At 43.3% G+C, this 144,179-nt stretch overlaps 3 protein-coding genes across 5 annotated transcripts; 2 read left to right on the top strand and 1 right to left on the bottom strand.

Moving 5' to 3' along the window:
- Positions 1-19,781: 19,781 nt before the first annotated feature.
- On the top strand, positions 19,782-48,839 carry ZNF366 (zinc finger protein 366). 3 transcript variants are annotated; one of them, XM_088652693.1, is made up of 7 exons: positions 19,782-19,997; positions 25,250-25,488; positions 33,702-33,770; positions 34,578-35,899; positions 36,900-37,091; positions 44,683-44,857; positions 46,640-48,839. In XM_088652693.1, the coding sequence occupies exons 4-7, from the start codon at positions 34,589-34,591 to the stop codon at positions 47,155-47,157; spliced, it is 2,196 nt and encodes a 731-aa protein (XP_088508819.1). In that variant the 5' UTR covers positions 19,782-19,997; positions 25,250-25,488; positions 33,702-33,770; positions 34,578-34,588; the 3' UTR covers positions 47,158-48,839. The 3 variants fall into 3 exon arrangements, with proteins under 3 accessions (XP_088508819.1, XP_088508818.1, XP_034955982.1); XM_088652692.1 differs by having other exon boundaries at positions 25,247-25,488; XM_035100091.3 differs by lacking the exon at positions 25,250-25,488.
- An 18,210-nt stretch (positions 48,840-67,049) lies between these two features.
- Positions 67,050-83,459, bottom strand: PTCD2 (pentatricopeptide repeat domain 2). Its single transcript, XM_035100163.3, has 10 exons — positions 83,345-83,459; positions 81,596-81,688; positions 80,057-80,186; positions 78,869-78,986; positions 77,813-77,891; positions 73,724-73,815; positions 70,456-70,569; positions 69,778-69,852; positions 68,060-68,173; positions 67,050-67,332 (listed from the first exon to the last, which is right to left on the bottom strand). The coding sequence occupies exons 1-10, from the start codon at positions 83,448-83,450 to the stop codon at positions 67,108-67,110; spliced, it is 1,146 nt and encodes a 381-aa protein (XP_034956054.3). The 5' UTR covers positions 83,451-83,459; the 3' UTR covers positions 67,050-67,107.
- A 134-nt stretch (positions 83,460-83,593) lies between these two features.
- Positions 83,594-137,640, top strand: MRPS27 (mitochondrial ribosomal protein S27). The gene is made up of 11 exons (XM_035099793.3): positions 83,594-83,667; positions 86,009-86,086; positions 93,281-93,351; positions 97,091-97,149; positions 118,635-118,749; positions 121,398-121,476; positions 122,526-122,641; positions 122,813-122,915; positions 127,216-127,358; positions 129,732-129,878; positions 137,203-137,640. Exons 1-11 carry the CDS (start codon positions 83,607-83,609, stop codon positions 137,440-137,442), a joined length of 1,212 nt encoding a protein of 403 aa, XP_034955684.3. The 5' UTR covers positions 83,594-83,606; the 3' UTR covers positions 137,443-137,640.
- The last annotated feature ends 6,539 nt before the right edge of the window (positions 137,641-144,179 follow it).

Here is a 144,179-nt window from a genome sequence, read left to right as displayed (position 1 = left end):
TTGAAACCTGATGCAGCTCCATTAGTATATAATTCCCAACATTGGAACCATTCCAAATAACTACCATGGCTAAGCTGCTGTAAGGGCCATTGATTACTGGAGCCAAAAGTGCAGAGAAGTGGAATTAAATTTTTATTTGTTTCCAGAAATACTATTCCAGAGTAATTTCAATCTTTTATTTCTTGTTTGAAGTCAAATCTAATGCTAATTGGGTTTTTTTTAACCAAAGTTAATCTGTATGGCATTCAAAGGTTCTTAGGGATCACTAAAAGTGTAAACTTTGTTTATGAAAGTTCAGACTTTTTTTCCTTTTGCTGTTTCATTTGAGGGATTCATGGGGCACTAATTACTGATATCCCTTTTACTGATTGTATTCTTTATCCATGATCAAACAGCTGACATGCACGTGGCTTCTAAAATTAGCCACTGTGTCAATTAAGTAAACATCATAGGGTTCGCTTCCCAAAATCAGTAAAAGGGGATCTTCAGGTTTGGCTTTGGTTTTTGGAAAATTATAACGGGGTTTCGCTTTGGCAGGACATGTTAAAGCTTTCCACAGATTTTCAGGTTCAATCGGACGCTGCAGGATCCTTGGGCTTTGGGTTGTTCTTCAGGGGGCGCTGGTGTTCCCAGTGATGGCCCGCCAGCTGGCGTGGTAGGTCCATTACCCATGATTTAACCTTCTTGGAATTTTCCCCAATATTAGTAGCTGTTCACCTCTGGACTGATGAATTCAAGGATCACCGTGTCTGCTTTTGGACTGACAACCAGTCTGTGGTCAATGTCCTTGCCAGGCAGTCATCACATTCTTCAATCATTTGTTTTGAGGTGCCTGCAGTTTAACATCATATTCTTAGCAAAATTCATTCCTGGAGTTAATAACAACATTGTGGATGCGCTATCTTGATTTCAGATGCACTGCTTCCGGTTGTTAGCCCCAGAGGCGCAGCAGTTTACAGAGCCATTCCCGGAGCATCTGTGGAGCCTTGGGAACGAGACGTGATGCAGGGAGTATTGGCTTCAGTTGCACCCTCTACACTTAGGCTAAGAAATCGGTCAAGGCTTTAGTGTAGGACTTATCGTGCACAATCATTGGGTATTAGGCATTGCGTGTCCCCCCACCACTGACCATGTGCTGCAATACTTAGTTCATCTGCGCAACCTTGGTCGTGCAGCAAAGACCTTAAGAATCCAGTCGGCTGCCATCTCCTTCTTCACAAAATCCATTTACTTTATGGACCCCTGTGCCGAGTTTGTGGTATGCAGGGCCCTCGAAGGTTGGCATAGAATGCAACCTCCAAGCAGGGAGGGGCATAGGCCCATTACATTTGACCTCCTTAGTAAAATACGCAATCAATTAAAATCAATTTGCTGGTCCAAATACGAGTCCCGATTATTTTCAGCTGCACATTCCATTGCCTTTTGGGGGGGCCCTAAGAGTGGGAGAAGTGGTACATGAAGGCGAGCCAGGTCCTTTATCCCAAGGCCTGCAGCTTGATGACATTCAGCTTTCGGGCTCTGAGTTGGTAGTTTGCATTCGTCGCTCAAAAACAGACCAAAAAGGAAAGGGTGCTCTGGCCAGGCTGTCTGCGACCATGCAAAGTGGCCCTTGCCCAGTGAAGGATACTAGGAGGTTTCTTTATCTTAGGCCCTCTGGTCCGGGTCAGTTCCTGGTTCACGAGGATGGGACCTGTCTAGCGAGGCGACAGTTTACCCATGTAATGCGGAGGGCTATAGAAGCGTGTGGCTAGGGAATACGCCGCCCACTCATTTAGGATTGGGGCTGCTACAATGGCAGCCCACTGGGTTTGCCAGCAGACAGGATAAAGGACATGGGGCGGTGGCGATCCAATGCATACAGGGGTTATATCCATGCCTTAATTTAAGCAGTCCAATGTTTACACTGCTCTGTCATTTCTTACTTTTCAGAAGCAAAGGTATGGTATTTCCCAACCATTGAGGAAACATGAACCACTGATCCTACAATCCTAAATTTCATTTGTTACACTGTGATTCAGCCCTGGTGATAATGCCACACACCATAATCACACAGCAATCCCATAACAGAATTTTGACAAACTCCCATTGCAATCCGACACTCACTATTGTATAATCACAAAAGTTTTATATGCGCACCAAATGGAACAAGATAGGGCTAAAAGTCACCCCTATTCCTACAAGGTTTTCCTCGTTGGTTTTTTCGCCACAAATTTGGTGTGGAAAGATGCTCCAATGTGGTGAAATTCCAACACATCATTTATAAATGCATCAAGTTGCAACCTCGACGTATGCTGTACTATTCAATGAATTGAGTATTCAGTGGAAATGGCACTCTGCAATGAGTTCACTATCCCCCAGATCGTTATGTAACATCCCTCTTGCTGGATCTTAAACTTTGTCTGGAATGCTACAATTCATGAACAGAGAAGAAGGTTTGCGCCTAGTGGCAGATATAAATTGCTGCACATGGAATTGTTAGAAAGCACCGTATAGATTGTAGAACAAATGCAAAACTCTTGCAAGTGGAATGCGGCAAAGGTAGTTCAAACTTTGGACCTAGCCATAAGGGTGTAAAAAAAAAATAAGTAAGATGACCTGTAAATATGTTGGATTCAAAAACCAAACAGCAGCTTCTACTCTGCACACTAAATAAAAGTTGCTCAAGCAAATGATCTCACTGGACCAATGAAGGCCAAGAGAGCTTCAATACCAGAGCACCAAAACATGACCTTGCATAAAAGGTTCACTTCCTTTGAATTTTAGAAAAGTCCAAACTTAATGGGATGACAGCCTGCCTAACGGATGTAGAATGGAGACCTCAGTAAATATTTATATTATGGTAGCTCCCAAAGTCCACATTTTGATCATGGAACTGAACAGTGCTGATTGTTGTATAAACATGGGAAAGAGGCATTTCCAAGGCATTTCTGCAAAATGTTTACCTCTAGGGTCACTGGTTGCTGCTAAAAAGGCAACCAGAAAATATTTTAAGTGCATGAGGTTTTTTGTATCCTAAATTAAAATGACTGACAATAAGGCCACTTATATAGGATAGATAGATAGATAGATAGATAGATAGATAGATAGATAGATAGATAGATAGATAGGACTATCATAGAATTCTAGAAATGTAGACTTGAATAAATAAATAGGACTATCATAGAATTGTAGAGTTGGAGTCATCTAGTCCAGCTCCCTGCAATGCTGAAATCACTGCTATAAATCACACCCTAACCCTATCCTTCCTTAGGGCTCCTTTGTCAGTCTGCAAGAGGACTGAGAACATGTAGAATTCTACCTGGGTTGCTGAACTGCATAACTAATGAATGGATTTGGGGAATAAATGCAGAATGCTTTCTTTTTGACTCACAATGGAACGAAGATTCATCAGCAAATCTGATTCTTTTCCATTTGGACTAAATCAGGACTCTGGGTTTCTTTCTCACTACAGGTGTTACATTAGCATAGCTAGACAGCACCATCAGCCAGGGCTGCTGTTGTGGATGAGTCACTCCTTTTGTATCTTATATGCATTGGTTTTTCCCCCTAAAGAAATGTTTAGGGTTACTCTCATTTTGACTCAAGAAATTTGCCATTTTATAGTTCAGATCAGGAAAAATAAATACAGTAAATGGACAAAAGTACAAAGATACACAAAATGTTTAGGGGTATGCGTCCCCCTGCGTTCCTCCAGAAAAAAAAACACTGCTTACCAGTACAGTATATGCATTTGGGCTTTGCAAAGAAATGCCACAGGATTACAGTACTGTACTTCTTACATGGCCTCTTCTCCTCTATAACACTAGTATTGGTAGAAGCTACGCAAAACAGGGAAGGCAACTTAAAGAGCAGTGGAGTAGGTAGATGATGTTAGACTCTAAACTTAACAAGCTTACAGGGGCCCCAATCTTTAGATGGTAATGTGTTACAAACCGGCCCTTCTACAGGGATCTTTTTTGGGTGTATGTGTGTGTGTCTTCCTGATAATTCTGCTAGAAGGACTCTGGACATCTGCCCCAAACTCCTGCTCTGACAGCACAATCTGTTAAAACTGTTTTCAATTTTCAATTGTTTTAAGCTGTCCTAGGCTGATGGTGAATGGTAAGTACATTTTTTAATGATGATGATGTTAGTAGGCAGTAAAGTAACCCCCATTGTTCAACCCAGATGTTGCGGTCTAGCTGCAAGGGTCTTCTCGAGGTTCCCTCAGGAAGTGACGTTACAGGGAACCAGGCAGAGGGCCTTCTCGGTAGTGGCACCTTCCCTGTGGAACGTCCTCCTGCCAGATGTCAAGCAACTATGTGACTTTTAGAAGACATCTGAAGGTAGCCCTATATCAGGAAGTTTTAAACGTTTGATGTTTCACTGTGTTTTTATATTATGTTGGAAGCCTTTTAAAATAATAATAATAATAATTAATAATAATAATAATAATAATAATAATAATAATAATAATAATACCGTAATAATAATAATAGAGCCAAGGAAAAAAGGGTGTAGAATTAGAGTTCATTCAGAAGATCAGGACTATTGTGTTTTATGCAAGTCAGTTGAAGTGCTGCTGGGTCATACAATCTCTGAACTTATCCTTTCAGCATCATTACTTAAGGATGACATTAAAGCCCAGTTTGCTTGGTGCTAGATCTCCCATAGTCCTTATGCTACCAGTTAATTTGCAAGGAGAAGATGAATTATGAAAGGCAACATTCTTTCTTTTGCAGAGCTTGGCTTTCCCCCTTTTTACTAAACCTGATTGCGCTCGGAGCCCAACAGACACAGGGGTTGCTTGAGGGAACAGCTTTTCTCACTGTTGTGAAGGAGTACAGGCTTTATTCTCCAAGGCTTTCACCAAGGCTTTATTCTCACTTCAGGGAACTTAGCCGACAAAATGTACTTCGTTTTGTGTAGGTGTTCTTTCCTTTCAAATTTGCCTGTATGTAATTTTCCATTTTTCAGAAGTAAATGCATGAGTAGGAGGGGAAAATCTCCTCATCACTATAGAAATTCCACTACATGTTGCATGCCGTCAGGATGCCATCTTTTAAGGCTTTCAAGACAATTTTGATGATTTCCGCTGTTTTTCCTTTTCGTTTGGTTTGGCTTGATTGTTGAAAGGGTATAATGCGCCAGGAGGCTTCTTTTTATCCAAACCAAGGAGGGGAAGCGTCAGAACCAGGGGCTACATATGGCCCTCAGGACCTTTTCAACTGGCTCTTGAGACTCTCCCCAGCCACACCCACCTTCCCCAGACCACATTTCTCTCTGGCCCTAGTTTTCGTCCTCTTGGAGGGTTTTTATGTCTCTGTGTTGGGGTGTATGGGGTGTTAGGGGAGGAGTAGTTCCTCTGGTGTGGGGGGGATGGACACACGTCATGGGGTAGTTTGTCCATTTTGGCCCCACATCGCACTCAGCTCTTACTTGTGGCTCCTAGAAGCTGTCAGCATGCGACAGCGACCACATTCCTGGAAATGGCTTGGACTGGCTGGCTATACCAATGGGTCTCAAACTCTCTATGAGTTAGGGACTTCCCCTGTACAGTATGTGAAGACAGGCTCTGGCAGATTGAGTGGGTGAGACCAATAGTGGGTATAATGGTCAAGAAGGTAGTTTCTACATATGCTATAGAGGGAAGTGAGAGGCAGATGGGGCTCGTCAACCTGGAAAGGTAGCTCATCTAAGAGAAGGAAAATGATCCTAAACCTCTGCTGCCTTGAGGGATACTGTATCTTTGGGAGAAGAAAAGGCTAAGGAGTACACCCTACGCAAGTCAAATCTGGAGTTTGGATGGTGCCTTTTACACCTCCTTCCAGCAACTCCTGTAGCCAAGCTGGTGCCAAATGTATTGCTCTGCGAAATGTTACTTTTTTAATGTATGCCACGACAGCAGCAAGAATTCTACTAGCCAAGAACTGGAAATCCCATGTACTACCAACAGTGGATGATTGGCAGATGAAGATGATGGAATTTATGGAATTGGCTGAGATGACCGGAAGAATCCACAACCGGGGAGAAGAAGCGATCAAAGAAGAATGGAAAGATTTTAAGCTATATTTTTTTAAAAAAATGTTAAAGTTACATATTAAAATTAGATTTAGGAATGAATGAAACTGTGGAATGTATGAATATGTTAAAGAGAAAGGAGAAAATAAGTATAGAAAATGTGATTAAAATGTATTCGAAATTGCTAAAATTTAATTGGGTAAAGAACCGCAGGAGATGGGAGCCTGAGGGGGTCCCCACTTATAATGTGATATGAAAAAGGAATAAGTTTTTGGATTTTTTGTGTTTATTTGTTCTTTTGTTTTTATTGTTATTGTTGTATTGTTTTTTCTATATTTTCTGTTGTTTTGTTTATGTTTGTTATTATCTTAAAATGAATAAAAATTATTATAAAAAAACAAATGTATTGCTCTGCTTTCCTTTGGACCACATCAATGAGGCTGAGTGGGGTTGTCTTGTCACCTGAGCAGCCCAGGACCTCCATACACACACTGCCCAGGCTTGCACCCCAGAGAGGTCACTTCAGTGCTGCTAATGCAGCAGATTGACTTCACTCCGGGAGGCACTCTCCAATGTCTCTTGGGACAGATGGATTCCAACAACAAAAGTTTGTGTGTGTGGTCTGGCTACAACGTGTCCTTGAATTCTCATACTTCTCAAATGCCTGGATGGAGGACAGAGAGCTGTGTGGATGTAGAAACTAGCTTACTGAATTCATACGAATGGCTCCACCCAGTGTTTTCACCGGTCTTGCCCAGTACGAGCGCATGATCCTCAGAAGGTTGCTGGGAAGGGAAAGCAGGCCTTGTGCTGAAGAGATTTCTCCATCTAAAACAGTCCCTTGGAATGGGTCTAAAGTCGCATCCACCTGAGAGAGCCTGTAAATGGCTTGCCTGGTTTGACCTGCAGCGGCTGGGAGTTGGCAGTGAACAAGAGGCTTCCAGGTAAAGCAAACAACCACCTGGAACGATGTTGGTGTGAATCAAGCACCACCTTCCTTAGTGGATGCTTCTGTATCGCTATAATATCTGCTCATGAATAAGCAGATGGTTGCTAAGTTACCATAAGGCTCTGGTCCTCTGCGTCTTGGGAACTAAATTGTGAAATGCTTTAGCCTTCTTAGGCACATTGGCCCTTGAAGGAGGAAAGCCCTGGAGCACAAAACCAAGTTTGGACTTCTATCAAGTTCCTCTGTGTGTTTTCCCCCAGTCATACCGGCCTCACTTTATTGCGCTGTTTCCATATAATTTTATGTCTCAGCCTTAAAAATGTGGAGGCAGGGGAGATGATTTTAAGGAACCAAATGTTCTACTCAACTAGATGACTCATGCAAACAGTAATGAAAAGCATTTCACCAAGGCACATAACGATAAATGAAACGAACTATTCCCATTGTTATTCAGAAGGCGGTACAGCTGCCTACCAGTTTCATTAATTTATTAAGGTTGCTTCTTGATGGAATCCACTTGCATTATACAAGGTACCTCCAAATGATTAAGGTTTGTTTTCCCTAGTGGTAATGAAAATAATGCATGTTTTGCATAGAGCTGTGATGAACAACTGTTACTATGCAGAGGTTGGAATGCATCAGCCGCAGTGATGGCTTCACAGCTCAAAGTTTGATTGCACCATTTGCCACGCAGTCATTTTGTGACATGTTTAAAATAGAAGAAGCCATCCTTGCATCCTAAAGCACTGATGAAGAAACTCTTCCTTTAAAGAGAGAGAGATAAGAATGACACTTTAATGGACCATGAATATTCTGCCATACATAATTTAAAGATGAGTGAATACATGCAGAGCAGAATAAGATACCCAAGAAAGTTGCCCAGAATATATAAGCAGCAGCCCCCCAAATGCAAACTGAGTTTCTACCAATTCTTTTTCCATGGCTTTTTCTTCTTATGAGATGTCAGTGATGACTTACAGATTGTTAAACTTTCCTTTCTTTATTTCTAGGTCTCTGGTGAGGCTATTAATATTCACTGGCGGAGGAAGGGGGCGGTAGACGCGGTCCATCCCAGGTGTCATCCATGGGGGGGGGTTGACACCAGGGCACTGCCCCCCGGGACGCTCGCCCCACCCCTGGGCAGCTACTCCTGCCCCCGGGTGCACAGCATGTGTGCTGCTCCGGGTGCCAAAGCAGCTAGCTCTGCCTCTGTTAATATTCAACATGTGGGATGACTCACTAAGTTTCTTCTGGGCCCCATTGAATGGGTCTGGTGCAGATCTAAAATTATATATTAACTAGTGTCATTCAGCCCGTTAAGTAAACGAGCGCTAGCCGGGCGGGAACGAAGGGGAAGCCCTGGGGGGAGGCAAATGGCGAAAAGCCCCCGCCGCCAAGCCAGTCCCTGAGCCGAAGTGCGGCCTGGCGGGTGCTTTTCGCCGTTTGCCTCCCCCTTGGCTCTGGGAAGGCAAACGGCGATAAGCCCCTGCCGCACCACACTTCGCCTCGGGGACTGGCTTGGTGGCGGTGGGAAGAAGGGGAGGAATTCCTCCCCTTCTTCCTGCCGCCGCCAAGCCAAAGCCGGCTTCCCTCGGCGCCCGCTGCCGCTTCGGCTTCCTCGGCGAAGACAAGCAGGTGGGCTATCTGCCTGCTTGCCTTCGCCGAGGAGGCGCTGCTGCTGCCCAGCTGAAGCGGCAGCGGGCACTTCCTCGGTGAAGGCAAGCGGGCAGACAGCCTAGCTGCTTGCCTTCGCCAAGAAAGCGCCCGCTGCCGCTTCGGCTTCCTCGGCTTCCTGCTGCTTAAAAGCGAGTGCGCCTGCGTGGAGACAGAGCGTGCTCGCTCGCACGGGGAGCAGTGGTTGGCAGCCGCAGGTAGGTAAACGGTAGGCAGAGGGGTTGGGGGGAGCGCGCGTGTGCGTCCAGTCTCTGCGTTCAATCCCTGTGTCCATGGGGCACATGCGCAGTAGTGCGGACACAGGGACTGGACGCAGAGACACAGGGACTTTATTATATAGGATATGATATATACCGTAATAGTTAATGACTGAATTTATACCCCACTCTTCCTACAAGGAGATCAAGGCAGTATGCCTGGTTTCTCCCTCCCTCCCTCTCTCTCTCTCTCTCTCTCTCTCTCTCACACACACACACACACACACACAATTTTGCCCCAAGACCTTGCATCGCAATCTCATGCGGCTCCCCAAGACGTGCATTTTTGTGTGCTGTGAGAGCACATCTCTAAAAAAAAGTACATCTTTTGGGCTCTGTGATCTTGCGTGGGATTTGCGTGGGAGCATGGCCTGTAATACATGCACCCCGGTTTTGAGACTGTTGGAGGGTATGTGATACACTGCTATTCTATAGTTTTTCAAGAAATACTGTTGTTTGGTGCATTTCCCAGCTTCCATCTGATGAGGCGTGTTCTTTTGGGAAAGCTGTTGTGCATGCTCAGTCGACTGTTTCCTTGAACAGGAATTTGGTGTGGTGAAAACAAACCAGTTGGGCAAAGGCATTCCTCCCACACTCTGGTGTGTACAGTGATGTTACAAAGCAACTTGGAATGCAGTTGGGGGAAACTACCTCGCTGCGTTTTAAGTGGCTAATATGCACATACCAACCCAGGGCCAATGGTGACACCCCACGAGATCACAGTCTCTCCTTTGCATACAGTGTAATGCAGATGCAGGAGCACTCGAACGAACCCAGATTACTGTGTGGCACATTTGAAGCTGCGTACTTAATAGCCCTGATGAAAGAGGCTTCTCTGATGAAGAGTCAGTTGTCCTTGCTATGCAGCTGGCTTTCTGATTTAAAATCTTTGTTTCCCTAAAGCAATTGCATATGTAAGCCGGGAGTCCCCAGTGTTAATCCTTAATTCTGTATGCTTCAGATTATTTGGATACATGGCCAGGATTCCTTCCTGGAGAGAGGAGTCAAAGAAGATCCTCTTCCCATTCCAGGGCATTAGCACAGCCCCTGCTCCTTCTTGAGCCTCTGCCACTGCTCAGCAGGCGGTAAGAACACCAATAGGGCCACCAACTCACGGATGTGTAAATATAGAAAGCTCTATTATTTATGTAGATTTTTAAAAATCTCATTCCTCCAGCAAAGGCACAGGAGGCGTTTGGGAAGCAGCGCCAGGCTACCAAAAGTGCAACTGTTAATATTTAAATTATCTTAGCAAACACAGAGCTTAATGAATCCTCTGCTCACGCAGAGCTGCTAGACAGCTGTCCAAAGACATGCTTAAGCACCAGATATGGAGGAAGAAGCTGCCACACCAGCCACTTATGCACCAGTAGCTTGACTGGCATTTAGAGTGAAGGGGGATGCAGCTGGGTGAAGGAAGGGCTGGTGAGATCCTGCAGCCTTGCAGTCTCCTCCTAATGGCTTAGAAGCCTCAGAGGGAATTTTGGAAGAGGTGAGAAAGCCTGGAATGGGTAGATGCCTCATACCTCCCTGACACCTGAGAAGATCCCCTGCCCCCTCTCAATTCTTAATTTATTATTATTATTATTATTATTATTATTATTATTATTATTATTTTATTTTATTGAGGATTTCTTTGGTGCAAACTTTAAAAATCTGCAATGGTCTTCTGCCTTGTCACATTTGTTTCCTTCATTTTGTTTCCTACTTTAAGAAAGAAATCATTTTATGACATTCCATCCGTGGGAGAACAGAAAATTTAACTTACATTGTAGTCAAGATAACTTTATCACGATACCACGCTTTGGAAATGATTTGAAGTGCAGTGCATTGAACTTTCCCAAGGATTTCTTTTTAATTACTGCCACCACAGCTGAACACTAGGTGTCACATTTAGATAACCACTGACATCACGAACCCACTGAGGAGCAGGAAGAAAGAATGCTTGACAAGTGTGATCAACAGGGCTATCTATCGCTCTTGTTTCAATTAGTGTCTGGAACTCTGTTGAAAGAAAAGGCAAACTATGCCCAAACTCAACAGTTTAAAGGCTGTTTCACAGCTGAGCAATTCCTAGCCCTGAAGCTACAACATTCGCGGATGCCTGCAACTAACTTCATGATCAAAACTTTATTTCTTTAAACATTTGTACCCCCACCTTTTCCCATAAAAAGCTCAAAGTGGCTAACTTAGCTGGGAGATCTGTGTATTATTATTATTATTTATTATTATTATTATTTATACCCCGTCCATCTGGCTGGGTTTCCCCGGCCACTCTGGGCGGCTTCCAACAAATATAAAAATACATTAAAATATCACAGATTAAAAACTTCCCTAAACAGGGCTGCCTTTAGGTATTTTATAAATGTCAGGTAGTTGTTCATCTCCCTGACCTCCGATGGAAGGGCGTTCCACAGGGCGGGTGCCACTACCGAGAAGGCCCTCTGCCTGGTTCCCTGTAGCTTTGCTTCTCGCAGTGAGGGAACCACCAGAAGGCCCTCGGAGCTGGATCTCAGTGTCCGGGCTGAGCAATGGGGGTGGAGACGCTCCTTCAGGTATATAGGACCGAGGCCGTTTAGGGCTTTAAAGGTCAGCACCAACACTTTGAATTGTGCTCGGAAACGTACTGGGAGCCAATATAGGTCTCTTAGGACCGGTGTTATGTGGTTTCGGCGGCCGCACCCAGTCACCAGTCTAGCTGCTGCATTCTGGATTAATTGCAGTTTCCGGGTCACCTTCAAAGGTAGCCCTTTGTCGTCTGTGTTAGACCCCTGAAACAGGTTATGGTGCCTTGGCTAGAAAATGGTGCATTTCCCAGGAAGCCAGATCCCTTTAGGTGCACACATGCAACCACCAGCAGCCCCGAGACTGCCTTACTCCTACCTTTCCCCATGATCCAATGGATGGTGATGATGACGACGACGACGACGATAATTTATTATTTGTAGCTTGTCCATCTGTCCGGGTTGCTCCAGCCACTCTGGGCGGCTCCCAGCACATATAAAAACATAGTAAAACATTAAACGTGAAAAGCTTCTCCATACAGGGCTGCCTTCAGATGTTTCCTAAATGTCATACAATTACTCTTCTCCTTAGCATCTGATGGGAGGCTATTCCACAGGGTGGGTGCCACTACCGAGAAGGCCCTCTGCCTGGTTCATGGGCATCTCCAGCCTTCACCTTTGGGGGTTTGCATAGGAATCATGCAGCTCCTTTAGCCCAGACAGCTGTTGGACATTGGTCAGAATGAAGGCAGTTCCAACTGAGACATTCTCAACACAGCCCATTGTCCTTCTGGCCTAACGTCAGCTAATACTAGAGGGCCATCAGATGCCATCCTTTATTTGGGTGGTATCAGGGGTGCCGACTTGGGCTCCAGATTAAGGGTGCCCAATGGCACTCATGACATAACATGACATCATGACATCATGTTACATCGGTGCACTGCACTAGAAGGATTACACTAGATGGATTGTATGATTCACAGAGGCAATGTGCTTCATTATTTGGGATGAATATGTCAGATCATGTTGGAATGCAGCCAGCCGAGCCCTGGCTGGGCCAAAGTCAGGGCAAATCGTGAAAAGGGGATGTTCTGGGGGAGGGGAGGGGCTCAAGTGAGACAGGAGAGACTTACCACTGTTCCAAATTCTATTCAGCTCCATCCATCACATGACCTAGTAAACCAGCAGAATTGGTGGTGTAAATCGAGCCCTATTTTCAAGACTTGTTTTCCCTCTGCTAGGCTTGAGCTTGGGTTCATTCCCGAAAGGGGTTTAGAATGGAGTAAATTACACCAGCATAATTAACACCAGCATAAAATGCACTTGCTCCTTACAGTTTGGATTGCTCCATGAGCAACAATCATGATCAACCTTTAGGACTCCTTTATTATCACAAACTGAGGTTTTAATAGAATGATGCTCTTTGTAGGATTCTTCCAGGTGTTGGCTAAGCTTAAAGTCAATAGATGGCACTCTGTCCTTGAATTAACACATGGCGACCCCGTATGATCAACCTTGGGAAGCGCTGTCTTTTTTATATGAGATGCTACCGTCATTTCTGCAAAGAATGCTAAGGGCACTTCTTATTCTTGGACGACTCACTTCTCCCTGTTACTAATATGGAATACAAAGCAGAAGAGATCTACTTTTAAATCAAACACACCCAGCCAGTGTAGGCTATAAATCTGAATGAAAATCACAAATGTGGGGAATACCAAAACCTACATGGGAAAAGATGCACGAGTCAGGGATCCAGTGGTGCTTTTGGGAAAGAATATGTGGCTAAGTCTCAATTAGATTCTAGCCTGGCTATTTACGCTCTGCTGGGCTGACCTATATTTTCTCCTGCACTTTCAGAATGAATGTTAACTTTTCACTTCTGCCTCCCCAGTACAGCATTGTGAAGTGTTGCTAATGCATAATTCTATTCCTTAGGCCCATGAGATGAGAATCCGTATGTGCAGACGGCAATGAACTGTCTGCCTCCTCCCGGTAAAAATAAAATAAAAATCATAGTCTGAACATTCCGCATGAAAGGAACCATAAATATACGTCTTCATCGGCTGTCTGCTTCCTCTCCTTGAAAGTGTGAAGGGTTTTCGTAAGATGCATCCATAACAAGCTTAGCCCCAACACTCCACATACCTCCAGAGCCTAGGTATAAGTAAATGGATGTCTGGCATAAGTCCATTAGGTTGCAAGACACCATGCTGAGCCTCTCGGAAAGTGCAAATGGCTCAAGTGCCATTTGCATAGAGTTCCCAGAGCATGTGCCAGTGTGGTTCTCAATGGTAGCGACTGATAGGTCAGCCTAACAGCAAAATTAAGGTCCCGTTATAGCCCTACTTACACCACAGCCTTAAACTGGTTTGAAAGTCGTTTTCTCTGAAGAAGAAGATGCGGGAGAATATTCTTGAGTATGGGTTTTGATTCGGTTCATATTTAAAGGTACACTTACTTAATTCACACTTTCTGAAACAATATGCAAACTGAAACACAGCCATCCTTCGAATTTTGCAGTTTTCCAAATTTTGCAATGCTGTTCTCCAGCAGTCTGTACACACATGCATGCATTAGGGCAAACTGTATATATTAGTGTAAATATGCACCATGTTAGGCAAAATTGCAGGGAAAAAAATGTGTCTAGTAGGAGTACTTCTCACTAAAAGGCTGGTGGATTTTCATTAGGACTTTTAAAAAAGGTGTTTATTATGCACTGTTTTGGTTTTATTGAAATGTCTCTTGTGGTAGACACAGCGGTATCTCATTGTGGAATATCCAAGGAGACCTTTCAAAGCTTTGATCCCTCTGGTGACTTATCTATCCTGTTGGGATAAGTATCTCTGATTCATAATGGGCCTAATGGGCATATGGAGGCATGCTTTGGGGTGAGCATCCCTACCTGGATGAGGAACTGCACAGGTAAATGACAGCTACATGTATGTTATGACCCCCTATCCCAGTTCTCTGTTCTAAAGAGCATTGCTCGTCATCAACTAGGACATTACTAGAAGCCAATTTCACCTTCCTAATATATTTGTGATTTTTGACTTATTTTGCATCACAACTATAATGTAATCACTCAGCCCAGACACTGAGAACCAGCTCCAAGGGCCTTTTGGCAGTTCCATCACTGCGAGAAGAAAAATTATGGGTAACTAGGCAGAGGGCCTTCTTGGCAGTGGCACCCACCCTGTGGAATGCCCTCCCGTCAGATGTCAAGGAAATAAACATCTATCCGACTTTTAGAAGACACCTGAAGTCAGCCTTGTATTGCGAAGTTTTTAATGTTTGATGTTTTACATATTATGCTTTTATATGTGTTGGAAGCCGTCCAGAATGAATGAGGCAACCCAGATGGGCAGGGTATGAATTATTATTATTATTATTATTATTATTATTATTATTATTATTATTATTGCAACATGTTACATTTCAAAGTACATTTGTATCACTACTTTTTAAAAAAAGTGCTTATAATAAAATGCACTATAATTGATTGATCTACTATCCTGTAATTAGCCTGGTTTTTGTTTTGTTTTGTTGGGGGTGTTTTCTCACTCTGCAGCAGGGCCAATTAAATTTAGACTCAGGCTCAAGAGCCCTGATTAGGTCTTGCTTCCTATTTGCCCTCCCACATGCTCAAAATTGCAAGCTGACCTAGCGGAACTGCTGCGAGCCTGATCTATCTGACAGATTTGCCCACTGCTCTTCAGGTTACATGATATATGACCCTCTCCTTCCTTTCCTATTCCTCAGCATATTTTCTGCCTCACCTTCCTCTGCGCTTCCATTCTTCCGAAGGGTAATTAAATATTGAGCACTTCCCAGTGCACTGGTTTTTGGAGCCAGAGCTTTGCGCACAGTTCTTGCACACAGCCCACAATGCCTCATTGTTGGTGTTTGCATCCCAGTAGAATTAAAATAATTTATTGCACATTCTGATTTATGACTCACTGTAGGAGTCAGAATGCTGGCTTTTTTCTGCAACAGAATTTTGAAAAAGAGCTTCATTCAGTGCCCAGTGTTCATGGAAATGAAGGAAGATCACTTGTTTTAGCTAAGAAGCAATGTGGGGGGAAAGGGATACGGAAGCAGCCTCCTGACAATCTGTTCCCTACCTGGATGAGGTAAATGACGGTTGAAATGTGTGTTTTGTTTCCCAATCTACTCGCTTAGGCTTTCAGAACATTGACAATTTGCTCTCTTCTGCTTCCTCTCCTTGCCAAACAGCTGATCTGCATGATCGATCATTTTCTGCAAGGGCTACGCTAATCTTGCCTTGTCTGATGATCTCATCATCCATGATACTATGTAGCATACCTGCCAAGTCTCCTGCTGAAAAATGTGGGATCAGTAGTGGCGTGGCACCGGAAGTTGCGTAGAAGCAACGTCCGGGGCCGCTCTTCCCATGTGTGGGCACCGGAAATTGGGCAGAGCGGCACCAGAAGTCGCTTCTACGCATGCCCGGCAGCCATCTTGGTGGTGGCTGCATGGCGGCGACCATCTTGGTGACGGCCGCTGCCATGTGGCCACCACCAAGATGGCTGCCGGGCATGCGTAGAAGCGACTTCTGGTGCCGCTCTGCCCAATTTCCGGTGCCCACACATGGGAAGAGCGGCACCCAAAATGGAGGCTCCCTGGCAGGTAGGAAATCCGGAGGATTTCCGGGATTTTTCTCCATTCGGGAGAACAGTGGGAAATGGATTAAAATCCGGGGCTTCCCGCGAAAAATGGGATACTTGGCAGCTAAGCTATGTAGCTAATCAGTCACAACTATATAATGAGGTCACTGAAGTCTATTATTATTATTATTATTATTATTATTATTATTATTATTATTATTATTATTATTATTGCTATACCACTGTTCATCCGAAGATCACAGTGTGGTTTACAACATAATAAATAAAAAATAAATACCATAATAACAAACAAAAACAATACCCCCCCCAGTTTTAAAGGCCAGATATTGTTTAATTTGCCAAAGGCCTGGGAGAAGAGGAATGTTTTTGCCTGGTGCCTAAAGATAAGTAAAGAAGGCATGCGATGAGTCTCCCTGGGGAGAGCATTCTACAAGTGAGGAATCGCCACAGAAAAGCCCTGTTATTGTGTTACCACCCTCCAGATCTTTCGTGGAGGAGGCACACGAAGGAGGGCCTCAGGTGACGATTGCAGGGTCCCAGTCAGTTCGTATGGGGAGAGATGCCCCTTGAGGTACTGTGGTCCTGAGCAGGCTTTACTCAAGAAGGGGAGACTGGCAACTGGCTGAGGGCTGTTTCCTAGACTGCCCACATGGAGGATTCTAGCCAGTCAGCTCACAGACCACAGATGGTCATGATTCCAAATAAACTTCAAGGGCAGATTGCCCCCTTCAGTATGATCCTAGGTAAAGGTAAAGGAACCCCTGACCATTAGGTCCACTCGTGACCAACTTTGGGGTTGTGGCGCTCATTTTGCGTTATTGGCCGAGGGAGCAGGCATACAGCTTCCAGGTCTTGTGGCCAGCATGACAAAGCCGCTTCTGGTGAACCAGAGCAGCACACGAAAACACCGTTTACCTTCCCACTGTAGCGATACCTATTTACTGTATCTACTTGCACTTTGACGTGCTTTTGAACTGCTAGGTTGGCAGAAGCAGGGACTGAGCAATGGGAGCTCACCCCGTTGCGGGGATTCAAACCGCCAACCTTCTGATCAGCAAGCCCCGGGCTCTGTGGTTTAACCCACAGCGCCACCTGCACCCCCTTCAGTATGATCTTACAAATCACAAAAAGTACACTTTCTGCTTCTGTTTTAAATTTCCATGAGAAGCTCCCCCCTTTCGGCTGATCTGAGAAGATGCCTGTCTGTCTATAGAAAACTAGCATGGAGAGGGGAGGAATACCAATATCCTCCCTGATATGCTAGTTTTCCGATAGCCCTGTGCTTTTGCAAGCTCTCACAGACATAGATGTTTCTTAGGCATGGTAATACTATTAAACTTGTTATCCCAACCCAAGACATATTTCCATTTACCCTATTTTTACAAGGGACATGGAGGTGCACTGTAAGTTGAACAGGTGATGGAGGGATAAATCAGTGTGCATTAATTTTCCTTACTATGTATTAATATTAGACTTATCTGAAATGCTTTTTATATTTGTCCACTGTATTCCTAGTAACAAATGGCAAGAAATACAGCTAATATTTCCCAAACCTATCTGATCTGTTTATGGGAACGAGTTCTACACGCACTCACCCTTACGGTGAGTTTCAACAAAATGCTCTTCTATTAAACAATGCTAGCCTATAGCAAACTATGCTTCAAAATCCTCTTTTGACTACTTTTCTTTTGTGTGTTTTGAGGAAATGCTACAGACTGAAGGACTCTGTTCTTGTTTTCACCTACGTATATATTCTGGCCGATACCCTTTTCCAACTCCTGATGCTGATAACTACTTTGAAGCTTGGCATGTGTTCATTTGCTACGCCACACGCATATAAAAGAGCCTTTCTTTAGAGCAGTGGGAGTGCAACACATTTTCATCCATGAAAATGATTGGAGAAGGGGGAAGGTTCTAGTGATTTCATTTTCTTGTAGATACCAGTGGTCCTACTGACCATCTTCAGATGTGTTTTCTAATGGAGAAACATAAGCCTTATCACATAGTAAAACTGATCCTGGGCTGTATCACTCCATGCTGAAGGCTGGCGATTATGGGATTCCTCCATTAGAAAACAAAACCAGAAGAAGCAAAATTCATGCTATTTCTCATGCTTAAGCTTGAGTGTCATTGCTTATGTCATTCACCCACAGAAGAGAGATATCAACAGGCTTAGGGGAACTCCATAAGTACCGGTATGTATGTGAATCCCCCTTAGTGGGTGAATCCCCCAAACAGCCCAATGGGATTGAGTGTGTTCAGTAGCCACAAAATGCTGACTAATGGTTGGGATGGGGAGAGACAGAGAGCTGGGGAGGAGGGGAATAGTGGGGTAGGAGAGCTGGAAAAAAATGTCACATCTGGCAACCAATACACCCATTTGGTTTCAGAGAGTACATGGGTAGACGAGTCTAAAAAGCCCAGGTCACGAATTTCCATGGCCTTCTAGTGGCTACGATGGCTCATTTACCAGAAGCAGCGCTCCCCCCCCTTAAAAAGTCAAGAAAAATACCATTTTATAGTTCAAATCGGGAAAAATAAATACAGTAAATGGACAAAAGTACAAAGATTCACAAAATGTTTAGGGGTATGCATACCCCCACCCCCAAAAGCACTGACCAGAAGTAATGTATTTAGCATTAACTGTGGAAGTGTATACTCCGATTCTGACCAAACTAAGCATCCTAGAGCAGGGGTCAGCAACCTTTTCCAGCCGTGGGCTGGTCCACCATCCATCAGACCATGTGGTGGTTCAGACTATATTTTTAAGGGGGGGGGGAGAGAACAAATTCCTATGCCCCACCAATAACCCAGAGATGCATTTTAAATAAAAGGACACATTCTACTCATGTAAAAACACGCTGATTCCCAGACCGTCTTTGGGCTGGATTGAGAAGGCGATTGTGCCGCATCCGGCCCCTGGGCCTTAGGTTGCCTACCCTTGTCCTAGAGCAAACTATACACCAGGAGGCTTAGTTTTGCTACTCCCGTGGCAGCAACTGATTCAGGCTCAAAACAGAACGGAATGATCAGCCACACATGCTATGAGAGGTGCCACAAATAATTCCTATCTTTGCTCAAGCCATGTTCACGTGCCAGAAGAACTCCTGTTGTAACCATCCCTCCACACAAGACCTGCCCCTCCTGGAAAGAGCACAACGAGCACGATTGCAATAAATGATCTTTTGGGATATATATATATATATACTCATCTGGGACTTACTTCTGAATAAACATGCTTATGATTGCACTTTAGATTTATATGTTCACCTCATCAAAACCACACAAAAAGCCCGAACCCATTTTCTTTCTTTATGTACATTTATTCTTTAATAAATGTACTATTGAGGCTATTAGTTTTATTTGTGTACACCGAGATCTTTCCCCGCCTTTGAATTGCCTTGTATATTTTCTCTGTCTGTATTCTTCTGGCTAGGGCTGTTAAAATGCTTTCTAGATATGGGCATCTTACTCCCCAAAGGCAAGGCTCTACGTTTTGGAACATTGTGTTTGTTTTGATCACATTCCACCCATCGAGTTATAAATTACACCCTACGAAATCCATCATAAAGATATAATACTTGAGGAATTTCTTTTGGTTTCGTGATATTTATTTTTCCAACCATTTTGTTTGAGAGAAAATGAGATGGCTATCTGCCGTTTCCTTATTTTTTTTGCAGGAAAGCTAAAGGGCTGTTGACTTCCTCTCCCCTCCCTTCCTTCCTTCTTTCTGAAGGTACAGAACTCATCTGAGAGAAGAAAACGAAAAGAAAAAAACACACAAAAAAACCAACAACCCCAGAACGAAGTGATTGTTCCTGTTCTCTTTCTTAAGTCATTTGAAACACTGTCCCTCCTTATTTTCTAAATCAACCACAGTTCCCTACTCAAGAAGCGACAGAGGCTGCCAGTTAGGAAGCAGGTACAGAACTTGGGCCAACAGCCACCAGAGCAGTGTCAGCAGCTGGTAAGTTAAACTTTCCAATGTACTGAAGGTAACCATGTGAAACTTTAATAAATTCAGGAGATATCACAGGAAAATGCTGCTTTGGGCTGGACTACATTCCAGTTTTCCATTTACTGAAGCAAGCGACCAGAGATCCAAGAGAGAGGAAGATGGATCATCTTAGCAAAAAGGGAACTGCTAAAAGTTTCTCGGTGTATTTTAACATTGGCAGATTTTCTTATTTTAAAGGATTCTTCCCATTCCCCAGGCACATAAATCAGAACGAGCATTTTGATTACAGGATATTATGGCCAGAGATGGAAGGATCTGTCAATTTTAGTTCTTCTCTCAGTTTCTTAGTTTCCCTGTCTTAAATTCAGTTATCTACATTTGCAGCAATTTGTGTTTTTTTAAAAATTTTTTAAAAAGAATCCTCATGAAAATTCACCTGCATTTTAGTGTGAATTTCTCCTAATAGACATATTTTTATATGCAATTTTTACTATTGTATACATTTTTACAATATTTTTTCTAATATAATGCATTTTACATGCTATTTTCACCAAAAGCTTCTTTTTTGTGTACACTTTCCCCTAATACGTGCATTTTTGTAGACGCCAGCTGGTTTGGGAACTGCATCACAACGTTAGGATAAGTGCGAATTTTGCAGGATAGCTGTCTTTTGGTTCACATAATTATTTTTTTAAGTGTGAATTTGATACGTTTAGCTTTAAATGGAAACTTAATTGAATTTCTCCTCTATCACTAGTTACATCTCGATTCTTTATAAGGGATTGCTTGCCCCTATAGCTTATGGGAATCCCACAAGCAGGACCTGAACACAATAGCGTTCTCCTGCCTGTGAACCCGAGTAACTGATATTTAGAAGCATATCACATAATGGCATAATAGTTTTCTGGCTAAGAATTTCCATGTCAGTGCCTTTCTTCGTGAAGAATTGGATCAGTGTTGCACTGAAGTAGAGCAAGTACGGTAATTACCTCTGCCTTGTAGTTAAGGGAGCCAGTGTGGTGTAGTGGTTACGAGCGGTAGATTCGTAATCTGGGGAACCGGGTTCGCATCTCCGCTCCTCCACTTGCAGCTGCTGGGTGACCTTGGGCTAGTCACACTTCTTTGAAATCTATCAGCCCCACTTACCTCACAGAATGTTTGCTGTGGGGGAGGAAGGGAAAGGGCCGCTTTGAGACGCCAGGAATAAACCAGGAATGGGAAACAAATAGTAGAATCATAGAATTGTAGAGTTGGAAAGGACCTCAAGTATTATCTAGATTCTAGAACAATCCCCTTGAGATGTTGGTGGACTCCAATTGCCATCAGCCCCAGCCTGAATGGCCTGTGGTAAGGGAGATTGGGAGCTGTAGCAAGGGATGGGACCAACATCTGAAGGGCCACAGGCTCTCCATTTCTGGTATAAATGATTCCATGCTGGATCAGATCAAAGGTCCATATCAAACTTCGCCCCTCCAGATGTTTTGGACTACAATTTCCATCTTCCCCGACCACCGGTCCTGTTAGCTAGGGATCATGGGAGTTGTAGGCCAAAACATCTGGAGGGCCGCAGTTTGGGGATGCCTGGTCCATATAGTCTGTTTCTCACTGCAGCCAAGCAGTCAGGATTGGTGTGTGTGTGTGTTTGCAGATTAGGTATTTTTTATGGAGGGGGGAGGGATCAGTGATCCACATAAGCACAAGTGTTTTTGTAGTGTCACATGACATTGTCAGGGGGAAAATGCCAGTCCCCATTTATTTATTTATTTATTTAACAGAGGATGTGCACCACTTAATCATAAATAATGCAAGTGATTTGCATGAAATATAAAATAAACATTAAAACTATGGATAAAAAGCCAAACGTTAAGAACAGGTTGACCTAATGAAAAATTTCATAATTCAGACATACCCTTTCTGGGGAAATCCTGATTTATTTATTTTTTTAAAAAAAAAAACCAAAATGAAATGCTCTGAATTGCTAGTGACCTGTTTACAGTATGAAAGCCCCATCTGGAAACACCCTGAGAGTCACAAAACTACGTAGTGTCAAAGAAATTCAGGCTTCATGCTAGATCTTTGGTTTGCCTTCTGAGTAATCTGCTGGCATTTAACAGGGTTTTGTTTTGTTTTTTGGTGAATTCATTTTAAAGGTGCATGACAACTTGGTTGGTTGGTTAATGGGCTTATTTGTTCCTTCTACTAAAAAAGAAGGAAAAGTGAGAGGGAGAAAAACAACAACAACATATTGCATATCATTGCTTAGATATGGATACTGGAAGATTATATATATATATATATATATGTATGTATATTAAGAGTTTTCCAAAATGTGTAGCCCCAGTTACTTTAGAGATTATACCGATGTTGTGTTTTATGAGACAACGTGTTCTTGCTGTTATTGTTATATTGCGTTTAATATTCAAAATGTTTAATATTTAAAAAATAATTTTTATATTGAATGATTTATTAAATATTTCACATTAGCTTGTAGATTCTTGCAGAGAATGTGACTATTTCATTAAAAAAAAAATCTTCTGAAACTGGAGTGGAAGATTTAGTGCCAAATGAAATCAGAGTAGCTGTTCTTTGAAGGGAAACAGCTGTATAGCTGTCCATGCAGAATATGGACAACCTCTAGGCAGATCGTTCATTTCCTGATTTAAAACATTTACACCCCACCACTATACCTGTAAGGATCCAACAATATAAAACAAGGAATTAAAGTAAAAGAAATCCACAATAAAATGATAAGCGGTAAAGAACAAATAGCAAGCAATAAAAGAAGAAAACCTAAAACCACGCTGAATAGCAAAAAGGGACAGAAACGTTGCACAATGAGCCTGAAAGGCTTTCTAAAGATCTGTTGTCTCAACTTGTTGCTTGATTCATGACAGTTTTCAAATGGATTTAGTGTTTGAAAGGTTCAGGGACCGCCTCATGCTTTATATCCTTGCTTGATCTCTCAGGTCTTACGGGAAAGTCCCTGTTAGTGGTTCCCTAGGCTCAGATGCTCAAAAGTTTAGAGATTTTCCTGTGTCACAAAACAAGCAAACAGGGAAATGTACATATAGCATCTTCATTATTTTTTTTACTTATAGAGTCTCTTTTTCACAGTTGGTTTACATTTTATATGAGACACTATCATTCTAGATTGCATGCAGTTGTGGGGGGAGAGAGGGGAGAGAGAGAGAGGGAGGGAGGGACAGAGATGAGAGGGCAATGCTTTTTTCTTCTATAGCATAGCATTTGTGTGGAATATTGTGTCAGCATCCTTTATGTTCCACCTTGGGCCCTTCGAGATGAACCACAAACACCTTTGTGTGAGTAAATTGTTGCTGGAAGCAGCCCAAAAGCCCTGGCCCATGCACACTTGGTCTGGAATGGTGAACGCTTCCTAAATTGTACTGCTCTGTGTGGCTGTTTTGGATGGACGTGTTTGCTGCCTTACTGAAGTCATCCTGAGTCTTTCTTATTTGTGTACTTCATCAACCCTTAAAAGGGTTGTCACGTCTTCAGTTCCACTTTAGTAATGTGGATGGGAACTGAATGAAGACGGGAAGTGGTTCTCTTGTTGGGAAAATGCTTTATTCTGTAGTCCAAATCAGTACCTGAAGGTAATTTCCGATAGAGAAGTGAGATGTCAGTCAGCCTTTCCTTGTGCACATCTGCGTGTGTGTACTTTACTGCTGTCTATTTCCAACTCATTCAAGGCCATGGTCTTGAGCAGCTTTCTACTGGCTTCCAGTTCCAAGACCATTAATCAAAACAGTTAAAGAAATGCAAACTTTAAAGCAATGGTCCTTTGGTGCCACCCTGAGCTCATTTGGGAAGAACAGAGGGGTTAGAAATGTAACAAACAAACAAACAAACAACTGCTATGTGAGCAGCTCACCACAGCACTGCTTCTTTTGCTGCTGTTCCACTTTCCGGGCTGGGATGAGTCACCAGCTGGGAACCAAAAGCCCAAAGAGCAAGTTGAGAACAAAAGATAAGTCAGGAGGCAGGACTGAGGGACAAGCCCAAAGCCCAAGTAAGGATATAGGAACATTACAATTCAGGTTTGCTGACCTCTCCCCACAACTGACTTAATTTGTATGCATACCTATTACCAATGCATTATCAATTCAAGAATACTTTTGTATGTATGAAAATCATTTTTTTCTTTGGGGAATACTCCCTTTCTTTATCACATTTTCTTTCCCCCCTTAAAAAAGTACCCAACAGACTACACCAGTGTTCTTCAGCCTTGCGTTCCAAGATCATTGTTGGACTAGAACTCCACCCACCCCCAGATTGTGTAGCCAATGGGCAGGGATGGTGGGAATTGTAGTACAACATCTGGACTCAAAGTTGAAGAACACTGAACTAGACGATGGCATAACTTGTGTGGTGTCCTGTTGTTGAATTCCAACTCCCATTAACCCTTGGCTGTGTTGGCTGAGCATAATGAGAGTTGTCATTCAACACCTGGAGGCCACCACATTGAAGTCTCACTGTCTGAATATCCTAAACTCATTTACCTGAGAGTAAGCCTTGCTAAATACAGAAGGGCTTACTTCTGAGCAACATAAAAAAAAATGGTACTGATTGTGTTCAGTATGAATCAATATTTTTGTTCAATATTATGTACTCCCATATAGATTTTTGGGAGGGGGTATTGAGTGACTGAGAAAGTTGTGGACACTGTAGATTTGTGCCTCCTTTGCATCCACTCCAACACATTCCTAATCCACCCTCAACACTACAGTACATCATGTGCTGGTCTCCCAAAGGAGCCCACAGGGCAAGGCAAGTTAGTTGTTTCAGCACTAAGGAGAGCTCCTAGTGAGAAACTTGTTCCAACAAGTGAACTTAAGTCTTTTGAGAGTCTGCCTCCAGTCCACCTCTGTCCCCTTTAAGAGGTCTAGAGTTTTTTTTAAAGAACCAGCCCTCTGACCAGAAGGTAGGCAGTTCTCCTAAGCTCCATGGTCTGCAGCCCGGTGTGCTCTTTGTGCTGTTGGGCTGGTGAGGTACTGTGAGAGGCACAGGCGAAGGCACCCCTGAAGGTCCTTGCTCTAATTCTGAAGGCCCTGGTGCTTTAGGGTGAGTCTCATTGGGCTCCTTCCTGCCAGTCTCTGGTTCAGTGGTCCCATACGTTTTAGGCTTGGGGCCAGAAACATGGTCTGCCTCCTTAGCGGGTGACCCTGTAGACTCTGTCTCAGTATCCTGGTCACTGCTTGATTCTGGGGTCATGACACATTCTGCCCCTTTGTCTTTAGCAGTGTTGGAACTCTGACATCAGTAAGGTCATGGCTGCAGAGGTTTCCATGGTGGCAGGAAGTAGTCTTATAAAGTTGGATATCACTTTCTGATGTCAGACCATCTTCAGAGTGGGAGACCTGAAACACCCAATGGATGGAAGGAGGGAGAGGTGCTGACCAGAGAAGAATGGCAGATTAAACTGATGGAGTATGCAGAGATGGCGAGACTGACGGGAAAGATCAGAAACCAGGAAGATCAAGTATTTCTAAAAGACTGGAATAAATTTTTAACATATTTAAAAGACCATTGTAACCAGTTAAAATCATTGGCAGGGATACAATGACACTTGTAATGTGAAATGAACTATGGTAACTATGGATATATAACAGATAGATAATGGTAAAAGATGCAGTCAGTGTGTGTGTGTGTGTGTGTGTGTGTGTGTGTGTGCGCGCGCGCGTATGAACCCATGGAGGGAGGGAGGTCCGAAGGTTTGAAATAACCTTTTATTTTAATGTTTTGAAATGGTTAAAGTTAAAATGTATAAAATTATGTAAAACCAATAAAAAATTATAAAAAAGAAAAGGAAAGAAACACCCAATGGCCCCTGGGATACCCTTTCAAGGGTCAGAGGATTTGCAGCCTTAGTAAATTTTTATATTGATATCATTGATTTCACCAGTACAAAAGGCAACATTTGAATGTCAAATGCTGGTTTCAAACTTAAAATGGTTACATTTTTACACCAACATTTGGACACTTGGCAACTTATGAAATACAAAACCTTTCAGTCCAGCTCTGCTTTAGACCTGAATAGACCAGTTCTTATTATATTTGACCTGTTTTGCAGGCATAATGCGAACATCTAACTGTGAGACCATTGATAACTAAATTGCTAACTAATATTATAGTCTTCTTTTAAGGTTGAAATTATTGATTTGATATTAACTGGGAGCTTTGTTTTAAACTGAAAAGCGGGCTGCAGATAAGAAACTAAAAAATTTAAATTGAAAACTGTCTAATCTGCAAACTTTTAAACTGGGAATACTCGAGATTTTAAAAGGTGAAATACCCCAATTGACTATAATTGCAGGCTTAAAGCCAAGTCCACCCACTTAAGTGCTTTGTGAATTAGTCTGCTAAGAATTCTTTGGGACAGAATATGCATCCCTAAATACACAGTCAGCATCTTTTATGAAGGATGTCCCAGATGTGATGTGCGGATATCTTTGACACCTATATTTAAAAATTGATTTCTGTAATGTTCCTGTATGCAGACTTTATTTCTGGAAGAACTTGATGTGCTTGATCTTGTGTCACTCAGATAGCCTCCCCTAATGTGATAACAACTCCTAAGGCATTTTGTGAAAATATCTGAGATGAGCTATAAAATGATTCTGATTAGGCTGTGCTTCCCTTTGCTTCATGGGAAAGATATGCTAAAGTTGCTGTCGCCTCTGCACTTGGTTCAGGGGGGCTTAAAATCTCCATGGAAATGACAGCAATAGAAGGAGGAGAGAGAGAACAGAGGCAAGAGGAGGTTGAGTCATGGCTTCAGAATTAATTCCCTGTAGGCTGAATATGTGAATGGCAGATGTGTTATACTCCAAGCGGCATTTTACATATGACCAGAATGGCAACAAACACAGAAGAGATTCTCAACCTGTGTGGCAAAGACTAAGAAACAAATGAGATCAACAGGAACTCCTGTACTTTAAATGGCAATGGGGCAGAAGAGGGGTAGAGGAGAAATTCAGTTCAGGTTGCATTAAACTCGAACTTTCCTAATTTTCATTTCCCAAAACAATCTGCAAACTGAAACACAGTGTTTGGGACTTTATACTTTAGAGGGAAGGCGAGTAAGATTATAAAATTGTGAATGGGCCATAGGGTACATGGACACAGAAAATGCATCTCTCACAACACTAGACCTCATGAACTTCTGATGAAGCTGAATGTTAGGACAGATTCTGGACAGATAAAAGAAAGTAGTTCTTTATGCAGTGTATAGTTAAACTATTGCTCCCATGGGAGGCAATGATGGCCACCAACTTGGATGGCTTTAAAAGAGGGTTGCTGGAAACCACAAGAGAAGAGCGTGCTTCGTGCTCGGGTTCCACTTGTAGATTTCTCCCAGACACCTGGCTGGCCACTGTGAGAAAAGGATGGCGGACTAGATGGGCCACTGGCCTCATCCAGCATAGCTCTTCTGATGTTCTTACAGTTCAAAGGTCACACTTCTCTGAATTTTGCAATGCCTTTTTCCAGCCAAGCAACATGCACAAAGAGAAATGATTGTGCACAGAAATGCATAGTGAAAAATGGCATGATTAAGGAAACACACACACAGTAAGGGAAATTGCTTTCCCATGTATACATAGACAAAATTGCATACCAAAATGTGTACATTAGGCAAAATTGCACACAAAAAATTATATTAGAAATTCACACTAAAATGCTGATTAATTTTCATGAGGACTAAACAACAACAACAACAACCACCCACTGATGTGAAAATGTGGAGAGTCAAAATAGGAAAGGGGAACAGCAGCTAAGGTGACCCTATATGTTGCTAATTCAAATATACCAAACTGCTAACCGCAACGCAAAAGTCTCAAGGAAAGCTGGCCAGATGTTCTCACATTTCTCTTCTTTGTGGTCACGCTGATACTTTGCCAGCTCAAGGAAGGACAGGGAGTGCAAATCATTAATCTGTTGTTGTATGGGAGGCAATGACTTCTGCTTCCAGTGTTGAAGCAGTATGCATTTTGGCTGACCCTAAAGCACTCATTACCTAGTGCACGACCCAGCAGTACATTTCAATTTATTTGCAGAACTTGATAAGTAGTCATGCAAACTTGCTTTAAATAATAATACTAGTAACAATGCAACACAGATTTACACATAGCTGCCAAGTTCTCCCTTTTTTTAAGGGAAATTCCCTTATGCTGAATAGGCTTCCTCGCGAGAAAAGGGAAAACTTGGCAGCTATGGATTTACAACACCCCCTGCATTTATTTCACTGCCCTCCCCCTGCCATGTTGTGATTTTGAATTAAACGCAGTATGCAAATAGCAATAAATAAACAGTTAACGCCAATCAGTTCCAATCTGATGACTTCAGGAATGGGGAACCCACAGCCCTCCATAAGGGTTACTTATTTCATTTTTAAAAAAATGTTTATTGTGTGCTTTTAGTTGTATGTGTGTTATTATTTATGCTTTGAGCCATCTTGGGTCCTGCACTGGGGGAAAAGGCAAGATAAAAATAAAATAAACAAATACGTTGTTGGACTCCAACTCCCATCAGCCACAGCCAGAAATGCCAATGATCTGGGGTGATGGGGGTTGTAGTCCAGCAATGTCTGGCAGGCTGCAGATTAATCACCCCTGGATTAATTGGACTGTTGATCTGTGGCTATACAAAAGACAAATTAAGGGCCAAATTAAGTATTACAAAAGACTACTTTGTCTTTTCGGAGGGCTTCCGCCGCCCCCCCCCCAATCTCCATATGCCCCTGATTTGGACTGAGGTTGAACACAAGTAAGGGTTCATTATAGCTTTCCTACCATGCTGATTTTCTGCTACAGATTGCACCCCCCCCCCAAATGGCTCTTACGATGTAAGAGAAAACTTACAGGTATTAATATGGGAGTCTGTGTCTTTTAACCTCTGAAATTAATGGCTGTTTCATGGGGGCCATTTACACCAAGGAACTGATGTGGGGCTAAAGGCAAAACCCCTCTCTTTTCCCACTGTACCACTGACCCACATCAGGAAGGAGCGCTGAGAAATACTCAGGGGAGTTGCTGTCACCAGAGATAGGATTGGGCAAAATGATGACCCCATTCTGTACAAGGCAGCCTCACCTGTTGATGCCATCAAAAGCAATAGTCTTTTCTTGTAATTTTATATCTCTGTAGGAAAGGATTGTTTCCCCTCCTGCAAGCCTGGCAGGAGGGGATCCTGGGTTCTCTGCACACCTCCCACACGCAGCGAATTCAGCTACTTTTTCATCTAATCATCTGTACCATGAAAGTAGAGCCAACTCTCTAACTTTGTTCAATTATATAATAGATGTTGGTGCTGGTTTAAAGTTGCTCACGTACAGCAAAGTGAAAGCAAACTCCCAACCATGCGCAACACAATTCCAAATGGCAATGGCCATTTGATAAGAACCTAAGACAAACCTTAGCCCAATGGCCCATCTCGTTCAGCATCCTGTTCTCACAGTGGCCAACCAGCTGCTGCTGGGAAGCCCGCAAGCAGGACATTATCACAAGAACACTGCCCTCTCCTGTGCTTAACAGCAACTGGTACTCAGAGCCATAATGCCACTGGCAGTGGACAAGGAACAGAGAAGTCCTGGCTAGAAGCCACCAATAGCCTTGTCCTCTATGAATTGGTCCAATTCTCTTTTAAAGCCACCCAAGCTGGTTTCAATTGCTGCAGGTACCGTTCTTGATCTACTACCAAGGGGTTATGTGCACAACCTAGATGCACTGGGGCTAAAGACGGGGAGAATTTCACTTCACATTGCAATGCAGGGTCTGCAGGGTCTTGACCGGGGCTGAGACTGGGGTGGACGAGGTGGAGATCCTTGCCAACAGAGGTCTGAGGTCTTCTTAAAACTGTATTGTTCAGATAAGTCCTCCCCACCCCCTGCCTCCCCTCAAACCTGTGATTCTTTGACAAGCAGTTCCTACAGATGAATTTTATGTTTTTATTATCTTTGTTGCAACGCTGTGCTTTTCGTCTGCATACCACCTTGGGATATTTGGTATGAAAGCACACTTCATCAATATTTTAATAAGTAAATGACGCAAACTTACCTTCTCCACTCTCCCCGGAACAACACCCAAGCCAAAGTACTGCTGCTATATCCTTCAAAGCTTGTACAGTGGTACCTCTACTTACGAATAACTCTACTTACGAATGTTTCTACTTACGAATGAAGCTCAGTCCGCCATCTTGGATGCGGTTTAGATAGGATTTTTTCTACTTACGAATTTTTAGATAGGGTTGCTTCTACTTACGAATTTTTTCTCCCAATGCATTCCTATGGGATTCGACTTACAATTTTTTTTGACTTACAAATGTGCGTTCGGAACGCATTAAATTTGTAAGTAGAGGTACCACTGTACTCCTCTGAATTTTGTGGTGCAAGCCCTCCAACAGAGGGTCATAAAAAGAGGAGTAGCTGGTAGAGACAAGAGGTGTACAAGATGTAATTGAGGCTATGCCATGAAGGAGTGGGAGAGGGGAGAAGCAATGGGGAAGTTTGCATGGTGTGAATGAAGCTGGGGAACCAACCTGGTGCTCCCGCCAGTGCACCTGCTGTGTGGTGACCTCCTTACCTTGCCCTTTCCCCTCTGAGCAAGACACAGCAATGCCTGTACTGGGAGGTCAGGAAAGTGCAGCTGCCCTCGTTGCTGGCTGCTTCTGTGCAAAAATGCATATTTGGGGAGGGGGCAGCAGGGGAAGACTTCAAATAAATGACCTGCCCAAATGTCTGATTTGGGTAAAATTGCATACAAAGATGTGAGGCTTGGGAGCAAAGTGCACTAAAGTGCTGCAAATTTATGTGGAAATGTGGAGAACTGAACTTAAATGTGGAAAATCAACCAGAGAGAAACCAAAGCTGACCTATTAATCTGTCCCTAATTGGGACCTAGAGGTTTTCATGTAGGATCAGAAGGTCCTTCGTTCATTAGCCTTACAGACATGCTGATTTAATCAGGTGGAAGTCTAAAATTTCCGCAGGTGAAATTTGTACATTTTACGTTTTGCTTGGTCTCCACTTCCAAGTTTATTTTAATCTGAAAGAGTACCGTACATTTCTGTGTGGTTCCCAGGATTCTGCTCAGTGACCTTATGATATTGGCATGTTGCCAAATATAACCTCACAATGACGTTCCGGTCTCTCTAGGGCAGCCGGGTTCTAACCATTCTGCAGCTCTGGGGAAGTTAGAACCTCAACATAGCGTGGTGGCTTTGAAAGACTAAAGCAATAGGAATTAATAAAAATAAGACTTCAGATGCTTTTTATCGAAACAATGCCGCTGATGTCCTATAGGTGCTCATTTTGAGCTGACCGGTTTGTCGTGTGTAAAATACAGAAGGGCATTGTTGGCAAATGGTGGCATTGGCAGTTAAGCAGGTGAAAGAACCCCTGACGCGAATGGCATTTTTCGGTCCTGCAATATTGCTCCTCAAGCAGACGTGGAGACAGTTGGCATCCGTGTGTGTCATGAAGACTAAGACAGCTACCTCCCCTGGTAATTGTTAGCATGGCTATAGTGAGCATCTCAGAAACAGGTTGTGAGAATCAATGGGATACAGTTGTTCCTAGATATAAACTTACAGAAAGGATAGAAAGGAGGTTGCGCTGGCAATGCTGCTGCTCAGTACAGTATGCCAAAAAATAACAGTGTAGTTCTAAGCATGTTTGTTCCGACATAACTTCCACTGAACTATTGGTATTAGATAGGCACCTTTGTTGCCCTCTTTTCAATACTGCTAAAAACTATTTTGTTTAGTTGTCAGATGGAGACGAAGATACAAAGGGAAAAACTCTAGTACTATGTAGTAGTAAACTGCATTGAATATAAGGGATCTACTTCTGAATAACCACTTTAGGCCTGACTGTCAATGACACTTGGGAGGATGTTACACTTGTTTTAATATTTAGCCGTGTCCAGAATCTGGTTAAAGGTGTAAGTGTTAGCAAACCACTTTGGCAAAGTGACCGCAACACTTTCAATTTCAATATATATGAATGACCAGGAAATTTTCTAGAAAATTCAACACTATCTTTCCCCTATTTTAAACCTAGGGTTGCCATATTTCAAAAAGTTAAAAACCAGGAGCTTTTTAAAGGAAACCACCAAAATGGTTGAACTGTTTTTAGGAAAACCCGAAAGTTGTTGAGCTTCTTTTAGACAAACCCCAAATTTACTGAGCCTTTGGATGTCAAATCCACCTTTGAAATCCCAGTAACGTCCAGGAAAATCTGGTCATATGGCAGCCCTATTTTACCAAGAAGAGGAAATTTCATAACAGTGAGGGGATTTCTCAAAAAGAAGTTGGAAAGAGTTAGAGGAGTGTCAAATTCTTTCAGGAATCTTGGAGGCTATTTAAAACCATGACAATCATGACTCAGACAAAATATATGTCATAGATCAGAAAAGGTGTTCAAGAGGGTGCTGGTGTGGTTAAGTAACACTCTCAAAAGAGTCATGAAAGGGAATAATTTTTGCTTTTAAAAGTGAATTTCTTGTCCAAATGAGAAAAATACAGTGAACATAAGTGGTTGATAAGCCAATCAAAAAGGGAATCAGCCTCATTCCCAGAGAATTAGAGGGTAGCCAATATAGCCAGGATTAACACTGCAAAGAAAAAAAAAGTGGGCCAGTAAAACTACAAGCCAAATAACCAAGCAGCTAGAGCAGCTTCCTTAAGACTAAAGCACCAAAGACTTTAGTTTGGAAAAAAGAGGATGAAGGCCAAGAAGGGGGTGGAGGGCATAATAATAATAATAATAATAATAATAATAATAATAATAATAATAATACCTAATAATAATAATATATCTGGCTGGGTTTCCCTGGGCGGCTTCCAAGAAAGATTTAAAATACATTAACATATCACAGATTAAAAACTTCTCTGAACAGGGCATGATAAAAGCTCATGTTATAAATGAAGTCGAGCGACAACATTCCCACTCTATACTGCTAGAAACAGTCATCTGGGAATATGGGAACTGTAGTCCAAAACACATACAGTATATAATAATCATGAAACCACAGAATAATCAAAATAATTTTGTGCCCGTGACTAAGAAAGCCTTGCTCTCCAGGGTCTGTGAAGCAAGGTCTCTATCAAAGATCTCCGAGCCAAACTAGATATGGCATTAATTGTGTGAATGCAGACAACATGTGCTTTGAAAAATGTAAGTAGAAGGCGTAGGGAAAGCTGAGAAGCTTTGTGGTGACAGCGTTTGGGGAGGGAGAGTTTCACCTTTCTGCCCTTACCAGAGTGTTGTTGTGAATGTGCATGCGTGGGCTGTGGAGAGTGCAGTGGATATATGACAATTTTGGCTGCTGGGATGTGGCCCTTGGAGGGTTGGCCACAAGCTTGCATGTGGACCTGAGGAAGAAAAAGACTAGCACCCCCCACCCCCACCCTGATATATAGGGTGGAACTTCTGAGAAGGGAACGTGTAGCACTCATTTGCATTTCACAGCCCAACAAAAAACATACAGCCACTGTAGCATTGTGCCTTATATCTCCTTCAAAACCTTTCTACAAGTATGGGGGGGGGGACGGACAAGAAAGCACACTGTGTCCTGAGACAATTTTATTATTGCTTCCGCCTTTGCACCATAAAACAGTAACAGAACGTCGAGCATAAAACGACTGCCACAACTATAACACAGTTTAAAGAATGATTGTTCTCTATCTATTCCTTAGACACAAATGCCTCCTGGAGCCTGTGCAGATGCATTTAAAGCAGATTTGGCACAAAGGAGATGAATTAATGTAAGTACAAATCCCGCAGTATTGATTCTTATGCTAAATGCACATTTCTTCAATGGACATTGTACATTAGGGCAAAGAGCTAATGCACACTCCAGGCTTGATTTAAATTGCTGGACAGAGAACAGCAGAACACAGACATTGAAGGACATATCAGATGGCTTCAAATCAGGGCACTGCGGGTGTTGATTCAGCACCAGCAAGACTGCCTTCTGGGACCAGGCAGGATCAGGTCACAGAAACATAGAAAGCTGCCTTATACCGAGTCCATCAGGCGAAGTATTGTATATAATGATTGTTAACAGCTCTCCAGAATCCTAGAGAGGGATATTTCCTAGCCCTACCTGACAATGCAAGGGATTGAACCCGGGACCTTCTGCATAGAAAGTGTGAGCTCTACCACAGAGTTGCAAACTAACAATGAGTGTAGAAGTCTTCCAGGGTGCTTTATTCCTCCTTCTGCTAGCATGGCCAACCAAATTGCCTATGTTCCTGGGAGTCCAGCCAGTTAGAATTTTAAGGCCTGGCTGGACTGTCATCTTCTTGGCTCATGGGCAGAACAGGAAGAAAAAGGTCAGAAACACACACCCCCCAGTACAGATGTGTACTGGACTGGATATGGGTGCTGCTCAATGCTTGAAAGAAATACATTTGTGCATGTTCAGGGCACTCTAGAGCGAGCTCCCACTGTTCAAATTGGAACTCTGGGGCATCCACTTGAACAGCAAAAGGCACCAAACATTAAGGTTAAATATGGTGTAACAAACAGGAACAAGAGTGAATTTTAAAACGTTTACTTTTTATTTAAAGGAAGCTAGAGTATGCAAGAGGAATTAAATGCGATGAAGAAAGAGGAAGCTCCCTGCAATATGGATGGCATACAAACCCTTCCCTTTCCCCACTGCTTGGACCCTGTTGTGAAGTCAGACATAGCTTCACCGCTCAATGAAGAATTCAGAGCACAGCTTGCCCAGTTGGGATATGGCCCTTCCCCTGCAGAACTGCAGAACTTCCAGGGCTCCTTAGAAGGAGGATCTCGCAAGCGTAAAAGCATGCCCACGAAAATGCCCTCTGCTGTCTCACCAGGAGAGCCCACCTCCCCGCCACACAGGTCTGAAGACATCCCCACTGCAAGTTCTCCTGACCTCCCTTTAATATTCCAGCACCACCACACACAGCCAAACTACAATGCCCACATGATTGACCTGTGCAACATTGGCTTTCAGTTCTACAGAACTCTGGAACACTTTGGAGCACAGTCTATCAAGGAAGAACCCATCAAGCCTAATGTGCTCTGGCCTGGACCTGCCCCATTTCTGCAGGTGCCCTATCCATACTATCCTAAAGTTCACCCTTCTATGATGTTTCCATTTCTTATGCCCCCAGATTTTCATTTCAGAAGCCCTTTCCCACTGAAAAGGCCTCTGGAGCCTCCCTTCTCCAGGAGGACGGAGTTAGAGGAACAAGCTGAAAGTAAACAGAAGGTGGAGAGGGTGGATGTCAACATTCAGATCGATGACAGCTATTACGTTGACGTGGGAGGGGAACAAAAGCGCTGGCAGTGTCCCATGTGCGACAAGTCCTATACGTCTAAATACAACCTGGTCACCCACATTTTGGGGCATAGCGGCATCAAGCCGCACGCTTGCTCTCGCTGCGGCAAGCTTTTCAAGCAGCTGAGCCACTTGCATACCCACATGCTCACCCACCAGGGCACCCGGCCTCACAAATGCCAAGTGTGCCACAAGGCCTTCACCCAAACCAGCCACCTGAAGAGACACATGATGCAGCACAGCGACGTCAAGCCTTACAGCTGCAGGATCTGCGGGAGAGGTTTTGCCTACCCCAGCGAGTTGAAAGCCCACGAGTCCAAGCATGAGAGCGGCCGGGAGAATATTTGCATTGAGTGCGGCCTTGACTTCCCGAGCTTGGCTCAGCTGAAGAGGCACCTGACCACCCACCGAGGCCCTATACAGTACCAGTGCACAGAGTGCGACAAGACCTTCCAGTACCCAAGCCAGCTGCAGAATCACATGATGAAGCACAAGGACATCCGCCCGTACATCTGCACTGAATGCGGCATGGAGTTTGTTCAGCCCCATCACCTCAAGCAGCACTCCTTGACTCATAAGGTAAGTCAGGGCCAGTGATTCCTGTTGCAGATATTAATATTGCGCAGCTTGAAGCAGCTGGATGCATAAAAAAATGGCTCAGGACAAGTTACTTGTTGTTTACTGTTGTAACAATTGTTTCATCAACATTTATCTTCTGTACCATGAAAATAAATAAAAATAGGGGGGGGGGGAAACCCACCACCCTACAACTGGTTCTTTTTGGAGCGAAACATCCTCCAGACCCATTCAATATTATTCAAAGCTTTACTTGCAGAATTTTCTTCAAAACAGAAAGAAACAGAATAAAAACATCAAAGATACATCCAAACAGTTCCATAAAATATATGCTTATTCAAGCATAGGCTCTGTCGCTTCTTAAAAATAGCTTTAAACATGATTGAGATCAAAACTTTCTCTCTCCTCCATTCTGGCCTCCATTATAGCCTGAGGCTGTGTGCTCCTGGAGAGCCATTTACACATCCTTACTCCACGGAGCCTAGGAACAAAGATTCTAGCCACCACCCTTCCAAGATGGCGAATTTGCAATTCAATAGCCTCCCATGTGATCTAAACCTAAACACCTCATCATAGCTACCCGAGAGCAATTGTCAACTCATGAAGCAGCTCACAGCTTTTTTTTGCTTTTCTTTAGCTTCAATGGAATTTTCCAGTTAAACCCTTTCCGCAACACACATAGGTACTCTCTATTTCAGTGTCAGTTAAACAATTATACTTAACAATTCCCAACTGGTGGGCTATAGGTACATTATTGGTGAGTTCCTAAATGTACAGCACCTGCATTTGAACCAGGGATGGCAAACTACAACTCCTACCATCCTGACCATTGGCTATGCTAGCTGGGGCCGATGGGAGTTGAAGTGCAACAATACATTTAATGCAAAGACAAGGAAAGGATGTGGCAGGTGGACATTCCCACTAGAGTGAGAAATCAGGAATTGCTGTCCAGGTCTTAAAATAAGTTATATGTTTCAGTTTCCTTGCTGTTCTGTTTTTCAAGGGTGTGAAGGAGCACAAGTGTGGGATCTGTGGCCGAGAGTTCACGCTACTTGCTAATATGAAGAGGCACGTATTAATTCACACCAACATCAGGGCCTACCAGTGCCATTTGTGTTTCAAGAGCTTCGTCCAAAAACAGACGCTCAAAGCCCATATGATTGTCCACTCAGATGTCAAGCCCTTCAAATGTAAGGTGAGTGTGCTTCAAAGACAGACAATCCAGTCTAATGGAATGGCATCCAAGTAGAAGGCATTCCAGTAGAAGGCATGGTCAATAAAAATAGGAACGCACTGCATAGTAAATAGCAAAGTATATAATAGCAAATAATATAATGTCTGTAGTTAGAACTCTTGACTGAATTCCCGTAGCTTCCATGGTGGTTTAACCAGGTGAAAACTGGCAAGCGATAGTTTTTATTTATTAAATTTGTACACCACCCTTCATCCGTAGATCTCAGGCGGTTCACAACATAAAAGCACAAGCTATTAAACACAAAATACGTAACAAAAACAATAGTAGTAATATAACCTGAGGCTCCATTTTGGCTCCTCAGCAGAAAAGATGGGTTTAATTAATGAATTAGTTATGTATCATACCACACTTTTCAGGAAAATATACTCACAAAGTGGAACACATGAAGCCAAACAACTTATCAAATAACCATATAAAATCTACATTGTTTTTTGTTTTAATTTCATTACATCTATGTCCTTCCTTTCTTCTATAACTGAGCCCAATATGCTTCTCTGTGTGTAAAGAAATAATAATAAATTCAATAGCTTTGCCACCCTTTAGTGACGCCCAAGTCTGCTTTATTAAACCTAACTGAATGTTGTTTAGTCCCTTAAAAAGAGGGACATTTGCATATTTGAGAAGAGACAAATTCTTGACAGCTCTTAAGAGTTGAGACAACCTGTGGTATTATTCATCACTATAAATGGGCCGTTCCTAAATCTTAATGGAGTTTTCACAGACAATGAATACTAAAAGAACCTTAGAATTTGTTCCACATCATTGGTGTGAATGCTGTTTAAGAGAGACAGAAAGCAAAAAGACAGCCAGTTTTCAGCTGAATGTATGATGTACATATTGTCTTTTTGATGGCAGGTGAAAACTTTTCACTTTCCCCAGACAATGAGATAGGTTATAATGTCCCAAATACTGCTGATGTTTGCATGGAAACCCCCTCTACTTTTTTGTTTGGTTTTGCAGAAGAGTCTGCTAACATTTGGCCATCTAGAGCTAGAGCCAGGAAGTGTGTTTGATGCCAGGGGCGGGACTAGGAGTGTTCACCCAATGGTCAGATTATGCCGCATTTAGGCAAAGAGCATGTGAATGGGGTGTAACAAACAATAGAATACCTCCATGCTGCTTTTTAATGTTTTACCAGTTTTGGAACGGTGGTTTAGTTGTGTTCTTGTTTGCTTCTCATGCCCTTCGTTCAAATGAGGAAGCTTTGAAGCTCAAATGTTAGGCTTGATCTTTTTTTTTTTCCTTTCAGTTTTATTCCTCATCTCGAGATTGCACTTTCACAGCACTTAGTATAATTGCTCGTCTGCTGATGATAAATATATCTGACATTTGCATAGCACATTTCATCCCAAAGGGAGGTCAAGGATGCTTAACAATTTGATATACTGGCTAAACACATGAATCAATCCATGTGTGCGGAAGATTTTTGTTTTGTTTTATCAGAACCCAATACAAATGATGCTTATACCTTAAGGCTGGGTGTATATTAACAAGATTGGATAGGTTGTTATCATATTTCAAACAGGATAAAGGAAATTAGTTAAACTCCCACTTAATCTGCACTGCAGGGTCATAAAAATCAAACTCCCAGAATTGGGTATCTGCTACTTCATGAGACTAGCCAAAGCTTTGCTATGAGCTGCAGGAGAAGAACACACTGGTGCAATCCTGCACTTTATCTCCATTGCTCAGCCGCCCCCTTAGTTGGCAATTCCCTCTAAGTACACTGCCGCTTCAACCCATATTATTTGCTATGGCAGCCTTTGCCAACCAGGAGCCTTCTAGATATCTTGGATTACAACCCCCATCAGCCCAAACAGACCAGTTTATATGCATAGATTATATTGCTCCAGGGATCAGCTGGAATGTGTCCTTTCTGTTGTATGATGGAAGAGGCACTCACAACGTCCGCATGATCCACAATTTGGAGCCATTTGAGAAGTGGTGCAGTGTCTATGCAGGGAAAGTATATATTAAGAGAAAGCCAAGTGTAAAAATGCATATATTTGTGAAAAAACAACATGCAGAAATGCATTATATGATGTAAACTTGCTGGGGGAAATTGCATGGGAAAATGCATCTATTAGGGGAAATGCACTCTTAAATGGGGGCAATTTTTTTTGAGGACTTAAAATAAATAAATGCAACCCTATGCAGAAAACTGCCAAGCTGAATTTTAGACCGGGAAACTGAAAGAAGCTGGAATTTGAATAGATCTGTACATTCCTAGACCCAGCCAGCATGGCCAGTGATGAATAAGGGTTAGAGTTGTGATCCAACAACATCTGAAGTGCCCCACATCCCCCTTCCCTGCACCATAAGACTGTAAGAAGAGGCTGTCAGATCAGGCCCATCCAGTCCAGCATCTTGTTCTCACAATGGACAAGCAGATTCCTGCAGGAAACCTGTAACCAGAATCTGAGGATAAGAACACTCTCCCCTCCTGTAGTTTCCAGGAACTGGGTATTCAGAAGCATTAATGCCTTGATCTATGGAGGCAAAGCTTGGTCATTGTGGCTAGTAATAATCAATAGCCTTCTCCCCCATGAATCTGTCTAATCCTTCTCTAAAGTCATCCAAATTGGAGGTCGTCTCTGCTTCCTGCGGGCGTGAGTTCCACGGTTTAACCATGCGCCCTGGGAAGAAATACTTTCTTTTATCTGTCCTGAAACTTCAAGCATTCAACTTCATTGGATGTTCACAAGTTCTAGCATTTTGAGAGGAGGAAACCTTTTGCGCATATTTTTTTTATGAACTTCTATCATGTCACCTTTTCTCTAAAACATGCCCATTTCTCAGGGCATAAATTAATACGCCACTTGTATTCCCAGCACTGGGTTCATGTTAAATCCTGAGTGTCCTGTTCCAGTGATAAAATAAACAAATAAATCAGAAGGAAAACAAGGGAGCGGAGAATGTACATAACAACGCTGATCAGCTTTTCGAGGCTCTTCCTCTCCTGGACTTTAAGAACCTCCTAAGGAGTTTGGGCTCCATTAAGCCTCTTTGGCTGGCATTCAGTGAGTTAAGGCAATGACCAGATAGCCGCTGTTTTGGCAACAAGCTCCTCCTCAGCAGAAGGAAGGATATAGCTGTACGAACTGCTTGCTTAACAATGGCCTGCATGTCCCCAGGGAATGGCCTGCAAATAGATTTCATCTTGCTTTCTCTTGTACTTTGCAGAGCTTCCTGTTTTCTCACGGCCCTTTTGGACAGTTTACAGTCTTTCTCCTGCTCTCTCTCTCTCTCTTACTTTCAGGAAAGGAACACCCTTCTTATTAAACCTTCTTTTTTAAAAACAAAAAAGAAGGAAAGAAAGAAAAAAGGACACAAAGGAAAGACAACACAGCAGTGGCCTTTCTGCCCCATGGCAGGCTGCAGTTTTCTTGGCCTTGTTTCTCAGGGGAAAAGAACACACCCGTCTTTCCTACAGAGCTAATCATGGCCACACAGAACCCATACGTGGCTTGAGGAGAGAAGAAAGTCTTTGCCAGTCATGTTTCCTCAGCCGCAGAGCTGTTTCTCTCTCAGAAGCACTGCTGCCCACTGTCTCTGGGGGAAAGTCAATCTAGATGTCTCATTTCTTTATTTAAAGAAAAACCTCCCTACAGCTTTTGCTTCCAAGTAAAGGTGGTGCTGTGGTCTAAACCACTGAGCCTTGGGCTTGCCGATCAAATGGCAGTTCGAATCCTCGCGATGGAGTGAACTCCTGTTGCTCGGTCCCTGCTCCTGCCAACCTAGCAGTTCGAAAGCACGCCAAAAAGTGCAAGCATATCTGTGGCGTATCTGTGCGCTGCTCTGGTTTCATTGGAAATGGCTCAGTCATGCTGGCCGCATGGCCCAGAAAAACTGTCTGTGGACAAACGCTAGCTCCCTCGGCCTGTAAAGCGAGTTGAGCGCTGCAACCCCAGAGTTGTTTGCAACTGGACTTAACTCTCAGGGGTCCTTTAGTTTACCTTTACTAAAGGATGGGGAAGAAATTTGATCCAGTTCATACTTAAAAAGGCAAACTTTCCCAATTCACACCTTACAAAACAAGGTGTGAACTGAAACCCAGCCACTTTTTGAAATTTGCACTTCCCCAGATTTTGCTGTGCAGTTTTCCAGCCAAGCAATGTGTGCTCATTTGCACATGTTGAAGTGCCAAAAAATAACATAAATTGCATTTTATTAGGGAAAATTGCTTTTGAAAATGCGTACATTTGGCAAAATTACATAGAAAATGTTAACCTTAGGAGAAATTTGTGCCAATATGCTTATGAATTTTCAGGAGGAGTTTTTAAAATATATATATATAAAAGTTGCACAAACTGATGTGGAAATTAAGATTAGAAAAAGGAGAAACTGAAAGAAATTGAAATTGACCAATTTGCTCATCCCTACTTGTGGTTTTGCTAATACGAGGCTGCCACTGAAGCAGCTCTGAATCACATGAATAATATTATAAAATCCTTTGCCATTGACTCACTTCTTTTGTCAATGCTGCCAAAGACTTGAGCTTTGGACCTTGAAAATGAGTTACATTCAATCACTGTAACCTGGTGCTAAGTTAGGTGCTTGTATATTTTGCAAAGCTGCAGTCCTTTGTTACAGTTTCCTAAAAGTTCCAAAAATTCATTGAGCAAGTCTGTAGCTATCTTACATTAAGGTTGTAATATTGTATGCACTTACTTGGGAGATAGTCCCACGGAATTCAGGGGCATCCATGCCCGAGTAGCTATACAGTACATGGAGTTATGCTGCAAGTGTTTTATGGGTTTTAGTCAATATTATTATTTCCATTTAGAGATGCTTACTATCTGATTATTTCAGCGTGGTTTACAATAGATAAACACACACACACAAATATATGCATAACAAGTGCAACAAAACCCATGTCAAATTATTTACCTGGGGGGAAAATGAAACAAACTTTCTCTATATAAGTCAGAAAGCATTCCAAGGCAGTATAATGTAAACTTTCAATCAACAAAATACACATTGTTCTTACAACCACTCCATCCATCTTACTTGCTGTCCATTCCATGCAACCACTTCAGTCATTCGCTATCTCATGCATTATGTCTGCCAACCAACCAGCCACAGATGAGCCACTTGTACGCCAAGAATATTACAATCCACATACAAATGATTGCAGCCAAGCAAACACATGCAAGATACTCTCCCCACTAATGGAGTCATGCTCTTACACCCATTGGACCATCTGATACTTCACCCCCATCTGTGAACTGAGAAGAGCCCAGTTCTATACCAGAGGAGGCTCTCACCCTGGGGGTATAAGCTACTTTTACCCACTCATTCCTAACTACATAATCATATTTGACATGCTACTGCACAAGCTCAGTTCCTGGTAAATGACCAATCAGCACTTATGGCAGACACAAATAACTTAGCCGCGAATGTGTCTTGAGTTACGCAGTGTGGACATACATCATATTTGACTGTCTAATCCTAAACAAAAAGAACTAGTTACAGGTAGGTAGCCGTGTTGGTCTGACGTAGTCAAAACAAAATAAAAAATTCCTTCCAGTAGCACTTTAGAGACCAACTAAGTTTGTCATGGGTATGAGCTTTCGTGTGCTTGTGCATGCACACGAAAGCTCATACCAATGACAAACTTAGTTGGTCTCTAAGGTGGTACTGGAAGGAATTTTTTATTTTGTTAAAAAGAACTAGAACGTGGCAACTATGATAATTACTCGTTTGTGATAGACCTGTCCTCCACAAATTTAAAGCCATCCAATCCAGTGTCTGGCAATGAATTACACACACTGTAGTGCATCCACATCTTGTGGTAGTAAAGAAAAAAAGACAGCATTGAAATGACAATGTTGTCTTAACAAGAGATGTTGTCTCACTTTGTTCTATTTTTTTTCATTTTTGCAAATGATGAGTGCCCATCAGGCTTCATAGCTCTTTCTCTTTCCTAGTTTTTATTCCCTTTCATCTCTGTGTGCTTCACCTGCATAAGATTCCATAATCGTTTTTAAATTTTCAATGTTTGTTTTGTAACATGAATTCTGGCCATGTAACCGATGCTACAAAACTCTTCACAACCAGGGCAAATAACTGCACACCCAAGAGAGCAAAGACACTGTTAAGGACTCCTAGAAAAATGCTTGATAGATGGCAAAAGAATGGCTTTGGGTGGGGCTGCTCTGGGTCACCACCACATACAGAAGCATGACCAAATCTAGGATTAATGAAGAAATGGAGGCGTCGTGATGCCTGAAGAGGAAATACATAACCTTCCACTTCATCTGTTTTATTTCCCTGCAGCATTCCAGACATTCTTTCCCTTGACAATAGGGGTCCTGATTCTGGCCACATTCACTTCAGTTTCATATGCCATCTCCTGCAAAGAGGCAGCTCTGCTCTTAGGATTAAGCCCTGCCTGTAGATTGAATCTACGGAATTCCCCACAGTCCCAGAGGCCATTTAAAACACTGCACTGCAGCAAACCTAGGTCTTCCCTCAAGTAGCCACAGCGAGATTAGCAGAGCAGTATTTGCTTTAAAACACTTGCTTGTTATATTCATATTTTGCATTTTTTGTGATGCGGTTTTAAAATCCTAGGTACTTAGGTACACTTCCAGTAGCTCCTATGCAACTTTCAGCCTAATCCTCAGCATGGAAAGCCATTAGCTCCTTCAGGGATGTCCCAAGGCATTTTGTTGCCTGACGCAGAGGGCAAGATGGCGCCCCATTCCATATTCCAAAGATGACTGGGTCAGCAGTCGAATCTTAATTTCACAGTGGTAGCATGAATAGGGGGTGTGGGGCAGGCCACCAAGACATAGCAAGCTCGATCCTCTAACATCTTGCCACCACTCCCCACCCCACGACATCTGGCACCTGAGGCATCTGCCTCAGTCTGCCTCATGTTAGGGTCAGCCCTGCTATCCAGAAGCCATGGGTGGAGCTATCCAGCAGCTATAGCTGAATTTTGGCCTGTTATAGAATTACTTCCACAAACTGGGTGCCTGGTTAAATCAAGTTTCATTCAATCATTCAATCATTCAATCATTCAATCATTCAATCATTCAATCATTCAATCATTCAATCATCCATCCATCCATCCATTCATTCATCAAATCTATATGCTACCCCATCCCACCTCAGTTCCTTGTGTTAGACTTGGGCTGTGTACACACTATACATTTAAAGCACAATTGAAACACATTCCTTCACTCAGAGAACTGTGGGCACTGTAGCCTACCCCTCACACCTACAATTGCCAGCAACTCTTAACTACAGCACCCAGAGTTCTTTGAAGGGAGAAAATGTGCTTTGAAAGTGTTTTAAATGTACATAGCCTTACATTGATGTGGGGCCTATTCATTCATAAACCCAGCTTTAAGGGAGGGATGGGATTGTTCTCCTGGTGTTTTTTTAGGAAGAAGAAACTATTATAAGCTGTGGAACTCCCGAGAAGCAGTCTCAGCTGCAAGGGGTTCTATCTCAAGAAAATGAAATGATCCCTGTGTATCTGCAGAATAAATCACTTTGATTGTCATTGGTCTTTTGACAGCTGTGCGGAAAGGAATTTAATCGAATGCATAATTTAATGGGGCACATGCACTTGCATTCAGACAGCAAGCCGTTCAAATGTCTCTACTGTCCCAGCAAATTCACCTTGAAGGGGAACCTCACCAGACACATGAAAGTCAAACACGGAGTGATGGAAAGAGGATTTCGGTCTCAAGGTAAAAGACCAGCAAGCTGGGCTGATTTTTGCATTAGATTTAATAATTCCAAACTACTTACACAGTAGCATCTAAAAGGCAGTTTGCTTGTCTGTGTAAACCTAATTGAAGCAGACCTTGCTAAATAAGAGAATGACTAGCCAAGTCTAAGGAAGAAAGACAGACCTAATTGTGTCCTGTTGTTGCACAGATAAAAGAAGTCTGCATGACCCGGAAGCAATTAAGGGTCAGAGTTCATCACATAACCTGCTCTGGTTTTTCAGGTGTTGAGATGACACTCAAAGGGTTGTCTGGTATTGTAGTAAATTATTGCAAGTCAGGCTCTGCATTGTCATATCTTTGGTTCAGGACCACAGCAGGCTTGATGCCAATATTGCATTGTAAACTTTATAAAATGTACCTTGCATTTTATGTGAAGGAAAGCAAAATGGATTTTCACCCACTCACCATGCAAAGAATGCTACAGTATTTATGCTGTGCTCCGTGAATTGTTGTAGCTATAAAATCAAGCTGCTAGTATTATCAACATCACACCACAATGCTTGGCTGAGGTAGCTGGATTTGACCGATAAAACGGAAAGGTCTAAGTTGGCTCCCAAATGTTAGAGCTCAGTAGATTTGCCTACCCATCTAATCAAGGTGGATGTCTAAGTGGATGTTCTGATTAAGGCTGTCCAAAAACTTTAGGAGTCAGACTCAGGAGTGGCCAGCATGGTGCTATGGAGCCACGCTCCCAATATACTGCTGCTTATCTGGATGGGGTAGAGCAGCAACAGGGCAGAGACTTTATAGTCACAGCAGTTGAGTCAATCCAGCACTCCTTCCAGTATGCTCATGCAGAACTAGGGCAGAACAGGTTACAAATATCACCTTACTGATTCCCTCCTCCCATAGCTGCCAAGTTCTGGATTGAAAAATCTGGGGCCAGCAGCGGCGTGGCACCGGAAGTCGCTTCTACGCGACTTCCGGACATGCGTAGAAGCAACTTCTGGTGCCGCTCTGCCCATTTCCAAAATGTCCGCAGTGCCAGAAGTCGCTTCTACACACTTCCGGACATGCGTAGAAGCAACTTCTGATGCCAGCGCCGCCCGATTTCCGGTGCCCATACATGGGTAGAGTGGCACCAGAAACATGGCTGCTGGCAGGAGCTGCTTTCCGGGGGATTTACGGGATATAAATCCATTTGGGAGACCAGCAGGAAATGGTAAGAAAATACGGGGGTTTCCCGGGAAAAACAGGGTACTTGGCAGCTATGCCCCCTCCCCCCATACAATTAGACTGCTTCCGCCCAACCCATGCGATTTCAGACTTAATAATCCAAAATATTAAGACACTTTTTTTTTTAATGGGGAGGAACCCTAAATACCACTTTTCCTCTTCACACTGGTATGATGTTCATATTGCAAATTTAAGGAACACATTTGGGAATTGCTTGTTGAACAGAAAATTAAAGGTGTTCCACAACCAATGCAACCATGACACCATTGCTGTGCTTTTATATGTCATGAAACTGGGCCTTTTCCATGGCAGTCTAAGCTGGTACCAAGTACTGATGGGACAGATGCTTTTTCCTCTGTGCTAGGGATGCCAAGCAGATCAGCAGGAAGCCCCCTTACCTCCCCCCTTCCAATATTTGCAAGATAGAAACAAAGGGACACAAGCTGAAATATGCATCCTAGAATCACAGCTATGAGTTATTTTGATTATAAAATGGGTGTAGGGCTGCAAATATATTTGCTAACACAATCATCTTTTTTATTTAAAAAAACTCCCCTCTTATAGGACATGGAAGGGAACGAATAAGAACATCACAAACAGATGCCTCAAGGAGCCCGGAACAGGAAGAACCCTTTGACCTTTCCCAAAAAAACCAAGGGAAAGGACTTTCATTTCACTCTGATGGGGAAAGTGCCAAAGGAAGCTCGTGTCATGAGGAAGATGAAGACAACTGCTATGGGGTGGAGCCGCAGAGCCCTGCCATGTACCACAGCAACAGCAAGCATGATCTTTCCAGCCAATCAGAACTCGAGATGAAAGACTTCAGAGAGTCGTACTGTGATGAGAAAGAGAAAATTCTGGATTCAAAATGTGAGGAGAGGAAAGATATCAACGGGAACCAGAGCCGAGGAGAAAGAGACTTTGCAAATAATGACGGGAGGCATATGGGCTTTAGCCACTTTGAGAATAATAGACTCACTCAGTCTCTCTCTGACTACTTGTATTTTCAACATAGAAACAAGAGTTTGAAGGAGCTGCTGGAAAGGAAAATGGAAAAGCAAACTGTTTTTCTGGGTATCTAAAAGGACACATGTAAACCTAGCGTTGGGAAAGAGAAGTTCCTTCATAGTTTTCAATACCATGAGCTGTAATCTAACAAGACTGGCAAATGATGAAAAAGCATAAATAATTTAAGGCAATTTTCACCCGTCATTCACTTGTCCCTATTTTTATACACTAATGTCATAGATACAATGATGTCATATATAGCAATCTAGTCTATAAGCTTCTTTCCAATAATTTCCCCCAACATTCTGACCTGGTCCATGCATGCAGCAGAGTGAAATGAACGAGTCCTGGATGTGCTGTAACCTTTTGTTGTTGTTGTTTTATTTACTTAAAGATATTGGCTATTCCATATTTTTGCTCTATCTTTAGAGCAAACTTTAGTTTGAACTGTCAGGTGTACCTTACAGGGTTTGAGTCCTGCTTGAGGACCACCTGGGCATCTGGTTGGCCACTGTGAAAACAGGATGCTAGACTAGATTCTTCTTAAGTTTTTATGGTCAATGGACATTTCAGCTTGCAGGCCTGTGAGTGGCTTTGCATTCCCTCACAGCAACACTGCTACAGAACTACCGTACTATTCAGCATTCTTCATGGGAAGCCATGGTGGTGTAAAAACCAACAGAAGTCAGTAATGCAGATATGGCCTTAGTCTAAGCCTTAGAGAAACATCTGAAGTGCTCAGCAAATCCAGAATGCTTTACCTAAGAGCAGGCGGTACATAACACGGAGATTCTGGGAAGCTAAGTAGGATTCTGCAAGGTACAGCAGAACAGAGCAGACAAGTGGAAAACTCAAAGGAAATATTGATCATATCTCATGATGAAAGGATGTGGCTAGGACAACAAAGGGTATCAGTAACATGATGATCAATTAACAAATGGGTTTGGCCTTAGAACACCTGACTCAGGAGAGTTCTGATGCACTTGGAGACCGGTAAAAAGTAAAGATCACCTGGGTCCACTGTAAACCGCTATGCAATACAAAGGCAGACTTCTGATTATTTGAAGTATATCAACATTTTTAGGATCTCCCATTATGTGATAAAAGATCAGGCAGGTCCCAATGAATTTCATTATGAATTTACTCTGGTTATAATTTTGTCCCTTGCTCCCGTGCTCTCCTCAACATGTTATTTCTAAGTTATTTGTCTCAGTCTGTTGCAGCCTCTTCTCTTCTCTTCTCTTTGAGACCTTTGTGTTGGTTCCAGTTTCTTTGCACCTTCCTGTTTCCATAGTGTTGCTGCATTTGGCTGCTGATCACGGGTGGGGAACCTGTATCCAGGTCCTCTCAGCCCCAGCCTTCATGTCCGATGCTCAGATGAGTTCAGATAAGGTGAGAGCTCCAAACATCTGGAGGGCCACCGGTCCCTCATCCCTGCTGTAGACTGTGCAAATCTGAAAAGTGCAATTTTAAATATAGTATTTATTATGCCAAGGAGAGTATTTAATAAAGTCTTGCCAGGTGTACAATAACACACTGCGTCTGCTTAGCTGAATAGGAAATAACAACATTAACAGTATGTATTCTTGTATCTGTGCATTGATTTGTGTGTGTGTGTATTTTAAACAACACCTGACAAGTGGGATCCAACCCAAATTCCAGTATATTTCTTGATAGCCAGTAGCTCATCTGAAATGTCACATGTCAAATATATTTTGTTAATTTAAAACAAACAAATAAATATATATCAAAGGTGCTGTTGTAGTTTGCATCAAGCCAGCCCAGAAATGTCAATTGTCTCTGTCCTGATAAAACAACAGGTCCATGTTTCTCATGGTTATACTGTCACATGCTGCTCCCTACTTTCCCAACTGGGAGATGTTCCAGGAGCAGCACTTACCTGGTTATGTGTTCTTTTGGCAGGTATTTTCTTTTAATATATGAATTTATTTACAAATATATAGGATGGACATAGGTGGATTTATACAATCAGTAAATCAACTGCCCTACACCATAACTGTTATACCGGTAGTTACTTGGTTGCAATGAGGGCCCTGTTTTTGTCAGACAAAAAGTCAGAACCTCGTCCTATGAACATAGGAATCTGCCTTAAATTCAGTCAGACCATTGTTCCATCTACCTCAGTACTATCTACACTGACTGGCAGCAGCTCTCCAAGGTTCTAAGCAGGAGTCTCTCCCATCCCCAATTGGGGGGGGCAGGGTTTGAACCTGGCATCTTCTGCATATAAGGCAGAAGTTCTAATACTGAGCTACACTCCTTCTCCATGGTTCACAAGTAAATGCAGTTGCAAATAGGCACCCTGCTTTGAGGGGAAGACTATTACAGGTACCTGGAATTAAGCCTGTGGGTATATACTCTCGAGCCAAGGAGCAGGTTGACACACCTAGCACCCAAAATCAGTAAATAAATTTGCAAAGAGCTTCCATGACAGTATGCAATTGAAAAGAACAGAATGCCATAGGCCCAGCCACACAACAAGTGTAAGGGTGCTTACACCTCACAATGGGGGAAGCAGTGTGAGGCTTGAGGAAGAGAAGGAATCTCTCAAAACGATGGTGCACTTCAACTTCATAAGTTCCTAAGGTGATGGATTGCACAATTCTATTCCCATTTAGGAAATGTCAAATGCCAACGATATAGCTTTGGAAGGGAAAGGGTGAGTGAGAATAACACGAGCTTTGTGAATATCTCCCTGTGTACTTTTTCCTGAGTGAAAGAAGGGGAAACTCAAGTTTTGCTCTCCTTGCTCTGCTAAATGTTTGTGTTGCTCCTTACAAGAGCAGGGATTATTTATGCATTAATTGCCTTTAGGGGTGTCGGATAAATTCCATTCAGCACACATTAAAAGCGGAATCTATCCAATTCATACTTCCCCAACCAACAGGTGAATCAAAACACAGCCAACCTTCAAAATTCACACTTATCTGAATAATGTGATGCAGTTCTTCAACCAAACGGTGGTTACAAAAATGCTTATATGAGAGGAGAGTGTTCACAAAATGATGATGTTAAAGAAAGTAACATACATAATGCTAATAATATTAGCGAACACAGGAACACACAGGAGCAGAGGCTGGCCAAATAAGTTGGCAGCCCTTTTGTGAAATGCCAAGCTGGAGCCACTGGCTGCAAGCTACTTCCCATAGCATACTCAGCTCTTTTTCCCTGTGAGTAGATTTACTTGTAGTTAATACTCTGGCCAAACATCCCAAGGAACACTTGGTGTTCATTAAAGAGGTACTCACTTTCCTCAGAAGAAACAGGAAGTGGAGGCCTGATTAGGGGACATAAGCTCCATCATCTGTTTCCAGGTCTTAACCAATGGCAGGGGCAGCTAACATTGTGCTTGTCTGCTTGTCTACTGAAACCTGCAAAGGCAGAAGGCGCACCAAACAGAGTGTTGGAATGTAATATATAAAGTAAAAATAATATTGGGAATGACTGGGTACTAAACACAAATCACCCAGTTACCAGTGGCCCCTTAAAGTATGCTTCACGCAGAGTATGCGCAGTTAGAAGTTGACCTGGCTAAGCAAAACACCACCAAGAGTGTAGGGTATAATCTGCCTTGTGTGAAACCCCTTACTAGCTGTATGCTTGTCAAAGCATACAGATGAAAAACTAACTGTTGGGCTTCTTCAACGGAAAAACAAACTGACTCTAAAGGCTTTAAACTAAAGATAAATACTTTCTCCCACATCCAAAACCTCCCACAAAACTCTCATTAAACTACCCGAGAACTATCAGCAAACAAAGTAATTATACTAAGGTTTAACTAAAGGGATCTCTTAAACTAAGAACAAACAGAGAGTGATCCATAACGAGATGTATCAAACTGCAAGATCTAGCAAAGAGATGAGGAAGGCTTTCTGGCAGAGCCTTATATACAAAAAACAGAGCCCACGCCTGTGAGCAATTAAGAGAAACGCTTGCACCTGTTTCTCTTAAACAGACAGTGTTTACATTAGACCGGCACTAAAGTGATGACTATTCAAAACAAAATCCAACACAGAGATGCCAGAGGGCTGTATCTGTCCATTGAATTGCATGGGGCCAAATAGCTTCATGGGCATGAGAAGTGCATGTTCACCAGGCCTCACCTGCAAAAGAGGAATACCTATCAACTGCCCCAGAAAAAATCCTGCCCCCCCCCCGTGAGCACATGGCAGCCATTTTGGATGCCTTGTCTCGTGTGATTTCGGGCTGAGATCTTGCCCCGAGTCCACAATCTTGCACTGCGCCCCAAAATGCACATTTTTGGGTGCTATGCCCCGCCCACAGCACTTTTCCCAGGTCCACTATCTCAGCAGGTCACATGACCCATTCAGGATTTCAGATCTGGAAGATGGTGTCCCGAATTTGGGCCACATCGTGTTGGAGGGTATGAAGAGGCAGTGATGGCTACCGACATGGTTGGCCTTAAAAGAGGATTAGACAAGCTCTTGGAGGATACAGCTATCAGTAGCTACTAACACTGATGTTGATGTTAATCCTCTAAAGTTGGGGGCAGTATGTTTCAGAGTAGCAGTGGCTAGAAACCTCAGGATGGGACCTTGCTGTTGTGCTCATGTTGTGCAGACTTCTCATAGGTATCTTGCTGGCCACTGTGGGAACAGGAATTTGGACTAGATGGTCACTGGCCCAGTGATGGTACCAGAAAAATAGTTGTTTGACTGGCCACATGCCCCCCACTCTGGTGCCACCCATGAACTGGCCTGATCCAGCAGGCTCTCCTTATGTTATTATGTATGTTCCCAGCATAGCTGCCAAGTTTTCCCTTTTCTCACGAGGAAGCCTATTCAGCATAAGGGAATTTCCCTTAAAAAAAGGGATAACTTGGCAGCTATGGTTCCCAGGATGCAGCCCTGGCTTTTCACTGGAACCCACCCTCCAAGTTCTGTCCAGAGATAATTTACAGTGTCAAAGTTAAAGTACTTGCTTATATCTCTACAGAGCAACAAAGCCTGGCTGGGGCTCTGAAAAATCCTCTGTGAAAAGAAAACGGTTCTGATCTAAACAATGATCTGAACACACGTGACGAAACACACTCAGCCTCTCCACATTTGTGAGGCAAAGGTTAGCCATTGTAGCTCTGTGCATAGTTCATTTCAGGGAACAACATGAATGGGGGAAGGCTTTGATTGTATGTTTTGTGAACACTGTAAACTCATTCAGCATGTGGAGGAAGCTCTGTGTCTTTGATAGCTGGGAGTGACCAGCTCAGTCCCATGTGGCTCAGTATCAGTGGCTCTCGGTGTTTCCTCTTTGTTAAAGGCAACAACAAATTTTGAGGGGAAAAGGCACTTGATCCCCTTTTCTCGTGATTTACTAGTGTCATTTTTGTTGACACTTGAACTGGGTCCACCTTGAATCATAGGGATGTGTCCAGCTAAGTTCTACACAGAGTAGACATGCTGAAATTAACAGACCTAAGTTAGTCCCATAAAGGCCTGATAGAAATGGCCTGAAATCTAGCCCACTGCTATAGAAAGATCCTCATGAACACACCACATGTACAGAACTGGGCTGTGTAAGATCTCTAGAATAATGAGCATAGAGAAGCATAGTCCCTCTTTCTCAACTACTTTTCACAGAGACAATTTTTTAACACTGGGAGATTTATTTTACAGAATGATAGAGTGGGACATCAGTTCACGTGGCCATAGTCTTTTTCCATGATGCATTGTTTAAATTATAGCAGATGATCATTTAGATCAACAAATGAAAAAATGATGTAAATCAGTGTCTTCTTTTTTCACCCACACTTTTTGGGAAATGTGTTTCCTCTGGGTAGTTCAGTTGGATACAGCATGGTGCTGATGATGGCAAGGCTGCAGGTTCGATCCCCCGTAGGGGACAGGTGGGTTACTTCTCGTGTGATATGCAACCAACACTATCTGCCTTTGCCCCATGGATGAAAAAATATTAATTACAAATTAATCGATGATCACCGTAAGCGGCATATTAATCCCTCTGGTTAATTAATTAAATAACACCATTTTTAAATGCCACTTTTTCTCATGGAATTCAAGGTGGCATACACAGGTGATCACAGCCTGTCCCTCATCCATGCTTTGACAAGAGCCAGGTCTCCTTAGCTTCCACACCACTGCGCTGTGCACATGCATGCATGGTCTCAGTGTGGGTTTGAAGAGCAGCAATTGTTCTCCACTGAAACACGTATCTCAAGGGTGACCAGCTTGTGCACTCCCAGTTACTGTTGGACTCTTATCAGACCCAGCTAGCCAGCATAGTGAGAGCTAGTGAGAGCTAGTGAGATCCATCTGGGGTAGGGTGGGAAGCACTGACGCAGATGCTTCTTCAGTACTGCTACATAAGGCAGTGGAGGGGGATACTACCCTCTGCTGTAGCTAGCTTATTACTTATGTGCAGAGCCTCAGGAGCTTGTTGGATCTTTGTCTTAAAAAAATGGGTGCAAACGTTTTCCACGCCTTAGACTTCTAGCTTGTAACAATGATGGGATGAAAACGTTCAATCCCAAGGAAGAGTTCCCTCCCCCCAGTTTATAATTTATCTGTATGGTTATTCTTTGAGACCACGATCAAACACCTTCTCATAGCTGGAAATGGACCAGCAGAGATCTCCAGCTGCGCGTTGCAAACATACAACTATTCAGCTGCCAACATCAACAGTCTTAGTGCTCACGTACATCTCGCGTTCAGTTTTGAAAAATAACTCCACCCAGGCTCCATCCACATTCCTAGGCAGATGTATTGCTATGTAAAGCAAATGCAGGCACTAATTGGGAGGGAATCAACCCTATGCTCACTTAACTGGAAGTAAGCCCCACTGAGCACAGTGAGACTTACTTCTGAGTAGACACATATAGGGTTGTGCATGATCATACCCAAGCCAGGGTCTAACCGTTGATGCCTGAAGCTTAAGCAACTTGAATGCAGCCTGCTCTGATTCTTGTTCCTTAATATTTATTGAAAGGCAATAGATTTCTCTGTAAGAATTATTTTTAAGGTGCCTCTTCAGATTTGTCAAGAAATATCTTCCCTCCAGCCCTGCCAAAGAGAGCCCTTGGTTCTCAATCCAAGTAGTCTGGGGGACTGGAGAGAAGAAGGGAAGCAGGTTCTGGCCTCATTTGTTGGTCAGCAGACTAAGGGCTTAAAGGTTATTACTGTGGTATGAGAGCTGAAAATAATGCCAATATATGTCACCTCTGGCAATCAATGCACCCCTTGGGTTTCAGATAGTACATGGGTAGATGAGTCTAAAAATCCCATGACACAAATTTTCATGGCCCTCTAGGGGCTATGGTGGCTCATTTGCCAGAATGAATTTATTTAGCGTTAACCACAGAGCCTAGGGCTTGCCGATCAGAAGGTCGGCGGTTCGAATCCCTGCAACGGGGTGAGCTCCCGTTGCTTGGTCCCTGCTCCTGCCAACCTAGCAGTTCAAAACCACGTCAAGGTGCAAGTAGATAAATAGGTACCACTCCTGCGAGAAGGTAAACAGCATTTCTGTGTGCTGCACTGGTTCACCAGAAGCGGCTTAATCATGCTGGCCACATGACCTGGAAGCTGTACACCGGCTCCCTTGGCCAATAATGCGAGATGAGTGCCGCAACCCCAGAGTCGGTCACGACTAGACCTAATGGTCAAGAGTGCCTTTACCCTTTACCTTTATGGAAGTGTGTACTCAATTTTGACCAAACTAGGCCTCCTAGAGCACAACATACATTTATTTTATTCATTTTTATTTATTATATTTCTATGCCCCTTTTCATTCACATGAGTTACAAAGCGGCTTACATAGTAGAACATCACAACCACAACATAAAACATATAAACTAATTAACAAATCATCAGTAAAGGCTTAGTTTGGGAAGCAGCAGAAATATGCTCAGCTGGAGGTCAGGTGAGCACTCCTCCCCTAATGCTATCTGCTACTGACTGTTTTTGGATCAGGACAACCCCCAGTGTCTTTTATGCTTTTTTGTTTCCTCAGCCTGGAGACAGAGGATTAGGGCACACATTCCATGCAAGGAAGGTGGCAAGTCAGTGGCAGAGCTTTGCACGCAGAAGATTCCAGGTTCTAATCCTGGCAATAGAAGTTGGTAGCAGATGCAGTGAAACAACCGTGTCTGAGATCCAGAAATCAGGGCTGGGCCAGGTGAATTTGGCCCCTGAGGCAAACCACAAAATGGCGCCTCCACCAACTGGGGTAGAAGGTGTGAGTGAAGATCTTACATTGGGAATAAGGGTGTGAGGAGACGAGCAGCACCTCCTAGTTATCAAGTGGCCGCTGTAGAGGGGGCATGCTGGGAGTGGGGCTGCCAAAGAGGTGGCAGATCTGACCTTCAAGGAATGTGCGGTTGCAGCAGTGGGCAACACATTTCTTGGAGGCTTGATCTGTTGCCCCTGTGGATCCTGGCATCCGAGGCAGTCTCCTCACCATGCCTCATGGGTGGGCTGGCCCTGCCAGCCAAACAGCCTGACTTCATAGGAGCCAGCTTCCTGATTCCTCTTATCCACACCTTGACTGCTTCCAAGTGCAGCTCCTTCCTCACTGAAACATATACCCTTTAGCATGAGAAAGTTTCACCATCCCTCATATTCAAGGTAGGTGAAAAAGTGATTGTCAATCCACAGTTGCCTTGTTGGCTATGGAGCTGGATGCATGTAGCAAAGGTGTCTCGGGACCCTTGAACCCCAAATGACTTGCTGGCTGCCAGATAAGGGAAGATAAAAGCCGTCCGACAAACGCCTGCCTTGTTCTGTCCTTTTTGATCCAGAGCTGAACAGATGGCAGCCTATAAACAGTTGTGCTGGAGTTATGGCTAGATAGCATCAGCTCTCGAACAGAGAACAAGTGGGACGCGGTTCAGCAGCAGTTGAATTTTGAGTGGCAAACAGCCAATTTGCTACCAGTTGGGTTATTCACGCTGCAATAGGAAGCAATTTTTCTGATGTACAAACTTCCTCCTTCTGTTTGGAACTAGGCAAAAATTACGTGCATATTATTGTATACAGTATTATATCTCTATCTCTATCTCTATCTCTATCTCTATCTCTATCTCTATCTCTATCTCTATCTCTATCTCTATCTCTATCTCTATCTCTATCTCTATCTCTATCTCTCTATCTATCTATCTATCTATCTATCTATCTACCTACCTACCTACCTACCTACCTACCTACCTATGAAAGAAATGCCAGTTTAGCAACAGAAGTTCCATGATGAGAAGCAGGTATACACTCTAGTCCTTTATTGCATTACAGCAGCCTCGTAGAACTCTAATGGTAAAATACATCTTTTAATACTAGGAAGATCCAGAAGACACGAAGTCCCAGACAGTTGCCATGATTTCTTTATCTTGTTCTTGATTGGCTATCGGCACCTGTCAATCTGAGACCTTGAATAGACAAAGTATTTTCAGGAACATGATGCACTCATGTATTTCTACTGCAATAGGACTCAACGCTCTGCTATTAGTTTTCTGTAGCACATCTCTCATCGGCTTTTGTAACATTGCAGGATCTACTTATTAGAATCTTAACCAGGGGGTCCCCAAACTATCACCTTCTAAATCCGGCCCGCGGACGGTCCGTGAATCAGCATGTTTTTACATGAGTAGAATGTGTCCTTTTATTTAACATGCATCTCTGGGTTATTTGTAGGGCCTGCCTGGTGTTTTTACATGAGTAGAATGTGTCCTTTTATTTAAAATGCATCTCTGGGTTATTTGTGGGGCATAGGAATTCTTTCATCCCCCCCCCAAAAAATATAGTCTGGCCCCCCACAAGGTCTGAGGGACAGGGGACTGGCCCCCTGCTGAAAAGGTTTGCGGACCCCCTGATCTTAACCACTCATTGCTAATCAGCTTGTGAATGGTTGTCTGCCTTACTACTACATGTGCAATGCGGAGTAAACGATTGCCAATCTGCTGCCGCAAAGGTTGTGCCTATTTAATATACACTGCAGTTCTAAGTATCACTAACTGTAATTTCTGCATCTGATTGCTATTCTGCTACCACATTTCCCCCTTTATATATCTGCCAGCTAAGATTTCACTTCATCAGGTTGTACAGGTTTGTGAGGTGGAACTAATCTAATTTCTGTCTACTCATAAAGAGTAAAAGCACAGGCCACATTGTTTCTTCTTTATATTTTAAATTTATCTTATATCAGCCCTGTGTGGATAGCTCTGTCAGTGGAGCACGAGACTCTTAATCACAGGGTCGTCTGTTTGAGCCCCACATTGGGACTCTATTTACATTATAGTAATTCTAAGCCTCCCCCCCCCCAGAGTCCTTCATTTTGTGCAATCATGATTGACTGTGGATGGCATTGGGGTGGTTATACATGGTCCTCTCTTTCAATACTGTTTGTGCCTGAAAATGTTTCAGGGCAGACATCCAGTTTTGTTTCCAATCAGGGCATGTCCTATAGCTTCCTGCTGAAATCTTGTAAGTATTCATACCACAAAAGTTTCCGGAGTGTTTCCGGGACTGCGAGGTGTTGTCCCACTTTTATTGCGCTATAACAGCAATAATGTAGTAGCAATGGGGAACATCCCAGGACAACTAATAAAGGGGAATGATGCATGGACGATACAGCCTAATGTGCCAATGACATGTTGAAAAATACAGCCGCGAAACACCATCAGTCTAGAGTTGCCCCTAAATGAGCATCTATACGTATAAATTAGCACATGCAGATTTTGTGTGTCTTCTTTGTTTGTTCGCTTGCCCCTTGATGATGCATTTGGCAATGCCTAACTGGCCACCCTATCCAGAATTAAAAATAAGCCTCCTGTTTTAGATTTGAGACGGCAGGAATAAAATGCAATCGCATACACACACCCCAGCTGAATTAAAATTTCATATTTTAGCTTAGTGCTCACTCACATCTTTAATGGCTCATTTTTCTCACCAAGGACTGTAGGACGGCTTCTCCCGTAGCTTGCAAGAAAGGGGAAACATCTGATTATGATGTCAAAATAAGACAACATTTTTCAGAACTTTCATGTTGCTGGCTTCCCTGAAAGACACTCAAAATGAATAGGAAAGAATTTCCTGGGGAAAATGCTGGAATGCTTAGATAAAATAGAGGAAATGACTGAAACAAATCATGGCCTCTGTAGTGGTGGCGAGGCTGGTGATTATTGTCTGTTTGGTAGAAAGCTCTGAAAATGCTGGAAATGAAGCACCATCAGAGTGAATTGCAAGGCAGCGAGGCCCAAATAGATTTAAGCTGATCAATTAACATAAATGCAGTCGGAACCAAAACGTAATCCTATCAGCTGCAAGTCTCCTGCGCCAGTGAAGTTGGGCTGACATCACAAGACAGTCCAGGACATGCGAAACACATGCAAGAGTGCCAGCAGCAGCCATCCCTTTCTCAGACATTTTATCTAATGTCCGCATTTCTATCTCTCTACTGACACAATCAAGGGGTTGCCAACTGTTTTGGGCCAATGCACACATTTGGAATATGGTTGCTGAGGGGCATGACATAGGACAAAAAGGCTGCAACACCTAAAAGAGAATAAAAAGAAACAGGACCACAGGAAGGTGGAGGATTGCACCCCATCAGGTCCCCCGCCAATGGAAAAAGGCACCTACATCAGCTATCAGTACACTCACTGATAAAGAGAAGGGGTTGTACTCAATGAAGTTGCTCCACTATCACAAGGACATAAGCTTGCGCTCAGTGCTTTTTTCCCCTAAAAAAATGTTTAGGGGCACTCTCATTTTCCTACTCATAATTAAATACTCCCTCTCAATGAGGCAAAACCTAAATTCACAAAATGTTTATGGCTATGCGTCCCCCCCCCAAAAAAGAGAGCACTGCTTGAAGTTGCGTTAATCCTTGTACTAATGTAGGGCTGGGAAACGGCTGCATGGTCATTTTTCAGAAACCATCCCCACTTGCAATCAGCTTATGTCACCCCCATGAGGAGTGACATCAGCTAATGGCTGATTGGGGGCGGGCGGGTTTGATTCTGCATCGGCTAAAACATTTTGTGTTGATTCTGTGTTGGATTCTGATTGGTGGAATGAGGAGTTTGATACTGCCTTGGCTGCACATGCTTGCTCCCCTGTCGGAAACTGGCACACACAGTCAAAGCAGCAGAGGTTCAAAGAGCAGCACAGGCTACTTGAAAGCCCTTTTGCAAGCAGCCCCAGACTGCCCTTTAAGGTTTAATTAGCTGTGTGGAACTGTTTGCAAAAGGGCTTTCAAACAGCCCCACGGTATGCTTTGAAATGTCCTGACAGTCGGGGCTTAAAAATGCAGCATCACTTGACATCACTATGATGTCGAATTTGGCCCTTCAGGTGTGGAGAGGCAAGGATCTGACCCACTTCCCAGGAGGTTATTCACCCCTGTGCTAAAGAGATGACTTCATGGATACAACACAAGCTCTTTGTGCCTCTCATTTATTCTCTCTGAGCATTTGAGCTGACTGGTTTGGGTTTACTTTCCACCATGTGTTATGTCCTTATTAATGTAAGAAGAAATTCAAATCCATCTTGGCAAGGCAAGAAAGCAGCTGATGTCAACTACATTTGCTGTGCAGGTAGGTAGCTGTGTTGGTTACCTACCTGCACCTGGGATGAATAGAGATATCGGATTCTTATCTCATTATGCATGATCAAGCTTTCTTTAGCACCTCAGCCCAGGACTAATTGCAGCCATCAGCAGCCATTAACACCCATCTACAGGTTTACCACTCCCATCAGCCCATCTCCCATTCCCACCCACCCCCACCACCCTCTGTATATATATAGGGTCTGACACTTCTGTTTCTAGTGTATCTGAAGAAGTGTGCATGCACACGAAAGCTCATACCAAAATATAAACTTAGTTGGTCTTTAAGGTGCTACTGAAGGAATTTTTTAAATTTGCTGGGCAGTTTGTTTGAAATGTCAATAGGCTCCCTTCTTTTTGTTATCTTTGCTAGTCCCTTTAAAAATAATTCATCTTTGATAGAAGACAACTTTAAACACTAAGCTTGGGATGCAGAACAGTATCATGAATGGTGCCTTTTGCTTAGCTCTCGAGATAGATTTGATGCAATGCTTTTCTTCGAAGTACACATTAAATGTTTAACCTATTTCATTCAATGAAGTCCATGAAAATGTCCAAGTAAATGTCATGTCATCTGCATATTATAATTGGTCAAGATGCTTGACCTTTATGTTGAAAAACCCATACATCATGTTTTGAATGACCCATGTGACATATGGATGGCTGTTCCCTTGTTATATTTAGCTTTGAGCATGGAGCATGTGCAGCACATTCTTGTGCATTTTTACTCAGAATAAGTCTTAGGTGTGTCTCAGCCTTATTCGCACAAACCTGGATGTTTCTCAGCTGTAGTTGCATGTGAAAATGTGCTGCCAAAACACAAATTTCAGAGAAACGCATAGGCCTTTCTTCCTAGCGTGCTGAGGACAGGTGTCTAATACTACCCCAGATACAGAGGCAGTCATAGACTGAGGAAGGTGGAGTCAGGTGTTTGTAAAAGATGTGGAACCTTTAGCGCGCACACCTATTCAGATTTCATATTGTGGCATTAAAGTAAGCTTGAGTTCATTTAGGTCGTGTTTTTTCTTTGATGCCGCTGTGAGAGAGTGGCTGTCCCATCAAGGAATCTTCCAAGCATCTAAAGAAGATTTCACAGCTGATACTGGCTACTTGTAGTCACATGGTTATAGATGTTTGTTTGCTGTGTACACGGTCAATGCTGTGCACTAGAACAGGGGTCAGCAAACATTTTCAGCAGGGGGCCGGTCCACTGTCCCTCAGACCTTGTGGGGGGCCAGACTATATATTTTGGGGGGAAATGAACGGATTCCTATGCCCCACAAATAACCCAGAGATGCATTTTAAATAAAAGGACACATTCTACTCAAGTAAAAACAGGCTGATTCCCGGACCATCCGCGGGCCAGATTTAGAAGGCAATTGGGCTGGATCCGGCCCCCAGGCAGGCCTTAGTTTGCCTACCCCTGCACTAGAATATTCATAAGCAGCTCCAAACAGATGATTAACAAAGCTGTGCCAGCCCCAGTCTTCTGACCGAGGGAATGAAAAGAAGAACCTGAGCTCAGCCAAATTCACTGTGTGAAACTGTTAGGAAAATAGGAAGTTGTCTTATCCTGAGTCAGACCACGGGCCCATCAAATTTACAATCATCTACACTGATTTCAGGCAGGTGTTTTCCTCACCCCTACCTGGAGATGCTCAGGCACTTAGTGGTGTTGTTGTTGTTTAGTCGTTTAGTCGTGTCCGACTCTTCGTGACCCCATGGACCATAGCACGCCAGGCACTCCTGTCTTGCACTGCCTCCCGTAGTTTGGTCAAACTCATGTTCGTAGCTTCGAGAACACTGTCCAACCATCTTGTCCTCTGTCGTCCCCTTCTCCTAGTGCCCTCAATCTTTCCCATCATCAGGGTCTTTTCCAATGATTCTTCTCGCCCTTCCCTAAATACTGATCTGTGTGGTCAAATCTTGGAAGAGATTAACATCTCTTTGGGGGGTCCAGGAAGGGCAACCAAGCCACAGTGCTGGATACAGAGGGAACTTCCTGTGTGGCATCTGCTTACATGCAGGACAGTTGATCTAGAATGTGCTTTCAGCCACATGCCTTGGACAAGTTCATCCTTTGACATTTGATCAGCAGCTAAGCCGGGTGAGCAAATTAACTTTGTGATGTGTGCAGCGATGACAGAAATTGCTGTGGGTGTCCCCAGGTAAAATAGCCAGCTCACACTAGGGTTTCTCCAGACAGCCATGTGCCCAAGTAATACCATTGCATAGAGAAAATAAAATACTCTGTGTCTGAACAATGTAAACACTGGGCACTGACTCTATCACTGAATGCAGCCTTGTATTAACTGTGGTGGCCTGTTGCAAGCCTGATCCAGAGCTGAGTCAGGTATTATAAGCTCGCACTTGCATTTCAGATGATGATGATGGTGATATACTCCACCGACCTGGCTGGGTTTCCCCAGCCACTCTGGGCAGCTTACAGCATATCTAAAGACATAATAAAAACAGCAAGCCTTAAAAACCTCCCTATACAAGGCTGCCTTCAGATGTCTTCTAAAGTTGTGTAACTTTATCTTCTTGATATCTGAAGGGAGGGCTTTCCACAGGGAGGGTGCCACTACCGAAAAGCTTGAAGACCTTTTCTTCCAACTCTGTGTGTAGGACCTGGGAGACCACTTAGCCAGGAAGTTGCTGAGTGAACTTGGGCCAATCGCTGCCTCTCAGCCCAACCTCTCTGGGTTGTTTTGGGGTTCATTGAGGAGTGGGGAGACAAAGTACACAACCCTGAGCTCCTTGGAGAGAAAGGTAGGCTTTGAATACAACAAACAAACAAACAAAGACAAGATGAAAATCAGACACGTCTTTATTCTTATTAAATGAGAGAATGCTTATTTTGGTCTTAATGGAGATGCGTGAGACCTTGAAGCCTCAACGGATCGCCACTTCTAAAATGAGCACCTCTCCAAAAGGTAGTAAAAGTGCAGAAGAACAGATTCTGTGGTCTAAATTTCCCCTGAAACTGCTTAACCACAGAAATGGTTTTGTACATATATCAGTCTTTCCCTATCACAGTTCTCTTTTTCTGGGCAGTTTGATGTGGGAACTGACAAAAGTTGACACATAAAGGAGAAGTCCTTCCCAAAACCATTCTCTTTTTTTATTTCTCCTTCTCGTTCCCCTGCCCAAATACTCACATCTTTGAGAACAGCAAAATGACGCTTCTGGGAAACTGATTTGTTCTTATGTTCCATATGTGTGCTGCATGATGTACAATGGCACTGGGACATAGGAAACTGCCTTGTATCAGGTTAGACCAATGGGCCATCTAGCTCAGTATCAGCTAAGCTGAATGGCTGTGGCCCTTCAGGGCTTTAGGCAGGGAAAGTGGAATTCCAAGTTGCAGTTGGTCAAATGTTTCACCTGTGCTCCCTCCTCCCCCTGCACACTGTTCTGAAGTTTCTCCCAGTTCCCCTCCACCCAAGCCAATTGAAGATGTTGGGGGGGGGGCTGGGAGAAGAGACAGGAGAAGGCTATACATCCCCAAGTGGAAGTATTTGCAAGAGGCTTTCACTGACTAAGCAAATCCTGTCCAGGATGGAGCCAGGGACCTCCTGCAGGCAGGGCATGTGCCCTGTTGTGCCAGGGCTATGAGCAGGCCTGGGATGTTGCTGGCTCAGCAAGTCTATCAAGACTTATGTGCCAACAACGGGCACCAATGTGAGATGCAGTGGAATGATATTGCAAAAGTCATTCCATGGCTGAGACATGGGTGGACAAAGGGCAACTCAATCATGCACCATCCTGATGGGTCTTTTGACCACAACAAGGTCAACTGCAGAGGCACAAACCTATGGTCGTCATCTGATAACAAGCTTTGTGTGTTAAGAAATAGGCTAAGAAAGTGAACTGAGAATCCAAATCTTCCCTCCAATATTATAAGTTTTAGGCTACTATTTTATCAACCTCAGCTCCCTATCCATAAAATTGTGGCTGGCCAAACTTACAGGTCCGCTTGTAATTATTACAAATACAGATTACTTCGAGTACCATTTACAGGCTAGATATAAGCATCATTTTATGGCATAATACTGGCGAGAGCCTACAGCAGGCATCCCCAAACTTCGGCCCTCCAGATGTTTTGGACTACAATTCCCATCATCCCTGGTCCTGTTAGCTAGGGCTCATGGGAGTTGTAGGCGAAAACATTTGGAGGGCTGAAGTTTGGGGATGCCTGGCCTACAGCAACAGGTAAATTTGCTGAAGTGACTTCAGCTGAAGCCACTGTAGCTAATGTTGGAGGAACCAATCTTCTTCGTCAACACAGCTTCAAATATTGGTAGGTAAGGATTAAGGGATGTATGGTCTTATAGAAGACTGAATAATCAAAAGGCCCCATTTTCCAGCTTACTTTTTTTTTAAAAGAAAAAAAAATATCATTATTGGTAATGGGTAAAAATTCAGAGCTGACACAAAAATCTATTCACAAAATCCCCATAGGCCCATTTCCCACACAGGAGCTGCTTTACATTTGGTTTCCCTGCCACTGAAAACGGTCTTAAAGCAAGCATATAAATTATTAAATGTAGCTAATTTTTTCTACTTTTAGGCTATTGCATACAACTGGGAATGTGCAAAAATGGGCTTTTATTCAAACTCAGTATCTAGCATTTTTAAAAAATAAAATAAAAATTTGTTGCTTTTAAACTGTTGTATTAATTTTATTTTTATGCTGAGGAGAAATACCTTTCTCCCTCGTACCGCAACACATTATTAATTCAAGGTATTTACAGTGGTACCTCTACTTACAAATAACTCTACTTACGAATTTTTCTACGGTACTTACAAATGGAGCTCCGCCCACCATCTTGGATGCGGTTTAGATAGGATTTTTTCTACTTACGAATTTTTAGATAGGGTTGCTTCGACTTACGAATTTTTTCTCCCAATGCATTCCTATGGGATTCGACTTACAATTTTTTTCAACTTACAAATGTGTGTTCGGAACACATTAAATTCGTAAGTAGAGGTACCACTGTATCTGCTTGTTTTTCTTGACCTTCCTTTTGGCTCTCCAGTAAATCAGACACTTTCAAAACCTCATGTCAATGCCTCTTTTCCTGAGATGAAAGGAATTCTAACAGCTATAGTGTATAGATAAAAAGATAAAGGGCATTCCCTGATGCAGACATAAGCTCAAGATGAAGAAATAGTTCAATAGCACCAGCTTCTATTGGCTATTATATCACCTCTCTTCTATAGGCTAAACAAGCCTAGCTTCTGTAACCTTTCCTCGTAGGCCTTAGTGACGTGATACTTGGATCTAAGGGAGTGGGTGATGCTGTGGTCTAAACCACACAGCCTCTTGGGCTTGCCTATCAGAAGGTCGGCAGTTTGAATCCCCGCAATGGGGTGAACTCCCATTGTTCTGTCCCAGCTTTTGCCAACCTAGCAGTTCGAAAGCATACCAGCATGAGTAGATAAATATGTACCGCTGTGGCATGAAGGTAAACCAGGGGTCAGCAACCTTTTCCAGCCGTGGGCCGGTCCACCGTCCCTCAGACCATGTGGTGGGCCGGGCTATATTTTGAAAAAAATATATGAACAAATTCCTATACTCCACAAATAACCCAGAGATGCATTTTACATAAAAGCACACATTCTACTCATGCAAAAACACCAGGCAGGCCCCACAAATAACCCAGAGGTGCATTTTAAATAAAAGGACACATTCTACTCATGTAAAAACATGCTGATTCCTGGACCGTCCACGGGCCGGATTGAGAAGGCGTTGGACCGCATCCAGCCCACGGGCCTTAGGTTGCCTACCCGTGAGGTAAACAGTGTTTCCATGTGCTCTGGCTTCCGTCACGGTGTCCCATTGCATCAGAAGCAGTTTAGTCATGCTGGCCACATGACCCAGAAAGCTGTCTGTGGACAAACCCTGGCTTGAAGCGAGATGAGCGCTGCAGCCCAGTCACCTTTGACTGAACTTAACCATTCAGCTGTGGACTGCAATGATTCTTTGGTATAAATATAACTGTTGACCAAGAGACCCTGCAAGACCAGATTCTTCTCAAGACCAACCATCAAGGCATAGTGGAAGATATCTCAGTAGCACAAACTCTTTACTATGAAAAGAATATTTAAATATTTAAATTCATGCACATTGAGATTGCCTTAAAACTAATTTTGTTTCCATTCGGAGCTCCTCCTTTGTAGCATTTTATTTTTGGATGCAATATTACATTCCAGCATAGCTTCAAGTGCTACTAATGAGGTCCCAGGAGGTATCTTCTCATTAAGCCTATGCATCTTCTTTGAGCATGAAGAGGTGGCCTCTCATGCATGCAATTCAAGATGCAAATCACACATACAAATGTATGGATTATGTCAGTAATGAAATATACAAATTCAAAATTTTACATATACTGTGGCTAATTCGGGGAGCTTCTTGCTGATAACAGGACTGTTGATGTTGGTTGCAGATTTATTACATTCCTTATATTCAAGCTAGATGAACTGTTCTACATTGCATGATCCATTGTGCCCCCTACTGTCTGCTGTGTAGTATTTTAGCAAGTTCTTGAAATTCAAAAAATTAGCATTTCAGTTCATTTTCTAAAATAAAGTTGATGTTTTTAAATGACTTTGAGAAACAGTATCTAATGGGTGCACAAAGCAAATCTGTGTTTATTTCTTCTACTCTTATACATTTTTCTGCCTTCCCATTTGGGCATGTTTAAGGAGTGTATTCAGTATAGGGGAGCCCAAGCCACTGCAAACACAGACAGAGCAGGAAGACCAAACTGTTGGCCGTGGATTGTGGAGTTCTGAGGAGGTATCTATTGAGATCCTTGTGTTTGTGGGATGGGAGGTTATTGTTTATTTTTTGTTCTGTTTGTGATTTACCTTGTATTTTTATGTTGTGAACCGCCCTGAGATCTTCAGATGAAGGGCAGTATATAACTTTAATAAACAAGGTGCTGAGTTAGCGACCCCAACCTATTATTTTATTATTCTCCATAACCTTCAATATTTTTCCCAATATGGTCTAATTCTATCACATCTCCATACACCTTTCTTTTCCATTTCTAATACTTATCAACAAGATTGGGATAGATTTCAGTTAAACACTTGGTGTTTGATACAAGCAATAAAGCATCTTGAATACTGTCAGAGATAATATAAAGATTAGAGAGGGGGGTCTTTGTCATTCTGTGATAACTTTCTACACATGTTGCATCAAGCAGTAACTATCTTCCCCAGGAAGCTGAACAACCTTGCCTGCAAGTTGTCTTCTTTGAGCAGATCTAGGTCTTTCCCTTATTTGTTTGGTTCCACAGTGTCCACTCATACATTTTGTTTGGAGCATCACAATTCATCCCAGAAAACACACCGAGTAAAAACCACGTTTCTAAGCCAGGGTGACGTTTTATTGGGTAGAAATTCCAACAGGGGAAAGGATGGATCTACTCAGCCATGAGAGCAGACTGTATAGGTCTCAAAGTCCGACGGCTCATTTGGTTTAGCTTGAGCAGCTGCAGAGGGTGCCTCTTTGGGCGTGGCGGCTGGCACAGCAAGTCATCCAGAGTCTGAGAAATAGTCTGTCCTGAGGCTTGCAGCTTGGCGACGATTTCTTCAAACTGGACACGGAGAGTTGGGTTGTCTTCCAGCTTCTCTTTGGCTGCAGCCAGCTATGAGAAAACAATGGCAGACAGATCAGCAACTAGAAGCAGAAACATTACCTTATACACACCCACACTACACCTCTTGACCTACTTGGCTGATCAAAGCTCGCCGAGAGGGTATGATCCAGGGTGTGGCCAATCATCTTTGTGGGAGGGAGTAGACCCAGCTGTCTTGAACATATAAAATAATGGAAGCAGTGGGTTCCTGGAACCAGTGGCCTGCGGGGAATTTTTTTTTGTTGGGAGGCAGTTAGGGCCAGAGGTGTCAGTTTGCGAAGGTGTTTTTTTTTGGGGGGGGGGCTGACATCAAGTGTGTGACATTGTAACATCACACAAGTTAGCACCACAGCTCCTTCCCTAAGCTGGGCAGAAGCTTCCCGGGCTTTGGGAAGGTGGTGCCAGGGGAACATTTAGGGGACTACCCTAGTCCCTCTAGGCCACTGACCACACACCACTGCCTGGACCCATGCCATAAGGTCAGGGAAATGTGTTTTTTTTTGGGTAGAAGTTCAGAATAGGGCATACAAGGGAACAAACATACAGCAAAGATGGAGATCCTGTGACCCTCCCCTCCATATGTTGCTGGTCTACATGTCCGATCTTTACTGGCCATGATGGTAGGAGATGATGGGAGTTTGAGTCCAACAACATCTGGTAGGTCACAGATTGCCTACCTCTGCTATGAAGACTGTTGACCGTCACCCACTGGCTTCCACAGCAACCATCCACTTACCACTTCCATACAGTATTCTGGTTTTTTCACAAAACTTGAAACACCGGCCTCTGAAGCCTTTTTCAGTCTCTGGACAAGGTCTTCTAGGTCACCAGTTGCAACCTGAAGAAGAATCTTGAACAAAACATTAATGAGTAAAGATATAATAAGCTCTGGATTAGGTAAAAACAAAACACGCCCCTGAAACCTGAAAGGTGAGAAGGATGGATTGTTTTCCCCAGCAAACATACAGATTTTTTTTCCCTTCCCCCTTTCTAAGAGTCATGGGGATTTGGAATAGTTAGTAAAAGGGACAGTGAAAACAGACAAATACTTTGCCCTTCTAGAAAACATAATGGCCCAAGTGAAACAAAATGATTTTTTAAATACTTGGCTTAAAAAAAACAAAAGCAAACAACAAACCACTGGTAATGTTATTGTTTTATTCCTTTTGCATACCACTTTTACAATCAAGAGACATATAAATGTTGTGAAATTAAAAAAAAAGTATGGAAACGGCACATTCTCTAAGGAATCCCCCCTCCCCCAAATATTCTGTGAGGCTTCCCTGGAGAGGAAATGTGCCTAAATGAAATTAAATAAATTACTTCAAAGGAAAACAGCTTTGCATACTGGATGTATAGTAGTATGTTCCAACAAACCAAGTCAGAAGGATTAATATACTGTGGAGAGGGATGTGGAGATGCCTGGGAAAAGAGAAGCAGGACTTGCTACTAATTTAGCTAATTGCAGCCTGTTTACTCCAGTCTTCTGCTCGCCTCACTCGCTGCCGACAGGATATAGCCAATTTGTATTTTTCACTTTCATTTAAACATCCTTTCCTCAGATTCCCATCCCCTCTGCCTTCCTCTTCCTCAGTTCTGCGCCAGCCACCACCTGGCTCTGTTGCTCTATTTATTTCCCACATTGTGCCTCCTTCCTCTGACTTCTATGTTCATGGGCTCCTTGCCCCTTAGAGTTTAACTGCTACCATAATCCTCTCCCCACTGAGCTTTCCTGTTATGCCCCTCCTGTCCCTAGCGGCTGTGTGAGCATTTTCCCTCAGCCAAACTGAAATTTCACCTCTCTAACTGAAGATGGGCTGTGTTGCAGTTCACAGTTCCACTGTCATGGAAAGTTTAGTTGACAACATGTTTGAATAGTCCATGAGATCACTGAATTAACATCCATCAGCACCAGAGATTTTGCCAGCACATTACAAGATAAAACACTTCAAATCTTCGGTTATTTGTATGTAGAAGTGAGGAGGAGTAGATAGGTATCTCTTTATAACATACCCTTTCAATTTAGAGGGTCTGTCAAAGAGCAATCCTAAAACCGTTTGGAAATAATCCAGAAAACCCCTAAAACAGGCATCCCTAAACTTTGGCCCTCCAGATGTTTTGGACTACAATTCCCATCTTCCCCAACCACTAGTCCTGTTAGCCAGGGATCATGGGAGTTGTAGGCCAAAACATCTGGAGGGCCGCAGTTTGGGGATGCCTGCCCTAAGAGAACTGGATTTTTTTCCCAGAACAGCATCAAACGAAGAAGCATCTTGTGTGTCTAAAGTTTTTCAAAGCAGTGGCCAACCTTCCTTTTTAATTTTAAAAACCCACACATTTTTTATTTATTAACTATTATTATTATTAATTAACTAATTAAATTTCTATGCAGCCCAATGCATTTCCCATTCATGGCTCAGGAGTACGGTAACATACAAAATCCAGCAGACTTACTGTCAGATTAGTGTAAATTCTGCTTTCTGTGTTTATGATCTGAGAATAAAAGGAGCGAGCCCTGGAAATATCGTTCTAGGAAGAATAAACAGAGACAATAAATCAAACTGTGCACGTAAAATAAAGCTGTGCTCAGCATTTCATTGAAGTTGGTATTATTAAGGACCTCACAGCTATACTGTATGTGAGCTTGGATTCTTTAAGATCTCTGACTGGGGACTGAGTATCTGATTTACAGAGAGGCAGGCTGGCTGAGGTCCTTTGCCAGAATCCTTACAAAAATGGTACATAAGGGCCACCAGGGGGCCAAATAAAGATGGCCCAGGGGCCACTTCTGATCTAGAGTGTGCCAGCTACTCACCTGTTGTCGTTCGTTTTGTGACCCTTTCTTTTCATTTACTTTGAGTTTTCAAGCTGATGGGCTATATTAAATGCAGTTACAGTTTTGAATCCTATCCCAACAAAATGGGTACCGTAGGAAGCTCCCCCCCCGCTCCCCCCTAAATATTCAAGAAAATGATGTATGATGCATATGACATACCACAAAAGTTTATGTAGTACCAGTGTATTCAAGTTTCCCTAGGAATAGGGTGAGAAATGGGTACAGGAAGCCAGAAAAGCCTGGAGTGCATGCAGAGATTCCAGAAACCCTGACAATAAATCAAAACAACCCAATACCTGTTTCAAAGCAAATACTACTGCAAAGTAGTAAACTCTTCTTGATATATTAACTCCTTTGAGCTGCCCATCTTCAAGTAACGTAGTACAAATTCTTCTGGACTCCGAGTTGTTCTGTAGAATAAAATATTTCAATGCATGAATGACTTGCAGTTCAGATTCAGGGGATAAAGGTACCGCCCTACTGGCTGCCAACAGTCAAGGTACTTCAAAACCTTCCAGAAAGTTTACACTAGACACACACGCAGCCCGCTGATTACAGAATTTGAAAATGCAATACTTTTTAGACTCCAATGCCCAAAGTGATGAGCATTCCATCCTAAAGTTGCATGAGGTGGAATGATGGGCTGTGGACTAGGAATAAGGGACGCGGGTGGCGCTGTGGGTTAAACCACAGAGCCTAGGGCTTGCCGATCAGAAGTTCGGCGGTTCGAATCCCTGCGACGGGGTGAGCTCCCGTTGCTTGGTCCCTGCTCCTGCCAACCTAGCAGGTCAAAACCACGTCAAAGTGCAAGTAGATAAATAGGTACCACTCCGGCGGGAAGGTAAACAGCGTTTCTGTGTGCTGCTCTGGTTCGGCAGAAGCGGCTTAGTCATGCTGGCCACATGACCTGGAAGCTGTACGCCGGCTCCCTCGGCCAATAATGCGAGATGAGTGCCGCAACCCCAGAGTCGGTCACGACTGGACCTAATGGTCAAGAGTCCCTTTACCTTTTAGACTTGGAATAGGGGGAAGAAGGCACTTCCAGATGCAGAAAGGAACATATGTATGTGTCTTTGTGGAATGTAAATATTATTTACTAGTATGAGATATAGATGTTTATGGATACTAGGCATTAGCTCCTTACATAAAAAGGAAAAGGTTAAAACAACAGATTATATTAACCATTCCTACGTAAACATTTTAGAGTAAGTGCATCTGAGCCCAGGGGGGTAAACAGGAATGTGCTCTTGTGAATCACAATCTTTGTGCAAACCCAGATGAATCGTGAAGTAGTGAATAAATCTCTGGACATGCATCTCATGCACTTTTCTTTTGCCCCCAAATGGCTCCCAATATTTTTTTTAAAAAAAATTAAATCAATTTTGTAAACACGGAACGTCTCCCAATTTTAAAATGTTTATAAGAACATAAGATCAGCTCAACGGCCCATTTAATTCAGCATTCTGTCCTGACAGTGGCCAATCAGATGCGTAGAGGCAGCCCAGGACCTGAATGCAACAGCATTTGATAAGTTTAAATGGTCTTAAAAACTTCCTGTTCTAATCAAAGCCTCTTAGTTGAAACATAACCCTTTGCCACTTATTTGGTTGTAAACTATAATCTCTTTAGTTAAGAGCAGTCTTATTATCTACTGCTGGTTGTCATTCTTTTCACTGTTCAACTGTATTGCTTGTGCATCCCCTCTCTAAGTTGCCATAAGTGGTGTGTGCTTAAAATACGAGATATAAACTTACTTAAAAAGTTGCTAAGACTGTTGTGTGTCTGATACCCAGGCCAACTGCCTGCCTGGATGAGGTTGCACCCCCCCCCCCGAAGGAGCAGGTATATTGTCTGGGGCTATTCCTGGATACACCTTACTCATCAGAGACGCAAATGACCTCTGTGGCTAGGAGTGCCTTTTACCAGCTTCACCTGGCGCACCAGGAAAGTCTGGCCACTTTAGTCAAGGCACTGGTGCCCTTGAGACTGGATGACTACAATTTGCTCTATGTGGGGCTGCCCTTGGAACTGGTCTGGCAGCTCCAGCTACTTCAAAAGGCAGCAGCTAGACTGCTGATGGCTGACAGCATGTAACGCCTCTGCTAAAACATATGCCTGGCTGCCAATATACTACTGGGCCAAATTCAAGGGTCTTGTATTAATATACATATTAATCTATATAAATAAAAATGTCAATGTCCGTTTGTACATAACCAAAAATCTCCGAAAGTCCTTACCAATTGCCTTGAAATTTTGACACAACGTTGCATACGAATATGCGAGTGTTTGTATATACAGTAGTACCTCGGGTTACGAACACGATCCGTTCCGGATCGCGGTTCGTAACCCGAAAAGGTCGCAAACAGAGTGCGCGCTTCTGCGCATGCGCAAAGCGCGCACGCCGAAAACACTTCCGAGTTTACGGAGTTCGTAACCCAAAGTGTTCGCAACCCGAGCGGGTTGTAAACCGAGGTACGACTGTACTTAGATTATATAGATGTCACACCTGTGACAGGTAAAAACATGATTTTGTGGGGAAATAGCACCATCTATTGAACGTCAAAGCAACAGACGCTATAGTACATTCTTTACTCCCAGGAGGCTGCGGGGAACACAGTGAAGTCGTTCCGACACGAGCGCACAGAGGGTAGTGGGAGTACTTGGCTGGCGGCTCCTTCTGGGAGAGCGGGGGCGGGGTCCTCTCCCTCTGCCGCTGGTGCCTCGGCTCTGGCTCTCCCCACCGCCCTCGACATGTCCGCCTTCGCTAAGGACCTGCATCTGGACTGCCTGCCCCCTCGCCCACCGGAATCCGCCAGGGGAACCAGGCAGACCCTCCCGAACATGTCAATACGGTATGCGAGGGGGAGAGAGAGGGGGCTTGGAGTGGAGGGTGACGTCACGTGGGGGGAGGATATGACGTCACCTGCTGGGGCAACAGAGGGAGGGGTCGTTAGGTCATTCGTCTGTCCTGGGAAATGGGGGCCCAGATGGAGCCACAGCAACACGTGGCCAGGGACAGCTAATATATATATTAATATATAATATATAAAAATAACTTGGCCCCAGGTTTACATTAAAGACCACCTAAGCCCTTATATCCCAGCTCCATCACGGAGACCATCCTGAGAAGGGCAGTGAGTTGTTCCCTGTGGTTCAGAAGTCCAACTAGTTTCAACCAGAAGTCAAGAATTTAATGTCACTGGTCCCATGCTGTGGAATACTTTTCCAGCAGAGATTTGACCATCATCAAAACTGATAATTGCCATTTATCTATTGAAGACTGCCTACAAGCCTATAGAGTTGTTTAAACTTTCTCAGGGTGAGCCAGTCATGCTTATGGTTATTATTTATGTATTGTTTTTAATATTAGATTGATTTACGGTGCCTGACTGTACATTGCCTCCATACATTACATTCATTATTTTTTGGGAAATAAATATAAATCAATAAGTAATATTCCAGAAAGAAAAGAAAACCACCTTTAGGTTTCACAGCATTTCCAATATTCATCTTTCTTGCATTAAAAAACCCTAGAAGCAATTCTTTAACACGATGTGTTCTTACCAGCTTGTAGCATATTGCAACTGCGAGTAAATAGGTATCACGGCCGAATTTGACGCCTTGTCTCTTCATTTCTAACAGCACTTCTAGAGCACCTGTCAAACAGACTTTCAGTTATTGTTACTTCCATCATTTTCTGATTAGCGTATTAACTGCTAATTAATAACACTTCTGAGAACCCTAAGCTGAGTTCTGAAAAATAATTATCATTTGTAAAAAAAACAAAACTTTGCAGATGAGATGCATAGCACTTTATATAATCCACTTGCTAAGGCTATGCAAATTTAATGGAAGTTTTATAGTATGTGCAACCAAGATAGGGGAAGATCCTAGGTACTGTATACCAATTTTCACTGATAAAGTTTTTAGCAATTGTGATTTTTACAGAACAAAATGGCATACAAACTATATGCTTGGAGCTGAATCTAACTAAACCAACACACACATAGAACAATTTGTGCAAGCACAACCAAACTTCCCTTCCCACCCACAAATCTGCACAAAGGCTGGGGGAACCCCTGGAACTGATTTTAAGGGTGCACGGGAGGGGAATGATTTAGCTGGATACAATGGTTTCATCCTAACACACCTAAAGTAGCACACACAAATTAGGAAAGGTGGTCAGGAGCCTTTTTAGACTGTCATAGTTTTTAGCGCCTTAAGGCTACAGTCCTACCGCTTGCTTCCAAGTAGACAGGCATAGGATTGCACCAGCGATAAGCGACAAAGATAATAACCCCCCCCTGCCCCCATCCCAATGATAGCAATGGTTTTTAGCCACTAGCACGGCATGTTCTGGGAAAGGATCCGTTTCGAATCACTCATGATTGTTTGAAGAAGAAAACTGCACATTTTACACAAGTGCATCAACCTTTCATCAATGACATGATGTGCATGTTCTTTGTATGAGGAAGATACGGTGGCCAGAACTGTGTCCTGTTTGCAAAGAGTCCAATGCAGTAGTTCCGAAGCTTTGGGAATCTGTCTCCAAAGAGCTCCCTCCCTGTTGTCTTCTGGAAGACAGATCAAGGGAACAACCCTACTCACAAGACTACCTCTGAGGCTGGACTCCTTTGAAAGGTGGTAAAAGGTAAAGGTAAAGGGACCCCTAACCATTAGGTCCAGTCGTGACCGACTCTGGGGTTGCGCGCTCATCTCGCATTATTGGCCGAGGGAGCCGGCGTACAGCTTCCAGGTCATGTGGCCAGCATGACTAAGCCGCTTCTGGCAAACCAGAGCAGCACATGGAAACGCCGTTTACCTTCCAGCTGTAGCGGTTCCTATTTATCTACTTGCATTTTGACGTGCTTTCGAACTGCTAGGTTGGTAGGAGCTGGGACCAAGCAACGGAAGCTCACCCCGTCACAGGGATTCGAACCGCCGACCTTCTGATCAACAAGCCCTAGGCTCTGTGGTTTAACCACAGCGCCACCTGAGTCCCTTTGGAAGGTGGTAGACTCTCCTTTATTGGAGGTTTTTAAAACAGAGGTTGGGTGGTCATCTGTCAGGGATTATTTAGCCTTGCAGGGGTTGGGGCTAGGTGACCCTTTGGCTCTACAGTTCTATGATTCTATAAGAAGCTGGCATCAAGCAAGCCAGGGTAAGTAAAACTGGCATACCAGGTCCAAACTATGTTCGGCAACAGGCTGCTGCTGCTCTGCCTAAACCTGGCAGAGGGAAAACAAGCCTTCTAAATAGTGCTCTGTGCCAGGTTGCCAGCAGGTCATGCGACTGAGCTGAACAGGCTTAGCCTAAGCCCTGCATTCCCACCCCCATCACACTCCCTTTTGGGGATTTGCATCTGCCTCGGCTTGATGAACGCCAGCTGAGCTGGGATGAGCAAATTTCATGGGCAAATCATGCATCGTCAGCTGGGCATCATCACTGGGAACCTCAATGCCAGCCGAGCATGGAATCAACCAGCTAAGCTTGAGATCTGTTGCATCCTAAGCAGCTCATTGCAGTGGATCTTGCCATAGGATTGCTCCCTAAGATGCTTCTGATTAAGAAAACCTTCTGGCGCTGAGCTACTGATTTCTGTTGCTGTTCTCTACTGTTTTTTCCCTGATGGTTGCTGTATGCAACTGTACTTTAAAATTGTGGTTTTGGTCTTTATTGTTTTGAAAATATGAACATAGCTCTGAGTTGTTATGAAAAAAGGAATACGATTTTAAATAAACATTTATTTCCAAGCATGCAGCTCCTTTCTATATGTGCTTCCTCAAAAGGTTGGCGGCATTTTCTCCCAAGTGTGTGTACGGATTGCAATTTTTAGGTTGCAATCCTATGCACATTTGCCTAAAAGTTAGCTCCACTGAACTCAAAGGATCTTGTCTCCAAGTAGATCACACTGCACATGGCCAAGATGGGTGGGGGGAGTAAATATGTGATGTTCAGGAAAGATAGCATGTTTTCTTGCAGCGATAAAAAAAATTCCCAGGCTCACAAAAGACAGCTGCTTGGCTGAGAGCAAAGGCAGGAAGTTGTTGTTGTTTAGTCGTTTAGTCGTGTCCGACTCTTCGTGACCCCATGGACCATAGCACGCCAGGCACTCCTGTCTTGCACTGCCTCCCGCAGTTTGGTCAAACTCATGTTCGTAGCTTCGAGAACACTGTCCAACCATCTTGTCCTCTGACGTCCCCTTCTCCTAGTGCCCTCAATCTTTCCCAACATCAGGGTCTTTTCCAAGGATTCTTCTCTTCTCATGAGGTGGCCAAAGTATTGGAGCCTCAGCTTCACGATCTGTCCTTCCAGGGAGCACTCAGGGCTGATTTCCTTAAGAATGGATAGGTTTGATCTTCTTGCAGTCCATGGGACTCTCAAGAGTCTCCTCCAGCACCATAATTCAAAAGCATCAATTCTTCGGCGATCAGCCTTCTTTATGGTCCAGCTCTCACTTCCATACATCACTACTGGGAAAACCATAGCTTTAACTATACGGACCTTTGTTGGCAAGGTGGTGTCTCTGCTTTTTAAGATGCTGTCTAGGTTTGTCATTGCTTTTCTCCCAAGAAGCAGGCGTCTTTTAATTTCGTGACTGCTGTCACTATCTGCAGTGATCAAGGAGCCCAAGAAGGTAAAATCTCTCACTGCTTCCATTTCTTCCCCTTCTATTTGCCAGGAGGTGATGGGACCAGTGGCCGTGATCTTGGTTTTTTTGATGTTGAGCTTCAGACCATATTTTGCGCTCTCCTCTTTCACCCTCATTAAAAGGTTCTTTAATTCCTCCTCGCTTTCTGCCATCAAGGTTGTGTCATCTGCATATCTGAGGTTGTTGATATTTCTTCCGGCAATCTTAATTCCGGCTTGGGATTCATCTAGTCCAGCCTTTCGCATGATGAATTCTGCATATAAGTTAAATAAGCAGGGAGACAATATACAACCTTGTCGTACTCCTTTCCCAATTTTGAACCACTCAGTTGTTCCATATCCAGTTCTAACTGTAGCTTCTTGTCCCACATAGAGCATAGCTGCCAAGTTATCCCTTTTTTAAAGGGATTTTCCCTCATGCTGAATAGGCTTCCTCGCGAGAAAAGGGAAAACTTGGCAGCTATGACATAGAGATTTCTCAGGAGACAGATGAGGTGATCAGGCACTCCCATTTCTTTAAGAACTTGCCATAGTTTGCTGTGGTCGACACAGTCAAAGGCTTTTGCATAGTCAATGAAGCAGAAGTAGACGTTTTTCTGGAACTCTCTAGCTTTCTCCATAATCTAGCGCATGTTTGCTATTTGGTCTCTGGTTCCTCTGCCCTTTCGAAATCCAGCTTGCACTTCTGGGCAGGAAGTTAGGAGATGAAAAAGTGTTACCAAAAAAGATCCATAAAAAGCCCTAATCATGAGTTGTATGATTACATTTGATGAGAGAGATCAAGTGCTCAATGAGTACAGTGTCAAGAGTTCTCTTCAATTATATTTGCAAAATGTGTTTCAGCTCTTTTAACACCCATGAGTGATCACATCAGGTTTTGCCAACTCAAAAGATCAACCAATTCAGTGTCAATTATAGCACTTTAATATTATATTTTTTCATATCAGAAATACAGTTTTGCTGTCAATAATTTATTCCTTTGAGGCATCTTACGCTACTTACTTTCATATTGACCTTTTGTAAAGAGCAGATCCATCAAAATATTGAATGATGAGCTTTCTGAAAAGAAGCCGTGCAAAGCCTGAAGAATATAAATAACATCAGTTTGGGACAACCCACAGATATTGGTTATATCAACACCCAATTAATAGTTCAAACTGAAGCCATTGAACCCTCAAAGCTTGGGAGGCAAAATTAAGAGTCTTAAAATTTCATTTTCAAACTCCTGACAGTTAGCATTCTATTAAGGCCTGTAGGAGACCACAGCTTCAAAAAACAAACAATTTTTTTTTATATAAAAAAAGTTTCCCCCTCCCATTTAATTAATGCAAAGCTTTACATTTCTTCTTCATTTATCTTGTTTCTCTTTCTTCTTTTAACTTTTTTAAAGTTCTCCTTTGATCTCACTCTCTTCATTTGTGTTACAGGTAGGTAGCCGTGTTGGTCTGAGTCGAAGCAAAATAAAAAAATTCCTTCAGTAGCACCTTAAAGAGGTGCATGCACACGAAAGCTCATACCAAAATATAAACTTAGTTGGTCTTCATTTGTGCTTTTTGAATAAAGATATCTGCTTTGGTTAAAAAAATAAATACTGCAAATATTTTGCTAAACAAACAAACAAACAAACAAAATATTTAGCACTTCCTCCAGCCTTCAGGATTAGCTTTCAGAAACTACAAAGCTCCAAAGCCCTTTGGGTTCCAGCCTTACACCTCCATATTAAGAGAGAAAAATATGACATTCATCACATTTCTCCAGTGATTTTATTCCCACCATTTAAAAACAATCCTTTGTAAGAATGGGACCTTTGTAAGAATCCACGAGGGAAACAGGGATTTTCTTTCTACTGCAGCACAAGCTGTTTGCTTGTTTATTCATATTACATGGCTGCATGGAAACCATAGCAGAGTGTTTCCCCCCACAAATAAGCCTCTGTGCTTATTATTTATCTATACTGTATACTTTTCACAACTACCAATGGATTTAAGGGAGCTGGTATAGGGAAGAGTTCCCACTGGACTAGAGAAGAAAAGAGATGGGCGTGTTTCTGAATTCTACCTGGTCTTTGATGAGCTCCAGTGCCGTTGCTTCAAGATTCATTTCATAACACAGCCTCATAAAAAGAGGACCAAATCTGAAACCACCAAAGGCCACATTTTTGTTCTCAGCATGGTACCTGGAAAGAAGACATGGAATTTGTTTTGTGTGTGGCAATCTAGTTTTAAAGAGCAGAGGGAAAGATAAATGCAGAAACAAGGTAGTCTAAGTGAGATGAACCTACACACACAGAGTTACTTGCTGCGTGATTGTATGTGACTAGAAAACCGATCAGAGCCACTGCACAGAATTAACATGTGATGCAACATAACAAAGAGGAGAAATGATATCTTTCAAGATCAGGCCCAAAACATTTTGGCACCTGAGGTGAACAACAAAACGACACCTCCTTCCCCACCAGGGAAGAAGGGGTTAGTGAAGAGCTACATCAGGAACAATGGGGGAGTGGAGATCTGCTGCTCCATAGATCCTGCCCTCTAAGGCGGTTGCCGTACCTTGCCTCAAGGGGGGGCCAGCCCTGTTCAGAATTAATCCTTTGCTCTGTCATAGACATAATACTAATTTTGGAAGATGGCATGGGATTCTAATTAATTATCTTCTTCTAGTCAGTATTTCGTGTTTCACAACATCTACTTGCAGATTGAACAGTAATTCCGTTCCCAATTTGCTGTTCTTCGTTGACATCAGAGGGTGTTTATTGGCTGATTTAACCTAATCAACTTGATTAACTTTATGATAAAATTGCATTTGCTTCACAGCAACAACATTTCAGGATGACAAACCTGGATAGGTAGCCACAAGCAAATCAAGTTACTTTACTTAGCTTTAAATGCATTTGCCCAGCGTACTAGTCAACAAAATATTTCTGCCAGCACACTGGGATCCCTGAATGCATGCCCTGTGCCATCTCAATTTTGTTCTGGAGGGTTTTAAGGGGCACAAGAAGGGGAGGAGATCATGCTGTTGCACAAATACAAACCTTTGCACTGATGGAAAGTCCACTTTAGTGCTATGTTGAGTACAACCCAATGACCTCAGGCATGGACTGAAAACTTTGAAGTGTAACTGTATTAAGGCTGGTCCTGTTAAAAATATCAATATTCCCTACTAACTGTCGCATGGTCCAGGATATTCTAAACAAAAGGAAATGCAAAAGAAGGAACTAGAATCTCTTCTTCTGAATTTTACCTGTATATCACCCTCTTGACTATTTCCACTTCATCTTTCGTCTGGCACAAATGCAGCAACAATTTCAATTCATCTCTGAGAATCAGCATATTTTTAGCTAACTTGTCTTCAATAGTTTTGAAATATGTGTCTGAAACAGAATTAATAGTATATATTTATTTGTATTTAGGTTATATAGAAAAATTGTACTGTCAATTTACATGCCTTATCCCAGTTACGGTAGTCATGGCTGGATTAGTTGTAGAGCATACTGGGTTACCCACCCACCCCCCCACAAAACCTCTGGTCTCACACGTCACATTGCAATAGCTTTGCCCTTAAGTAGTGATCATCTACTGGGGGCAAGTCTAGTGCCTGGACCCTAGTGCCTGGGTGATGCCCAGGAGGGAGATGAACCCTTGCTCCCCAGGAAACCACAAGGGACATTTAGCACATACTGTATTGGCCCGAATATAAGTCACACTTTCCCCCCAAATTACTACTGTGAAAAGTTAAAGTGCAGCATATAGTTGGAACCAAGTGCTGTGCGCCTGTCTCCTGGCACTACCGCCCTCCCTCCCATCCCCCGTTCAGGGCGGCAGTGCCAGGAGGCGGGCCGCATCTGCAAATAAGCCTTTGATTTTAAAGGTGTGACTTATTTGCGGGTGTGTCTTATATTCGGGCCAATACGGTATTTGCTCAAAACAAAGATAGAAGCTGCCGTTTCCCACAAAAACGTGCCCTCTTTTGAGAACATGTTTTGTTTTTAATTGTCCAATGTTGTTCTGGCAGGGATGTAGTCCAGATGTTGATGGACTACAATTCCCATCATCCCTGACTATTTGGCCCTGCTGGCTGGGGCTGATGGAAGCTGGAGTCGAACAAATACCTAGAGGGACACAGATTCCCCATCCCCACACTACAGTATTACTGTGATGTTTAAATACTCCAAATAAATAAATAAAGGGATGGAAACACTGATGCAAATAAAGAGATGTTTGAGCATACACCAGTTATGCAAAGGACAGAGAGCATTACCAAACACCAGAGAATTCCTCGATGTACAATAACTATGAGAAGCCTCAATATGGCTTTTGCTCTGACCCTGTGATGACTAGCAAAACCGTACTGTATCTGATAAACCACTGATTACCTAATGTTGCTTTGCAACATTAACTTGTGAATGGTTAAGTAAAGCATACACATCAGGGGTGGGGAAATTGGTGGCTTTCAGGATGCTGTAGACCCACAGCATCTGGGGAGCTACGGGTTCCCCACCTCTGGTATACATGAAACGCCTACCTTTCTTTTTTCTTTCTCTCTTAAGATTTTTATTAGTTTTTTTTTCCATGATAAAGTAAGATACAGAAAACTAATGTAAATTAAAAACAAAAGCATCTACAAAAAATACAAGTAGAGTACAGAATCCCCTCTTAAAGGTCGTTCTTATCCCTTACCACCCACAGAAGGCCGCAGTCTCTCCTAGCTCTCATCTGGGATCTTTCCTTTCTCCTCCCAGCCTCTCACCCTGGGAGACCAACATTTCCATGAAGCGCTTACCTTTCTCGCCATATAGTTTATATCCCACTTCCAACTTATGTTGCTGAAATCCATGTAATTGCAAAACATCTTCTGTTAACAAATAACGTTTGGCTGAAAATCAAAGGGGAGGAAAAGAAATATTCAGAATACACCATACATTTAAAGTTTCAATAATAGTACCTATTAGTACACCTTAGGCTATGTAAAGGAAGTGAATGCTTTGTATATCAGTTTCAGAAATGCTTGTGCTTTCACCTACTAACATAAAGGAGAATGGTGGGGACTCACATCCCTTATGCCGATATAATACTCTTCTACTCAATGACTGTAAACATTCTCTTGTAATATTGTATTTGGATAGGCTTAGGAAGTCTGCTCTAACCCATAAAAGCACATGACACAATAAATATGTTTGCTTTTCTGTATTTTTATTTCTCAGGTGCAGACTTATATTGACTGATGCCTTCCTATCCTTCCTCACTTACACCTTCTGCTTTGCCCATGTTTCACCTCACAGTACATGCCTTTTGAAAGTCAAGCTGAAAAGCACCCCATCTCTGCAGCTCCTCTCCTGCAAGGTGAGTAGGCCTGCTCCAGTTAGAGGATTCCCTTGCTAACTGTTCACTATTTCAATAACCTGTCTGTTTGAAACAAGATGTCACAGACTGGTCATCATGGACCAAGGAGAGGCACACCTATAATTAGCTTCCCTTTGTCTATCTACCACCAGAAGGTGATAATAAGCAAGCATTAGCCCTCGTAAGCCAGAACAGAAAAGTATAACAGTTCACAGGGCTAAAAACAGAAGCTTAGAATCATAGGCTTGAAGAGTTGGAAGGGACCAGGAGGGTCATCTAGTCCAACCCCAATGCAATGCAGGTAGAAGGGGGGGGGGAGTATGCTGAGTAGACAGCTGCAGTTCTACTCAGAGAAGAGCCATCGGGTCATAGCCAACGCTGCTGCTCCACTAGCTCAGCAGGCTTTTTCAGCTAACGCTGGATACGACTATCATAGCTGCCAAGTTTTCCCTTTTCTCGCGAGGAAGCCTATTCAGCATAAGGGAAAATCCCTTAAAAAAAGGAATAACTTGGTAGCTATGGACTATGTATCCTATACTAGACTTGAAAATGTTTTTACTTTTCAGTTGCTTCAGGGTGTTTCATGGGCAGCAACTAGCGAATGCAATAGTTAAATATGCTTATGCACATGCAGAGGTTTATTGAGAAATAGCGTGCTCCAACACTGAACAATGGCCCCTTCTGAATTCACTGGGAAAGGCAGCAGCATTTATTTCAAATGAGTTAAAACTCTTCTCAAATACGAAACACGCGGGGTTAAGTTATTTGCAGCTATCCCTGTTTGCGCCTTTTTACTTTCTCCCTGCTGCCTGGTGAAGATCTCTGTGGATCTCACAGGCTGTATACACTCCACGCAACAGGCTCCAACGCAGTCGTCACCTAGGGCGTTCCACATTCATCCCTAGGTGATTAAACGAGAGAGAAAAAAAGCCCGGCGCTTGAAACACGCGGAGCGCAACCACGCAGCTCTCGCATCCTAAAGGACCTTGGATTGAACACATCCAGGCCTTTCTTGCGACGTCACGTTCGGGACTACAACCCCCATAGTGCACCATTCCGCCACAGTAAAAAACTTTGGCTTATGGCGCAGCAGTGGACGATGGGATATGCAGTTCTCCGATTACAGCGCGTTCCATAGAACGTCGCTCTCTCTCCCCTGCAGCCTCCCCACCTGCAGCCCTTCACGCACCTCCTTGCGGGCAGCTCAGGCAGCCGGCCGCGACGAGCGTGCCCCGCATGCAGCGCCGGACGGTCTCTCGCAGGATTCCATTGGAACTGCCCACGGCCGCTGCCATTCTGTCCCCGGAATGTACCAAGAGTGGCAGCGGCAGGAGGGGTGCGCAGGGACCGCCCTCGCCGAATCTCCCGCACCACGCAAGTGAGAGGGATGGGCTGCGTCAGCGCGCTGCCTAGGCTCCTCCACCCCCGCCGAAGAGGTGGTGCAGGCCGAGATGGCGGCGCCCGTCTTGCAGCGAGGGTTGCAGGCTGCGCTTCGGAGCTGGGCTGTGGCAGGTGGGTGTGGGCTCTGGGGCCGCCAGACGGGTCTTTCGGGGACTGAGCTCCAGGGGGCCCGAGCGCAGCGCAGGCGAGGTCTGAGTGAGGCCAGGCTGCGCCCCGGAATGTGTTCTCCATGCCCTCAGGTATTGGAGCACATGGGCGTCAGGCTTGCAGCAGCCTCCTCGTTTGACCTTCCTGCGCCTGAGTCTGAACGAGGCCGCCCGAGTTTAAACGACTTTCGTGTCACTACAGCCTTTGCCGTTTTATATGTGAGAGTTTTTTCCCCTAGGGTTTCCGTGTTAGCTGTCAGAGAATTCATCCAGCGCTGCGAAGGATTCATGGTTATCAATGGAGCCCTGAGGTCACTTCTGGGGCAGCTTTTTGTTTTGTGGCAATAGGATTCCTGCATTGCAGGGGGTTGGACTAGATGACCCGTAATGATATTTTCCAACCTCTACAGTTCTGTGATTCTATGACCTCCATCGTTTTACCACGTTGACCTTTTTAACCTTTTGGAGTGAGAGCCACATTCATTTGGCCAACCTTTTTGAGAGTTAGCCAAAGTGCTCAGCCAGCTGAGAAGGAGGTTATCTCTCCCTCCTCTGGTCAAATGATCTATCTGTTGACCACTTGGCATTTCCATCAAGGCTCTTGATTGCCCTCCCTCCTTGCCCCCCCTCTCTCTGTACACACACATATATACATATATGCTGTCATTGCCAAAATCACTGGGAACCTGGAGTTAGAAAAATGTGCTTGGGGTTATTATGCCCTTCCTTTTTTACACCTTTGTTTAAACCCCTACTCTGGTTTGGTTTTGAATTTGTAATGCAATAAATGTATTGAACATCTAAGATGTCAGAATGACATTGCGTACAAGCATTCAAATTCTACATTTTGAGTTTGGCGTTTGACCACCTCAGACATGTTGTCAAAATGTCCATGAAAACCCAGTGCAGTGTGATATGTTAAGCAATGAGACATTGGAATTATCGTTGTTGGGCTTGCTCAGGGGCACATTTTGTGATTCAGCAATGAGCCCTATCTTGACTCCTGCATTCAAATTTAATGGGGGAATGGGAAAATGTGCTGTTGGAATGAAGTTAGGTTGCCCGGTCAGGTTTATGGTTACAAATTTCATTTCACTCCTTTGCATTAGTCTGATCTCCTTGGCACACTAAAGAGGACCAAGTGAGCAAGGACTATCAAGTACACTAGATTTATTTCTGAAGGCAGCATACTTCCTACTCTGTGATCCTAAAATATATACCTAGACCATTTTTAATCAGGTGGTTTGAGGGTGTGGGGCAACTGTAGGCTTCTTCAACCCCACCAAGACTAAACAGCCCCCTCTCTATTGGCTGTGAAAAACTAGCAGGGAGGGAGTCAACCTGCTGGACCAGGAGGCAATTAATGCTTCCTTGCAACAGGGGGTGGTCCGTACCTGTTTGAAGGAGGCAGTGGTAAAACTACTCTTCAAGAAACCCTCCCTGGGTTCAGAAAATCTAAGTACTGTAACTACCAGCCAGTCACAGACCAGATCCAGGCACTCTTGGAGGAAACTGATTTTAGACCCATTTCAGTTGGGCTTTAGACACGGTTTTGACACCGAAACTACTTTGGTTGCCTTATATGGTAACCTATGTCGAGAGAGAGACCGACGGGAAATGTGTCCTTGTTAATTCTCAACCTCTCAGCAGCTTTCAGTATCATCGACCGTGGCATGTTTCTGGAGCAGCTGTCCGAGTTAGGAGTAGGTGGCACAGCTTTGCAGTGGTTCCACTCCCAATTGGATAGTCGTTTCCAGAGGGTGATGCTTGGGGAGTGCTCTGGCCCAGTGAAGCCTTCCTTGTGGGGTTTGTTAGGGTTCATCCTTATCCCCCATGCTGTTTAACATCTAACATTCACTTGGAATGCTGGAAAAAATACTGTAGTCTTGGCAGTACAAAGATTTTGCATTAACTTTAGGCATATGGATTTCAGATTCCACTTTTGCTTTACTTGAAAGGAACTAGCATTTCACCTTTTAATCAGCACCTTTTAGATGGGGAATCACGTTTATGTACTCATTAACAATTCAATGAATTATAAGATCAGCCTGTGTTTTATGGAGATCTGATTTATGATATGGTGGCAGGACATCCCCTAAAGCCATATTCAGTAAAGCTGACAGGGAGATCAGAGTTCTCAGTTTTACAGTGTTTGGATTCCAAAGCATGATGGCAATTTATTGCATTTGATTTAGAGAACTGAATGTTTAAAAAAGAAGGTGACTAATAAAATGTGCATTTAGAGAAATTGAAACCTTTCTAAATGATAGTGCCTATATATTGATATTGACTCTTTCTTTAATTAGGTAGAAGATATATTCTTTCAGCAGCATATGTGGACAGTTCAACATGGGAACAAAGAGAAAAAGATCAGCAGAGCGTGGGTAAGGAAATACTTGGAGTCTAAAATAATGATGAACAATAGAGTAGTTTGACACAGAATCTGCGGGCTGCATACTGCCTTGTTGTGCGGGGTGGGGGCAGCAAAGCTAAAAGTGGACTGCTCTCCAGCCTTCATGTTGCCTTCCCAAAGCCAGATAGGAGAGGCGCTGGACTTTGGGAAGGAAGCACACGGCTCTGGCAGGGTCCTAAATCTGGGAAAGTGCTAACTAGGCTTTGGGAAGGAGGTGGGAGGACTCTAGGGCACTGTCAGAGCCCTCATGCCTCCTTCCCAAAGCCCAGCACTTCACTTACCTGGCTTTGGGAAGGCTGGGGTGGGAGCGTAGTGTCAAATGTTGCTATGGGCCGCCAAAAAGGCCCTGTAAATTCACATTTATTAGTGGTCTTCACCAGGTTTTCCCAGAGCAAGACACCTGAATTGTTGAGGGTGAGGTGTGTGAGAAAGAAGTGGAGAACTGTCCAGACCAGGGGTTCCCAACAAAATTTTCTCGAGGACCCCTCATCGAGCCGCTATTGTGACAAGGACCCCCATTAATTCCTAATCCTAAAATTAAAAAGTGAGAGCCAAATTAAGAGTTTTGCAAAGAGGCAGCGCACACCAGGGAGGAGGGAGGGGAATGGAGAAGACAGGGTACCTGCGCAGTAGCGCACAAATGAAGCCGACGTGCGCAAAGCATCTTGGGGAGGTGAGCGTTAGTAGAATGCGCGCACTGCCTCTTTGCAAAACAGTAGTGTTTGTAAAGCGCCACCTAACGGCAGACAGCAGAACTACTGCCTCTATCTAATTCTAGTTTTGCGCTAGACTCTGCTCATGCAGGAAGCGGCCAAAACAAAAAATCTGTTATCATACGAAATATATTTAATATATTTTTTATTCTAATAGCATCTTGCGGACCCCTCTGGCATAGCTCGCGGACCCCTGGGGGTCCGCGGACCACCTGTTGGGAACCACTGGTCCAGACATTAAATTCTGGAATAGAATGTATGTTAGCCCCTGGCTCTATCTGCACTATATGTTTAAAGCAGTATCGTATATCTTTCAGGAGGCATGGCTTCCCCCAGGGAAAGTGTGTTCAGGGTGCTGAGAGGAGACCCCTATTCTGCTCACGGTTACCATTCCCAGAGTTCTTTTGGAAGAGGGATTGATTGTTAAAAAACTCTGGGAATGGTAACTCTGTGAGGTCTCTTCATAACTCTCAGGACCCTTAACAAGCTACAGTTCACAGGCTGTTTAAAGTGCTTTGAATCTGCTTTAAATGTACAGTGTAGATGTGGCCTTTGTGGTTGCAGAATCCAAGAGCCTTTCAAAGCAGAACGGGGGCTGCTATTGCAAATGGTGTTTCTATGGAAAAGTTATTTCTCCTCTTTCCCATAACATGTAACATAATTTCCCCCATGGTTCTATCATAGCATCCCGCATCCCAGCTCCTCATCAACGACTGTGCCCAGTAGGGATAGGGAAACACAACTTTGTGATACCCGACAGTCAAATCCCACAGGATGTTAATGCTAAAAAACGATACATTAATCAGTGATTTAGGCAGGAAGAAATAGTAACCATCTTAACTTTGAAGGAAAAATGGGCAGGAGGCAAGCTGCCAAGTCAGGACTCTGAATGGACAGAAGGTCAAAGAAATAGAGACTGGGATAAGTAATTGGATGTTGAATGTAACAATTCCTGTCTTTATTTGGTTGAAAAAAATCTGGGCTTTTCAGTTTGAAAACAGTAATCTTGCCTGATCTGTTATTTGATCACAAGATGGCAGTGCTATCTTTGCAGTCAGATGATGGCAACTCTCAATCAAGGGATGCATTAGTTTTGCAACAATGGTCACTCAGGGAAGCATTACAATTGCACATGATGGAGATAATCCCTCTGTAGGAGGGAAATGTTGGTGCTGTGTGATGTACACAAGTGTGGATGTTGCTGGGGCTTCCCATTTTCAGGAGCTGCTCTGCATTTTCTTCTGTGGGTGGGTGGGGGAGTCACGCATGAAGTGCTCATGGTGTGGATGAGTCTTCCCTTAGCACCATTTAAAGGCTCTTTTGTTCACAGCCATAGCAGTTAAAGCCTGGATTTCACCACTCTTTTTAAAAAGAACATTAAAATGGGTTGTGGTTCTGAAACACCTTTGTGATTACACAGCAGGTTTATTAATTTTGAAAAGGGAAAGAATGCAAGCATTAATCATGGGGTTGTTCCAGGGCTCTGTGTTGACAAAGGGGATGGAATGTGCAGGAAAAGGTGCAGAAATGGACAAACCAAAGGCTGGAACAATTCTTAGGCTATGAAAGATTGAAATGTTTGGGTCTTTTTAGTCTAATAAAAAAGAAAAATGCAAGTATTGAAGGGTGGCGATAGAAACTCGTAAAGACACTTTTTTGCCCAAGGTTTCCCTGATCCCTAAGTTAGGACCTTGTTGTTTTTTTTAAAAAAATGTTTGAATTCCTGATTTTATAAATTTTGACATTGCTGTTTTACAAGTTTTGTGTTTTTTTGTTTTCATGATTTTTTTAATTGTTCTTACATTGTACAACGTTTAGAGGTTTTAAAAATATTAAGCAGTTTATAAATGCTTTCAAGTAAATAAAGCAAGCTTCATGAAATTAATGCATGATGTGGGAAAAGTTGAGAAAAAGAGGTTTTTCTCCCTCCTTCATAATATTAGACCCTGGGGTCATCCAATGAAACTGAATGGAGGGAGAGTCAGGGTGGGGTGGGGGGTGGGTGGGGAGGAAATAGTTTCTCACAGACACAAGGAGATAGTTGCCCATCCTGTGTATGGCTTTAAAAGAGAGTTAGACACATTTATGGAGGATAAGGCTATTTATCGCTTCTGACCACAATGGCTATGTTCTGCTTTCATGGTGAGAGGCTTCCAAATGCCAGTTACAGGAAACTGCAAGAGGGGAGAGTGCTGATGAGCTCAGGTCTTGCTTTTGAGCTCCTCATAGGTTGGCTACTGTGAAGACAGGATGCTTTATTAGATGGGCCATTGGCTGTCAACAGCTACTACCGGTAGTTATATGCTTTCTCCAGAATCAGATGCAGATGCAGCATACAGCAGGCATCCCTAAACTCCGGCCCTCCAGATGTTTTGGCCTACAACTCCCATGATCCCTAGCTAGCAGGACCAGTGGTCAGGAATGATGGGAATTGTAGTCGAAAACATCTGGAGGGCCAAAGTTTGGGGATGCCTGGCATACAGGTAGAAGGGAAGCAACAAAAGGAGATGCCTATTGCCCTTATGATTTGTGTTCCTGTAGGCATTTGGTTGGCCACTATGGGAAATGGGATGCTGGGCGAGATAGGCCATTTTGTTGTTCCAGCAAGGTTCTTCTTTACTTCTTAATGGGGTGAGGGCTGTGCCCCTTTGCCAAGCACTGGTGCCAACTCTAGGGGCCCCACGGAAAAAAATTGTGGGTGCTCCGATACGACCTCCCAGGTGACATGCAAGGCCTTGCGAAGCCTCCGACCTAACATCTGGTAGAAAACCAGAAGTTGCATCGGAGGTCGCATGAGGCCTTGGACGTGACTTATGAAAATCCCATTATTTGTCTAAACCGCAGGAGATATTTACTGCTTAACAGTGTTTTTTTGGAATGCCATATGAGGATATTGATATATTTAAATATTGAATGCCACATGAGAGTACTGACATCCTGAAGGAGATTGTCTACAATCTACAGTACCTCTTTGTGCTAGTGGTTTTTCCTCCTGTCCATTAGAAACTAAACTTGAGACCACTGATTTATTTCAAAGAGGATACCAAGCAGCTATTATACAATAACCTTCCATTGATTGGTGCTGACCTGAGCCAGATTTAAACCAGCAATTTTGGGAGTTGAAAAGCTTTCTTCCTAGTTACTAGTCCCTTGAGTCACCCATTTATAGGGACTGGGAATTTTAATCTCTACAGACAGTGGTAAAGCAAATTTCATCAATAGGCAATCTTAGATCTCATTATTTTGGAAGGTTATGTTTAGTTGTTGGATGGATGTCACTCTGAATTTAGAATTATTTATGACTTTCTCCGGCCGATTCATGAGATTTCCATACCACTTTCAGTAATTTGGGCTTTGTAGAAGGACAATATATAGCTTTTGTACACCATAGGTAATATAGACAGCAGACACCAGACAAAGATTGACAGTTTTCTCCGGAGTAGCAACCCACACTGAAAAGGGGAGATTGGAAATTGGCCTATAACTATTCAACCCAGAGGTGCCTGAAGTCTCTTTTCGGTAGGTTTTTCTCCCTAGCCCTTAAAACAGTGTTTATCAAACTTGTTAGACTGTAACTCCCATCATACCTGACTACTGGTCCTGCTAGCTAAGGATGTTGGGGACCCAAGTTTGAGAAAAACACTGCCGTAAAGGAAATATTATTTGCCTTCTGTACCCAGGGCACCTATAATCTTGCTATACTGATAAAGAACTGATCCAGCTAAATTACGAGTTTGCCACTTACCATCTGATTTGAATAGACTTGCTCATATTGTTAACAGACACTTTACCAATATGGCAAAGTATCACCCAGTCTCAAATCTTCCATTATTGAGCAAGGTGATTGACTGGGTGGTTGCTGAACAACTCCAAGCACACCTGGAGGATTTGGACCGCTTGGATCCCTTCCAATCAGGATTCAGGCCTCATCATGGAACTGAAACTGTCTTGGTCACACTGGTCGATGATCTCTGGCGGGCCAGGGACTAAGGTGAAAGCTGTTTCCTGGTCCTGCTGGATCTCTCAGTGTCCTTTGACACCATTGATCATGACATCCTTCTGAATCCTCTAGAGGAGTTGGGAACTGGGGGGCACTGTTATACAGTGGTTACACTCCTTCCTTCCTGTCCAGAAAGTGGTGTTGGGGTGGGATGAGTGTTCAGACCCCTGGGCTCTCACTTGTCGGGTGCCTCAGGGTTCCATCCTCTCCCCCATGCTTTTTAACATCTATATGAAGCTGCTGGAAGAGATCACCAGGGGGTTGGGTATTCACCAGTATGGAGAGGATAATGGTCCTGTGTGAATGTCTGGAGGCGGTTGGAGGATGGATGGCAGCTAACAGATTGAGGTTAAATCTTGACAAGACAGAAGTACTGTTTTGGGGCGACAGGGGGCAGGCAGGCATGGGGGAACTCCCTGGTCCTGAATGATGTGATTGTGCTCCTGAAGGACCAGGTGCGCAGCCTGGGGGTCATTTTGGACTCAGCTGTCAATGGAGATGCAGGTTAATTCTGTGTCCAGGGCAGCTGTCTACCAGCTCCACCTGGTACGCCGGCTGAGACCATACCTGGCTGCAGACTGTCTCACCAGAGTGGTGCATGCCTTGTGAACTCCTGTTTGGACTACTGCAATACACTCTACGTGGGGCTACCTTTGAAGGTGACCCGGAAACTACAATTAATCCAGAATGTGGCAGCTAGACTGGTGACTGAGAGCGGCTGCTGGGACCATATAACACCGGTCCTGAAAGACCTACATTGGCTCCTAGTACGTTTCCGAGCACAATTCAAAGTGTTGGCGCTGACCTTTAAATACCTAAAAGGCCTCAGACCAGTATATCTGAAGGAGTGTTTTCTGCCCCATTGTTCAGCCTGGACACTGAGGTCCTCCTCTGAGAGTCTTCTGCTGGTTCCCTCACTGCGAGAAGCAAGGTTGCAGGGAACCAGGCAGAGGGCCTTCTCTGGGAAACCCAGACAGATGGGCAGGGTATAAATAATAAAATTATTGTTACTGTTATTGTTATGACCTGACACATAAAACTCAATTTGACTAAATAACAACTAGAGTTTAAAATATTACATAACAAGCTGCACAGGGTACATATGATGAATCAAGGGAGAGTTCTATCTCTTTTGCAGGAATGCTGCAGGTGTATAAAAGAGGCAAATGCAGAATGAATTATTCATTTCTTTCCCAGTACTGAAACAGTAATTGAAGCTTTGCTGGCAGAATTGCTACTCTGTTCGGTTAACCTGATTTCTACTACCTGTTTTTGAAGCATTTGACGTTGGGGCTGATGAATGTGTGTCAGCAGAGCATGCTTTATACTGGAGCAAAAGCTCTGGCAAAGATTTCCAAATACTTTGTGAAGTGATCAGGGTACATCAGGAAAAAAAACTTTTGAGCTGTTTGACAGTGGCTTTGTCTCCCTTGGGAGGTTATGGACTCTCCTTCCTTGGAGGCTATTAAGCAGAGGTTGGACGGTCGCTTGTCATGGGTGCTTTAGTTGAGATTCCTGCATTGCAGGGAGTTGGACCAGATTGTCTATGATTCTACCAAAGAAAGAGTCTCGTGCACCAATGATTAGCATGATGAAGCTGCATTGCAGGGATGGGGAGCCTGTTACTCTCCTGATGTTGCTGGACCATAACTCCCATCATCCCTGACCATTGGCCATGCTGGCTGGGGTTGATGGAAACTGGAGTCCAATATCATCCGGAGGACCACAGGCTCCCCATCCCTGCTCTAGTAGGGCTTACTGTGTGGGAGGTGTGAGAGCCTTTAGCCCTCCTGGTGTAGCTGAACTACAAAGCTCACCAGCCCAGTTTATGAGATTATCAGAGTGGTAGTTCAACAGCATCTGGAGAGGCAAAGGTTCCCCTTTGCCCAAGGGGTTTGAAAGTTCAGAAACAGAAAAGCAGAAGTCTATAAATTCTTCAGATTTAGTTTTCATTCTGATAATTTAGGAACATACATGTTTCAAGTCTGTGTCCAATTCAAAAGCCATAGTTCTAGTTTATGCAGCTTTATGCTGCGTTTCCTATAGCAAGGTTTCCCAAACTTGGGTCTCTAGCTGTTCTTGGACTACAACACCCATCATCCCTAACTAGCAGGAGCCATCAGGAGTGATGGGAACTGTAGTCCACAAATAGCTTGAGGCCCAAGTTTGAGAAAGCCTGGCATAGAGCTATGGTAGTAGGAAGAAAGGCTAGCTTCCATTTCCACTGTTCCCTGAGAAGGCAGTGCTAACCTTTGCTGAAAGGGCTATCAGCAAATCCTATCGCTGGAGTGAGAAGTTATTACATTTCCATGGCTGATATTTAAAAATGGAGGCTTGCATTAAATACTTTTAGTCCAGATTGCTGAGTAACTTTGCTTATACGCCTTTGGGTTTTTTTCCCCTTCTCAGAAATGATTAGTGAGAATTGAATATTTTTATTTTCTTTCTACAGTTGAACTAGCCAATCTGATGGACAGAACCTATGAAAGAAAGTTTCCTGTCAGCTCCTTAACTGTATCCCGGGTAAGAATGCAAACTCTAGTTTGGCTAAAGATGAAAGCCACAATACCCCCAACCCTCGCTAAAAAGCCCCTAGTCAGGTATAACCTCCTTTCTTCCAGGAGATCTTGAACTGAAATATTTTTGCTGCATATGCTACTGTGATCTAAAGTTACTGAGTTAGTATTGTGCTGAGGGCACAGTTATAGTCATTTAAAGCCCTGAGATGAGTTGAGATGATTTGCTTCAGTGTGATTTGCCTTCTTTCTAATCTCTCTTCTCAAGCTTTGTTATTACTTTTTAATCTACATTATTTGTCTCACTATTGAGCCGACCTTCTTTGGCTATAACGCTAATGCTTTGTAGTACAAGCTCTACTTCTTAATTCCCCCAGGCCTAGAGATAAGATGCCAAGTTCTAAAGTGTCAATAAAGTATTGCTGGCATGTGGAGGTCATGCATGTCAATATAGCATCAAGGCAATCAACTAAATTGGATTTTGAAAAAGAAAGAAAGATAAGACTGCCTGGAAAAGAACATTGTAGCCGTACTAGGCCAGATGTTCTTGTAGTGTCCAGATGTGGAAACATGAGGACACTTGATGGTTATTAATTATTTGCATTGCATATTAAAATGTACTGGGCATTATACAACTAATAGCTTATCAGACTAGTAGCCTGATACAATATTCCATTGCCTGTCTTTCAATCCCAGCCTCTGGTGGGTTACATCCATTCATTTATTTATTTGTAGTCATGTACAGCCCACCCTTCACCACACAGTCCCAGACAGAGGTGCCAAGTTCCACTTGACATTGGGGGGGGGGCTCGTGTGTTTGTGACATCACACGTGTGACGTCATGCACGTTGGGTGGAGGTCGCGAGCCCTGGGGTGGCCCCCAGCCACTGCGGGGAGGCCTGTTGGGGCCCTGCCCCTCAATATTGGGGGGGCTCAGCCCCATCCCTGCATACTTTGGGAGGGCTGAGCTTTGCTTAGCCCCATAGAGTTGGGGCCTATGGTCTCAGTTCAAATAAACCATTTTGCATAAACATTACTAGACCACAAATTAAAGAATCAGTTGGAAATAACCACAGCACTGCAATGGGAAGGATATTCTGGTCTCGTCCTCCACCCACAAAGGTCTGGATAAAAATGTGCATCTTGACCTGTTTTTGAAATCTATACAATGATGAGGTCAGATGAAAGGGCAATTTTTGGTTCAAGATGCACCCCCGCCCCCTCAAGACATGGACCTGATCACTCCAGGGGAGTCCACCCTGTCCAGAGACGGTTGTCTGCTCACTTCCTGGACCCCAGAGCCCACAACACTCAGCACCTCCAGCTTGTCTGCATTCAGTTTCAGTTTAATGGCCCACACTCTGCTCATTACCACCTCAAGGCAGCAGTCCAGCATCTCAACTGCCTTTCCTGATTCACATGGCATTGAGAGATAAAGTAGTGTGTCATCAGTGGGATCCCAAAATTCCTGATGACATTCCCAACAGCTTCATGTTGAATAACATGGGGACAAGATTGACCCCTGTGGGACACCGTAAGTTAACTCACATGCTGTCAAGTAATAGTTTCCCATTGCTATGGTCTCATATATAGAAATGAAACCAGTGCAGTGCCCCTCAAAGAGAATCAACTATCATTCCCCCAGACCTCCCCCTACAAAGATCAGTTTGGATGCTATACCTGGGCCTGAACCTGGCTTGAAAAGAGTCCAGATAAATTATGGAATATCTTAAAATAGGCAACCTGTGAAATTATATAATAGGAACACAGCCTTGTATCAGGGTCAGGCTGTTTATCCAGTTGGGCCAGGATTGTCTACTTTATTTTGGACTCAAACTCCCATCAGCCACAGCCAGATAACCGATGGTAATGGATGATGGGAGTTGTAGTCTGCAACATCTGGGGAGCTATCAATTTCCTGTTCCTGATCTATTCTGTGACTGGCAGTGACTTTTCAGGACCACAGGCAGAATCTTGCACATTGTATGCTTCCTGATTCTTTTCACCTGAGACCCAGTTGATTAAAACGGGGTCCTTCTGAAAATGAAATTGCTCTACCAACAGCTGTGCTTTTTCTTCATGGAGGAAAAACGAACTATATCAATACAGTTGATACTTTTGTTTTCAATTAAAATGTTTGCCCTATCCCCGTTTTAAAAATGGCTTATGTCATTGGCCATAACTAAAGCTGGTGGGAAAAAGTTCCATAGGTCAGCTAAGTGTGTTGTGAAAAAAGCTTTTCGTTTAAAACCAGAGCAGCACATGCTGTTTGTTCATTTAATTGGGTGTTTTTCTCCAATTCCGGTACCACATCAAAGAGAAAGCAGCTGCTTCCATTTGGCTTCTTCCAGCTCACCGATAATTATACGTAGCTCAATATACTGCATTCATGTGGAACTGGACATGTGTCCTTAATCCCCAAAGTCAAGAGAATGGATGATTGCTCTTCAGTGACATCCAAGGACTTAAGAGTGGGTATCTCTTTCCTTGCCCTTGACAGATACTGGAAAATAGGGATCCACCAGCCCAGTAAGATTTCACCATATAGGACTTTTCCCGTCACGGTGCTGTAGTGATAGGAGAAGCTACACCTGCTACAGCTTAGAAGTTTGCTTGTAAGTTGCTTTGGGTTGCCTTGGGCAACATAAAGTAACTAATGAATTTAACAAACAATAATAATACCGTAATAATAATTAGTAGTAGTAGTAGTTGCTGCTGTTCAGGAGCTCTCTTGGGAGCTTCCATTGCCTTTGATGAAGTCCTGCTGTGCTCCCTGCTAGGCTTCCCAGCATTTCATGTTTCACTGTGTCCTAGAAATGGGGAATGACCTGAGGTTTCTGAAGGAAATGATGAAAACATGAAGGATGGACTTGATATTGATGCTTTCTGATGGCGATACGTGCACTTTGCATTTGGAAGGGGGAGGGGGGAAGAATTTGTCATTGTTACCAAAAAATGTGGAGTCCTGTGAGCTGCATAGATAATGCAAATTAAGCAAGTTTTGCATATTTCAACTGTTTTACATAATTTATTTTTTGCTTTTGCTTGAAGAAAGGTTGAAGGAACTATGCAATATATTGGAGCCCCACCCGATGGTCACTGGATGTCCTACTCATGCTTCATCTCCCAAGATTTTGCCAGCTATTGTTCCTTTTCAGTATTACTGTGTATTTCGAGCTTATCTTCATGAATGTACAATCTTAAAAAAAGCATAGATGGGCAGCCATTTAAATTTAACAACTACATAAATAATGTGGAGTCGTTCCCTCTATTTCTGATGCTCAGATGTCTGTGCCGTTGCATGAAACCTGTTCTGCACAGCACAAGATAGAGGCATTAGCAGATTTGGAGGAACCCCAAAGTTTGTAGAAGTACAAATATTGGGGGGCGGGGCTAAGAGGGGTGAAGCCCAAAAACAGGCCATTGAGGATTGAGTGAGCTTCAGTGGTCAAGGATTGCTGACTGACAGTTGCAAGGTGGGGGCAGGAAAACAGGTGGAACGGGGAATAGAATTGAGTAGCTTAGTTACAACTGGTTTGTAAATGGCTCGCCATATGTCCCAATTGTAATTGACTGTGTTTGTGTTCAGTACAATCATATGACGTTCCATTTACCTGACAAGCGATTGGAACCGTAATGTTCTTCAATTGCAAATCATAACACTTGTTGAACCATTCACAAAACTAGTTAGGTTTGCACCATTCTGTGCTCTGAGCTGATAATCTCTAAGACTATTTCTCCTTCAGTTTATAGACAACATTACTTCACGTGAACAAGTGGATCAAGCTGAGTATTATATTTACAAGTAAGTAACTTTTTGGTTTCCAAACTTTGATTTATGAGATAAAGAAATCAAGGTTATTGAATATATTATTTGTGTCAAGCTGTTGGTTGGGGACAGTTAGGTGTTACCTCTAATTATATTGCAGATCATCAATCAATAGGTGACCAAGGATCCATAAATGCATTAACCAGCTCAGCCCTGGAGAGCAAATCTTTTGCTCTGATGAGAAAATAGGAACAGGAAAAGCCCTCAATGTTCTTAAGCACCTGGAGAAGTGTGAGGACTCTCCATGATGCCACATTGATTTTAGAAGCATGGGAGAATGGTAGGGACCCTCTCTGATGCTGCAGTAAGCGTTATAGAAACTTGGAAAGCTATTAGACTTCTTGCTGCTTCCTGATAGTTTGAAGCTTAGCAAGGTGGGTTTCAACTCCTGCCCTTCTTCACAACCGTCCTGAGTTTCAAGCTCTGCATAATGTCAGAGGGCCCTGTCCCCTCCAGAAGTGGGGTGGGGTGCCACGGCAAGAATGCTGGCTGCCAAATCCAGTGAAGATTTGTTGACAGGGGCCAATATGGGGTGTAATTACGTGCCTTTCTGCTGTTTGTAGCCCAGAATGGTAACCTCTAGACGAGGCATCCCCAAACTGCGGCCCTCCAGATGTTTTGGCCTACAACTCCCATGATCCCTAACTAACAGGACCAGTGGTTGGGGAAGATGGGAATTGTAGTCCAGAACATCTGGAGGGCCAAAGTTTGGGGATGCCTGCTCTAGACTCATTCACTGCTAGATTTATACACTGAGCATTTTCACCTTGCTAGGTGTGCTTGGGGTTGTGGTATGGTAATCTTGGATGCAAATGTGGCAAAATGTTGTTTAGCATTATTGATGTTTTTATTCTGACTTGTCTGCAAGGAGTTCAGGGCAGCATATGTGGTTCGCTTCCATCTTAGCCATACAATAACCCTCCAAGTTAGGTGAGGCTGGCAGACCGTGTTGCTGGTGACATTCATGGCTCAGTGGGAAGCCCTAACTCCCACACCCAAATGGCTCTCTCTGTAGCACTTTTTTCACCAATTATGCAGCCCAGTCCTGTGCATATTTACTCAGGACTCTATTTCTTTAATGGGTTTGCTCCCAGATAAGTATGCGTGGGATTGAAGCCTTAATGGATCAAGTGTGTTACAGCCATCATCTTTTTATGTTCTGGCAACACTGCTTTGAGGTAGACTGCTGTTATTCCCATTTTACGTAAAGTGGACCATGGTAGCAAAAGAAGGTACTGTACTTTCTTAAGACCAATGGCCAATTATGTGATTTTAAGTTGCGTTTTGGAAATGGTACTCAAGTCAAACTCTCTTTTCATTATACAGTGTTGAAACTCGTGTATGATTTCAAGTGTAAAACTAGTTAATTACAACCAACAAAGGTAGTTCCTTCAGAGTTCTCCCTTCCTTAAGAATCTGGTACATCTCATTCAGCCGAACACATTTATTTCCTGCAGATTACTAATCGCATTTGGACTTTTGAGGGAAGTCCATGGGTGCCAGTAACAAAAACGACGATTTGTGTTCGGGGGTGACATAACACAAAATGGCTGCCACATCTAAAATAACAGAAAAGGATTCAGGAACACAAAATGGTGCAGGCATTGGTGCCTGCCCCTTCAGTCGCCCCCCCCCCCCCGAAAAGAAACAAAAGGCACACATATCAGCCACTTACAGAGAGAGGCTCTTTCCCTCATCTCTTGTATTCAGAACAGAAGGGAATATGAGTGTTCAGACCTGACCTGCAATTAAATGTGGACTTGCTTAAAGCAGCAGTCAGAGTCAGGGCAAACAGAGATTGACCAGGAAGAGCAAACAAGTTTCCCATGCATTGTAGATTTTTGAGGCGATATTTGCTGAAATGGCCTTCAGGTGCCATAGGAGGTGCTTGTGGGCACACTGGCACCAGCAGGCATCATGTTGGCGACCCTTTTGCAGCTATAGTTGTGAGTGTTTAAATAAACTTTAGTCTTGCTTTGGATACTTGGCCTACTATCCTCTGGCAGTGGACTCCTGTTGCAAAATGTAGATGTGCAACTGAGCAGTTAAAACAGAGCCACCAGCTTTGCCTTGAATAAAATATGTGGAATGACATGCCTGTTCACAGCTTCTGCTTCTGCTGGGTTTTTCTCCAGGTCATAATTTAATTAAAACTGCTATTTTTGAGGTCTCGTGTGTCTTTGTGAGAGTTGAAGGCTACTTCTGGGTCTATTGCATTAATCAGAAGAACCAATAGGGAGGGTTGCTGACAGGAGTTCAAAAGGCAAACACTGTTTTACATATTATGAATAATTGGTTGGTCCAGTTTTATACCTATATTTTTCACTCTTATTTTTAATGGTGCGATGAGAATTCTAACAGCTTTCAGGGTGAAATGCAGGTTCCATTATCCCTTTAACCAACACTGCTAGAAGGCTTCACAGAAACCAAAGGGCATAGTAACTGCCTTGCTGACAGTAGAATCATAGCATTGAAAGAGACCTCAAATACCATCCAGTTCAGCTCCCTGCTCATGTAGGAAACCAGTTAAAAGCAAGTGTGCATCTCTTGCTGATGGCATATCTCACAGTAGCAATATATTGGAGGTACGTAAAAGGTGCTACAACTGAATGCCTGTATCCAGGGATCGAAATTAGCAGGGTGCCAGGTGCATTTTGCATCTAAAGATTCTCCATTTGTGAGCACGTCAAAAAGTCTGGGTGCCATTTTTTGTGCCTGGCCAACACTCAATGATTACTGAAATGTATGTGCTTTGAAGGCTCGAAGTATATGTTAAAAATAGACAAGAAGTTTAACAAGAAAGAGTAGAGTGTTTTGGAAACTGAAGTATTGCCAACCTCCACAAAAAGTGGCGACTAAAGATTCTGTATTTGGCTCCTAGCTTTTCTAAGTTTCTAACACTGCCACTATCCTAAGGTCTAGTAGAGAAACTTATTCAGAAACTTAAAGAGTGCTCAGTGGACAATTGAAGAAAGGTAATATTGTAGGGAGGTATGATTTTTATTACCGTAGTTTATTAGAGAAAAAAAGAATAAATTTGGAATTCTTTCCTCCCTTCCTTTTACTTAGCATGTGTCTCTATCTAATAAAATGCCCATTCTGATTAGCTGATAGTTTATGTTGTCTGTATATGTTGCTCTAGTTGTGTTTTTTTGTATATTTTAAAAAGCAATAAGAATTAATTATTTAAAAAGAACACCCACCTCACTTGGCTAAAAAAAGGTACTTACACAGCTTTATGGTAGTGACTTATTTATGGCTTACACATCACCATCCATAAATGCTTTGTTCACTTACCCTTAAAAAAAGCACCACTTTTTTTACTGCCAAATGTCAAAGGCTGTGTGAAAGATTAAACATGACGGTGCTACAGCTGACTCAGTATTCAAAGATATCAGCATCTCGCTGGCTCGGACCTTAAATATGGTCTTAATTTGCATATCATCTTGGCATCAGAAGCGTTTAATTATTGCTTCATTCTTAGCTATCCTGCTTATGTAGGAACAGCTGGGAAATGAGGTTTAGAAGTTGTAGAAAGGTCAGCAGTAGCTGGAAAATACAGATGGCAGCCAAGATGGTACAGTAAACATGGCTGGCACCCTGCCTAGTACAGGTAAGTAACTGCACACAGATTTCTCTTTTTCAATGCAAGCTCTTTTGGATTCATTAGTAACCTGTAAATTACCTGTTTGGTCTGTTATTTCATGGGAAAACTCATTTATGATTTTATAGCTGTCTTGCCTCACCTAAGCATGGGCAGTGAAGGGGTGCCGTAAGTGGGCAGGAGGAGAGTGATGGAACCTGTGAGCACAGAGTGTAAATGAGATTTATGGAAATGATCGTGGCAAATTGGCCAAGTCTTTCGTGGAGAAGTTTGGAGGGGAAGCATCTGTGGAGCTGGGGGGAGGACAAAGATATTTCATTGTCCATTACCCCCAATGTCGTGGAAATATGCTTGCTTGGAAGGGCTAATTAAGAGGCAAGCCTGAGCACCAACTGGCAAATGGAAAGATTTTCCTAAGTGCTAATTGATCAATCTTCAGAATTTGCGAACTGCTCAGCCATCTCAGGGATAATAGTGTTTCCTCTTCGGTTTCTTTGTTTTTAATGCAACATATTTGCTTTTGCTTAAAAGTAGCATATTCTTCCCGTAGTGTATCGTCACTGTTCAATTAGGTTTTGGTTATGATTGCACTCACTTTCCTTAACATCAAACAAAACAATGAGAACAAAGGGTAACAGGCGAACATTTTGGGGAGCTGTGGCTGGCCGCTGTTTCCTATTTAACATACATTTGGTGTGAAACTAACTTTTCCCCATGTGCAAAATAGCTCCAAGACTCACATTGCCCAACCCTAAAAAATAAATAAATTGACAGCTCAGAGATATTGGTGAACATTATGCATGGGCCTAGCTGGTCTAAATTCGGCTTGCTTTCTCCTCTTTGCCCCAATTCTCAGTGTGATTTTTTTTAAAATAAATAAATAAAACCTTGTCTGTGTGTGGAAACATGGCAAATATGGGGCCATTTGTACACTCACATTCTGGAAGACCTATATGGATTGGAGATAGGTTCATAAAATAACCGTGATAAATTGAAAGGTGTTCTTTGGGGAGAATCTGATAAGCATGCCACTATTTATTGCTATGTGAGTTTCAGTTTGGCAATCTTATTAACTGGGACAAGACTTACAGTGTTCTGAGCTTTTGAACTTCTTTCAATAAATGAAAGGAGAAATGCTGAGTTTTACTCAGAGTAGATCCATTGAAATTAATGAACCTAACTTAGTCATGTGGATTAATTTCAGTGGGTCTTCTCTGAGTGGAACTTCGCTGAATATCACCTAATGCATTTTTGTATGATACTGGTAGTGGGACGGGATCTATAACCTCAGAAACTAATGTGATTCCTTTTTGCAAGTCAGAAAGGGCTGCAGTTAAGTAACCTGCTTCCCATGGGTAATGAAATAGCCTAGAATGTTTGCATTTACTGTTTGAAATATGCTCTAAATTTGAAAGAAAATCAAAATGTGCAGAAATGCACAGCTACAGCCATGTGCCAAGGAAAAAGAAAAGTGGAGAAAGAAATTTCTCAGGTTTGTATAACAGAGTGCGATATTTATAGCGCATACATTGCCACCTTTTCCTCAGTGGCAGTTCACTCAACTTTCTAACTTTCTTTCTTTTTAAATGCCTGATCTGCAAGTAGAGCAGGGGAAAAGGTTATAAGGCTTGGTTTCCAGGCCCTTTATCATCTTGATTGCCCTCCTCTGCACACATTCCAGCTTGTCAATATCCTTCTTAAATTGTGCCCAGAACTGGACACAGATCTCCAGTTGGGACCTGACCAAGGCAGAATAGAGTGGTACTGTGGCTTCCCTTCATCTGGACACTATACTTCTGTTGATGCAGCGTGGAATAGTATTTTTTTGCTGCTGCTTCACACTGTTGACTCATGTTACGCTTGTGGTCCACTAAGACCCCCAGATCCTTTTCACATGTACTACTAATAAACCAGGTGCTGCCGCCGCCCATCTTATATTTGTGCAGCTGTATTTATAATAGAGCTGTATTTATCTCTGTTGTAAGGATGATAGAGATAAAAGCACCTGAAGCATATTGAACACGTTAAGTGGGAGAATTAAGCACTTACTAAAATTTTGGCTGGATTGTGCCCCATATAAATGAAAAGCCATTTTAATGATAAACTGCTGCACTGTTTTACCTGGATGTAGTTGCTGAAGAAATCTGTTTAAAGCAGCCTCTGCACGACAGCCATTTTACCTATGTGTACAGATCATTTTATGTGTACAGGAGCTGGTTCTTTTAATTACTTGTGTTACGGGAGCTGACTGGTGAAGTTTCCCATTAAAATGCTTTCAGACAAGACCCACAAATCTAGCAACGTGTGATTGCGCACTATGATAGTAACTCCTGGAAAGATTAAGCTGCTTCTGGTTTCTTGTGTGGGAATTCTCTCATCTGGATCTTGAGCCAGCATTAAGAATTGAATGTCTCTCCTCTCAGGAGTGACTCATTCCCTTTCAAATTACCACTTGATAAATGGGGTTGTTTGGAATAGCTCTTATTTCTCCCCTGATGGATGGTTTGTTTCTAGTGACTTCACAGTGACGTTATTTGGCTGTTAGTTGTTCACTCCACAAAACATTTATTAAAAAAAACTTGATACAGATAAAGTGTGTGCTGTCTTTCTGCTTTCTGGACCTATGTCAGACCCCAGCATTTACCGCAGGGGTGCCCAAACTTTTTTTCAAAGAGGGCCAGATTTGATGAACTGAACATGTGTGAGGGCCGACCAAAGTTGCTGAGCTTTCTTTATAGTTTTAACCTAAAGTTGTTGAGCTTTTTTTCGGATTGAAGTTGCTGAACTTTTTTTTTCATATTTTACCCCAGGACATATACTGCCACGGGGGCCAGATTAAATTGACTGGCGGGCCAGATTAGGCCCCCCCCCCAAAAAAAAACAGACTTTGGGAATGCCTGATTTACCGTATTGGCCCGAATATAAGCCACACCCTCAAATAAGCCACACCTTCAAAATTAAAAAGGGGGGAGACAATCCCCCATGCCATTTTGCCAGCGGCCTGCCCTCCACCCACAGAGAGCAGCCCAGGAGTGTGGGGCAACGGCGCGCAGCCCACCCGCTGCTCCCAAGCCTCCCCGGAGCCGTTGGAGGGAAGGGAAGGTTGCGAATATAAGCCACACTTTAACTTTTTACTGTCAGAATTTGGAAAAAAAGGTGCGGTTTATATCCGGGCCAATACGGTAAGCACACTCCAAGTGAAGGAGAAGAGTACCAATTGCCCCTAGTCAGGGCTGGCCCAAGACTTTGCATAATATCCAAAGCTGGTCCTATTCTTTTGGCACCTGAGACAGGAAATCACACAAGCATCTGGCCTCCTCGCTGGCAGTAGAAGTTCAATCATGATAATAATAAATTAAATGTTATAGCAATTTGCAGCCCTTTCATGATACCTACAGTCAGCTGCCTGAGGTGGCTCTCCTACTCTGCATAATAGCAGAGCTGGCTGAGGCCACTGATTCATTGATTAAGTTGATTTAGGCCAGCTCCCTTATCTATTCCACGCTGCTGTAAAACACTGATCTCTTGAGGGATCATCCAATAGCAACTGGTTATCAGAAATTTAATGAGAGCTTCCCCTCATCTCCCAGGCATAGCTGTCAACTTTCCCCTTTTTAAAGGGAAATTCCTTTATTCCGAATAGGATTCCTCGTGAGAAAAGGGAAAAGTTGACAGCTATGCTCCCAGGGTACTTTCCTACCTCTCTGCCGCATGTGCTCACTTAAAATATAGTCTCCTGTGCTCACCATCTTTCTCATTTGCACACACACACACACACACCTCTCTCTCTCTCTCTCTCTCTCTCTCTCTCTCTCTCTCTCTCTCTCTCTCTCACACACACACACACACACACACACACACAGAGAGGGGGGGGGGCTGGCTCTGCTTTCTTCAATCTCCTGGTAAAGAGGAGAATGAGAATCTCCCTGGCATCTAATCCTGACTCACAGGAAGAAAGGTGTCACCAGGGCTAATAACCAAAGGAGGCAGATGGAGCTAATTGTACAGCAATTTATTGTTAGAGCCCCATTACCTCCTGGGTATAATCGAGGCAGTGTAATATTGTTCAATACAATAAGGCTTTTAAAATTAATTACGTATTCCTGATAAGCCTGGCATGTGACTTCGCAGCACAGCTTGAAGGTAGACATCTTGGGTGCCTCATTCATCAGAGAGGCCTATTTTGGTAACATATTCATGACCGTTTCCCAGGAGTAAGGCATTGTTGGTATGCCCTGCACACCCGTATTCCCCTGGGTGTGAAGCCTCAAACACCAGATCCATGTATTCCTAACCTGTGTTTGAATGTAAAAAGAAGCGAGACTTGATTTGTTTTTAATACAAGGCCACCATTTGTTTTTCTTGACATTTCATCTCATCCATTATATTTCTGGCATTTTCGATTGGTGCAGTGCTGGGGGCAGGCACACACAGTGGAATATGGTTGTCATAGTGAAGAATTAGGAGATTAAGTGGGTAGGAACGAACAAGTATAGCAGCAGCTGCCCTGTACAGAAGTAATGATACCACACTTTGCTTACCACACTAAGCAAAAATAAAGTAGTTGCAAATGAACATTTTTGGACTAATAGCAGAGCCATGTGGTGCGTGTTCCTTTCATAGTATATCATACCAAATTTAAATTTAGTTACCAAGTTTTTAAATTAAGTTTTCCAGGTGCTGTACAAAGATTTAATAACAACACAGGTCCTGTCATCAGGTTTATAATCTACTGAACCTTTGCCAACCAAAGATTTTGGGCTCCAACTCCAGTCCACCAAAGAGAGTTCTCAATATGTTTGAAAATGATAGATCCAAAAAGTAATGGGACAACAAAGTCATAGAAAGACTACTAGTACTACTAATAATGAACTTTTATTAGCCTTTTACTTTAGGGTTTGGGATTTTCCAAACAGTTTTAAGATTGCCATTCTCATTAAAACAGCAATGGTGCACAACTAGAATTTGAAAATTACATCACGGTTCAGCTCAAAACATGAAATATAACTGTGAGATCTGGGATGTGCTACCCTGATTAATTCACACAAACAATGTCTACTTGTTGTGTTGTTATGGGAAACATTTTCCAGAGATAAGGAAAACATATCTTTAAAGGCTTCCTCCCTTGCATTATTTGCTCTCTTCTGGTAATTACAGAAACAGTTCAGCATTTCAAGCTCTCATATCGTTAGAAAATACAGGCATTTTTCAGAGGCCTTGTTTAAACATGGATGACTTACCCTATTTGACACTGCCTGAAGTGTTCACAGCTTAAGTACGTGATTAGTTAGTAGCGTAGACTTGTTTGCTGCCTGCTCTTGAACAGATATATCTTCCTCTCTAATTGTGCTCTGTGCCCCCATTCAGAGTTGATAGCTGCCACAACAATGTGTCCTTATTATAGTGAGGAATTGGTTAACTACATACATCTACAGTGGGTCAAGGGGAGAAATCGAATTACCGGTTCTATCCTGTTTGCGGTTTTGGCTCTGTATAATTTTCACTGAAGAAGAAATGCAGTTAACGAGTAAACCTGACCTTTTAAGCGTTATGGGGGGGGGGAACAGTACTGTACTTGTATGAATTTTATCTGGTGCAATACAGACTTGCTGATGTTTGGATCATGTTTCCAAAGTAAAAAGTTAAATGTTTTGAATTACTCATTAAAAAATAATAATATACATGACATAAGCAACGGGGGAAATATGGTTCAAGCAAATGTCTGGCTGTAAATTAGACTTTATTGTAGTTGTGCTGGGACTATGGAAAGCACCAGAGAATCTCTTTTCAGGTTGCTATAGTAACAGCTCACTCCATCATCCTCCAATGTTTTCACGGGCCTATCAGAGTGTGTGCTCTAACACTAGATTATTAAAGGAATTTGTATTCAAATCCAGTCATTTTCAACTGGGTGAAGCCCATAAGTAATTTTTAAGAGGAAGAAATCCTTAATGACGGTTTTCTTTATTGTGAGTAGTTTGTTTTTTTAAGAAAGACATTTCCCAGTTTGGTTTCTTAAGTATTTCAGAGTTTGTAGCTTTACAGTGAAAACAGTATCCAATCTTTATTTATACATGAAAAAGCATATTCCCTTTTTCCTACAGAAGGAGAGGAAGAATGGGAGGGAGATTACAGGAGAGCAAAACCTCAGGGAAACTAGTTTTTAAAATGTTTGTTCTTTAGGCATACATCACTGAACAGTGATGACAACAAAAGAGAAACATCGATCTTTCTTCTTCTTTCCTATCCTTTGAGGATTTTATTTTTAAAGAAGACCCCAAAGCTATGTTTGGGGGTTTTAAACAAACAAGCAAAAATCCCAAAACTCTCTTACTTCATATATGTAATAAACCTAAGATGTAAAGAAAATTAAAAAACTGTGCCTAACTGGTGCTTGTTATTTTGTACCCGTGGAGACCTGTGGGTCACGGGTTTGATTTTGACATACCAGGTGTTCTTCGTGCATAGCAGTGGGACTATGCATCTGGTCCTAGCTGCCAGCATCTTGCACAGTACTGAACTGGAGTTGACATCTGCATGAGCACATCTGGTCTGATGCATCTCAGTTTCATTCCAGAGGCAACCTATCCTGTGCCTGAAGAGTTTCTGATTGGCTAGTTTCAGCTAGGCTAGTGTTGAGGCTCAGGCCATGAAGCTACGGTAGTAGTTACAAGATTCAGGCTTACGGATGGATGCTTGGGAGTGGGCTTGGGCAGACCTCTGGAGGTAAGGTAATTCCACAACTGTGGCCAGCAGCTGATAATGCTCTTGCATTGAGCTTGGTACATAAATGGTACAGTTACGACAGTGCAACGAAATGAGGCAGTCTCTAAAGAATGTGTGTATTGAACCTCAGAGTTTTAGGCATTTATACCACAACTCACCCTTTTCTCCCCCCCCCCTGCCTCAACATATGAGAAGTGATGTCTAAGCTAACTGTGCCAATCTTTGGTTAGATCAGGCACCCCCAAACTTCGGCCCTCCAGATGTTTTGGACTACAATTCCCATCATCCCTGACCACTGGTCCTGATAGCTAGGGATCATGGGAGTTGTAGGCCAAAACATCTGGAGGGCCGCAGTTTGGGAATGCCTGGGTTAGATGATTTGGTTGGGTAGATGACCCTTGAGGTATCTTCCAACTCTATTATTCTATATGGATTGTTGTACAATGTTAGATGCAACTATCTAGCAAGCTCCGGCCAAATTCAAGCATGTGTTTAATATGGGCCAAATCATTCAGCGATTGCCCACATTGAGATGCATATAATTAAACAGATAGTAAACTTATCCTATATGCAGATTTATTGGGATAAATTTCATAATTTTGAAGGAAATTTCCTTTGGATACTCAGTAGATTAGGTTGGTGTTTTCTTTTTCTTTTTTTAAACAGCCTTTATGTTCCATATTAATGGTTATAACAAAAGATTTAAAATCAATGTTATCTCTAAATTCCTGGCTAACCCCCCCCCCTTGCAGGTCTGATAGCCTTTCTTCAAAGAGTGGGTGAATAATGATTGCATTTCCATAGCTTATTTACTGGAAAATGTAAATAACAGGCCTAGTTCAGTGGGGAAGCGGGCAAAGAAGAAAGGTACTTCTTTGTCCTTATTTGCTTTGAAATGTTCTCCTTTCCCCTTGATTTCAGTAGCTGTGTAAAAGGTTTAAATAATAATAGTAATTGCCATCGCTGTGAAATAGATTTGTGACACATTGCACAGAGGAAATGTTTCCTTAAATGCCATTGGAAATTTTAATTTTTACAAAGCTGGGTTGGGAGGGAATCCCTTCTTTTACTCCCTGGGATGTAGAGTTAAAGAGTGCACTGTTCCTATAAGAACTTGTGCAGTGAATAGGTTGTACAAGGATTTGAAAAGGAGGGGGCATGTGCATGCATACATATAAATGGATGTGAGGTTGACATAGGCCAGGAGATAAAAGAAAAGCTTCTTTTACTCATGGATGATTAAAAGCCAACTTTCAAGAAGCAAAGGGTTTTGTGGGGCAGTTTTCTTTTGACAGTGAGACGTGATCAGTGCCTCTGGGCCTTTTTTATTTTTTATTTTTTAATGCAGAGGATTTCTTCCACTGCTTACAGCTTGAAATGGCAGACAAAGGAGATTTCCTGGTGATGTCCTCCCAAGCCCTCTAGTTCTATACTAAGCCTGCCTGGAATCTATTTGATTATTAAGCTTTGTACCTAAAAATATGCCTGGGAAGAGAGAATGTGGCATTTCTTTAAAAAAAGCTAAAGCTTTAACACAGAGAGCTATGACTTGCATTTACAAAGTGAAGTGGCTTTGGATTCTTTCCAGTAGATCAGCTTATTTCTGGCAGTTTGAAAGCTTCATCAGCAATTGAAGCATTTTTTTTTCTGTCTGGTTTCTTCTGAAATTATGTTAAAATCTGAAGTAAACCGGGGTGGAGGTAGGGCAGGAAATCTGTTTAGAAAAATAAATGCTCACATGCAGATTTTTGGAATGCATACATGCAATGTATGTCACTGCATTTCACTAAGACACATGGATCTGATTTACCTTGAGCAAGAACTTGGACACAGCTCCCTGGTGCATAGACAACATGGTAAAATAGCCAAATTTTACTGCTTGAGAGGCGAGCAAGTATACTTCATGCACAGTGTATGCATACTGTATGTATGAGTGCATACTGTATGTATGAATATGGAAAGTGGTTCCAATAGGTTTGCCATTCATCATCTGGACGTATCTGGAATACTGCAGTTGGCAGTAGTGTCTGGGCTCAACAACTTTGGGCAAAACTGAAAACAGCTCAACTTTTCTGTCCGGATTTTCATTGTTTGAAATAGGGCAACCCCATCTTAAAATCAACCTTCGACTTGGGCTACTTCATTTTAGAACTTAAAAATAAAGTAAATTCTTAAGCAAGGGACTCCATAATTTGTTCACAACCTCAATGGTGCCTGGTGCCTGTTTGAACCAGTAGGGCATAAGGCGGAGAGACCAACATAAAGTGGAGTCAGAGCCATTGACGGGCAGAGCCAACTAATTATAGTTTTTACCCATCCTCCTCCCTACTGAGTTCTTCAAGAGCAACAATGAGGTTAAGGAGGAGAAAGCTGACAGGGAGTGCTACCCCCTGGGGTTGTTATAAGTAAGAAGCAGGGGTTGGCTGAGGGCAGAGGAAATGCCCCATTGGCCCAAATCAGTGGTGTCCAAACTTTTTTCAAAGAGGGCCAGATTTGATGAAGTGAAGGGCTGTGAGGGCCAACCAAAGGGCCAACCAAAGTTGTTGACTTTTTTAAGGAATGAAGTTGTTGAGCTTTTTTATGATTGAAGTTGTTGAGCTTTTTAAAGGATTTTACCCCAGGAAATAAACTGCCACAGGGGCCGGATTGAACCGACCGGCGGGCCAGATTAAGCCCCCCAAACGGTCTTTGGACATGCCTGGCCCAAGTGGACGAGCCTCCACTGCATTCATTCCTGCTAATTCCAGTTTTCTATGTCCTGGATATGAATGATGTGAACCGCCTTGAGATCCATGGATGGAAGGCGGTATACTAAATGAGTGAGTGAGTGAGTGAGTGAGTAAGTAAGTAAGTAAGTAAGTAAGTAATGCTCTCTCACCCTTTTCCTTTTTACATTTAGAGAAAGACGGCTTTTTCTATCTACAGTTTCTACCTTAGAAGCATGAACTGAAATCAGCTGTTGCATGCATGAATTTTGGGGAGTAGCATTGAAGTTGTATGTAGTTACAGTGCTGTTGGGTTTCTGGATTGCTGTACAAATATGAGCACGTCAATACAGCAATTTGTCACATGGTAGCACCCAACAAAACCTTTTAAGATTCTTGTGTGTTTCTTCTGGTTTTAACGGCATATACACAAATTATATCTTCTTGTTCCTCTTTAACTAATCTCAGTGAAATATTGGCCGTGGCTCCAAACTCTCAGTTACTGGTGTATATCAGATCCTCCATTCCTCTTACAGAGTTGAAACAGAGATTCTGGTCCCCTATTTACTACTCTCTGGCAGGTAGCACATTCTACCTCTCTCATCTGCTCCAAGAGCTGGAAAAAGCTGGGCTGCGGCCTTCTAGACCCGGTTTTGCATTCACGTTCTTTGCACTTAAGTTTTGGTGTAACGTCCCAGGGTCGCATAGTCAGGCTTGAGTTACAGGACCTTGGCTAGTTCTAAGCAGGCAACTTGCTCAGACAAGTCTGGAGATCAAGGGAGACCTTTTATCCCTCTTGACCCAGGCTACTCTTCCCCCAGACTCTGCTTCGTTGCCAACAATGGACAGCCTTAAAAAAAGTAGTCCTCTGGCTTAGAGCCTAGCACTCCGTCACCTCTCAGTCAGCGCCTTCCTTGTGCCTGCTGGGATGGGGCACAGGCACTGAGGAGTCTGAGGGTGTAGAAAGAATCTGTCTTAGGGGAGTTCTCAGTTCAGAGGTCTCTGACTTAAAGGGGCTCAGCTCTGAAACCAGCCCCTCTGTAGCTTGCTCCACTGGTTCTCTTCATCCAGTGGGCTTTTCTTTTGTGCTAGGGTCCTGGCTGCTGCTTGAGAATGAAGCCTTGACAGCTAGTGCTTCTGAAAAAAATTCTGAAAAATTCACAGGCTGTGACTTCTGTAGCTTTCTCTATCTTATTCGGAGATATTTCAGCGTAATCCTGGGGTGAGTATGATTTAGTCATCCTCCGCTGCTTGATAGGGAGAGTTTGGAAATGCCTTCCAGTTCAGTGGCTCTGAGGATCTGTCGGATTGATTTCTTTGCATAAATATTAAAAAATAGAAAGCCGGAGTTACAGCGGGGCTCTTTAGGGATCTTTCCTTTTGAAAGAATAGGTGATAAGGAATATGGAGGAATAAAGATAGCAGAAAGCCACAGGGCAACCTCATGGCCTTTCCATTCAGTACACAAGAAGTGCCTCTTCATTTAACTCATTGGGTATTCTTTTGCTTATCATAGCTGGCTTCCTGTAGTCTTAAGATGCAATGCACCAAGCACTGCTCCACACAGCTCTCTTTCCTTTCAGTAAGGTTTGTGCAGAAACTGTGATAAATAGATTACACATTCCACCCCCACCCCCGGTCTTCCTCTGGTCCTGGTACATATTGCACTGCCTAGTTATATCCTGTTACCGAGATTTCTGAGCAGAGATATACTAACAATTCATTCAGTTGACTAATAATAATAATACATATTTTTAAGAGCATCTATCTACTATACCATTTTTTGAGTTTTCATCCAGGTCATAGGGAACTAAAATGGACAAAAAGGAACCAGACCCTTCTTGAATGGAGTGTTGGGTCCTTAGGGAGCCTTACACGTGGCCGGGCACACACTGCTTCCAACAGTCATCTGAGCACGGTAACCTACAGTACCCAAACTTGGCTCTGCCGTGACTACAGCTCGTTCTCTCTACTTATGCTGGTGTTTATTATTATTGATGGAGCTACTCAACAATAGAAGTGATCATCCCAATCCTTCAGTCATTTGTGCTGGAAACAGCCCAAATGAAGCCAGTTGACGATTGATTCAGAAAGGCAGAAAGTCACAAAGGGGTGTCTGCTGCAGCCACCAAAAGGTGAGGTTACCTAGAGTTCCTTTGAATTCTACACCATAGCTATTTGACAGTGATGAGGGAAGAGATACCTGTATTGGATTATTCTGAAGGATAATGGATGTTAGAAGCAGCAGGATCTGGCCTGGGCGGGGCAAATGCCACTGGCAAATAGAGCAGCCAGTGGGCAGGAATGGTCCCTTCCAACCCTGCAGTTGTCAAGGTGATTAACTGCCTAGAAATTCACTCTGGGGTGATTATGCCTGTTTAAAGTGCTATTTGGGAAGACTGTGTTCTGGTTGCCATTACCTTGGCAATGGCTGTGATTGGTTATCTGGGGCCAATTATTATTATGTACCAAAGCAGGGGTCCCCAAACTAAGGCCCGGGGGCCGGATGCAGCCCAATCGCCTCCCCAGGTGATCCTTGACTACCTTCGTTGTGACAGGGCAATATGAGTGAAAGCTACTTGTTGGGTCTAGAAAATGACATACCCAGTAGGAATTGTTGCTCACTATGGGCTGATGCCTGGTGTGCTATGGTCCATGGGGTCACGAAGAGTCGGACACGACTAAACGACTAAACAACATGGGCTGATGTAGTTGTTAATGGTAAGATTTAAGGGCCACAGACAGAACTCCTGTTCGAAAAGGCATGGACCTGAAAACTCTACATCAGGGGTCAGCAAACTTTTTCAGCAGGGGGCCGGTCCACTGTCCCTCAGACCTTGTGGGGGCCAGACTATATTTTTTGGGGGGGAAATGAACAAATTCCTATGCCCCACAAATAACCCAGAGATGCATTTTAAATAAATGGACACATTTTATTCATGTAAAAACATGGTGATTCCCAGACCGTCCGCGGGCTGGATTTAGAAGGCGATTGGGCTGCATCTGGCCCCCAGGCCTTAGTTTGGGGACCCCTGCTCTACATCTTCTTAGTGGGGCAGTTTTTCTTTCTGTATCTGTTCTATTCCTGCCTTGCTGTGCCTCAAAGTGATACCTGAGAGGCATATAAAACTGAAGGTAGTGTCATGAACATAACCCACAGTGCTCTGGTGTTGCTGTTTAGCTCATATTTTTAGTAAGGCCCCCAATACTCCCCCATCCCCAACTATTGTAAGCCACTTGTCAGCTGGTGTGTATATGTTTGCATTTACTTTCTTTGTGTGCTCCCGCCTGTCACAACTAGCAAGGGGCCTGTCACACTTCCCCACCCCCCAGGCTAGTTAGGAAATATGTTGTGGGTTCTGTTTTCCTTTCTTTGAAACCCTCCTCCCCTTTTCAAATGTTAATCTTGTTGCTAGGGAGAAGCTATACTAGACATGACATCATTCATGTCTTCCCAAGCCATTCCTCTTGTGGCCATCCAGGACTGTGACTTGTTCCATTCCCAAGGGGAGCTGGTACCCTTTGCAAATAGTGTTTGGTGTGTGTTTTGCATTAAAACACAGCGTTTGGAAATTCTGAGGAATCAGATTTCCAGTTCCTCTTACAGTTGGAACATCTATCTGAACTCTGGTTTTCTTGGCAGTAAAAATATTGTTATGTTTTAATTGCAATGCTATGGAGTGCTCTCTATTTTATCCCTGTTATCAGATCTGTGCTTTAAGCTGCTGGTAAACAGATACTGTAAATACTTTTTTAAAAAAAGACAAATGTGTAGCATCTCCACCGACTGGGAACTTGTAGGTTTCCTCAACTCATTCCCCCCCCTCCCCGTGCAAAATGTCCTATCGAGATCAGATTCAACAACATGATATATTCAGCCAACAAATTTCACAGAGTACAGAACGTTAATTTTACATGCTGTATAAATATCTCAAGAGCTTTTCTAATGGCCAAGAGCATTTAAGCAATGCAGTAGAGGGGAAAATCAATGGAGAACTCTGCTTAGTGTTGTTAAAATTTGTATTTAAATGAATTCAAAGCTTTAAATTTGTTTCTGTTAGAATTTTTTTAGAATACAAGTAAATACTTCAAGACATTACAGTTTGCTAGCATGCAGCAATGTTTAAATGTCTTGAGTTCCAAATTGCATATACCAGACCCTTTGCGCAGGCAGTTGTATGTGCATAGATTATTTAACTATTGGGGTTTTTTGCACTTATGCTCCACCTTCCTTCAAGAAACTGAAGGCAACGTGACAAAGATTACTGGATCAACGAACTATCATAGGTGGCTGGCTGTCAAGTGTGGCTGCTAGATAGTCATTTGGAAGAAAAAGGGTTCACCACCTGCATCTCATCTCACCTTCCAGCCAAGGCATTCTGGCTCTGGCCCATTTGTGGTCCTTTCAACTCTCAGTTAGACTTCTTGGCTTCACACGCACCTCACTCTGTAGGACCTTTCCATTTGCTCCATGCCAGTGTTGGAGCAACACTCCCTCCTTAACAGTGAAGCTTGTGGCCCATCCTATTTTTGCATCCAGCCTTGCAGTCCTGCTATTCACGATTCTGACCACTCGCTATCTCACCCAAACACTTGCCAGTTTGGAACAGGAAACTTAGGAGATAATTGGGGCCCCTATACAGGATTTTCCGTGCTTTGTGACTGGATGCAGATCTTGCTGTCTGACCTCTCTCGCTAGCTAGTGAGCCAGTCAGTACCAATTAGGTAATTGATCCATCATAATATGATTCAGCCTGATTGCCTGTAATTGATGCTTCCTGCGAGCATTTTTGAGCCAGGCCCCTAATGAAAGCAAATATAGGATCTTCTTAATATCAGAGTTCAAGCGAGAAGTGTAGGGACCAATTAGATCAACCAAATGGACATTCATGGCTTGATATTTTAAATGTGCCTTTTAAAAAAAACACCAAGTCTAGCATTAATATGAAAAGAGAGAATCTGTCACTTACAACATAGCATATATACATCCTTTAGCTAGCAGCTGGGTCTCTACTAACACGGCCGACTGCAACAACCTCCCTCCTCCCCTTGGTAATCTGTATAGCCGGTAGCCATAAGGGACAATTCTCAGAAACTCACTAGAGGGAAGTGAAAAGGGTTGGTGGCTATAATAGTCTGATAAATGTTCTGGAAAGCATGCTCATTCAGATGGAAGAACCAATCCTACCACTAAATGGTGCTGCAGTTTGGCTCCAGGCTGCTAGCATCTGTGTATTCGTCCTGTTCATTCATCCTGATGTTTTTCAAAAAGAGGTCTGGGCTAGAGCTCACTGGGGGTTTGATCTAATGCTTCCTAGCCCTTGTTGCTCACGGTTACATAGATTTTAGGTTCTTCTTTCTGAGGCTCAGACAACGATTGAGACAAATGTTGAGGGAGTTCCTTCTCCCCTTCAGCCCTACCCACCCGCCTCCCAGTTCCTTCCTACTATTAAACACAATTGAATTCTTTTATATCATTAATTTCCCCCACAAAATGTTGTGGCTCTTCTTTATACAGATAAACGTAAGGCCAGTCTGGCATTTTCTAGTCCTGGATTTAACTGTTGATTGTAAAACTGTGTCCTTTAGGAACACTTTAAGGGCATGAGAGTTTATGAGAAAGTTGTTGGAACACTGAAGATAATTATATGTTTTTCCTACAACCTAAACCAACATTTCCATTTCTAAATCCTAGTCTGGAAACCGCTACCATCCACTGTAAAGTAGTTATCTAGCCCTAAAACCTTGTGGCATTTCAACACTACTGTTGGTGGTGTTTTTATTTTTGGACCTCTTTTGTCCATGAAGGATGACTTCCTCTGGGCAATTACTTTGGTTTACCAGATTTTATGCCTTGACCTTCTGTAGATTGTCTTGCACAAAGAGCCTGATTCTAGGCTCTGGGGCCCAATTTAAGCTTTGCATCTTTCTGCCAAAAGGCTTCTCACACACTATAATGGTAGCATATGCAACCGAGCTGAGTTGAAGGTGAGATTTGTATTTATATATAATGCTCATTTATTTTTGTTGAGGTGCAAACCACACAGAGACATCTCAAAACACAAATGCATGGCACTTCAGCACAGGCGGTGCTCTCCCATTTGGGAAAAGCTTTTTGGTGGTCCGCATGCCAGAGCGTGCAATGTATAAATCCTACCACAGCACCCTTTAAGGGTTGCATCTCACGGTTAGTACTATCCCTACCTGGAAGTAACTTCTCTTTTGTTTCGAAAATGTTGTTGTTGTTGTTTAGTCGTTTAGTCGTGTCCGACTCTTCATGACCCCCATGGACCATAGCACGCCAGGCACTCCTGTCTTGCACTGCCTCCCGCAGTTTGGTCAAACTCATGTTCGTAGCTTCGAGAACACTGTCCAACCTTCTCGTCCTCTGTCGTCCCCTTCTCCTAGTGCCCTCAATCTTTCCCAACATCAGGGTCTTTTCCAAGGATTCTTCTCTTCTCATGAGGTGGCCAAAGTATTGGAGCCTCAGCTTCACGATCTGTCCTTCCAGTGAGCACTCAGGGCTGATTTCCTTAAGAATGGATAGGTTTGCTCTTCTTGCAGTCCATGGGACTCTCAAGAGTCTCCTCCAGCACCATATATTCGAAAATATAGCCAACAATAAATAAAAAGATAGTACAGACTAGAACAATCAGTGCAGGGTATTGTTGCATTTTGAGGTGGGAGGGAATGGGAGAAGGGTTGGCCTGGGAAATACATTCCCCGTGAGGCCTCCCTCCCTGAATGTGCAGAGTTCACCCACCTTGATCTGCTCCTTTGTTTGCTTCTCCCTCTGGGCCCAGTCTGCACTTGCTCCTAGCGGGAGAGGACAAGACACGTGGAGCTTAGCGCCTCTCCTTACTCATCTCAGTGCTTGCTCTTTGAGAGAGAGCAAGGAAACAGGCAGCGACAGCAGGGCAAGAAGGCTGGCAGGATTGGCAGTGGGCCCCTGTTGGGCAGCGAGCCTTGGCAAGTGCCCAGCAAGGCCGAACCCCTGACCCCAGCCACGATGATGATGATAATAATAGATAGATCACAATGGCAGGAGCTGATCTTCTGCAGCTCGTTCTGAATACTAAAATCCATGAGCAGACAATGAGAGGGGCTGTTTAGTCTGATAGTTTATGGGATATTAGTATTACCTTTCCGAAATAGGTTTGTTTCTTTTGTTATCCCGCTTTCTAAATAGCTACCTCTGTTTAGGAAGGCGCTTCAGATAATAACTTTCATATTATGCTGCCGTAGGCAATATTTGACTACCTACATACAGGCTTGCCACAACTTCCTACATGCAAAGCACTTCCATTTCATGATTGAGTAACATGTGAGAGGCAGTTTATTGTACATGTCCTGCATGACTCCTACATACTAACTCATTCATAGAACGTGAAGGTAGAATTCAACATAGCACTAAGTGTGTGTGTGTGTGTGTGTACAGAATGAAATCAACAGGACTCCTCCTTTCCTCCCCCTCATGTGCCCCCTAAACCTGTTATGGGTTCCGTCCTCCTCCAGAGCATATTTAGGGGGTGGGTGGTTTTCAGCAAGAGAGAGGAGGGAGAAAGCCTGTTTAGGGAAGCTTTTAATGTTTAATAGATTATTGTATTTTAATATTCTGTTGGAAGCCGCCGAGAGTGGCTGGGGAAACCCAGCCAAATGGGTGGGGTATAAATAATAAATGGTATAAATAAATAAATTATTATTATTATTATTATTATTATTATTATTATTATTATTATTATGCGAGTGGACCTTGTTCCATGCACACAACTTGGTTGAATTCCGCACTAGCCATTTAAAAACAATGTGGAGGTATCTGGCACTGGGCCGAAAAGCTCCCACATGCACACCACATGCACCCCTTAACAGAACTGTTTCTGTCATGCGGAAAGGTGGTTCTGCCACTTCCACAAGGGTAGAGGTGAAAATGCATTTTGAAGGCAGGGGTGGTGGTGTTTTTCTATATAATACTGGGTAGAAGAGGGTTTTCTCATGTTTCTCCCTTTTAAACAGACAAGGTTATACAGTGGTGCTGGTGCCCAACTTTTTTCAAAGAGGGCCAGATTTGATGAAGTGAAGGGCCATGAGGGCCGACCAAAGTTGTTGACCTTTTTTTAGGATTGAAGTTGTTGAGCTTTCTTTATATCTTAGGATTTTACCCCGGGAAATAAACTGTCACAGGGGCCGGATTAAAATGACCGGTGGGCCGGATTAGGCCCTCGAAACGGACTTTGGACTTAGGTCCTGTTCACTAGGTCTGTACTAAACATGGCTAAGTCTGGATCCAGCTCCCTTTATAGATCTACCCCCTGAAACTACAAAAATCTGTGTTTTATACCGCTTATGTTTAATTAATTCACATAACTTTGTAGCCCAGCATGTGTCTGGGTCTCTTTTAATTCTTTATGTTTTGTCTCATCCCTTAGGTTTCGTCACAGCCCAAATTGCTTTTACTTGAGAGACTGGATCATCCACAGCTGGATCAGGCAATGCCTGAAGTTTGGGGCACAGGATAAAGCTTTGTACACTTTGCAAAATAAGGTGATGTTTTAACAAGACATTTTTCAAATGTTGTTAAACATACATAAGTTAGCTACATCTGAAACCTTTCTGTGAGCGTGTCTCCTGTTCAGAAGACTGCATTCTTTGTTTACAATGAAAGTGTGGAATTTTAAATAAACTTCATGCAATCTCTGCTGTTTCCTTTTCGTAGTAGAGCTGACCAGCCAAATTTAAACAAGTCCCAGCTATTTCCAGGGTGCGAGTGGGGAGTTAAACCCTTGCTTATATACATATACACACAGTGGTGCCTCGCTAGAGGAAATTAATTCGTTCCACAGGTCAATTCGTGTAACGAATTTTTCGTCTAGCGAGTCCCAGTTTCCCATAGGAATGCATTGAAACTTAATCAATGCATTCCTATAGGCTCTGGGGGACTGGCAGCGGCATGCAACGGGGCTTCGGAGAAGGTCTCCGAAGCCCCGTCCGATGTCGGCTGTGTGCAAGGCGGCGGGGGGAGAAGCTCTCGTCTCCCAGCCACCGCCTTGCCTGCCTCCCCCAACACGGAGCGCAACTTTGGAGGTCTCCGAAGTTGCACTCCGTGTCTGGGGTGCAGGGCAAGGGGCGGGGAAAGACCTTCCCCCGCCCCCGCCTCTCGCCAGCCTCCGCAGACACGGAGTACAACTTCGGAGACGTCTGAAGTTGCGCTCCGTGTCTCGGGTGCGGGGCTAGAGGTGGCGGCGGGGGACGGAGCCGAATCGCAGCAGGCGCTGCTTGCCCCCGCCTGTCTTCCCCGAGCCAAGGGGAAGACAGGCAGGGGCAGCCGCCGCACCGCCGCGTTTCGGCTCCGTCCCCCCTGGGAAAGGAAGATTAGCTGTCAGCTTCCCTCGCTGACAGCTGATCTTCCTTTGCTGCTTTCTATGGCCGCGCTACGTAAGGCGAAGCGGCGGTCATAGAAAATTTTGTCGTCTTATGAATGCCTCGCGGAGCGCAAAACTCGTTCGTCTAGCGAGTTTTTCGTTGTGCGAGGCATTCGTAAAGCAAGGCACCACTGTATATATCTCCTGCTGGAATAAGTCAGACCTGAAAATGTTCTTTTCTTTATTGTCTGGATTGTGCCCACCTCTTATTTTTAAAGTTCTGTGTTGAATGAATTATTTAATTTATTCAGAGTATGGTATTGCGGAACCTGCTGTGAGCCTTGTAGGCAGCATCAACAAGATGTTTTCTACCCAACTCAGAAATGCTTTGAACAGGAGTGGGCAATAATTGCCTGTAGATAACCATCTTTGCATTCCCAGAGGCAGCATTTATTGTTTAGCTTTTTAGCTTCTCCTTTTAGCTTAGATTTTAAGTTGGTGGTGGATGATGTCTCCTGCTTTAGTGACGCAGAGACATTCTTATGTCTGTGCACAGTCAAAGGAATTAGGTCTTGCTCCTAAGAGGACCAAAAGGCTTGTGGGGAAAATTCTTCAGGAACCATCCCCTTAAATCTACCGCTTGGCAAGAAACACAGTGAAATGACAGGCATCCCTGAGCACTCTGGCATAGAGTATAAAGGGCTCTTTCACACTGCACATCGCTAAATGTATCCCCATGCAATCTTACTGCAAGTTTTTAACTATAGGGAACGGTGGAAGAATGCATGCATACAGGTGGCTGGTTGCATGAATGCACAAGTTTCCAACTGCTGTTTCTGTGAAGCGTTTTTAAAACCCTGCTCTTCAGCTTTAAAGGCTCCCAGAGCACCTTCCAGATCGATGAAAAGCAAGACAAAGACTTTGTGATGGTGAAGAAAAGCTGTGGCAGCAGTATCATTGCTGCATGTAGAGCTCTGTCTTCATTCTTGTTAAAGGACTACTGTCACAGAGGAGGCGTTGCGACTACTCTAGAGTAACGACTCTCCAAACCGTTGCCTTTTCATGCTTTTATTGTGTGCAGGCTATTTACAGTGCTAGAGCTGTACAGGATACATGTTCTTAGTCTGGCTCAGAACCCTGGAATGGTGCTTCCCGCGTTTTCTTCCAACATAAGAGTCTGGGCACCCCAAATCTCCTTCCGCGTTTCCTCCTGCGTAATTCCAGAACCGGAGGGGAAAAGGGTCTCCTTTCCATGTTTTCCTTCTCCCCCCTTTCCCCCGCTCTCTCTTCCTCTCTCACGTGCAACAGGGGCTCTGCTATCCTGCCAGAGCCCTGTCTCCTACTTCCTCCTTCCCCACTGGACTCTTCCCCCTCCCCGCTAGCTCCGCTCCTGGTGGAGGAACTGCTCCTCAAGATGGGAGGGGGCTCTCTGTACTGTTTCCCCCTCACAACTACCTTAAGAGCAGAGACATTGCTGCAAGTTGGCAAATATAGCTTTACTAGGTTCTTTTGCCCCTGAAGAACAAAGCTCAGAACAATCCATGCTACCAGTTTTGAACATCTGAAGGCCCAAGTGGATAGGCAATAAGGGATGAATGGCCAGCTACATGCAGTTGCAGTTTTCTACTTGCCTGGTCAGTATTGGGCAGTGGTATGTTCCCAAGGACTTTCTTCATCCTGCTCCCATTTCAAGCAGTGAAAGACAAAGAAAAGTGGGAGATTTACTGGTCCAGGCATCCCCTTGGCCTGTGTTACACAATCGTATCATAGTCCAAAATGAGATGAGATGCTAGACGTATGACTGTTGTGCTTTCTTCTTGTTTTTTGCAGGTTCAATATGGAATTATCCCAGATTATTTTACCTTCAATATATTGTTGGATTCTTTTATAAAGGATGAGAATTATGAAGGTAAATAAGCATATGTCAGCTGCTGTTCATCATGATCTTCCCTGTTTCTTCATATTTATATATGGCCCTGTTTGGACCTCTTTCTATTCATCTGATTTGCTGTGGTTTTTATGGGAGGAGCCAAAAAAAGTAAAGAACACTGAAACCCACCTTTCTACCAAGTCAGGACATTGATCCTTCCAGCTCAGTATTTTTGACATCAACTGGCACCAGTGTTTCAGAGTTTCCAGCAAGATTCTTTTCTCAACCCCAGTGCCAATCATGAGCCAGAGATCCTTTGCACGCCTAGTGCATCTTCTACTACTAAGCCTCTGTAGCCCTTCTGCAAGAGAGGAGGTAAAAATCGAGCAAGTGGAGGGTTATTAATGTAATCAAATCACCCAGTGCATTTCAACGAGGGTGGACTGAGAGTTCCTCTATATCAACATTATTTTCCAAAGTTTTTTAGCTGACATGGCCTCCTAGTGGAAAGTGCCATTCTTTCCTTAAGCACCTCTAAAGCCACTCGGGAAATAATTCCAGATGATACATCTTTCAAGAATTTGTGCATTGTTGCTCGTATTGATATGCTGTGCCCTCCAGCAAACATAGGGCTTGTTGTCAAGAGACCTTGCCTTAAGCTGATAGCCCCTGAATTCATTTTGGAGTTAGCTTTGATAACACAGTCCATGAACTATTCTTTGATTAGGGTGCCTGTGAATTTAAAGTCCTTATGTGTAAAGTACTGTGGTCTTTGCCTCCCACTTGCATGCCATAACTCTTATCCCCTCTCACTCCCATTTTAATTTTGAGGCAGGTCTCCTGGCACAGAGCGGAACTGTTGCATAGATAAGATACACCAGCTTTGTGACTGCTTCTAGATGTTTTCTTTACGTGCCTCCTGGTTCTGCAAAAGGCAAATGAGTTCTTCTTCTGATGCTGAATTTTTTTGCACATCAAGTTTCCGCTGTAAAAGAGGAAAGCACATTCGTGTCTTTTGAAACTAATGTGGGAAGAAGCGTCTTGGCAAACCACTCCTTTAATTTTTAAAATGTTTTGTTTATTGTTAGATGCGATGGCTGTGGTCACTGAGATAATGATACAGGAAAGTTTTGATGAAGTTTCTACACAACTTCTCTCACTCTATGTGATGTACAAATATTTGACAACCAAATCAGAACTTACGGTAAGCTGTGGCTCAGATGGTAAGATACATGAAGGGGTATGTGCTCCATTCATCTGACTAGTAGCTTCCATTACAGAAGAGTCAATGGGGGCCTGCCTGTATCAGAGAATATATTTTGCATGGTGGTGAAAACCAAGCACCAAATGTGACAGCAATGTTTGCTATTTTTAGTGGGAGGAAGAGAGGAATCTCGGAGCGTCCCTCTTCTTGGCAGGCCTGAAGCAGACGAACACGGTGGGATTCAGTTCCCAGCTGTATGGCTTAGCACTTCTCGGTAAGTTATATAGTGTTTAATTACAAGCACTTTACCGTGCTGCTTTATCAATTGATTAAAAGTAGCTGGATTAGTGAGATTCTTCAGTTTAAATTCTAATACAGCCTTTGACGGGTTGCAAAATTAGAACTAAATCAAGTTTTGTGTTTTGGCATGCAGTCCAAATAAATCGGAGATGTGTGAGATTCAAAAATCAACTGGATGTTGCTGCTGCTTTAAATTCCTGCTGAATGCATGAAAATCCCAGTTGGTTGAATCATAGAATTGTAGAGTCGGAAGTGACCACGATGGGGACCGTCTAGTCCAACCCCCTATAATGCAGGAGGCATCTTCTGCCCAATGTGGGGCTTGAACTCACGGCACTGAGATTAAGGGTCTTATGCTCTACCAACTGAGCTTTGTATGTATGAACCCTCCTTCCTGCCAAGTTCTTTCTCTTTCTACCCCCACCCATCACCCCCATTTTCTACTGGGCATGCAGCTAGTAAGAACATAAGAAAAGACTAGTCCAGCATCTTGCCTCCCAAAGTAGCCAAAAAGATACCTGTGGAAAGCCCACAAGCAGGACCTGAGCATCACTCCTCTTTTTGGTGCTCCCCATAAACTGATATTCATAGATATACTGATGCCTCTGATACCAAAGTTCGCTTATTTATTCCTCATGCTCAGCTCAGAGGTTGCTAAAAACAGTCATCATAAAAATGCACAATTAAATATAACAGTAAAATAAAACATCGGATATTGTATTAACAGACAGTGATATGGCAGAGTAAAGTAATTCTGATTTTGTCCAGAGGCCAAAATGTGTTTTAAGTTGTTACTTGAACAACAAAAGAAACAAAAGGGAGTTTCACAGCATAGGTGCCACTACTTAAAAGGCCCTGCCATGTGTAGCAGTCCCATAGACCAGGCACGTCCAACAGGTAGATTGTGATCTACCAGTAGATCACTGGATGTCTGTGGTAGATCACTGCTAGATCACTGGCACCCCTAAAAAAAGCTCACCCAAAATTTTCCTCCTCCCTAAAAAAAGCTGAACTATGACCTAAAGCCCTAAACAAAAATGGGCCTCCCTCCCTCCTAAAAGAACCTCAACAAGTTTGACCTAAACCCCCCAAAACAGGGCTTCCCTTCCTTAAAAAAACTCAACAGCTTTGACCTGAACCTCCCCAAAGGGGGTAGATCACTCCCAGTTTTTAACTCTGTGTGTAGATCAGAGTCTCTTGGGAGTTGAACAACAAAAGAAACAAAAGGGAGTTTCACAGCATAGGTGCCACTACTTAAAAGGCCCTGCCATGTGTAGTAGCCCCATAGACCATGTCCATCGAAGGGAACCATGAGCAAGGCCACCTGGTATGGAGTGTGTGTGTGTTTGTGTAATTATCCTTTAAGTACTTGAGTCCTTAACTAGGACTAGTTGGGTTGTCTGTTTTTGTTTCTATTATGTATTTTCTGTTTTTTATATTGTGATTTTATGTTGTGGACTGCCCTGAGATCTACAGGTGTAGGACGGTATACAACTTTAATAAAAAATAGCAGTACTTGATAGCTGTATCCTCTATTAATTTGTCTAATCCCCTTTAAAAGACATCCAAGTTGGCGGCTATTGCTACATATTGTGACTCCCAATTGTGCTGTGAAGAAGTCCTTCCTTTTGCGGTTTTCTAACTACAAGCACCATGATCCCTAGCAGTAGATGAAACTCTAGGCATCATTTGCATCTAAGATGAGTCCTTGTGAGTCCTTTCTTCTGTATCAGACTAAGACCCCTTATTCCTTAAGAAGGGTGGGAGAGCAGAGCACCAGCAGAGGTTTGGTGTGGCGTTTATTTTGAATTGGGCCAAGCTTGAAGGAGGCAGGACCCAGCTCAGAATGGGACCAGATTTTTCAGGTTGTGGTGCATTTTGAATTCACACCTTTAAAAACTTATTCTATCCCTAAAATAAAGAATGGTTTTCCATAGTTTCCTATTCACCAGAATACCAATAGCAAATATAAGAAGCTATATACCGTATAAGACGACTGGGCGTATAAGACGACCCCCAACTTTTCCAGTTAAAATATAGAGTTTGGGATATACTCACTGTATAAGAAATACGACCTGGCATATAAGACGACCCCTGACTTTTGAGAAGTTTTTCCTGGGTTAAAAAGTAGTCTTATACGCAAGAATATACTGTATATATTGACCTGGAGGGAAGGGGAAGGGTGTCAACTCCAGAGCAATTCTTCATCCCGTCTCTCCACATGATTCCATAAACCTACTGAGATTCCACACCTTTGGGAGGGAGGTTAATTCTGAGGCTACAGTGTCTGAAGTCCCCTGTTTCAACACCCTTCTTAACGTTGTATTATGATTTTATTTCATACAAGGCTAAAAGTCAATGAAACTTTTGCCCTTCTCCATTCCTAGCTGCTAATGGCATGTTTACCCTTAGGTGCAATACAGTTTTGGCCATAGCTGCCAAGTTTTCCCTTTTCTCGCGAGGAAGCCTATTCAGCATAATGGAAAATCCCTGAAAAAAAGGGATAACTTGGCAGCTATGGTTTTGGCTAAAAAAAAATGTTGGATAGTTGCGCTCTTTCTAAGTTTCACAGCTTGTTAACAATGATAATAATGCCCATGACAGGTCAGGAGAGGGGCGCTGATTCTGATTTTACCTGGCAAAACTGCAGATGCAGTAGGAACCAAGATGAAAACTGCTGCAAATTGGCAGAACTGTTGGTTTGCTTTTCACTTGAGCTATTGATACATGAATGCATTCCTCTTCTCTTTGGCTACTGCAGACGTATGTATGTAGGTATAATTAAATATAGGCCAGATAATTTAGGAAGGTGTTGCACTTAGCAAATCATTTTACTGTTGTGTGCTAGTGACCCAGCTGACATTGAGATTCAGAAGATCAAAAGCTATTTTCTGCTATGTCATGTATTCTGCAGTCTTGCCAGCTCTAATGGACTAGACCTTTGCAAAGAGTGAAAGACGTCTGTGGGCGTAGACTGGCCTGGAGCACCTCAGCAGTTTATATTTAGCCATCGCCCAATGAGCTTTTGTTTGCACACACATTCCTGTGCTTCTCTGTGGCCTCCCTGTTTGGGGAAGAGAGATGAAGGTGTGTCACTGTGGTTTTCATTGTTAGATGCACCTTTGTGATTAATGTAGACAGTTAAAGGTGATAGAAAATCCAGTAAGACGAGCAAGGCCACATCTGGAATGTTTAACATCAGTGATTGGGTTTCACCAGAAAGACAACAGCAAGGCATCCTGCTAATAAATAATTTTAGGTTAGCCAATGCTCAGGTTTTAATCCACACATAGTTTAGGATTACTTGAAGTGTTAACAATTTTCATATGCAGGAAAGGTCTTTCAATATAGGAAAACAGGTATGTGCCTGAAGACACCTGTGTAACTTCCTGCGCTTGGGAAAACAGTAATATGTGTTGCAGCTCTTGGTGCTATAAGTATACAATAATCAAGGAAACCAAATATTGTCTCTAGGTAATAAAGGAGGCTAATATGTCACGTGCAAGTGAAGCATAGCTGCCAAGTTTTCCCTTTTCTCGCGAGGAAGCCTATTCAGCATAATGGAAAATCCCTTAAAAAAAGGGATAACTTGGCAGCTATGAAGTGAAGTCTAACACTATCCTCCAACTACCCTCACCATACACAAACTAGTGTGAATATTTTGAACATTGTTTGGCTCTTTCCAAGTTCAGGAAACTTACAGATATGATCAAGCAGAGAAAGAGACTGTAAGGATTCCCACTCCTCTAGCTGAAGCCTCCATGCTGTTCTTGAGGTCTACCTGTCCCTCAGGAGGGGGTTTTGTTGTTGTTGGGGATTGTGAGGTGCAAGGGGGGGGGGTTAATATGGCAGGAAAGAGACAGGAAGACTCCATTGTTGCTTTTTTGACTGACTTCTACTCATTTTCCAGGAACAGTACAAACAAGGACTATGTGAGGCCAAACTGAGGTGGGAACAAAAGCAGAGGTTTAACTCTTTCCTCCCACACCATTGTCCTTACAAAACTCTTCCCTTGGTGCTATGTTAATAGAAAACAAGTGGAGATTTTCATCAGGACCACAGCAGGGGAGAAAATAATTAAGCGTTCCCTTCCAACATGCTGTAGACCCAGGCACCCTGGATCTGCTGTCCAAGTAAAGACACTGACATCATTCACAGTGACGTGTTTAGCATCTCGTCTACTTTGAGTACAGGAAAGATGCTTCCAATTTTAATGGTGCTTTCTACTTTAAATAATGCAGTAACATTCACAGTGTCTGTTTTAATAATAACAGGAAAAGTGGAGCTGCACAAGGGGCTACGAGCTGTGTACCACAAAATGCCGCTCATGTGGACCCCCGGGTACCTGAACAGAGCCTTGCAAGTGATGGAGAACGTGATGTTGCTTCCTGATGATACAAAGCTCTGCAAGGAAGCTGTAAGTGGAGCACTTGTGTTACAAAGCAGGGCCTTGTGCGCTTTTGAGAAGAGAACCTACGGGTTTTCAAAGGAGACCAGCAGCCTGGTGGCTACTGCTGTTTACCCTAAGGTTTTGCATTGCTCAAACTTCTGTTGAACTGATTGCATTCAGTGGCATTTTTCTTCACCTTGAGGAGGAACGTCCTTTCCAAAAGGCTAGAGGTGCACACTTAGAAAGGGTGACTTATCGCTTTTCAGATTCTTGCATCTGCTTCTAACATGGAGGGTGCCAAAGAGGCAAAGTGCCTGGCAGAGTTTTCCCTTTCACCCTCTGCTCCTTATGTAAAGGTAAAGGTAAAGGGACCCCTGACCATTAGGTCGAGTGGGCAGAATAAATGGGGTATTCTGGACTCAAGTCAAAACACAGTATAGATTATTTATTTATACTGCTGCTAAGCAGCTTACAAATAAATAAATACTAAGCATATAAACACACCCATAAAATAATTCAATCAAAGCATTAAAATAAACAGCCATAGTTGAAATGTACAGTAAAATAACCCTGTTGAAAGAGTTAAAACAGCAAATAAAGCAGGATGTTCAAATCAGGGCACCAGGGTTTGTCTTTAGGAGCCCGTGGAATGCCCATGCTGATGGGGCCTCTCGTATTTCGGCAGGGAGAGAAAAGTTAATAGAGAAATATTTCCCCTGCCAACTTCTCTAGAGTTTTATGAAATAATCATTTCTCCTGTTGGCATGGGTGGGGAACCTCTTTCAGTCAGGGCCGCATTGCTTTTTGGGCATCCTGCATGCCAGTGATGATCATAGCCAGAGGCAAGAGTGGGCAGAGAGAGGCATGAATTGGAGTTGCTGAATTGGAAATCATTACCAAGCTTAAAACCATGGAAGCACCTGGGATGAATAGAGATATCGGATTCTTATCTCATTATGCATGATCAAGCTTTCTTTAGCACCTCAGCCCAGGACTAATTGCAACCATCAGCAGCCATTAACACCCATCTACAGGTTTACCACTCCCATCAGCCCATCTCCCATTCCCACCCACCCCCACCACCCTCTGTATATATATAGGGTCTGACACTTCTGTTTCTAGTGTATCTGAAGAAGTGTGCATACACACGAAAGCTCATACCAAAATATAAACTTAGTTGGTCTTTAAGGTGCTACTGAAGGAATTTTTTTATTTTGAGAGAGAGGCATGCAACCCTTATCTTTGTGCAATAGGAAACATGCCAGCCATGTACACACACAAACCCAGGCAAGCAAGAGGCATTGTTGCAGATCAAGGGCACATTCCAGCCAAGCGAAACCACTGGAGGGTGTGCAGAAGGGCTGGAGAGGAGTATGGACTTGGGAGGGGGCATGACCCAGGAGAGTCCTGGAGAACCACATCCACCATACTCCTCAAATGGCCTCACTGAGTGACCTTGAATGTGGCATTGACACAAAGGAAACAGGACCTACTAGTTCCTTGCAGGCTTCCTGTTCTTCTGCATTTCTGCCTTGTCCAAAATACAGCTTTTGCCCTGCCCTCTTCCATTGCAGAGTCAGCTCACCCCATCCCATCCAGGCCTGCCTTTCTCTCCTGTCCATTTTGAAAGAGAGGGAGCAGATAAATGAAACCGCTGAAAGTCAAATGAACACAATGAGCTCATGATGCATTTCAGCAAAACAGGAATTGAGATCCCAGTTGACTTTACATAAGCAGCATACAATAATCTCTTCCAATGTGCATGTAATAATTGTGGAATATTTGATTAATCTTCATTAAGAGCCTATGTGACCTGTCCAGAGCCAATCATAAAATCAATAGTAATTCCAGAAAGGACTGGGCTTAATCATATAGCTTCTCTCACTAACCGTGCAGGCAGTTCAAAAAAGAAAAACAAGACATGCCTTTAATTTTCCAGGGTTTCATTTCAAAGCAATGGTAAAATAATTAACTGCTGATGCTATCAAATTACATTTTTTGTTTGTGCCTTTATGGTTTTAAAGTTTATGCATTCAGTCTACAGTAGACAGTCTTGGAGACCCTGAGCTATTTTTCTGCAGTAGGACCTGGAGAAAAAGATGTACAGGAAAGTCTTGAATTTGAAAAACAGTGAATTAGGGTATTGTCTACTTGGCCTTCTGTTTATGACCCTCTAGCATGGTTGCTCTTGTGTGGTCAAATTTGATCCATAAAGGTTAGAAATGCCCCTCCTTTTTTAAACTAATAGGTGGTATTCTCAGGAATTTTAACAAGAACCCAGAAGCTGCATAAAAAGGCCCACAGGAGCAGTATATTGACCATCCCTGTAATTTAGGCAACAGTGATGCCCTTCAGTTTTTTTAAAACAGCACTTATCTTTTTCTCAATTCTGTTGCAAAGATTGATGTTCTGGCAGCCACTTTGCAGCCCATCCCTGTGACGGAAGTTTCTCCGGAGGACACCAAGGACTCAGAAGAAACACCAAAGCAAGCACAACTGGAAGAAGCAGAGACGTCACGACTGCCTGAGTACTTGAACCGATTTGGGGTATGCAGCTTCTCAGCTTTCCCTCTTCCCAGCTGGTTTTAATTAGCACTAATGTCTATAGCAAAAAAGAAAATAGTACACCTTTCTTCTTCTTTGTTCTGTGACACTAAGGCTCCATTGGTGTCCCGCCAGGAATGCTATTGGGGCTTTTGGATGCTGACCTTGAATTCATAGAATCCTAGAACTGTCAAGTTGGAAGGGACCACCAGGGTCATCTAGTCCAACCCCCTGCCGTGCAGGAATCTTTCTCCCAATGTGGGGCTCGAACCCACGACCTAGAGATAAGATAATCTTTATTGCCATTGCCCCCCTGCGGGAACAACGAAATTACTCGGCTACTCCATCCACTCAAATAAGGCACTCCACATAAATTAAAAATAACTACAAAACATTAATTAAACAATACAATACGAAATAAAAATAAGATGACTTCAAAGTTCAGCCTTTCCATTTAAGGCCGGAATTGCTCTAGAGAAGGAACTGTTCTTGAGACGGCTCGTTCTCGCCTTCATTGTTCTGTATCTCCGTCCCGATGGTAGGAGCTCGAAGACACGGTGACCAGGATGCAATGGATCTCTGGATATGTCTAATGCATTCCTGTGGCACCTGGTGATATAGATTTGTTCTAAGGCGGAGAGTGAGAAGCCAATAATGCTCTCCGCTGTTTTGGAGATTAAGAGTCTCATGTTCTACCAACCGAGCTATCTTCTTACTACTTCAAACTGGAAATTGCCTTTCTAAAAAGTGTCCCTTGTCTGCTGCCTGGCTGCAGGGATGTTATTTTTGCATTTCATACATCAGACTTGGTAAGCCAAACTCCTGCTAACTAAAATGGAGCAGCACTTCTGATGAGTTGTTTGATCTGGCATCCATGGGCACAGCTTAGATGCATTCCCCTCTTTGGGTCAATGCAGGTTTAATAGGTTTCCCCCCCTTAGGCAGCCTGCTACTGACTGTAAGAAAGCAGTTGCAATTTTGGTCCTGTGTTTAGTTCTAAGAAGGTCCACTAAACGAGTAAATGAGATGGTTTGCCTGGGGTTTTTGTTTTGTTTTGAGGCCCAGCCTTTCCCTGCATTCCCTTTCCCTCATTGTGGTTTTTGCTTGATTTATCCCCCTGTCGCTGGGAAAAGCACCCTTTTATAGAAATGGCACAGAGAGTGTTCTACAGATTTATACCTACAGTGTTGTTCTAAGGCTCTGTTCCTTGGTGAGGTGCTTGTGTCTTGGCCGGGTTGCTGAATGAAATGTGCAGCTCAATCCTACATATTGCCTTACTCAGAAGTAAGCCCCGCAGATTTCCGTGAGACTTGCCACACAGAGACTGAGCTAAGAATCAGAAAATTTCTCCCCAGTTCAAATCTCGTCCCTGCCATGAATTCGCACGGGGAAATTTGTTTTCTCTCAGCCTCAGTTCCACGCTCCCTCAATCTGCAACCCTTCACAGAGATTTTGCGAGGATTATGTGCATGTGAAGATAACTTGGAATGAATTGTACAGACTGGAATGAATTGTACAGATGTTAAACATTTTCATTGAGTGTGCATAGGAATGGAGGCTTCATTTCTTTCTGAAATGAACCAGGGAGGGACGCTTGCGAGAAAGTTATCTGATTACATCGTAGAGGAGGTAAAAAGAAAAGCTTTTTATTTGTGAGCCTGTAGGAGACCTGGTGGGCTGGTTAGTATAGGTCGACAGTAGATGATAAGAAAGTCCCCCCCCCCCAGTGGTAAAATGTGAGAACAGGGATGGGGAGCCTGTAGTCCTCTTACATTTTGAGCTATATCTACCATTACCCTTTGCCATTGGCCATGCTGGCTAGGACTGATGGGAGTTGGAGTCCCACAGCATCTGGAGGGGCCACACATTTCCTGCCCCTGGATTAAAGCTATATAGTTAGCATCTTATTTTGTATCTTTTGAGTTCTGCACCGTTTTGCCCAAGTAATACTTTTCTCAGCTTTGCAAATGCATTGCCAGCCTACAGAAATGTGATAGTCTGCCCACCCCTATGCCTCTGTCTCAAGACAAGCAGTAGGTTTGATAACATGCATGCTTGGAAGGAATTGTAGCTTCCAGTGACTCAGTACGCAGCTGATTTTTATGATCCACCTCTAATTACGGTATTCTGTGAACAGCTTCTACCAGGCCAGAAACACTTGAGCTGAAAGGGCAGGCGGATGGTTTGCAGGATCATTCCATGCCCCTTCCCTGAAATTTCAGCTTTCATTAAAGGTAAAAATAAGTTTCTGTTCCTCTTACTTGTCGAGATTAATGAAAAATGTGGAGGCCACATTCTTCCCAATGACACAGTAAGACGCTGCCTTGCATTATTTCTATGCTAAGGAGTGCAAGGCATAAGGATAACTGTCAGGCTATAGACTAAACTTAATGTTTAATATTTATAAAGTTAAAATGCATTTTGTTAACGCTTTATATAGTTGCATAACTTTTTCATCAATTTTGCTACTGGTATTTGGGCTTTGGGTCTTCTCGCTGATCCACACTCCTCCAGACATGCCCCTCTAGGCCCCCTCACGGCAGAATGGTCTGGCTCTCTGTCTGGGAAGATTGCTCAAAGCCATGTCTCTCACACTCTGCCCACAAAGCCAAAGGAATAGCAGCAGGACTAGCGCAATTTAAAAAATGAGACTCAGATAGCAGTTCAGCAAGGTTTAATGGTATGTTTGTTCAGCAAGATGCCCAGTGTGATGGCTCAGTTCCTTTCCGAACAGGGTCACTTTTCTAAACAGGATATAATTTCCACTAAACTAAATACAGTTCCTCTTCTTTTTTCTTCTTTCAAATTTGCATTATATTATTTGTACAAGGGCACAGTCCCCTGCTATTGGACACTGAGATGTGCAAATGCTTTTATGTCAGGAGAGTGAAAGGTTCAAGAAGATTACTTACGGAGTGGGGGAGGACTAATGGAAATTACTTCGAAGAAAATAAATCTGGCTGTTGGTTTGTGCAGCCTCAGCCCTGCAGCCAGAGAAGAGTTGGAAGTGATCATCCCATGCCGGCCTCTGATCCTCAGATGGACCACTACCGTGTTTCCCCCTTTTTAAGACACCGTCTTATAACTTTTTTTCCTCAAAAAAACACAGGGTGGCTTACTTTCGGTGGGATGTCTTATTTTTTAATTACTGGTACGGTTTTTACGGCTCAGGGCGCTGGCTCAGGGCGCTGCTGTGCTCTCTTGAGTGCTCAGCACTGCAGCAGCCACCGGTTCCGGGCGGCGGGGCAGCAGGCGTCCTTGGCCAGGCCAGGCAGAGGCCACTGGCTCAGGCGCTCCCCCCGCCGCTGCAGGGTGCTCCAAGCTCCTTGGCTGGGCCAGGCAAGGAAGAAGCAGTGAGCCCAGCGGTGGTGGCAAGCGGTGGTGGCAAGCGGAGCACGGGGATGCAGCCAGCAAGGCGGGAGCGCGATCAGCTGTTAAGCAGAGCTCTTGGCCGCATGGAGTGACTCTGTGAGTGGAGGTGCCTGTGGGGGTTGGTTTCCATGACGCGGAAGTATGGCTTATTTTGGGGGTATGTCTTATATTTCTCAAATGCTTAAAAACCCTGCCATGGCTTACTTTATGACTATGTATTAAAAAGGGGGAAACAGGGTATGTTGTTTTTAAATTTTATTTTAAATAAAATTGTAGCTGCACTGGCCAGTTCCATTGCAGTCCCCAACAGCTCCCCCTGCCATTCCATTGAATTAGCACAGCCTATCTCAGAAGCAGTCCACCTATTGGCTTGGAGTGAATTCCTGTCCTACCTATGGCAATATCCCTTGCGTTTTACGGCTTAGGCTTATTGCTGCCACCATTCTTCCTACCTTATTTACCACTTCCTTCAAGGCAGATGGTACCTTCCCCTCCTCCAATGATGCATTCTTCTTTGGCGATCACTCGTAGCCGAGTAAGATTGTCTTCCATAAACACAGTTTTAACAGTGAGTCCATAAGTGACTGTGGAGGCCAATTCCACAGTCGTTCCACAGTGGGGACACAGGTTTCCGGGCGGGAGTTGATCACAGTGAGGGTTTGCCAACCGTGCCTTCCTCTTAGCACATTTCTCTCTTTCATCCTGAATCCGAGCGTCTTAATTGCCCCCTGAACCCACCCAGTCAATTCCCTTTAGCTAGTTCAAAAGAAACCTAGATGGGCAGGGGTCAAGGGGGAACATCAGTGCTGTAGACACACCTCCATTGTACATGCTCTTAAACTATGGCAGAGGCTTGACAGGCATATGTCAAGAATGCTTTGATGGTGTTTCCTGCTTGCCAGGGGGTTGGATTGGATGGCCCTTGTGGTCTCTTCCAACTCTATGATTCTATGATCCTGCTGCCGTCTGGATCTCTGTGATTTTGTCCTCAAAGTTTCCTAGAAGTTTGTTATAGCAGATTGCTCACAGTGTGGATAACAGAAGTACACAACAGCATTCCTGATGCTTCAGAACTTCATCTGCTTTCACTTTTCTAAGCTTTTTTAATCAAAAGTCCTAGAAACTCTGTTTTGCTTTCTTTAAAAAAAAATTAGAGTCATACAAATCAAGGCAGAATGTAGCTAGACCAAGACATATCAAAGAAGCATTTCAGTTAAACGCGTTGCAGACTTTATATGGGAAATCGGGTTGGCAAAAACGGAACTCCATAGTGCCATCTGGTGTCACAGTATTAGAATGCATAAACAACACATTAAAAAGTCCTATGGCAGAGTTATACACAGGTGCCTTCCAGCCAGCCCACCTAAAACTTGTTTCAGTTGCCATTATGTATCATTTCTATAGAACCTGCCAGCATACTGAACTGGATTTTCCATATTCCAGTAATACTGCTCTGAAACACTCCAATATTGTGCAGTTCTCTTGTGAGTCTGGCCAACTCTGTGCATTTGTTTATCTTCGGGTTTTGCTCGACTGAATTCATCCATAGTCTGTTGCTTCAGCAAATAGTTTGGTGAAGGTCAATGGTCCAGGACATGACAAAATTGCTCTTTCCCTGTGGGAGCTGCCCGATGATGTTTCCTTGGGTGGGAGACCCAGGCAGTGGTTGCATAACAGACAGTTCTGCATTGCAGCGGCTACAAAGCTTTAGCTCTCTACTGCGTCCAGGCCCCACGCTGGAGGGTGGTTGTGAGTAAACATGGAAATGGAAATTGCATGGCTTATGGAAATTATAGGCTACATGAACTAAGAATGGGGGGAGTGGAGAAGCCCAGGAGGTCTTTGAAACAGCCTGTGTGGTAACTCTTGTTGACAGCAGGAATTGCAGTCTAGCGATACTCTCCTTAGTAGAACTGCCCTGTGGTTTGACAGGTTTTCCTCTTCTGTATTGCACATGAACCTCACAAGGGTGGGATTCAGTTAACTAGTCTCGTTAGCAGATGCCCACACAAGGACTTCTACTAGTGTAGTGGGGCTCACCCACCCAACCACCCACATTTCCTGGCTCAGGAGGGGAAACCCCCAGGAAAAACCCCAGACCAGCGTGCCACATGGAGGAAAAGGGGGTTGTTTGATCTGGCAAGCTGAAAAGCACACACTAACAGAGGGATTGCCATAGCGCTACCTTGAGTTCCTTCCTCAGACTAGAACTGGGGAGACCAGGTTCAAGTCTCTACTTTGCTCAGTCACTATCTCTCAGCCTAAAGAGGATAAAATGGAAAGTTGGAAGATTGAGCAATTTTCTAGCCCCTGACATTTAGCTATGCTGACTTCCCCCCCCCCCCAAAAAAATAGATTTTTATTAAAGCTTGGAAAAAAATTATATACAAAAGTTAATATCAAAGGCTCAGTATCTTTTTAGAATACCAAAAATAAACTAATCTAAACAAAAACACAAACCAAAAAAGAAAGGAAGGGGTGAAAGGGAAAAGAGGAAAGGGAGAAAAAACGAGAACTTCCAATTCTTCATCTGTCAGCTGGATATAAATATCAAAAACATTCACCCTGAAGTAACAGCCATGCTGGCATGAGTTGATGAGAGTTGTGAGTTCAGCATCTGGAGAGTTACACATTCTGTAGCCCTGATTGGTGCCATCCTGAATTCCTTTATGGGATAACAAATAAATATATAAATGAGTCCTGCTCACCGTGCATCTTCTTTCACCCTGTTAATAGTCAGTCCTAGCTAACCTGTATCTCTCTAAATTATGGATATCTTCTAGTTTTGGTACAAAGGCACATCTGAGGATAATATTATTCCTGGTGAGCGACCAAGGATTTTTTTGCTGTTGTTTAAAGCGGGGCTGTTTAGAAGCTTCCGGCTGTCATATTGCATCCTTCCTAGCTAGGGCTGCTCTCTTCCCATTCATTTTCCTGGAGGCTTCTCCATTAGGGCAATTAATTTGCCTTTTGTCTGGGGAACATCAAGCTGTCCAGTAAAACTTCCATAACCACAAATGGCCCCGCATCTCAAAGCACTTAAGTGAATTAATATTTCTTTACGATGCATCGGGGCGTGTCACGAGAAGCACTACACTGCAGATAGAAGTGGAACTCTGCTGTGATATATTGCCCAGCTGCCTGGCCGAATCCTGCCTGCCTGCAACGGAGTACCCCCACATGCAGCCCACCCTGGTGCACCCACACAAGCAGAACCAGAGCAAAGTAAAGGGGCTGCATCCAGCGAGCTGAGCCTGAAATCACGGGAGCCATTAAAAAGGGGGCCATAGAGGAATGTATGCTGGGCAGTTGCACAGGGGCTCGTGGGATCTATTTAGTATGCCATTAGGACAAGCCTATTTGAATGATTCCCATCTGTTGAGCGGAAGGTTAGCCAAAGCAACTCAGGGCGACTCCTTGGATCAGCAATGGGGGCGGGGGCGGGGGGAGCCCTAGGATGTTTAGATTGCCGGCTGGCCATTCATCATTTGTTAGCATAACGAGTCTTTATTAATGATGTTTCTCAGTCATCATGCAAGTTCAGCTATCCCAGCACTTAGCAGAATTAAAGATTGATTCTTTTTTTTTGTTTCTGCTTTGTTATTGCTAAATCATAAAAATCTAGTCTATAAATTATTTCTGCCCCTTGCTTGTTCCATCACCCCACCTTTTTTTCTTCTCTTTTTCTTTTGGGGAAGGAGGGAAGGAATGGAGAAGTGCTCCTTTACCACAGCTGGCACGTTTTTCCAGGACAAAACACAAGTCAGCTGCAAGGTGCCGACTTGTAGAATTTCACATTCCAGTTCCAGGGAAAGAAGAGGGAGGAAAAGATTACACAGGCCGGGCAAGTGGATTGTTGATATATTGCGACTGGTTGATTAGCGGTTTTCTTTCTTTCTTTCTTTCTTTCTTTTTTTCCCTTTCTTTTCTTTCCCCCTCACCCCTGCTACGACAGGAGCTGAATTCTAAGCTGCAGTCGCTTGGCAAGGTGGAATCTGCAAGCTTGTTGACACTGACCACCCAGCTTGTCGAGGAAAAGCAGCCAGCATTTGAAGTGGAAGACATTGCAAAACACAAGGAGAAGCTGAAGGAGTGGGAGCAAGAGCGGACGCTGCTGACTGAAAGGGAGAGACAGTTGAGGGAAAAGGCCAGGCAGGAGCTGGAAGCCCAGAATGCAGCAAAAGCATCTCTTTAACGCAGAAGATCAGCTTAGCAGCTCTGTTGTGATGTGGCCTTGACTGTATACAGATGAAACCTTTCCAGATCCATCTTGCAGCAAAAGTGCTTCTTCCCCACCCCCTTTAAAACCACTGTAATTATGATTGAAGGCCTCAGTTTTGCCTGTTATGTGTTATGTCTACCTGTTGTCTAATAAAGTGATTCATTTCTAAAACAGGCTGGGTGAGACAGTACATTCCAAATGCTCTGGCCACAGTCAGTATCTGCTGTTTAAAAAAAAATACCAACAGGAGTTCAAAATGTTGTCTGCTTGCTTTGTTCAAGGGATCACAAGCAGTAACCAGACGAGTTAAGATCTGGAGTCTTCTTCTTTGGAGGCAGCACACATAAAAACCACCTTGTATCAGGTCAGACCATCTCAGACTGATTGCAGCACCCCAGGGTTTCAGGCAAGGGTCTTTCTAGCCCTGCTATTAGGCATCTTGGCCATTGGAAGCCATCACCATGTGTTGAGCTGCTCTCTTCTCCATGCCCTGTCAATAGGGCAGCAGGAGGCTAGATCAGCTGGTAAAGGACCGTAGGTACTTCCCTGTCCAGAGGGCATTCCACAAATGGGGGCTGTGATAGAAAAGGTTTTGTTTCTTCCAGAAGTAGACCTGGCCTACCTTTAAGATGGAATCTGCAGCAGGGCATCACCTGTAAAAGTTCATTCAGGAGAAGCCATTGCTCCAGGGTTAATAGGACACAGGCCTTTTTGGTGGTGATTCCACAGGTATGTAATCTCTCTCCAGCCTTTTAGATGCCGGGTGAAAACCCACCATTTTTTTGTTGGGTTTTTAGAAGCTTTTCACAGGCATTTATAGCACCACTACTTGAGAGTTTCTATTGGGGCTAAATGTACCCATAATCCCAGTGAGCAAGATGGATTGATACTCTTTCACAGCTCTATGGCCTGGACAAACAAAAATGTCCAGATTATGTGCATACAGAGTGAATGTTCTTGCAGTTCGTTTTCTATCTTTTCTGTTGGCTGTTTGCCCCTTGCTGTGGCTGTGCTTTCCAACCCACGTAGCAGTCTATGTGCACGACTATAAACATGGTAATTAGGCCTGTCACGATACATCAGGCCCTACTCTCAGTGCACAAGATCAGCTTCGTTGGCCCCACGTTTCCTGTGTGATAATGGACCTTTGTGGGATGGAGCTACTCTGGAGTGGCAAATCTGTCACTCCTGTAAGGTAAACCTGAACTTTTGGGACTCTGGAACCTTTATACTTGTTTTGCAGGCTGCATCATATTAATAACTACTATTAAAGATACCGGTTTTGGGGTGAAGCCTGTCTGCTAAAGCTTTGACTCTTCTTCATTTCTTCAGTCTTACAGTAATTGTAGTGTTCCACCTCCTATAGGTAAAGGGACCCCTGACAGCTAAGTCCAGTCGCAAACGACTGGGGTTGTGATGCTCATCTCGCTTTACAGACCGAGGGAGCTGGCGTTTGTCCGCAGACAGTTTTTCCGGGTCATGTGGCCAGCATGACTAAGCCGCTTCTGGTGCAACGGAACACCGAAACCAGAGCAGCGCATGGAAACGCCATTTACCTTCCCTCTGGAGAAGTACCTATTTATCTACTTGCACTTTTTGACGTGCTTTCGAACTGCTAGGTTGGCAGGAGCTGGGACTGAACAACAGGAGCTCACTCTGTTGCAGGGATTCGAACCACCGACCTTTTGATCTGCAAGCCCAAGGCTCAGTGGTTTAGACCACAGCGCCACCCGCGTCCCTTCTGTTCACCTCCTATAGAAGAATATATTTAGCCTTGGGTGTTTCCTTGTTCCGAAAACTTCACAACCAAATAAGCTGATTGTCTCTCCCCCAAACCTTCCGTGAGCCCCCACTGCTCATTTCAGACTCCCTTTAAACCTTTTCCTTTCTACTCACATACTTAATATATATGTCCTGCCTGGGTCAACTGTTAAGCCAAGCTTACTACAGAGTGGGGCTTCCACTTTGGACCTGGGAAACTGAAAGCTCCTTGGTGTTTAGAGAGAAATCATCTAGCTCCATGGATGCTTCTCAGTTGGGAGATATGTGCTGGGCGAGGACATCTGATCTGTGCATATGGTGTCTCCTGCAGCTGCCTCCAGTTGTTCCAGATCCCTTGAGGACGACCATTGTATAGTCCACACTGACATGCAATATTCACAGTACAATAAGTTTCTGGTGGAAATAGAACCTGCAATTTTTCAACAAAATGTACACATTTTTTGCATCCATCTGTCTCGGGAGGAGTGCACCTTTGGGGGTAAAGTCACACTGTTGGAAGGTTGCAGTGCTTGCTGTGGCTGTCGAGACCAATACAGGAGCGGCATGTATTGTTGCAGCTGGGGCAGATGAAGGTGTCTGGTTGTGCTGCTGCAGACGCACCACAACGTTTCTTCTTTCTGCGCTCCTTTCAGCAGTCATTTCTCCTCTGGTCACTGAAATGGATACACAACCTGTCTGTCTCTAGGCACTGCAGTCATCCACATAAGGATGATGTAATCCACAAGCAGAGAACTCGGGCTATACAATGGAGTTTGCTGCTTTGCATTTGTCTACTTTTCACTGGGTGAGAGAACTTGTGGATGCTACTCATTTGCCTAGCAGATTAATCCTACCCTTTTGAGATGTAAATTTTACTACTAAAAGGAAGATGCTAAGCCAGCCCTTATGCAGTCTGCTGTGCAGGTGCTATTACAGGAATTAACAGCCATGCCTTCTTGTTTACATAATGATGTGTTTATTATTCTGTGCTCCAGCATTTCCAAGGATGTCTAGGGAATTTCTGCCTGTGGTTACAGGTTGCACAGAGACTATGTGCCACAAAGCTCCAGATTCTCTGCTTCCTCTAGCAACTTCATACCCTCCACAGGGAGTGCCCTGTACAGCCTCTTTCAGATACCATAAGCACCATGATCCTCAAAAACTTCTCTCACAGCAGTAACAAGTTTAGCATGGCTCTCAATGCTGTTAATGTGAGCAGCACATTTGCACATTAGCATTGTGTTAATGGACAATGAAGGCCATAGGAGAAATCTGGCCCTGTTTAGCCCAGCAAAGCTCTCGGCCAATTCAGAAATTACCTGATTCTGTGTATTTATTCCACATGTTTAAATGGTTACCTACACACCAATAAATGTAGGATCAGAGATGGCCTGTTCCTGTTCCTTTAAGAAAAGCTTGATTTTTCTCAGGGCTCCATAAGGAAAGCATTACATAGCAGAGAGATAAACTTCCCCACTTCCAGCTCTCTGCAGAGCATGCTTTGGTTAACAATCATACCTGCAAGGGGCTGCTGAAAAGTTTTGGTAGCCCTGGTTTGGCCTTGGGTTCAGGAAGTGCATTTAGTATTGTGCAAAGTGACAGGCACATAGAACGGGCTGCATATGTGTGTAATTTATTTCGACCATAAATAGTAATGGAGCAGCAATACTGCTGGTTGACAATTTGCATGATTAAGCCAGTTTTGTAGAATGTGAACATTTTTGTGGAGATCACTGAGTAACGGCATAAAAGTTGAGGATGAAATAAATGCCCAGTGCTATAGTATGTGATCTATTTGTTTGGTTTTGGCCTTTCTTAAAGTTGGAGCAATAATCCTGTTTTATGAAGACATGCATACTTGTACTACAAATTAATTGAAGAGCTTTTACGGATTCAGTAGTAATAATAATACAGTGATACCTCTACTTACGAATAACTCTCCTTATGAATGTTTCTACTGATGAACGGAGCTCCGTCTGCCATCTTGGATGCTGTTTAGATAGGATTTTTTCTACTTACAAATTTTTAGATACCATAGGATTGCTTCGACTTACGAATTTTTTTCTCCCAATGCATTCCTATGGGATTCGACTTACAATTTTTTTCGACTTACAAATGTGTGTTTGGAACGCATTAAATTCGTAAGTAGAGGTACCACTGTACATATGATTACTGGAAGAAAGTTCTCCTGTGTTCAGTGGGACTTGTTGCTAGGCAAGTGTGCTTAGGGGTAGCTGTATCTGTCAATTGCAGTTTCCTAATATAGTACACACATTTTTGTAAGTATCCTTGTACATTCTTTTTTGTGCATTTTCTTTTTTTGCCCCAATTTTGGGATGCACTACTAAATTCAGATATGGGACGCAGGTGGCACTGTGGGTTAAACCTAGGGCTTGGCGATAAGGTCGGTGGTTCGAATCCCTGCGACAGGGTGAGCTCCTGTTGCTCGGTCCCAGCTCCTGCCCACCTAGCAGTTCGAAAGCACGTCAAAGTGCAAGTAGATAAATAGGTACTGCTACAGCGGGAAGGTAAACGGCATTTCCATGTGCTGCTCTGGTTTGCCAGAAGCGGCTTTGTCATGCTGGCCACATGACCTGGAAGCTATACGCCGGCTCCCTCGGCCAATAATGCGAGATGAGCGCCGCAACCCCAGAGTCAGTCACAACTGGACCTAATGGTCAGGGGTCCCTTTACTTTTACTAAATTCAGATAAGTGCAAATTTCTAAGGATTAGCTCTATTCTGGTTTATAGAAGCGTCTATTAGGTAAGTTCATATTAAAATGCAGACTGTTTTAATTTCTCCTCCATCCCTAGCTGTGCACAGGATTGTAGCCTCAGCCTTTTTCCTCTTTTTATAAGTTGTGGAATGTATTCTTCCATCCATAGGATTCATGAGCTGCAGATGGATAAGCAAGGAGTTTGCTATAGAAAGAACACGTGTCTCTTTGGGGGGAGGTGGTGGTATTCCTTTGTGGGGTTTCTGGTTCTTGTTTTTATCATGTATTTTGTGGTTTTATATTGTATTTTTATGTTGTGAACCGCCCTGGGATCTGCGGGTGAAGGGCAGTATACAAATTAAACAAATAAACACATCTTACATGGGGGGTGGGGTGGTTGTAAGGGCAACCTGCCTTTAAAGAAACCTCTTTGCTTCAATCTGCATTGGCAGCTTTTGATAGGGGGTTTCCGTGTGTCCAGCAATGCATACAAAATATCTGCATACTAAGAGTCCTGTTTCATTTGAAATGCAAATTGCTGATTCAAATTCGCAGCAGCCTCCGAATACTTTAATGAGTAGGCAAGCAAATATACAACTTCCCTCCCTTCCCTTCATTATTCACGGTGCTGTCAATCCAATAGAGAAGGTCAGTATCCATTATTCACAAGAGGGAAATTGCACATGTAATTCCCTCCATCTCAGATCAAGGCCAGTCTATATTTTGCTGTCGTAGAATCAAGATACAGTAGTAGCAGAGCTGGTAAAAGAGTATTAATAATTCTGTTCACATTCAGAACAGTGTGAAACAGCAAGATCCAGCCTCCAGATATTATAGCTGGTGTGCCAGACAGTTTGCATTGTACCCTGGCTTTTTTTCTAGGTGCTCTTGAATCGATCAGTATCATTTTGCCTTTGTCCTTTGCACTGATGTCGGTTTGTGTGGACCCAGAATCTTAAAGCCCCAAGAATAGCCTGGCAATTTTATTTCAATCTTTTCAGGCTTCGAACTGCAATCACTTAAGCATCTTTCAGTACTGAGATACCAGGAAAATGGGGAGTGATGCAGTCAATGTATAAGCCTGATTATTACTGGTATTGTTTTTATTGGTGTTTTCTGTTTTTGATAGGTCGGTATATACTTTTTAATGGAGATTAAAATATGCATATTGTAAGTAAGCATTCCTGCACGTTTCCTCCTGAAATGCAAATGGCAGCTGCATTTCTGGCCTTCCAATGCCAGCTGAAAGCCTGGCTCTTTGCTTGGGTGCTGTTTTGGTGTTCTTGCTCCTGTCCTTTGTATTTTTATCCATTTTTTGTTTTGAATTAGATGTTCTTATTCCTTTTATTGTGCATCACTTACAGATATTTGGGTGCAAGCAAGACAGATAGTCAAATACATTTTATTTCTACCGATCTATTTTGTCAAAATCTTTGGGTTTTTTTCCCCTTTTCCTTTTTTGCCAGATGCTTAAACAGGTTTAGATTGCCGGAATTAGCTCTCAGGAGCAGTAAGGAGAGGAAGGAAAGAGGAAACTTGAGTGTCCTCAGTATGCTGTTAGCACCTGGTTTTTGCTCATCAAACACATTGAAAAGTGGATGACATAAAACCTTGAGGGAACACAATCTAGATGAGAGAGAAGAGAGAGCAGGAGCTGAGGAATCCCCCTTGTCACCCTCTGAAAGCTCTGCTGCAGTCTCAAGTGCAGACTTGAAATGTCTGACAGATCTTGCAGATACATCGCAAACATGTCATGATCAATATTAAAGCCCTGAACCAAAAGATGCAGTCATTCCTCTATTGTATTCTGTTGTAGGTCTTACAATGCCGATCAGGGCCAAGGCGGGGGAGATCAATATGTCATTTGGTTGGAAATCTTTGAAGAGATGCCTAGAAGCCTTCAGCAAGTTGGTGTCCTCCTAATGTTTTGTAGTAGATAGCCTGATGAGAGTTGTAGTTCAAAACATCTGCAGGGAATCTGGCTGGCAGAAGCTAATTGAGTGTATATTGCGGTTTAACCCTCTGCTCCTTCACTCCCCACCCCCAAAATTCCACATTTGCTAGCCAGGGTATCCAGATTATGAACTCACTACTTACCGTAACCAGGGACAGGCCAACAATAGATTTAAGACCAGAAGGCATCTCACATACCCTGAAAGAGATACTGGCAGGCACAACCAGCAACTCACAGCATTTACCAGCTCATCTTATGCCTGAATTTTGGGGAAATC

This window comes from Zootoca vivipara, chromosome 10 (genome assembly GCF_965207765.1).
Source record: "Zootoca vivipara chromosome 10, rZooViv2.hap1.1, whole genome shotgun sequence".
NCBI classification, from domain to species: domain Eukaryota; kingdom Metazoa; phylum Chordata; class Lepidosauria; order Squamata; family Lacertidae; genus Zootoca; species Zootoca vivipara.
The sequence above is the reverse complement of the archived record's forward strand: the minus strand, read 5'-3'. Positions and strand labels throughout refer to the sequence as shown.

Bases quoted from the DNA above. Each gene is read 5' to 3' on its own strand.
- PTCD2 (XM_035100163.3), bottom strand. From the start codon at position 83,450: ATGGCAGCGGCCGTGGGCAGTTCCAATGGAATCCTGCGAGAGACCGTC. The intron at 77,892-78,868 runs GTAGAATTCAGA...TATATTCTTCAG, and splicing joins TGGAGCTCATCAAAGACCAG to GCTTTGCACGGCTTCTTTTC. The intron at 70,570-73,723 runs GTAAGAACACAT...TTTATTCTACAG, and splicing joins TTGCAATATGCTACAAGCTG to AACAACTCGGAGTCCAGAAG.
- MRPS27 (XM_035099793.3), top strand. From the start codon at position 83,607: ATGGCGGCGCCCGTCTTGCAGCGAGGGTTGCAGGCTGCGCTTCGGAGC. The intron at 93,352-97,090 runs GTAAGAATGCAA...TTTCTCCTTCAG, and splicing joins GCTCCTTAACTGTATCCCGG to TTTATAGACAACATTACTTC. The intron at 129,879-137,202 runs GTATGCAGCTTC...CTGCTACGACAG, and splicing joins AGTACTTGAACCGATTTGGG to GAGCTGAATTCTAAGCTGCA.
- ZNF366 (XM_035100091.3), top strand. From the start codon at position 34,589: ATGCAAGAGGAATTAAATGCGATGAAGAAAGAGGAAGCTCCCTGCAAT. The intron at 35,900-36,899 runs GTAAGTCAGGGC...CTGTTTTTCAAG, and splicing joins AGCACTCCTTGACTCATAAG to GGTGTGAAGGAGCACAAGTG. The intron at 37,092-44,682 runs GTGAGTGTGCTT...GTCTTTTGACAG, and splicing joins TCAAGCCCTTCAAATGTAAG to CTGTGCGGAAAGGAATTTAA.